The 144179-nt window shown below is 40.5% G+C and overlaps 1 protein-coding gene across 1 annotated transcript; it reads left to right on the top strand.

The window, feature by feature from the left end:
* Positions 1-46468: 46468 nt before the first annotated feature.
* Positions 46469-91353, top strand: LOC137151548 (chondroitin sulfate proteoglycan 4-like). The gene is made up of 10 exons (XM_067545793.1): positions 46469-46502; positions 55658-55821; positions 57467-61033; positions 63070-63540; positions 65306-65482; positions 72039-72237; positions 77965-78096; positions 82286-82458; positions 86064-86247; positions 87011-91353. The coding sequence occupies exons 1-10, from the start codon at positions 46469-46471 to the stop codon at positions 89047-89049; spliced, it is 7140 nt and encodes a 2379-aa protein (XP_067401894.1). The 3' UTR covers positions 89050-91353.
* The last annotated feature ends 52826 nt before the right edge of the window (positions 91354-144179 follow it).

Genomic DNA, 144179 nt, shown 5'->3' with positions numbered 1-144179 from the left:
TTAGGGGGCTGGAGCACAAGACTTATGAGGAGAGGCTGAGGGAACTGGGCTTGTTTAGTCTGCAAAAGAGACGAGTGAGGCGGGAGGTGATAGCAGCCTTTAACTACCTGAAAGGGGGTTCCAGGGAGGATGGGGCTAGACTGTTCTCGGTGGTGGCAGATGACAGAACAAGGAGCAACGGTCTCAAGTTGCAGTTGGGGAGGTCTAGGTTGGACATTAGGAAAATGTTTTTCACTAGGAGGGTGGTGAAGCACTGGAATGGGTTACCTAGGGAGGTGGTGGAATCTCCATCTTTAGAGGTTTTTAAGCTGAAGCTTGACAAAGCCCTGGCTGGAATGATATAGCTGAGGTTAGTCCTGCTCTGAGCAGGGGGTTGGACTAGATGACCTTCTGAGGTCCCTTCCAACTCTAATATTCTATGATTCTATGATTCTAGTATATATCAATACACCTGAGGTCAATGTAAAATGCTATTGTATCAGTATGACAATGCCAAAAAAACCCAGTAATAAACAAAATGTCAGACTGAAAAGAAACAGGAAAATCAAATTAAAGCCAGCACTCTTTCTTTAACTGAGTCTGATGTGGCTAAATACTATAGCATTACTCTGGAAGCTTGATTTTAGAAATGTCATCTGTTTGAAGCTAACAGAAGTTTGGAATGTTAGCATAGGTCCCTGAAAGATGACTCAGTGGGCAGATGGAATGGTCAAAGGGGCATGATAAATAGTAGCTGTTGATCTAATGAACAAGGAACACATAAGAAAAAAAAATTGTAAAATGACTCAAACTGTGGATCCTTTCCATTTCTAAATCTAGATGACTGATAAAAACATAACATAAGAATGGCCATACGAGGTCAGACCAGTGGTCCATCTAGTCCAGTATCCTGTCTTCTGACAGCCACCAGGGCCAGATGCTTCAAGAAGGAATGAACAAGACATCTATCCCTGGTTGTCCAGTTCCAGATTCTGGCAGTCAGAGGTTTAGGGATACGCAGAGCATGGGGTGGTATCCTTGACCATCTTGGTTAATAGCCATTGATGGACCTATCCTCCATGAACGTATCTAATTCTTTTTTGAACCCAGTTATATTTTTGGCCTTCGCAACATCCCCTGGCAACAAGTTCCACAGGTTGACTGTGTATTGGGTGAAGAAGTACTTTCTTATGTTTGTTTTATATCAACTGCCTATTAATTTCATTGGATGACACCCCTGGCTCTTGTGTTATGTGAAGGAGTCAATAACACTTCCCTATTCACTTTCTCCACACCATTCATGATTTTATAGACCTTCTGTCATATCCCCCCATCTCTTTTCTAAAATGAACAGTCCCAGTCTTCTTAATCTGTCCTCGTATGGAAGCTGTTCCATACCCCTAATTATTTTTGTTGCCATTCTATGTATTTTTTCCAATTCTAATGTCTTTTTTTGGAGATGGGTGACCAGAACTGCACTCAGTATTCAAGGTGTGGGTGTGCCATGGGTTTATATAGTGGCATTATGATATTTTGTCTTATTATCTGCCCCTTTCCTAATGGCTCCTAACATTTTATCAGCTTTTTTGACTGCTACTGCACATTAAGAAGATGTTTTTAGAAATTTATCCATGATGACTCCAAGCTCTTTCTTGAGTGGTAACAGCTAATTTAGACCCTATCATTTGTATTTATAGGTGGGATTATGTTGTCCACTGTGCATCACTTTGAATGTACCAATATTGAATTTCATCTGCCATATTGTTGTCCAGTCACCCAGTTTTGTGAGATTCCTTTGTAACTCTTTGCAGTTAGCTTTGGACTTAACTATCTTGAGTAATTTAGTATCACCTGCAAACTTTGCCACCTCACTGTTCACCTGCTTTTCCAGATCATTTATGAATATGTTGAACAGCACAGGTATCAATACAGATCCTTGGGGGACCCCGCTATTTAACTCTCTCCATTGTGAAAACTCATCATTTATTACTACCCTTTATTTCCTATCTTTTAACCAGTTATTGATCCATGAGAGGACCTTCCCTCTTATCACATGACTGCTTACGTTGCTTAAGAGCCTATGGAGAGGGACCTTGTTAAAAGCTTTTTGAAAGTCCAAGTATAACATATCAACTGGATCACCCTTTTCTACATGTATATTGACATCCTCAGAGAAATCTACTAGGATGGTGAGGTTTGATTTCCCTTTTCCCAACACATCATGTTTATATATGTGTCTGTGTAGGGGCTGGGAGGTGTGGCCCCCCTTGGAGATTGATGGTGAGAGAGGGCCAAACACCCTCTGGGAGGGGCAGAACCTGGAAGTCCACCGCCACTTGACCGGAGGCTGAGAGGCAGGACAGAAGAGGAAGTATAACGGGTGGGCCTTCCAGCTCAGTTGGGAGAAGGCAGCTGAGGGAGAAACAAGTCTCTCCCTTGGTTCTGGGGCCTGGGCCTGGGCCTGGGCCTGACCGTTATCCTGAGGAGAGGCTGCCAGGGCTGCCAACTGCCTGGGGCACTGAGGACCTGCCGGAGCTACCTGAGCTTGTGAGCCAGAGGAGACCCCTGGGCCTTGCGACCTGGGTAGCTGGCTACTCTCTGAAAACCTGAGGAAGTACCTGGCCCTTGTGACCTGTAGGAGCTGCCTACTGCAGACGGCTCCGAGGAGCTGCTGGACCTGCTGCCGATCGATGAGACTGATGGGTTCTGGAACTTCCCCCTGGTAGAGAAAGGGGGGAAGGAAAGATCCCAGGGAAGCCAGACACCCATCTGGCTGTGTTATGGCCTATAGCCGAGTAAGTGCGTTTCGGCTGGAGCCCTGCTGAATCAGTGATGGGACACTCCATCACTGCCAGGCCCTGGATTGGGATGCAGTGGAGTCGGGTGGGCCTGCGTTTCCCTCCCACTTCCAAACTTCTGACATTGGGGTGATCATCCCACATAGTGCTAGAGACTCGTGGCCCTGCCTGCCCACCCTGCCTGAGTGTCAGGGCTGTAAACTCTTTGTGTGCCCTGCCAAGGGCTATAGACTACTGGCCTTGTCTGCCCGCCCTACCTAAGGGTTGGGCTTTAGACTATATGCTTGCCCTTCCTATCACCCATTTACCTAGTCAGGACCCCACCTGCCAGAGAGCCGAGGCTGTGAACTATTTGCTCGCCCCACTGAGGGCTAGAGACCTCTCCCCTTTGCCTGCCATTCCCTGTCTAAGGGCCTGGGAGGAGAGCCGTTTGCTCGCCCTGCAGAGGGCTAGAGACTACTCCACTTTACCAGCCCAGCCCTGGCCAAGGGCCTGGCTTGCCCTGTGGATGGCTTTGTCTGCCTGCCTGCCTAAGGGCCTGGGCTTTGAACTGTGTGCTCACCCAGTCGAGGGTGAGAGACTGCTCCACTTTGCCTGCCCGCCCCGCCTGAAGGCCTGGGCTTTGAACTGTGTGCACGCCCTGCAGATAGCTAGAAGTCTCCTACCTGGCCTGCCAAGCCCCGACTGCGGGTTCAGGCACTAACCTACTGGATTGCCCCGACTGAGGGTTGGCAGGGGTCCAGGACGTTGGGATTGCCCAGCGGGACTGAAGAGGCCCGGAACCGTTAACTTCCCCGCTTTTTGCTAGAACTCCCTACAGGGCATAGGGGCCGGGAGGTGTGGCATCCCCTGGAGATTGATGACGAGGGAGGGCTACCACCCCCACCCACGCCAGGGAATGTTTGCAGTCTGATAATTCTGTTCTTTATGATAGTTGCAACCAATGTGTCTGGTACTGAAGTTAGACTTTCCAGCCTATAATTGCCAGGAGCACCTTTGGAGCCTTTTTTAAAGCAATCAGCGTTACATCTGTACATAGGCTGCTTTAAGCGAAAGGTTACATACCACAGTTAGTAGTTCTGCAGTTTCATATGAGAGTTAGTTCAGAACTCTTGGGTGAATACAGTCTGGTCCTGGTGACTTATTACTGTTTAATTTATCAATTTGTTCCAAAACCTCCTTTACTGACACTTCAGTCTGGGACAGTTCATCAGATTTGTCACCTAAAAAGAATGGCTCAGGTATGGCTGTCTCCCTCACATCCTCTGCAGTGAAGACCAATGCAAAGAATTCATTTAGCTTCTCTGCAATGGCCTTGTCTTCCTTGAGTGCTTCTTTAGCACCTTGATCATCTTGTGATCCCACTGACTGGCAGGCTTTCTGCTTCTGACGTACTCAAAAACATTTTGCTGTTAATTTGTATGTCTTTTGCTAGTTGCTCTTTAAATTCTTTTTTGGCCTGCCTGCCTCATTGTACTTTTATACTTGACATGCCTTATGCTCCCTTCTATTTTCCTCAGTAGGATTTGATTTCCAATTTTTAAAGGATGCCTTATTGATGCTGACTGCTGCTTTTATTCTGCTGTTCAGTCAGGGTGGCATTTTTTTGATCCTCTTGATGTTTTTTTTTATTTGTGTATACATTTAGTTTAAAGCCTCTATGCCATGCAGCTTGCAGGCATTTCACTCTTGTGACTGTTCCTTTGAATTTCCACTTAACTAGCTTCCCCATTTTTGTGGAGTTTTCTTTTTGAAGTCGAATATTATGGTGGTGGATTTCTTTGGTATTTTTCCCCTTACAAGAATGTTACGTTTAATTACATTATGGTTGCTATTACTGAATGATTCAGCTATATTTACCTCTTGGACCAGATCCTGTGCTCCACTTAAGACTAAATGAACAATTGCCTCTCCCTTTGTGGGTTCCAGGAGTAACTGCTCTGAGAAGCAGTCATTAATGGTGTCTAGAAATGTTATCTTTGCATCCTGTCTTGAGGGGACATGTACACAGTCAATATGGAGATAGTTGAAATCTCCCATGATTATTGGGTTTTCTGTTTTTCTGGCCTCTCTAATCTCCCTGAGCATTTCACAGACACCATCACCTGGTGAGGTGGTCAGTAATATATTCCTACTACTATGCTCTTATTATTTAAGCATGGAATTTCTATCCTTAGAGATTCTATGGTACAGTTTGATTCATTTAAGATTTTTACGATATTTGACTGTTTTCTTTCACATTTAGTGCCACTCCTACATGAGCATGACCTACTCAGTCATTCCTATATATTTTGTATTCTACTATTACCATGTCCCATTGATTATCATCATTCCACTAAATTTCTTTGATGCCTATTATATCAATATTCTCATTTAATACCAGGCTTTTAAGTTCACCCATCTTAGTATTTAGACTTCTAGTGTTTGTATACAAGCACTTGTACATTTTGTCAATAATTAGTTATCTGCCTTCACATGATGTAATTGAATGGGACTCTTTTTCATTTGACTGTTTCTCTTCAGTTCCTCCCTGTACTTTAGCAACTTCTATCCTCCCTCTTTACCAGGATAAAGAGTGTCCCCTTTAATAAATCCTCCTGTAAGAGAAGTTTCCATCCAAATCATGTGCTCGTCCGCACTGTCGGCTTTCCCCCAGCCTTAGGTTAAAAACTCCTCTTTGATCTTTTTTTATTTTACATGCCAGCAATCTGGTTCTGTTTTGTTTTAGGTGCAGCCCATCCTTCTGGCATAGGCTCCTCCTTTTCCAAAAAGTTGCCCAGTTCCTAATAAACCTAAACTCCTTCTCCCAACACCATCATCTCATCCATGCTTTGAGACACCTGCAGTTCTGTTTATCCAACTGGCCTTGGGCATGAAACTGGAAGCATTTCAGGGAATGCTACCACTGAGGTCCTGGACTTTAATATCTTACCTACCAGCTTAAATTTGGCCTCCAGGACCTCTCTCCTACCTATCCCTATGTCACCAGTACTTACATATATCAGGACCACTGGCTCCTCCCCAGCACTACACATAAATCTATCTAGATGACCTCCTGAGGTCCCTTCCAACCCTAATCTTCTATGATTCTAGATGTTTAGAGAGGTCTGCCACCTTTGCACACAGCAGACATATCACTACGTGGTTCTCCCTGTCACCACAAACCCAACTATCTATATTTCTAATAATCAAATCCCCCATTACTATTACCTGTCTCTTCCTAATAACTGGTGTCCCTTTCCCTGAGGGGTATCCTCACTGCAAGAGGATACCAAGACATCATCTGGAAGGTGGGTCCCAATTATGGGATCATTTCCCTTCACTCCAGCTTGATGTTCTTCCCTGAGACTTTCATCCTCCTCAATAGCATAGAGGGTATCAGAGTGGTGGTGGGACTGCTTTATTGTGTCCTGGAAAGTCGCTTCAATGTACCCCTCTATCTCCCTTAGCTCCTCCAGTTCAGCCACTCTGGTCTCAGTAACCTGTACTCGTTCTCTGAGGGCCATGAGTTGCTTGCACTGAATGCACACCTATGCTACCTGCCGACAAGCAGATAATTATGCATCCTGCATTCAGTGCAACATATTGGATTGCCCCCATTCTGCTGCTGGACTTCTGCCTGTGTTATTTTTTACTCTTGCAGGGTTTTTGTTTGTTTGAACTTTTTCTTTTTTGTTTGTTCTTTGTTATTGGCCTAAATTTAGAGTATATTTGTTAGGTGTACCTGTCTCTAGCACTCCCTCTCTAAACTCTTGCAAAACTCCCCTGTTTGCTAGCTCCTCTGGTTGCTTTGGAGCTGGCTTTTTAAGTCTCTCTTCTCCTTGAGTTACCCACGCCCCATTGTCAAGGGATCATAAAGGAATCAGGGATCAAACGGTAGCTTGTCAGAACCTTGTTAGTAAGTACACAGCCCCCAAAAGAGACCATTCTATAAACTTCAAGCAAGCAAACACCTGGCAAGCAAACAAGCACACAACAAACTAATAGACAACAAACTCACCCCAATGATCACCTAATCCCTCCTCCTTCACCTGGAGAACTCCTTGCAAAACTCCCCCCTTTGCTGCTCCCGCTTACTCGCAAACAAATCCAAAATTATAGATCGATCCCAGAACAGAAAGAAAAGCCTGAACCACGTTGGATGGAATGTGATGCTGCCTCCATTCCATCATTTTTAGCATTTAAATTAAAGATCTAGATTTCATCCATAAATCTGTGTTTATGCGGGAATTTACGTCAGTTCTTTGCATAAAAATGGTGAAAAACTGGATGATAAGACAATTGAATTTAGTATTTCATCGGTGTTTAAGAAGACCTACATTTATGTTCAGCCTGCTATGTATCAGTCAAGCATTTTTTAGCACATTTGGGTTGGTCCAACTTTCATAACAGGGCAGATGCTGAAAAAAATAAGCAAGTGGGTAAAAGTGTATTGGCACGTAGAGGAAGATACAAAAAAATACTCGTTATAGAGTTAGTAGTGGATTTTTTATTTTTTTTGGATTATTGTGTTTTGCTTACAGAATGGCAAGCTTTGCATTCAGGGCAATGCATGCCTTTTAATATTGCAGAAGTAAATGTTTAGGAAGAGTGTCACAGCCTGACCCCAGCTGGTGTGCCTGCCTCAGTTTCCCTCATTATGAGTCCCCAGTAACTCTACACAAGCTTTCTTGCCTTAGTAATACTCCTCCTTGGGGGCCAATTGATTACAAAAACATTGTGTAAGCAATCCATACCAAAAGTCCTAAAACTTAGTCCATTTATTACCCCAGTGCATGTGGCACATGATGCTTAGTGCCTCAACACTCCACATACCATGCTCCAGCATTTTCCACCACACTTGGGCTTTTTACAGGTCCTCACCTGTCCCTCTGCTAGGACAGACTCCCCAGTCCTTCCAGCTGGAGTGCAATCTTGCTCTTCCCAGTAGGAACACCACAGTCTCTCTCTTGGGGCTCATCCTCACCAATGGAGCATCCCTCACTCCCCCTGGCTCTCACACTGTTCCCATGGGTGCAGCTTTACAGCAAGGAGTCATCAACGGGTAAGCCCACCCACTGCTCTGCTGCCTTCAGCCCTCTCTAGCCCTTGGCTTTTGCCCTCTGGCTTAGAAGTCAGCAGGTAACTCCTTCTGCTTCTCTCTGGTCTTCAACCCTCTCCAGCCCTGACTCTCTGGCTTGAAGCTGGCAACTGCCTTCAGCCTTCCCTCAGTGGCCTCCTACCATCTCCTGGCCCCAGGCAGCTCTCCCCCATCCCTTTTCCTGACTGATCTCCTGTCAGGCAACTCTCACTTGCCCCTCCTCTCTCTAGGACCCAGGTGCTCTCTTTTAAGCCTAATTGAGGAGTCAACTGACTACCACAGGTGCATTGGCCTCTTCACTCTTAAAGGGCCAGGGTCATCCTGTGACAAAGAGAATCAGTTAAGTGTTTTGTGTTTCATTTAATAAAACATCCATGTTTTCCCTCCGTGGGGTTTCTAGGGAAAACAAAGCACTTTTTGTTTGTTTGTTTATTAGGTCATAAAAAAATCACAATAATCCTGTTGGCAAAGATCAATTACTAGTTTACCAATGGGGCCCAGCCCTTGTTTCTACTCCTGGAAGACCCCCAAGATAAAATGTCACAACTTTTTAGTAGGGGTTCCTGGGCCACATATGGGATATTCCATCCAGCAATTGGCCAGAGCTCCCGTGGCTGAGATAACGAATCATGACAAATCAATATGACATGACAAATCAGTGGGAACATGATCAGGCCTTTTATGTGTATGACTATAAAAGTACATTTACATGAACATTTTAATTTTATTCAACTTGTTATCGTAGAATCATAGAATCATAGAGTTGGAAGGGACCTCAGGAGGTCATCTAGTCCAACCCCCTGCTCAGAGCAGGACTAACCTCAGCTAAATAATCCCAGCGAGGGTTTTGTCAAGCTGCAGCTTAAAAACCTCTGAAGATGGAGATTCCACCACCTCCCTAGGTAACCCATTCCAGTGCTTCACCACCCTCCTAGTGAAAAACTTTTTCCTAATGTCCAACCTAGACCTCCCCAACTGCAACTTGAGACCGTTGCTCCTTGTTCTGTCATCTGCCACCACTGAGAACAGCCTAGCCCCATCCTCCCTGGAACCCCCTTTCAGGTAGTTAAAGGCTGCTATCAAATCCCCCTCATTCTTCTCTTCTGTAGACTGAACAAGCCTAGTTCCTTCAGCCTCTCCTCATAAGTCTTGTGCTCCATCCCCCTAATCATTTTGGTTGCCCTCCGCTGGACTCTTTCTAACTTCTTCACATCCTTGTTGTAGTGGGTGGCCCAAAACTGGACACAATACTCCAAATGTGGCCTCACCAATGCCGAATAGAGGGGAATGATCACTTCCCGTGATCTGCTGGCAATGCTCCTACTAATGCAGCCCAATATGCTATTAGCCTTCTTGGCAACCAGGGCACACTGCTGACTCATATCCAGCTTCTTATCCACTGTAACCCCCAGGTCCTTTTCTGCAGAACTGCTGCCTAGTTCGTCGGTCCCCAGTCTGTAGCTGTGCATGGGATTCTTCCGTCCTAGGTGCAGGACTCTGCACTTGTCCTTGTTGAACCTCATCAGATTTCTTTTGGCCCAATCCTCCAGTTTGTTTAGGTCCTTCTGTATCCTATCCCTACCTTCCAGGGTATCTACCACTCCTCCTAGCTTAGTGTCATCTGCAAACTTGCTGAGGGTGCAATCTACCCCATCCTCCAGATCATTGAAGTTATGAAGTGCACAAGTTCATATTTTATTACCCACCAAAACTTACCACCTATCACCCTCAAACATATGAAAGAACATAATTAAAAGCATATACATTAAGCAACTTTGCATTGAATTTTCCTCACATGACACCAGATATGCCTTTTTTGTACCTTGCCACGTTGAACCTAGGCATATGTTCACACATTTTTAAAAGGGCTACATTTCCAGAGCACAGCAATAAGGACTGAATATACGCAAAACTCTAAACATTAACAGGTTGTGGACATGTAGCTTTCATGTTTAGCATCTGGAGAATTTAACTTTGTGTTATGTTTGGATACTTGGAAGTTACTTGCACTCAGAAAGAAACCAGCAGACAGGAACACCTAGAGAGGTAAACACACAGAAACTCTTTATTCTTCTACTCTAAGACCAGACAGAACTGGTTGAGCTATCCCATAATAGTCTAGCTCTGTTAGCTATGGCAAGCTAAACAAGACACAAAATACACAACATATTCCTCCCCCCCTTAATGAAAACATCCATTTAACAGAACAATAACTAACCAAGGGAATGACGGTAGACTGCCTCATTTCTTGGCTATACCCCGGGGATTATTCTGCCCTGTAAACATGGATTTGCCTTAGCTAAAGATTCAACCGTTGAAGAGGCCTTCTTTCTCTAGGTGAATTACAGGGGACTTCTGGTGTTCTTGCACTGGAAGTTGTTATTGGTGCGGGTCTAACATGGACTCAGAGCTCGAACAGGCGAGGGTGCTTTATCTGCTGCAGAGGTGGATGGAAGAGGGGAGTCAGGAATGGATGACTCTTGACTCAAGGGTGACTCTTGTCTCGAGGATATCTCACCTGCAATGGTGAGGTCAGGCAGTTCAATTGGAGATGTGTCCTTAGGACTTGTGTGACATGGCAACAACTGATCTACATGTTGCTGCCAGGTCAGATCATTTGCAGTCTGGACAGTGTAGGAAACAGGTCCTGTCTGGGCAATGACTGTAGCAGGGACCCATTTAGCTCCAGAAGTATAGCTTCAAGCTAGAACAAGCTGTCCAGGACTAAAGGTTTGGTCTTTTGCTCTGTGTGAACGTCTGATGACTTGGTTGTGCTGTTGACGTTGCACAACTTGTCGTGCTTTGGAGGGTTTCAGCAGATCAAAGCAAGTACGCAGCGGTCGTCCCATCATTAGAAAGGACAGGGACACTTTGGTTGTAGCATGAGGTGTATTTATGTAGGGTAGTAAGAAGATGTCCAGATGCTTTTGAATGGACAAATGTCCCTGTGCAGATTTTAAAGCTTGTTTCACTGTCTGCACAAACATTTCTGCTAATCCATTGGTGGATGGATGATATGGTGCTGAACTGAAGTGATGTATCCCATTTGCTTTCACAAAATTTTCAAACTCCTGAGAGACGAACCACGGATTGTTGTTGCTCAGAACTTGACCTGGCAGAACGAAACGACTAAAGATTTCACGCAGTCTCTGGATAGTACTTTCAGCAGTAGTCGACGGCATTACAGAGATTTCTGGCCATTTGGAGTGGGTGTCCACAACAACCAGGAACATGCTTCCTTCAAATGGGCTGGCAAAATCAATGTGAATACGCTGCCATGGATTTTCAGGCCAGTCTCATGGGTGTAGGGGTGCCAACTGAGGTGTGTTCCTCACATTCTGACATGAAGTACAAGCTCTTGCCTTCTTTTCAATGGCACTGACCAGGCCAGGCCACTAAAAGTAGCTTAGTGCAATTTCTTACATGAGCACTATTCCACAGTGACCTGAATGTAGCTGTTCTAACATCTACGATCTCAGTAGCGGTGGAGTAATGACGTGCATCCCCCACAACATGCAACCAGAATGGATTGATAACTCCATCTTTCTGGACATATAGGGATGAAGGTCGGGTGAGATCTGAGAGTCCTATAGAGATGCTCCATGCATCACTAGATCCATAACTTGGGACATTAATGGGTCAATGCAAGTTTTCTTCTTTACTTGAGTAGCAGTGATGGGTGTGTTCTTTACCTGTTCAAAGCAGAAGATTTCTTTCTGGCCAATATCTGGATGTATAACTGGTATAGGCAGTCTTGAGAGACATCTGTGTTGCAGTGCAGAGTGGATTTCCAGTATTTGATCTCACACATATGCATGGAAAGCAACAATGCCTACTGTTGCATACGACTAGCAGCCAATGGTGGAATGCCTGTGCATGGTCCAAAAATTGATGTTAGAGGTTGATAGTCAGTGAGAAGTGTGAACTTCCATCCAAACAGATACTGGTGAAATTTCCAAATTCCAAAAATGATTCCTACTGCTTCATGTTTGATTTGGGCACAGTTAGTTTCTGCCTTGCTTAAGGTGCATGATGCAAAAGCAATGGGTCTCTCCTCTCTAAAAGGCATAATGCGTGACATGACCACTCCCACACCATAAGGAGAGGCATTGTAGGTCAACTGTAGAGGTAAGAATGGGTCAAAATGTGTCAAAACCTCTGAATTTAGTAATGCATGTTTAGCCTTGTTAAATGCAACATCACAAGCTTCAGTTCACTTCCAGACCTTGTTTTGGCAGAGGAGTTCATGTAGTGGTTTTAGTAGTGTTGCTGACTGTGGAATAAATTTTCCATAATAGTTCAATAGCCCTAAAAAGAGTGAAGTTGGTTCATGTTTCAAGGAGGTGGAGCTTCCACAATAGTCTTGACTTTTGCAGGAGCCTTACAAAGGCTAGTAGCATCAATGACATGTCCCAAATATTCAACAGAGGGCTGGAAGAATTCACATTTGTCTTTGCGGACTTGTAGGCCATACTCTTCCAGTCTTTACAGGGCAGCATCCAAGTTCTTAAGGTGATCCTCCTTATTCTTGCCAGTGACCAGGATGTCATCAAGATAGCACTGGACTCCTGGCAATCCACTCAAGATCTGGTCCATAGCCCTCTGGAACAAAGCTGGAGCAGATGTTATTTCGAAGGACAAGTGACAGTATCGGTACAGCCCTTTATCATCATGATAGTCAACAGCTCTTGGGACTTCTCATTGACGTTCATCTGTAAATATTCCTGACTCCATAGTGTGGAAGGAATATTTTATATACTCCATTTTTTGTATCCTACTTTTATACCAAGTTATATATTCTATTTTGTATTAAGCTTTTAAGACTCCATCTTGTATGCTAAAGATTCCATCTTGGATTTTTAGTAGCTTGCTTAGCCTTGAAACAGGTACATTTTGCGGATGTTGCAGGTTTTTGCAGCTGTCAGTAGATAATGGGACATTGTTAGCTAGCTCTAATAGATAATTGTTATAGTAACCAGAGGCCCTGGTTAATTGGCAGTATGGAGGAATTTCTTAGTATATCTTAATGAAGAAAAGGTTGAGCTAATGGAAATGTACCATAATACATCATCTTTTTCTTTGTCTGAATACTGTATAAAATTTAGTGATGTGAGTCTGTAAGGCAGAAGTCCTCGGGAGCCTTAGGGTGACCGACACTTCTCCGAGCTGCTCGTAATAAACTGCCTCAAAGAACTATGCACTCAAGTCTTTATTTAGGAGGGCCCTGAGCTTTCCTACGACAATAGGCGTGCGCACAGGGTGTGCCAGGTGTGCCCAGGCACACTCTAATGCAGGGGAATCATAGATACCTTTTGTATCCTTACTGTGGACACTTTGTATGTCGCCTGTGTCGCTATCTCTATCAGTTTCAGGCTGCCGCCAAAATTGCGGTGGGTGTGCTGTTTCTCGGCAGACAGAGCGATCTGCTGCCGAAATACCTTGTCTCGTGTCATTTCTTGGCGGAGACTAGTACATTCCGAGAATCCCGCCGGCGGATAATTCAAATGTTGCCCGCTGGTGGAGTAGAGTTTGACACCCCTGATTATCTGGGTGCACCCCCTAATGAAAATGTGTACACCCTAATGAAATGTGCTGCGAACGCTTATGCCTGACTCAGATCAATCTTGCTGAACTTTTGTCCACCAGCCAAGACAGCGAAGATGTCATCAATGCGAGGAAGAGGGTATTACTCTGCACACAACACCGAGTTAATAGTGACCTTAAATCTCCCCAAATCCAAATGGAGTACTCTTTCTTCAATACTGGAATGGTTGTGGGGTTGCCCATTGGCTGTGGGTAACTGGTACTAGGACTCCATTTTTGACCAGGCACTCCAGGTCCACTTCAACTTTTGGCCTGACAGCATATGGCATAGTTCTGGCTTTCAGACATTTTGATTGGTTGTCAGGCTTAATGTTCAATTTCACAGTGATTCCTTTCCTACTTCCCAGGTCCTCTTCAAAAACAGCAGGATGTTTCTTTAATACAGCTGCCAGACCTGTTTCTCCCTTAGCCATCACATGCACTTCTGCCCAGTTCAGCCAGATCTTCTTAAGCCATGACCTTCCAATTAAGGCAGGATAATTGCCTTATAGACTCAGACTCTAAGGTCAGAAAGGACCAATATGATCATCTAGTCTGACCTCCTGCACTACACAGGCCACAGAACCTCACCCATCCACTCCTGTAATAGACGCCTGACCTATGACTGAATTATTAAAGTCCTCAAATCATGGGTTTAATTTAAAGACTTTAAGGTACAGACAACCTACCAGCAAGTGAGCCACGCCCCATGCTATAAAGGAAGGCAAAAAAACCCCAGAGCCTTTGCCAATCTGCCCTGGAGGAAAATTCCTTCCCAATCCCAAATATGGCAATCAATTAAACCCTGAACATGTGGGCAAGACTCACCAGCCAGACACCCAAGAAAGAATTCTCTGTAACAATTCAGAATCAACCCCATCTAACATCCCTTCACAGGCCATTGGCATATCTACCACCAGTAGTCAAAGATCAGTCAAATGCCAAATTAGGGTGTTCCATCATACCATACCTTCCATAAATTTATCAAGCTCAGGTTTTTTGTCCCCACTACACCCCTTGGAAGGTTATTCCAGAACTTCACTTCTCTGATGGTTAGAAACCTGCATCTAATTTCAAGTCTAAATTTCCTGATGGCCAGTTTATATCCATTAGTTCTTGTGTCCACATTGGCACTGAACTTAAATAATTCCTCTCCCTCCCTGGTATTTATCCCTCTGATGTGTTCATAGAGAGAATCGTATCTCCCCTCAACCTTCTTTTGGTTAGTCTAAAAAAGTTAAGCTCTTTGAGTCTCTTCTCATAAGGCAGGTTTTCCATTCCTTGGATCATCCTAGGATCCTAGGATCACCTGTTCCAGTTTGAGTTCATCTTTCTTAAATATGGGGGAACCAGAACTGCAGATGAGGTTTCACCAGGGCCTTGTATAAGGGTACTAACTCTCCATCTCTACTGGAAATACCTCATCTGATGCATCCAAGGACCGCATTAGCTTTTTTCATGGCCACATCATATTGGCAGATCATAATCATCCTGTGATCAACGTCCAGGTCCTTCTCCTCTGTCACTTCTAACTGATGCATCCCCAGCTTATAGCAGAAATTCTTGTTATTAGTCCCTAAATGCATGATCTTGCATTTTTCACTATTAAATTTCATCCTATTTCTATTACTCCAATTTACAAGGTCATCCAGATCTTCCTGTAGGATATCCTAATCCTTCTCTGTATTGGCAATACCTCCCAACTTTGGGTCATCCGCAAACTTTATTAGCACATTTCCACTTTTTGTGCCAAAGTCAGTAATAAAAAGGTTAAATAAGACTGGTCCCAAGACTGATCCCTGAGGAACACCACTAGTAACTTCCCTCCAGCCTGACAGCTCACCTTTCAGTTTGAACCATTGTAGCCTTCCCTTTAACCAGTTCTTTATCAATTTTCATATTAATTCCCATTTTTTAACTAATAATTCCCCATGTGGAACCATATCAAATGCCTTACTGAAATCTAGGTAAATGAGGTTAATTGCATTGTCTAAAAAGTCTGTTATCTTCTCAGAAAAGGAGATGAACAAAGATTTGAACAAAAGAAATGGCAGTTGTCTGATTGTGAATCATTTCTTCACCTTGATTAATGTAAATATTGAATTTGTACAAACAATCCTGACATTCTGAGACCTGCCCAACTTTCCTTTGTAACTAGTGCTAAATGTTTTCCTTCCAATACCAGGACCCAACCCTTTTGGGCGATACCAGTTATTTTAACACTCTATTTAGTCCCATTAAGCTGTTCGAGTTTGGCTTCTACCTCAGATGTGGCAATTTCTACCTCCATATCCTCATTCCCGTTAGCCACCCTACCACTATCCTCAAGCTCATCATTAGCCTCATTAAAAACGAAGGCAAAATATTTGTTTAGATATTCAGCCATGCCTAGATTATCCTTAACCTCCATCCCATCCTCAGTGCTTAGCCATCCCACTTCTTCTTTCTTTGTTTTCTTCCTATTTATATGACTATAGAACCATTTACTATTGGTTTTAATTCCCTTTGCAAGGTCCAATTCTACCTGGCTTTTGGCCTTTCTCACTTTCTCTCTACATATTCTGACTTCCAAGAGGTAGCTTTCCTTGCTGACACCCCCCCCCATCTTCCACTCCTTGTAGGCTTTGTGTTTCCACCACAAACAGTGGTAATTGAGCAGTCCATCCATTGAGTTCCACTTTAATATCAGTGGTACTCAGCATAGGTACAGCTTCTCCAGTATACGTCTTTAGAACAATTTTTGTCGGCTTAAGTGGAAGATGATTTAGCTTCTCCTTATACACAGTGTCTGAGACCAGTGAAACTTCTGCATCTGCGTCCAGTTCCATGTGTACAGGTTTACCTTCCAACAGTGGGGTTACCCAGTATTCATGTGAGCCAACTGCCATGGACAAGACATGGAGTGGCACTTCTTCTTCTGACTGGGTGTCACTTCAATCATCCTGAGACTGCTCTACTGTGTGCCGATTTTTCTTTTTGGTCCTCCAGGCAGCAGGCTGCTTTTTCTCCTGCTTGCCTGTTCTGTTTGACTCTTCTTTTTTATGTTTGCAGGAATGCTCAATGTGTCCCTTTTTGCCACATTGTTGACACACTAGGTCTTTACACCAGGATTCCAATGCATGGTGACCAAGATTTTCACAGCGGTAACATTCCTGACTCCCCACTGTCTTGTTGGTAGGTTCTTGTGACACCTTATGCACTCTGGTTGATGCACTTAGTTGTTGTGCCTCCTTTGCTGCTAGCTCCATGGAAACTGCAATTTCAATGACCTTCTGCAAAGTGAACTTGGCCTCTGTCAATAGGCGTGTCTATATTGCTTCTGTGTGCAGACCACAAACTAACCTATCATGCAGGTGTCATTTAACACATCATTAAATTCACAGTGCTCAGCAAGCTTCTTAAGAGCTGCTACATATTGGGCAATTGTTTCACTTTTTCTTGATTCCTTTTATGGAATCTAAATCTCTCTGCAATTACCAGTGGTTTTGGAGAAAAAGGTGCCTCCAGGATTCTCACAATATCACTGTAAGATTTTGTGTCTGGCTTATCAGGTTGCACTAAGCTGCGCAGCAAGCTGAATGTTTTAGCTCCAACAACACTTAAGAAAGTTGCCACCTTCTTATCATCTGCAATTCCATTTGCAACAACAAAAAACTCAAAAAGCTCAGTATATGAGCTACATTGCTCGACAGTTTCATCAAAATGTCCCAGGGACCCAATAAGTATAGCCATTGCTGCCTTTTTTCTTTCCCCTTTTCTTTAAGCGTCTTTTATTCATGTGTGTTTGGGGTTGTTCACACACAATTACAAGTAATTTCCCTTCACTATCACTGCTTTCCTCCCCCTTCCCAATCTGTCTGCTTCACTTTCAGTTTTTGCCATCAGCAGGAACAGCAGAACCACCCAGACCAGCAAAAGGTTTTCCTTACTTTTTACTTTCACTTCTTGCCAGTGGCAGTACCAGCACAGGTCTGTCGTTCTCATCGCCACTTTCTTATATTTGGATACATGGAAGTTACTTGCACTCAGAAAGAAACCAGCAGACCGAAACACAGAGAGATGTAAACACACAAAGACTCTTTATTCTTCTACTCTAAGACCAGACAGAACTGACTGAGCTATCCCATAATAGTCTAGCTCTGTTAGCTACGGCAAGCTAAGCAGGACACAAAATACACAACACTTTGTCTACACTACAGAGTTTTGTTGATGCAAGTTATGCCAACAATCATAAACTGCTATAATTGCATTGCTTGTGCATGTTCACACAATGCTCCTTCTGTTGGTGGAGTGAGTCCACAGTTGATGCTCTAGCATCAACAGTTAGAGCAGTGCACTGTGGGTAGCTATCCCTCTGAGCCACTGAACTTAATACCCTGAAAAAGCCTAAGACAAACCCAAATGTGTATATCCGCTTATACATAACAGGCTGATTATTATCTAACATTTATCCTGAGGTAATGCCTAGAGACCTGAGGAAAGTTTTGCCATTGACTTCAATGAGCACAGGATCAAGCACTAGAAACCTTAGCCTACTCAGGTTATATTGTTAGGCACAGCCCTGAGTTAGGTGAACCCCTCCCAGCAAGAGCTCTGGAATGCCTCCAAGAACTCCAATGAGCACAGCTGATGTACAATCCTTTTAAAGGGATGCAGCATGGTTCCCCCTCGTGAGATCACAGTATTTTCCCTTTATGAAGAAGAGAGTTTGGTAAATCACTCTACAAAATGCATTTTGTGGACCTATTTGTCAGTATTTGATGAACGGACTCAAAGATAAATCCTTTTACGGCCAAGAGATTACTTGAGTTGATTCTGTATCCCTATTTGATCCATGCACTGTGGAATGATTTGTCTTTAAGCGAAGCTGAGAGTGGTTGTACAAAGTTTAGCACATATGCAAAAAGTTCAAGGTTGTCCTGATAAACTTTTGAACTCTTCTTGCCTCCAAAAAGGAACCCAATCACAAAAGAATTTTTAAAAATTATTTGAAGCATGTTTTTTTGGGTGAGAGTGCAAATAATAAACAATAACCTGTCCTGGTGGTGGCTAGCACTCCACATTTAAAGTATTTGTAAGAATCCCAATATGATACTCTAGGACTGTGATTAATGTCATGTGCCTGTTTATTTTTCCCCTGAGAACTTGAAAGGGTAAAAAAAAGATCACAACTAAACAAAAGCATATCAATAACAGGAAACTGTTGGTGAGAAATACCCCGTCTTCCTGTATATTCACGTCACCACATTCCCTAGGGACAAAGGTGCATGAACAGCATGGTAAATAATTATGATTTAATATGAGGCCTTGCAATGCTGTTTACAGTTTAACAACAAAAAAGAATTGTTTCTCAAGGCGCAAAATAAGCAAATAATAGAAACACATATCAATCTAATCAGGAAGTGATGATGTTATGTCTGAGTCAGCTGCTGAGAACAGATTTTAATCTATCAGAGTATCAACTCGATATCTATATACAGACCAAGGAGAGACAACTGTAATAGAAGAATTCATTCTGGTTTGAATGCTAATGATTTGTCTTTGATCATTTAGAAAAGGGTAGGTGACAGAATTGTCCTAGAAGAATCACTATAGCTATTTGTGCTCACCAATGTTTAGGGAAACGAACACCTGCATTTGTAGAAAGCATCTGGGAGTGTTTCTTGGTGCATTTCATTTTCCACAACTAAAAACAAGATAGTGGGGGGCAAGTAGTAGCCAGAGCTGGAACTTTTCTAGAGGATTACATTGTTGAATCCAGTCAGAAAATCAGAAGCAAAAATTAATTGGTGTTATATGCCCCAATACACACATTTCTTGTATATTTCAGCTAAGGGTAGTGAAACCTCTCAATTTTGTATTAAATAGATTTAATAAGAAATAGGAAAAGGATGATGTCACTTTTATATTCTTGTAGCCACAGAATATATATTGTTTATACTAGTGTGACCCCCACTTTTTACTGAACTACCAAAAAGACAAAAGAAAAAGAGATAATTAGGTAAAAGCCATCCAAGAACAATGCATTATTTGTGAAAACTATAATTTATAGTAGAAGGCTTAAAGCTTTTATGTGCTTTTAATCTTTATATACAGAAAATAATTCCAGACTATGGCTTGTAGCTAACTATGGCTTAAAACTAAGCAAGGTCAGATCAGTGCTTGGATGAGAGAATTTTAAGAAGTTGCTAGGTGCTGCTGGAAATAGAGCTAATAATTTAGTAGGTGACTCTCTTCTCTCTCACTCAATAGTGAACCAATGAATCAACATCTTGATTCTGCTAAGTACGAGCTCTTGGATTACCTACAAACCTACATTAAAGCCCCTAGAATGAATATTTGCAGAACCATTGTTTGCATTTACCTTGTTCTGCTATTAGATTGACAAGCATAGGAAACAGGGAGCAAGCAACTGAAATTTTTCAGAGGGATAGTCGTGCTAGTCTGTATACAGCGAAAACAACAGGAGTCCTGTAGCACTTTAAAGACTAACAAATTTCTGCAGACATAAGCTTTCGTGGGCTGCAACCCACTTTATGTCATTTTATGCCTGTAGAAATTTGTTAGTCTTTAAAGTGCTACAGGACTTCCCTTGTTTTTGCTGAAATTTTTCAGGCTCTCCTTGAATTACAGACTGTAGGTTGTGCTTCTTCTAAATCACACCTACATCAAACTAAATCAAACATGCATTTTGTTTGTGGTTAACTTTGGATTGTGTCTGCTTACCACCTTACGAATCAATCCATCTTCAAACTAGGCAGTGCAATGCCAAGCTTCTTAACAGATGCTAGTGCTTTTATCTGTACCCTGCATTACATTCCTCAAAGAGACGATTGCCAGTAATGAGAACATACAGGTTTCCCAAAGTACTGGTGGGAACAATACACAATAGGAGTTGTTGTTTTTTTACCTTTGGGGACTTTGCCAAGAACAAAACTCAATTCAAGTTAAATGGAACACATAGTTTATGTGGTTTGTAAACTGTGAATGATATCCTGGATCAGACGCAGCAAACACATCCAATTTACGAATACCCTAGGACTGACCAGTTCTTAGATTGATTTCAGTGCTTCCACAAATAAATAATTTAAATAATACTGGGCCAAAAACTATTCTCAGCTGCAGAGTTTATTCTAAGCTATGAAAACAACAACACTTTGATAGCACCTTTCATAAGAATATTTCAAAATCCTTTGTGAACTTTAACAAGTTTCAGAACAGCTCTGTGAGTTAGACCAGAATTGTATATAATTCCCATTTTACATATGGAGAAAACAATACAAAGAGACATGACAACAAGTCATTAGCAGAAGCAGGAATAAATCACATAGGCTCCAATAGGTGCTCAGTTACTACAGTCAAGAACTGCGGTATAAAATCCTAAAATTCCCAGACCCTAGTCATGACAGTTAGGTAGCATTCCCTGCTATCTTTTACTTGTTGAAAATATTATATACAAATGAACATGACTCAGCTTATCAAGTTCCAAAGTTCATATGTTCCTCATCTCAACAAAATGCAAATTTGTAAAGGTTACACACACAGTTGAATTTCTTAGTGTTCAATGAGCTATCACTTACAATATTAACGTGATTAAGGAAAAGTGTTGAACTTCTCTGGACAGGGATTATGTCTTTTCTCTAAGGAAAGTGACCACTGTGGGGAGTGAATTGGAACTACCAGAAAAAAAACCACATAGTATTACAGCATGTTCTGTCATCTAGAAAGCATATAATTCGTGGATGTCTTTCTCCAATTACACTGTGGTAACATTTAAAATATCAGACTAGGTCCTTAGCTGGAGTCACAAGTTTTCACCACATATCCCGCCCAACGCACAACAAATGACATTAGTCTTTGTGTTTACAGTGTTTTAATTGGTGGGAAATGACCCATAAGTCTCAAGAAAGGTTTCTCAAACATCATTCTTCACAGTGAAAAAATACTCTTCACCAGTCATTGTTACTGCCATTACAAGGCCAACATTTGCTGACGGCTACTACCCAGGGGGCTTCTGAGATTCCACCACTCTAATCTAGATTTAGAAAAAAAAAATGTGGTGACTATGTAGTTTCTCTTGGCAAATGCTGAATGATAATCACTGTACTGAAGGGATTAATGGAGGAGGAAAGCATTTAGCAGGCCAACTAGTGTATCTGCTTAATCTGGCCATCCAATACACACACACAGCTTGGGTGTGCTGACATATGAGATGCATCTGGGATGAGAAACACACTGGCCAAGAGTTTCAAAAACCTAAAGCTAGATTCCTAACTCCCTACTTAGGCTCCTGTTATGGGAACTGGCCCTTATCAGGGGAGTCAGGGATCAGTATACCTGTACCATGCACCTGTAAGGCAGAATGAGACAACTCAGGCCCACCTGGAAGTAATTAACTCCCTTGGTGGCTGGTTGGCAGCTAAATTAGCTAATGAGCCTGATAAAGGGATCCTATGGGGTCAGCTGAGGTGATTTCTAGAGATAGGAAGCTTCTGATGAGTGGTGCTAGGAGAGCTCTCTGGAGCAAGTTGTCTAGTAGGTGTGCTCCTAGGGATAAGGAACTCCCAAATAGTGATAGGAAGCCCAGCCTGTCAGGAACTATATGCTGCCCCAGGGAAGAGCTGCAGCTGACAGATCTCTACAGACCCCTGGCTCTGGGGAAGGATTCTATCCAGATTGTGACAAGAGACCTGATTCCAGGGAAGGGACCTGTGCTGAAAGAACCCTGCTGGAGGGGAGTGGTGGACTTGGGTGGTAATGGAGAAACTAAAGCTGACTCTATCTCCCATCTAAGATGCTGGGGTGGAGGTTTGCTTATATTTTCATTGGGCCTTTGGCTAATAAACTAGATCTCTCTGAAGGGGCATTGTTCTGTATGTAAAGCCTCCATTAACTTATTGATGACATTAGGGGAACTGGCAGGGAGCATCTACAATGCCACAACTGGCCAGTGGGAGGTGCTATTGGCCAGGGCCACCCTGTGAAAATGCCTGAATAACTGGCCTGATTTTCAAAAATAGAGTGCAACCAATAACTTCCATTGAAGTTAGTGGGAGCTGCTGGGTGTTCAGCGCTCTTGAGAAAAATGTAACAGTAAGGAAGTTGTCTCTCGTATTGGTATCTTGAGACCCCCAGGAGTGGATATCCTGTGTGAGTGTATCTTCAAAGGAGTAGAATTAGAGGGTAAGTCATTTCCCCTTGAGAACTGTTACAACATTGGGGAGAGGATAATGTAGAAAGGGAAGAAGTAGACTAAATAAGTCTGTCCCTGAAATCATGCTGCACTTCAGCAGGTATGAATGGATCCCAAGTAAAGCCTGCTCCTGCTCCAGGTCACTGGAACAATTTTTATAGTGGGGGTGCTGAGAGCCATTGAACCAAATTGTAAACTCTGTATATAAAGGAAACAACTTCAAGCCAGGTGGTGCTGTAGCAATCCTAGTTCCAACACCTATGTCCTGCTCACATTGGCAAAACTCCCATTGATTGCAACAGATGAAAGATTGGGGCCTAGAAGCCATAATTTATCATCCCAAATGTCTTAAGAACCTCCTTATGCACATCTCTCTGATATCAGACCCCATCCATCATAACAGCGGGTATCTGTGAAGACTAATGGCCTTCAGTTATTAGGCCCCACCAGGTAGTTCCGTTCCTAGTTTTAATTATCATCATTGGACTGCGTGGCTGAGAGCTGCAGTTTATTTTTTCTAAACTCTGATGCATTTTAATGGAAAAATGTCTATCTGCAACATAACACTATTCAAATGTCAGCTATTAAATGATTAATTTTTCCCTAAAACCTCATGTCCACAAAGGAAAACTGTTGCTTTTTATAAACACTGTACTTTTTAAGAAGGGCAAAAATATCTTGCTTGGTCTAGCAATTATGAGCATCACTTTTACAGTACACAAGCAAAGTCAGGAGCAAGTTGAAAAGAATTACAGTATATCTGCCTGCAAAAAGCACTGTGCGGAATAGACTTGCAAATATAATGGGTTCAATTCTGCCCTCAGTGTCATCAGTTTTAAAGCAGCATACTTCCATTGACAGCAGTGGCTTCACATGAGTGAGAGGAGAACCAGGCTCTCTGTGAGCAATCTATCTTTTCTTCTCCTTCAGGGAAAACATACGCAAACAGTTAGGCGCATGAGGTCACTTCTAAGGCGTAGTCTCAGAACTGGCTCTAGCCTCTACCACCAATCATGAGGAAAAAAGAACTGAATAAACTATTTCTAGGCTTAAGATGTTTGGCTAACATCCACCTACAATAGATTCCTCAGGCAGCAAACAAACCAAAAGCAAAGAGAAAAGAATCCAAGAATATTACCGGAAAGGTGAAGATATGTACAGGATTCAACTGACATTCAGTTCTGTCCTGTGAATGTAAAATTTAGCAATGCTCATTGAACATGCAAACTTATTTTTCCTACTATTGTTAGCTCTATTTATTAGGGCTAAACAGAGTGACAAGGCCAAAATAACCTAGATATCCTGTTGCTTAAAAGTTAGTGTTTGCAGTAGAAATGTGGTTAGAATATGTTAAAAGAAATGTACAGTTCTTCAATAAATAGAAAACAAAACTAGTCTCAGGAAAAAAAAATTTCCACCCAATTCTATTGCAAATACAAAAAAGAATAATTTTTTAAAGGGTGCAGTCATTAGGATCCTAAGGGACAGCTACATAATAGTCGGCTCTCTAGGAGGAGGTGCAGGTAATTGTATTATAACTTGCCCTAGGGCTAATAGAAAGTTCAGTCAGGTTTTCAGTCAGGTTAAATAATTTTCTCTTCATTTTTTACTTAAGAAGTATTTAAATCAGGGCTGTGACTGGCATTTCAAAGTTCTGCTTGTAAAATAAATATAATCTCTCTAGCTTCCCCAGGCTTTAGTGAAAATGTGTGACAGTGTGAATAGCCTAAGGCTGACTCTCGACTCTGCATGTTCGAAGTATCCCCATATGGGGTAAACTGACAAATCCTGCTCTGTGACAAAGTGGTAAAATAAATGATTAGTGGAACCCTTTAACCAGTTTATTGGCTAGTAACCCCTTTTATGATTTTTTTTATATATAAAATCAAAGTCATGTGTATATCAATGCCCTTCTGAAATTCAAACATAACATTACATGTAAATGAAGTGAACCAAGCCCTTTATCCCTTCTCTCTATTCAGTTCTTTGTCTTTCCTTTGAACTTGTCTCCCTGTGTTTGTTTTCCTTGCCCCCACATCTTCTTTCTCCTTGCTCTGCATGGCTCTTCTTCCCATAATCCCCTCTTTTCCTTCCTGGTCTCTTGTAAATGTCAGACCTAAGCATTGCTTAGCATCCAGGTTCTCTCTGTCTCAATTAATCTTCTTGAGTTTGGCTCTAGTGCTGCTGCAGGAAAGAGCTTTCCACTTTGAAATGTCTTCACAGGGTGGGCCCATCTTCAAAGGAGGCAAAGCAGACTGGATATAGTTCAGCAAGCAGCAGTCTTGGAACACAGCATATTTGGCCCTGTCTCCACTTGCTATTAATACTATTAATACAGCTACATTAGTATTATGCTAGGATTCGCAGCAGAGATAGGTTGCTAGCTGCAGCCATTATTTTTAACACAGTATTGACGAGAATTGCTCAGGGCAGGGTACAAGAAATGGTAATCTGAATGTTATTGATAGCTGGAGACCTGTCAACATGAGGATTCTCAATGATGTGAGCACTGGTACAGCTGAACCTGTGGGAAACAGTGGGAAAGTGTTAGAAGATATCCTGGTATAGGCAAGACCAAAGTCTGCCTATATTACACCCTTTCTATTAACTAAATTATGGAGAACCAGTGATCTGTCACCAGTAATGTCAGCATACAAATACCACACAAAACCCTGCTGAAAAAGCCCACAAAAGATAGATCAGTACTGTAACCAGAGGTGTGATTGCAGCTTGTGTAGGTATTCCTCCCCCCCCCCCTTAATCTAACTAGCATGGCTATAAATAGCAGTGAATATGAAGTGGCATGGAGCCCCCTAGGGGCAAGGCATGTGAGTATTTATCAGTGTTCTGGGGAGGACAGCCCCCACTGAAGCATGTGCCACTATCTGCACAGCTTTTTTTATCCAGGCTAGCTAGATTAAAGCCTACGTGAGCTGCAATCACCCTTCTGACTGCAGTGTAAAAATACCCTGAAACATCCATATTTTTTTCATAAACTACCTTTTTCTAGCAATTTATAAGAATTTTATCAAGCTAATTAACAAAAATATTTCTACTTAGCTCTTCTATAATATTTTTTCAGCCATAGAACTCAAAATGTTCTACAAACAGAAAGTATCATTACCCTCATTGTATAGATGGGGAAACCGAGGCACAGCCTTGCCCAAGGTCACATAACAGGTCAGCAGTAGAAGTTTGGATAGAACCCAACTCTCCTGACTCCCACTGCAATGCTCAGCTCTCTGGACCACCATCCCACTTCATCAGGGCAGCTGGTATTGAACTGTCTCAAACTCAGTACGTCTGGAGTGTGATTTGGGATGAAATAACCATGCTGCTACAAAAATATACTCTGTGTTGAAATGCAAAAGACCCGAATGGAGCGTTCACACCGGGGTGTAGGATAGTGAAAGATGTGCCAGATTGTATGAGTCAAGTTCATGCCTGAAATGTCAAGAGGAAACTCTTAAAATTGATCCCATGCCTCTCAAGAAAACTAAAGAAATTAAAAGATTAAAAACTACATTGCTCTTCTATAAATAAATATGCTGGCAGGGAAATTTTGAACTACAGGAGATGGTAAATTAGCCCTGGCCAATAGAGAATAAGAAAGTAAAGACAGGAAACTTGATACTAGCCCCTACAGCCTGGCAAAAATGTGGCTGCTAAAAATTGTTTTTGCCCACTGCTATGTCCATGTCACCCTAAAGACCTCCACTGCCTTCCCATTTTTCTGTGTATTAAATTCAGATTTCTTCGATTACATCTTGGCCCCACTTGGACCAATGACAAAACTCCCATTGACTTCAGTGAAGCCAGGCTTCTACTCTTGGCTTTGCATTCAAGACCATACGTCACTCAGTTCCAATGTATTGTTCTCTTACATTCCCTCATCCACTCTAATTACCCAAGTTTTAACACTCCCTTTGACTCTTCCTCACACACAGTGTCTCAGTGCATTTTCGTGCCACTCTATGTGCCAAGACACCACCCCTGCCTCATTCAAATTCCTCCTCAAAAGCCATTTCTAGAAAAAGTTAATTGAAATATTTTAACTTACAAACACTTTCCCTAAAATGTGTACAGGAGGTAATGAAGTCACTATGTGGACTCAGTTCTATAATCCAGACCATCCTACCTCCTCTCCCTCTCTTGTTTGTGCTCCCCTCCTGGTAATGTCGTCATGTCTACATTCTAGATGATAAATGCCTTGAGTAGAGGCCTTGTCCAATGATCTATTCAATGAGGTGCCCAATGTATCTTTGGCACAGCCAGGGGAACCAGCAGAGAGTCACTATGAAAAGTATAGCATAATGTATCTTTGGGAAAAGGTGAAACAGATCTTAAATGAGCACCAGATAGATGAAGACATCCAAACCTCAACGGCAACATACAGCACACAGAACACAGCACACAGAGTGTTCAAAACGCAGGTGCAAAGCTAGGACTACCAATAGCAATTCCGGGCCCCAGGATAGAACAGTCCTGTCCCACCTCTTCTGCCTGGGACCCGCCCCAGGTCCTGCCCTGCCACAGGCCCCTTCTCTTTTTCCTCCCCCGCTTGGTCCCCCTTCTCTCTTCCACACTTCCCCCAGGCAGTGAGCAACAGCAGGGAGGCCGAGTGGGGTGGGGGAGGAAGGAGCGATGCAGCGAGCAGTGAGCGGTGGGGCTAGGCAGGGCCTGGGGTGGAGTGGAGTGTAGGCAGGGCTGCAGGTGGAAGAGGCCCAGGTCCTTTTAAATTGCTGGGTGCCTGGGCAGTTGCCCCCCCCCGTCAGCGGGCCTTTGCAAAGCACATTCAAAACAGCACTAACAAGGGCAGCTGTGGCTTTCCCCAGTATGGTGAATTCCTGAGTGGTGTAAGAACAGCATGCTGCCTACCCTGCTACCCAACCTACCATAAGGGACACGCAGGGCAGGAGGGAGCATGGCCAGAGCGTACGCTACTTCAGCAATCCCCAGCAGTGCAAACTGTCTTCAGGGGCCCCTGACATGCCAGCACAAGGTAGAGTAGACTTGAGCCTCAGGACTGGGAGATCATGAAGGTGGCAAACAGCCACTTTTTCTCGTTTCTCCATCACCAGATCCTGCTGGGGTGAACAGAGCTGACCTAAACTTGAGAATTTAGTCTCCTGAGTAACACACATACAAATACTTCCTCTGACGTTAACATGAGAAAGGATGACAGAATCTGAGCTGCAAAAGTGCCAGGAGGGAAAAAATAGAGGGTAATTGCTCATGGGTGTTAATTTTAATAAATCCAAAGCAGTTAATATCAGGAAGGCATAGAACAACCCACAAAGATGTTCAGAAAGTGTCACAGACGCATGGTAAGCCTAGAAAGATTAGCACAGGATAAGAGTGCAAAGCAGTTGAAGCTCTCAATAACAGCTGCTAGAGACAGCAAGGCTGCATTTACAATTGGAGACAGTTTCTGCACAGCAATGGTGAGAAATTACTGCAGCTGCAACTTGATAAGTAACCTCAACAGCAGAGCATAAAGCACATGCAGTTTTAACGCTAATGGCAGGAGCCACATGACTTCAGCAGAACAGTTTCAGAAGTTTAGTTCACTTCTGGAATAACCTTAGAAGCAGGGTGTGAAAAAGCAGCATAGGTTCAACAGGAACAGTAGCAATAACAATGAAGGCAGTTCTTAGGAAAATGATCTGTAATCAGATTCAAAAGGATTTGGATTGTCTGATGGCTGGTCAGCAGATGAGAAATACAGTTCATTGTGGACAAATGTACATTAATTAGTTTGAATCCAAGGATCTAAGCTAAGAAAAATGAACTGCAAACAGCAATCATCCAATTACTCTTTCATTACATTGCCCCTGCAGATCTGCACTATGAGAACATGTGCCCTGAGTTACCTACAGGGAAACGTGCAATTCTCTTCTGCTCCACCGTTCTAGAACAAAGGGTGCAAACTCCTGCTCCTCACAACTCTCCCTCACAGGGACCCGGTTTCTTATGGCCTGAGCAGAGGTGCAATTCAAATCCTCTGCCTGTAGGTTTAGCTTAGAGTATCTGTCTAGTAACCTGTCAATAGCTTCTTCTGTGTTGGACTTTGGCTGCCTGCCAGGGTCTCTCTGCCTTGGCACATGAGAAAGAAGTCAGCATTCAGCAGTCCTTGCCCTACCAAATTATTTCTAAAGGAGGAATCCTTATGGATTCAGGCATCTTAGAAGCTCTCTCCTGCAAAAGGTGACCTGGGACTGGGATGTGGCATTGAGGGGACTTAAGCCATGCTGAACTCAAAGCACATGAGTAGTGCTTTTGAAATCAATGGGCCTCATCACATGCTTAAATTAGGTTCATGCTTAAGGACCTTGGAGAAGTGACGCCTAAATGAACAAACTAGAACCAAACAAGCCAACAGCAACAATCCAAGTCTGCTGCCTCACAAAGTGGACTTTGCTCGTTTATTTTACAAGTGTATTTTCACTTTATACTCTATACCATACCATGTACTTAGTAGTGTAATCTGTAAAAATAAAGACAAATTAGTAGTATCAGAATACACTATAGTGCTTTGCTATTAAACTCTTGCTAAGATGTGCGGAGAGGCTCGTGCCAAGATTTTCCAAAACTGGAGCCTAAAGGTAGTCTCTACAGTTCACATTCAGATGCCTAAATAATAAGTGGCCTGACATTCAAAAGTGTGGCATGCCCAGCATCTGTCATAAACTTCCCTTTGATACAGGTGCCTGAATATGGATTTAGAAACCTAACTTAGTCATCCATTTTTGAAAATGTTGGCCTGTAGTTTTAAACGTGCGCTTTAATAACGGTCTACTGCACTAAAATTGTTTTACATGCAAAACACCATGACTAAATTGTGGCTTTGTCACAAGCCCTGAGCAAGGAACAATGCATAGTTGCATTGGCCCAGGAGCAACCCAGGAATCGAATTCTGACGATAGTCACAGTTTGAACTCTGGTTGCCTTTTGCTCCAGGGGCAGGGGTGGGAGAAATAATCTGTGTCCTGTCCTCTCCGCTGGGCTGGTCAGTGCATTGAAGTAAAAGGCTCTACTCACAAGAATGGGATGGGAAGTAGCCATCTTGCAAAGGATGCTTCCCCACTGCACTGCTATTCTTGCTTTGGGAAGCAAGTGGAAGAGAGCATGGCAGCAATGTATGCCCTCGTATCTCCCAGTGGGGAAGTCACAGTTCAAGGCAACTACACCTATATTCTCCTCTATGGTATACCAAGGGCACCCATTCTCAGGCTTTCGGTCCCACTAGCTGTCAGCTGTCGTGGGTGGAGACAGGTGTCTCACTCCCCCTGACGAGGGTATTTCCAGATTGCACAGTTTGCTGTGTTGTTCCCAGCAAACAGGCCTGCTTGCTTTCTCTTCAGACTAATAGCAGAGTAATTACCAACAGCTAAGTTATCAGACAGCATTTTCTCTGCAAGCCTATTTTATTCTTAAGATAAAAGCACTACACAGAAAACCTATTACAACAATAGAAAAACCTTTACACATGCTGATAGGCTTACCAGAGCTTTCCCTATCTGTCTCCAATATAGGCTCTGGCAGGTGAATTCTTCAACACCCCCAAAAGGGTTTCTTTTGTGGTCAGAAGTTCTTAACAGTTTCACTTCAGATCTATCACTTATGGGGCCCCAGTTCGACAAGTTCTTCCAATCCTTCCCTAGGGACTGGGGCCCTCCGTGGACCAGAGATCCTGTCTGTTGGCGGGAACACAAGGAAGGCCCTGAGTCTCTTTAGAACCAGGCTATTTATTCATAAATCCTTTCTTTGTCTGGAGAATCCAGTTTGAACTAGTATATATGAATCTTTCCAGGTGGTAGCTTCAAAGGGTTGATAACCAGAGGAATTATATTAGCATATCCTTCTCTCCTAGAGACATTAGATACAATCTCACAATAACACATAACCAGCTGCACTTTTAATTCAGTGGACACATAGATATTAAACTCCATTGAGTAAAGTATGGCCAGGATATTGTGATATCTGTCGTAGTAGGCACATAGCAAAGGGTGCAAGCTGGCCTTAAGGCAGTTATACTTTTGTTAAAGAATTTCTATTAGACATAAAATGTTATGAGACAAATCCAGGGGCGGATGTAGCCTCCTGATTCAATGGGTGCACTACACTAAACGCTTCTTGGACAGGATTTTGAACTGTAGTCAAGGAGGGCACTGACCACTTGCAGCAGCACCCTCTGCCCCAGCATTAAATCCTAATTCTAGGAGAGCAAGCCCACCCCGCACTCACCTTGCAGTGGTGGTGGTTCCTGTCCCATGGGGCTGGGCCCGGCTTCCTGCTCTGAATGTTGTCACCTGGTGCATAGAGTTACAGTGCCACTCTTGTTTGGCACCCTTGCTTTCACGATTTCTGCGGATGCAATTGAATCATCCCAGATGAAAAAAGCTACCCTTGGATGAAACTAAAGTTTGTGTTTTAAGATACATTAGACTGTAATTATCTACATACTGTGCACATTTCTCTAATGAAAAGATTAATTCACGAGAACTGAAACGTCCTTTTCCACCTTTTCAGGGACCAGCAGCTGCCTCATTATTCCTGATAAAAATTGGACATGAAGTTATACATCAAAATCAATTTTATGAAAACTTGAGCAATCCACTTCATATGATTTCTTAGGCAGCTGAACTGCATTTATGTGCACTTCTGTGAAAAATGTAATTTATTTTGACAGCAAGTACATGTAATAGGATCAAATAAAATATGTCTGTTATAATGTTATAGAATAATTTGAATTAGATGCAGGAAACAGCAGCTATTGGCTTTGATACTTTTTTTCCCCCTTAAGACCTAAATGGAACAAAAATATCTACTATAGTTTACATTTAGGAGCCCACAAAGTAGAAAGCAGATGTAGAAAAAATTGATGATCTTAAACTGACTTTGGTTACCATATGATTTAACTAAAGATGTTCTGGGAATATTAGCTCAGAGAATGCATGGGATAATATTTATTCTTTTAAAGTAAATTACAGTAAAATTCTCCTTAACAGAACAATGAAAAGTCTCTTTAAAGTTATGATTTGAACATGTGAAGTGTAAATTTTTGGCCAAAATGATCAAATCTGTATGTCGAAAACTAGGCTACCAAATCATATTTAGTCACTTCAGCAAGTGGGCTGATTTTCAAAGGTGCTGACTTCATGCGAGCTACAGTTGCTTAACACCACTGAAACTTAGCCACTTCAATTTAGGCACCTAACTCTAAAATGTTAGCCCATAGCACGTTTATTGTATCTGTCTGGGCACCAAAAGTTCTGTTCCTCAATGGGCCACTAATGTATTAACCTAATATTTTCCCTTTCCTTTCTTCCTCCTCCTGCTCACAGTAGCTCCTTGTTTCACTTGCACTTGGAGTGGAAGGAGGAAAGGTTTGTCATGGTCTTTACTTCCTGTGTGTGTGTTCATTCCAGTCTTGGACCAGCTTCTGAGAAAGCACCGTCTCCTGTACAGATGAGATTTACCTAATGGTAGAATGTTCCATTGTACTAGAGGACTGGAGCTGTCAGCCACAGTCTTCGTCCCAGAGCTGTAGAAAATCTTTTAAATGTGCTGAGCTCAGGCCTTTGAGCATCTTGAAGACAAGCTTGAGACCTTGAACTTGACTCAATATTCTCTAGGGAGCTAGTGTAGTTTCATTTGAAAGATGTCACACAATAGACCTCATGGCACTCAATTATCAACCTCAACAGGATAATGCAGGCTGGGTGGAATCTGTCCCTGTTGTGCTAGGGAGCCCAGGGATGTTCTGTTTTCTATCATGCTTTAAACACAAAATATGTTGTAGAGTTTTTCAAAAATGCTAAGAGCCAGATTGTGTCAGGCCCCTACATTAGTGTGCAAAGAGGAGGGGACAAAATGCCTTCCCCCCTCCTTAGACCTCCATAGGACCAATTGCAGTCCTTGTGCTCACCTGATCACAAAGACCTTGTGACATTAGTACTACTGTTATTACTGTTATTACTGCTACTGTTACTACTACTACCCACTTAAAATGTGCAGGGAAAGTGAGAGGGAGGCATGGCAGTGCACCTACACCTTGCTCTACACTGGGCAGCAGAGCCGAGAGCATCCTTCATTAACTAAAAACATAGCCCTGTGCTCCACAAAGCTCTTGAAGATACCGTATTTCCTATGTTACAATATGCCTTGGTGCTCCCATTGAGGCAGTACATCCTCTGTCACCCTGTACGCAGGGCTGTGCTTAAAAGGCACTATAGAGTCCCAAGTTATTTAGGTCAATTGTCAACCTTGGGTGCCTAATGTCAGGCACCTAAATCTATATTTAGGCACCTAGGGTGGGATTGTCAGAAGTGCCTTATTGACTTAGGTTCACAAGTTCCAAAGTCCATGGAACTTGTGCTCCTAAGTCAATTAGGCACTTCTGAAAATCTCACCTCAACTGTAAATAAGTAGCCTAATTGTTAGAGGTGCTGAGATCCCACAACTGCCTCTGACTTCAAACTGAATTTAATTGTCCAAATGTGGAAATTTCAGGCCTGGTCTATGCTACAGAGTTAGGTTGACGGAAGACAGCTTATGTTGACCTAGCTACAGAAGTGTCTACACTTAAATTTCGCTTCTGACAACGAAACTGCCCAGCTATACTGACTTTATAACTCCACCTCCACAAGCCGTGTAGAGTCAAGTTGATGTAGTCAAGTTGATGCAGTGTCAGTGTAGACAATGAGTTGCTTACGTCAACTGTTATTGGCTCTCAGGAGCCTTCCCACAATGCTCCACACTGACAGTACAATCGATACAAGAGCTCCCAATGAGGACGCAAACAACTGACACAAGGAGCAAAGTGCAGACACACACACAAGTGATGTAATTACTGTAGTGACTCTATGCCAACATAAGTTGGGTTGACTTTATTTTGTAGTGTAGACATCGCTTTAGATTTAATGCCTTAACATCTAATTCTTTTAAATGGGAGTTGAGGGTGCTAAATCCTTGCAGGAGATGTACAGAATTTGCAGGATCGGGCCCTTAATAGTATTCCAGTTTAACGCAATGAAAGATCCTGAATGCTGGCTTTAAACGACTGTCTTTAATACAAAAATAGGCAAGGCTTCCATTAACACCATATCGTTTTTATTTCCTTTGGCTTGTTAATGGAATCTTTGTTAAACTGGGACTTTAGTACTTGTGAATAGAATATTGTTTCATCCCAGTTGAATTGAACAATACTAGATTAGTGTTTCCTTCAGTTTTCTCAGAAGCTGGACCTATGCAGTATTCTATTTGATAAGAAATTATTTACCTAAGAAAATGTTACATGACCATTTCTTTTTAGCAACCTAATGGCTCCATCTAGTGGTCGTGGGGCCCAATTTCTTTTTAAGGATTGGTTTGGGCTAATGTAAATTTTACATTTGTTTTTGAGAGAATATAGATTATATATGAAAAACTGCCTGTTGCTAGTTCCAGAGGTTTCCACAAAATATGAGTACTGTTAAGGCCCCCGCACCACTCCCAATTCTTGGTTTACTGACAGAAGCAGAAGTCCAGAGCCCAGCAACAGGCAATACAATAGGTTTATTCGGATAATCAATCAAGCATTTATACCAGTTCTTGAACATGGCAGCATGACAAGATTATAATAAATGTGATTTAAGTTTGATCATTAGATCATTCCTTATTTTATTAAGCAAGTCAATGCTACTTTTGGAACCTGCACCATTCTAAATACTGCAAGAAAAAATCAGATGTTAATAATTTCCAGATATCTATTTCAGAATGCACAGACGGAACAGGGCTCAGAAACAGTCTATTTCATATGTTTTCTTCCTAATTTGTATCATTCTCTTTCTATCTGCATTACTATATTTATTTTAAAATTATCAGTGCACTAAAAGACTTAGCATTTTTAAACCAATTAGTCTATTTTGTAGTTGCAATAATGAAACATAGTATCTTTTGGGTCTTTAAAGTATTTCTCTCTGTGTTTGTTTACTTTATACATTTGACAGCACTTAGAGAACAGTCGTTTTCACTGTTCCCCCTGTACGCTCAGTCTGTTTCCCTTAAATTTGTGTGGATCTTTCTCACAACAAAAGGGACAGAAAAACTTTTAATAAGTAGCAATATGGCATTGTAAACCCACTAACCTGTCAGTGGCACTCAGGGCAGGGTAGCATCTGATATCACTTGTAACTCATTTTTATCATTGACTAGATGGGTAATTTATTAGCACTCGCAGAGGTAGTTTGTTGGGAGTAGACTGCTGAGCAAAAGCTGGACTCTGCTCCCAACATATGGAAACATGCCTAAAAGTGTGAGCAAGAAGAACAGAAAACAGAACTTTTTACACTCTGGACTTCTGCCTCACAGACCACACAACAGGAACAAGTCCTGCCACGAGTTCAAACCATGAGGGATTCTTAGGCAATAAGTATGAAATGAGAGCAATGATAAAACTTAAGAGGTGCAGAAACCAGGCTTAAGAGCATGGCAGATCAGTTATTGCATTTGGAGCACTGGGTGACTTTAACTACGCAATGCAGTCTTCAGCTTCTCAAAAATTACAAAGTGATGGCCACAAACCTTATTGCTACAGAAACACAGATAGAGATGCCTGGAAAATTGGATGCACTCCTAAAATATCAATGTGATTCTGAAGTGCCAGCAGGAAGATTTCTTTAATGGATAAACTTGAGGTCTAAAGCCTATCCCTACACAGATTAAGACTTAAAATCTTTGTGTTGAATCTGATAAAATAGGCACTGTATGTTTCTAGATTATTGGACATTCAGAATTCTTGGAGCCTCTTGAGATTTTAGTTTCCCTCACTTTCCCTATATATTAATCCTATCACTCAGGCAAGAGAAGACAGCCAGAGTAACAGACATTTCAAGAGAAAGCCACACTAGCAATCATATTATATTCCATAAAACTTTAATTCTATAGGTGCTTAATATTTGTTCTAGGCTACCACAGCAGAAATTAAAGATGTAAACGACCTGCTAGGTTGTGTTATTCCATGACCTGTTCTCATTCTCCTTTAAGGGTTTGGCTCCCTGGTTGATATACATCCCCACAATGTACTGCTGTCTCCCCCCTCCTTGGTCCATTATGATTTCAATAGGAGTTAGGTACCTAGGCGCTTATGAAAATTTTACTATATGCCTATCTGCTTCCTTTCCTGCCTAAATACCTTTATAATATTGGCCCCTCAAGCACTTAGGACCCTAAGAGTAAAATGTTTTAAAGTGTCTAAGATACAGATATTCAGAGGTATTTATATGCCTAAAGTAAATGGGAGTTAGGCACCTAGTAAAGGCACTGTGAAAATCCCACGAGGTGCCTAGCTGTGTCTCTAGGCACCTAAATACCTATTGTAAATCTGACCCTAAGCGTCTTAGGAGTTCATTTTCAAAAGATACTTAGAGCGTAAGTATCAATTAAAGTTAATAGGATTTAGGGTCTGAAGTGCCTAAGCTGCTTCTGAAAATGAGAAAAAGTAGGGATGTGAAAGATGAACTTACACAACTCCTACTTTGTGATGGAAAGTTCAGGGAAGGATGCACTTCCCCAAGGCACAATATTCCCCAAGCGTCTCCTGAGCTGTGCAGATCTGCCTTGCCACTTACTGTGCCTTTCCACTACCCACTAGCTTCAGATGCATTAACCTGCACTAGTCCAGGTTAAATCTCATTTTGCTATTTCCTGTCCACATTTTAGATCCCTTTGTATCATTTATCTGTTCATGGTGTCTTTCACAAAAAAACCCACTTTAGTTTCACCAGTCATTACAATTAACTTGCTGTTCACCTGGTTTCCACCTTCCAGATCTTTAATGAAGATATTAAATAATATTAGGGTGAACGCCATTCCCGGTGGTTTCCCATTGGATACTCTTCCCTCCTCTCCAAATCAATACACTGCTATTAAAAAGATATAAAGAGGACAAAACCTGCCAGAAAGTTGCTAAAGAAAATCCAAACTGAATGATGATTAGAAATCTCATAGGAAGAAAAGGGATCAGACAGATGACCTAGAAAACACTGGACATAGTACAGAACCTAGAGGCACCATGGTGTTAAACTTTTGCCATGATGAAACTTGACCATTTAATTCTCTTCTCTTTATTTTCTCATAATCAGTTTTTTCTCCATGGCAGAAATAAGATGTCTTGGTCTGTAATTCTCTGGATCAACCCGGGGCTTTTTAATATAATTCTGCTAAGTGGACCCCTGCAGAGCCTCTTTGAATTCAATGGTATTCCAGGTGGGCCACAGGAGTTGGCTCATATGGATGCAGTTACAGTATCAGAACCTACAGGGTTTTTGAATTGAGGCTAGAGAGCTCAAGGTAAATCCAGCCTAGATAGCCTGTGTGAATTCAGCCCAGTTTGGTAATGACCAAAAATTACTTATTCATTGGCCTAGGATTGGCACAGGTATCACTGAGAGCATGATTTGAAGGCAGTGAAGTTGTATATGCTAACTAAAGGCATGATATAACCTGCAGAACATTTTTTACTGGTGAAGATGCCCAGCTAGAAAAACCTTGACTCATTTGCAGGGCTGGCCATCAGAAAACACTTGTAAAGCAAGGGCTGAAAGAAAGGATGTTCCTGTGGCTAAAATGCTCGCCTCCATAGTGGGGGGACCTGTTCCTGCTCCACCTTGACATCCCATGTGACCCTGGACAAATCACTTGGATTCTTTTGAAAAGTTTACCTAATGTTTTGAAAATGGAATTTAGGCTTCTAAATCACATAGGCATTTTTGAAAATGTTACACTTAATCTCTGTCTCAGTTCCCCACCTGCAAAATGGGTATAATTACTTCCCTACCTCACAGAGGTGTTGTAAGGATATATTAAACATTGTGCATTGCTTAGACAGATTAGACAGATTTGATATTGAAATCATTGACATATTCTTGACTACTTTTGACTTTTCATACATGTGTAGAATTGCAACTATAAACTGTTAAATAGTATTGGCCACATTATAGTTGCAAAGTAAAAGAAAAACAGTTTTGCCCTTTACTATTTCTTTATGATACAGACAGACTATTGCCACTGTTTTCCTTTTTCAAAAATATTTGTATGCCTTTTTTTCTTTATGTTTAAACATCACTTCCCCATTTCCTTATTTTTTGCTAGAGGCAAACCTTGGCAAGATTTGGTGTACTTAAATAGTGGTCTCCTGAATCTAACACTATCTGCAGTGTGGAGAGGCACAAGCCACAAATGTTTACTGAAAAACTTAGCAGCCACTGATTAAATGATGAGATGTGATTTTTCACTTACAATTTTATTTTAAAATCTCCTCCCCCTGGAAATATGTTTCCTGGTTACTTGGTCTGAAGCATTCCACATTCAAAACAGGATTAAAACTGGTTATGTTAAAGCAAGAGAAGTGCTTTTGCTTTAACATAACATAAGGGCCGGGGTGTTTTGAGAGTGATTGACACGATCCCAAGTTTCCTGACCTTTAAAGACTCATGTAAACTCAGATGATCACTGGTTTACTGCCTTATATATATTTGGTTAGGGAGTAACAGAAGGGGAGCTTTGTGTGCTATTTATTGTGGACATTTTAACTTAATGTGATACTGCATTTAATCCATGTGATTTTCTTAGACCAGAACCTAGATATACATATTCACATTGACAAGTCCCATGCAATTCCTTTTAACATTTTTGTGAGGAGTCCATTGACTTCAGTTGTGCTCTGTGTGAGCTTAGGAGCCTACCCACAGAGAGCAGACTGCAAAATTGGAGACTTACATCATGAACTTTTTCTGAGATTACCATCTCTTCCATGGCAGAGACCATGGGTGAAATCCTGGCCCCATTAAAGTCAATGGAAGTTTTATCACTGATTTCAATAGGTCAGTATCTCAACCTCTGTCTTCCTCAATGTGTGGACAGTGTCTAACACATTATGGGAGCTTCTGGGATATAATAATGTAATCGGCCCAGAAGATGCAGCTATGGATTCATACATAAAATGACCAGTCAATCATAATAATTTCTGAAGGTATTGCTCAGTTTTTCCTGCAGATGGCACCACATTACATGAGCATTACAGGAGCGTTAGTCAAGAATTCTGAGCAAGTCTGGGATTTCGGTAGAGCAACATACAAGAGAGGAAATTGTTCAATAATTTTTTGTACTTGAAAAATGCAGGTAAGTAATTTCTGTGGGGGAGTTTGGTTTCTGGCTTCTTATGTGCAACATGCCTTTCTTTTATCTTGCAATGGTGAACATAAACAAAATCAGGTAGAAATGACCAATATGTTGGAATGACCTGTACGTTGTAACTGTATAAGGATAAACACACCTAAAAGTTGATGTTGTCAAGCAATTAATTTTCTATAAAAATGGCTTACAAACAGGGTCAAACCTAGACCAAATGGTGCCCTATGCAAGAAGCATCTTCAGCGCCACTCTCACCCATTTGTTAAACCTTTGAATACTTTATTTTTATTGCATTTGTAGCCCATTTCACAACTTTGATGCACAATTTGCATGCATGATTTATTCCTGTCATATAAGACAATAAATTTGCATACGAGGATCTGTAAATCTGTATTTATTCATGCCATATATAAGCAAATAAAAATGTTTCCTCTAAGCTCATAGATACTTTTTAATTTTAAGAATGACTGAAATGTACTAACATCAAGAAATTGAACTGTGCACCAACATTGGGTAAACCAGTATTAAATAATGTTACAGCACATTAGAATGTTAAGCCTAGTCCTTTAGTTCAAAAGGTTGCTTTTCTCGCCTTTGCACTCTTTTATTTTCTATGGAGGAAAACAGACAGTATTAGGGAAAGCAAAAGTCTATGTTCCGCAGTCTTAGAAAGTCATCAAAGATTACTTGTTAAGCATGGCAAAAGAAGTAACAGTATTTCTTTTATATTGTTGGATAGACAGAGCTGGGCTCTCACTTCACTTCAGTTCATTCTTATATCTCACTGACTGACTGGCAACGCTCCGCCTCTTATATACCTAGGAGGGCCTGGCTGACAACATTTTAGGAGGTTCGAGGAAAATGTAGTTCTCAGAAAGTCTGGAAGGTTCCACAAGATTCTACAAAGGTCCAGAATATTGTAGCAGGTTAATGAAAAATGAATCCACATATGGAATACCTGAAACATTTTATTTCAAACATTCTATTTTCCCTTTTGTCACTAACAACAAAAACAGCACCCCAACTCTGGTGCCCCCCGAATCCTGCAGCCTAGGTGGTCACCTGGATTGCTTGCCCCCTAAATCTGGCCCTGTTTACAAGGTATAAGCCAATAATGTTTTGGTTATAATGAGTAGGATTTTCAAAAGGGCCCAACTAAGTTGGGCATCCAACTTCCCCTGAAAGTCCATGGGAATTGGGGCCTGGATCCACAGAGGGAGTTAGGTGTTGCAATGCTCAGTGTCACCTTTAGGTGCCTAAAAAAAATCACAGGAGCAATACTGGAATCCACAAAGCCTCACTTGGGTCCTTAGATCCCGATCCAATGATTAGGGAGAGAGAGGTGCCAAGGATGTGATGCACCAAAGCCAGCAGGCTAGGTGGGGAGCTGCCCAAATTGGCCAAATATGAAATGCTGAGGAGAGGGGTGTGTCCTAAACCCTGGACCTCCCATGGAGATAGATGCCTAAATCCAGGCTGCAGGGAGATGCCTATCTCTGCTTCTGATCCACAACCGGAAAAACCCTCTCCTGGAGTCAGGTAGCTTAGGCACCTAAGCTGTTTCTTGTGAAAATGATTTAGGCACCTGCCTTACTCAACACAAAATGATGGTAGTGCTACACACCTTATAACATACTAGTATTTAGAGCAATCACCTAGGATGTAAGAACTCCAGGCTCAATTCCCCTCTTTGCCTGAGGTGGAGAAAGGATTTGAACAAGGGTCTCCCCCGACCTCTCAAGGAAGTGCTCTCACCTCTTTGGCTAACTGTTGAAATAATCAACGGGCCAAAAAGAGCGAATGCAAGAATGAGAATGATTCTGTAGCCTGGTAGTTAGGGCACCCCCCTGAGAGGTAAGTGACCCAGGGTCCAATCTCCCTACTGCAATGAGTCTTTAATTATATGTACGCAGTGGAACAGCTTCAACTGGAGGGATTAAGGAGCTCCATATCAGAATATCATACCTCAGTGGTTAGAGCATTTACCTGAGAAATGTGGATGACCCCTGTTTAAATCCTTTTTCACTCCTGGCAGATGGTCTCTGACATGACTGCTCTAATCACTGGGTTTAAAGTTATACGGTCATGGTCATCACCATGACTTTGAATGGGGTCTGATCTACCATGTGTGCTCAGAGCACACCTACTGCATCAGGCCTCACACAGGTGAGTTAGGTAGAGGAGCATGTATCTTTCCTGTGTTGATGGCTCCCTTGGGGGATTTGGCCGGAGATAGGCATGTGGAAACCTAGTGAGCCAGCAAAGCACATGCCTGGACACAGAAACTTGTGTTAGTTAGACAGCCTTGTCTAACTACAGTTAGATTGACATAAGGCAGCTGGAGCTGTGACATTGACAAGAAAGCCTGGCTCACAGGTAAGGCTGTCACCCCGGGGCAGGTGGGAGGGACTCCAGCTAGATCTTGGCTTTCGTCTGGGCTTCTCGCTTTTCATTGAGACCCCTGCTGCCCCTGCCTGCCGCCTGGGCTCCCAGCTTTGAGTTGGGCTGCCCCCGGGCTCCCTGTTCCCTCCTGGTGAGGATGCACACCACTGACAGAAGAAGGGCAGTGTGACATGGAACCACTGCAGTAATTACGGTGGCGGCTGTAAGTCGACTCAGGCACTAAGTCGACTAAGGAACTTCCACCTGAAAATGTAGGTACCTAATGGGTTAGACACCAGCCGAACAGGGGTTTTGTGGCTTTATGCACCCAGAACTGGTACTCGGTGCCTAAGTGATCTGGGCTTAAGTGTTTAGCAGATTGAAGCACTTTTAAAAATCCCACCTAAAATGATCCAAACAAAGGGTTTTGAATGGGTTTGGGTGATAAAGGGGGGAAGCTGGGAGGGCAGGCTGGGGGAATGGGTGTGACGGGGAGGGCACAGGGAGAGGGAGCCGGGAGGGCAGAGGGGTCTGGGGCAGCGGTTGGGGGCAGGTTGTAGGGAACGGGGGCTTGGAGCTGCCTCCCTCCCCAGCCGCTTGTCCCCGGGGCCAGGCGGGCGGCCCCCGAGCCCCGCCCAAGGAGCAGCCCCCCCGTGTAACTCGACCGGAGCGCGACAGCTGCTGCTCGGGAGCCCTGTGCCCCCAGCCGGGCCGTGTTGCTGCCTCCTTCGCCGCAGCCGGGCCTGGAGCGGCCAGCCCGCGGAGCCGGGGTGAAGCTGGGAGCACAGGCGGCATGGCCGCGGGGTGGAGGAGGGCTGGAGGCGGCCTCCCTTGCGCCCTGCTCCTGCTGCTCGCCCTTAGCCTACGGGCACTCGCAGGTAGGGCCGGAGCGATCCCGCGGCCAGGCGCCTGCCGGAAACTTCTCGTCAGGTCGGGCTGGGGAGCGGCTGCAAAGGGCCGGGAAAAGGCTGCCCGGCCCCGTGTGGGCTCGGCGCTCCGGCTACGGTGCGGGCTGGGCCGGCCGCGAGTGCCCCCCCTGCGCGGCCGAGAGTCAGCGCACCTGCCCGGCCTCCGCGGGGCTCTGCTCCGGGCACGCTGAGCCTCGCAGCCCGGCCGCTGCAGCCGAACTATCGGGTGTCGGGGGCTGGCAGCGGAAAGGCCCCGGCTCAGCACCAGGCACTTCAGGCCCCAGACCCGTGCCGGGGCGATCGCTTTCTGCTGCTCCCCGGCTACCGCGATCGCAGGGGCTCCCTCGGTTCCCTGTGCCTGGGCTGTGCCGTGCTCGCTGGCCGGCCTCGGGCATTTCCATCCAGACCTGCAGCGAAGTCAGACTCATTTGACAGGCCCTTTCCGCGCTTCGTATTCATTTTAAGGCAGAGATAGCTCAGCCTATGTTAACAGGCAGTCTTTTATGGTCTCGGTCTTAGTTAGAGGCCCCGTCCTCCCTTCCCTGGAAACAAAGTGCAGGATCAGGGATATCTGAGAGCTGGGATTTAAGAAATGTCAGGCCTTAAAATAAGTGCTGAACTTCTAGACCTTTCACTTGTATATTATTTGCTTACAGTGGATTGAGGATTTATCAGCGCATTAAAGTTGTTTGCCAGTTGCCAGAAGACATTGTGTGCTCTATTTCTTCTTAAAGGCTGTTTTGTTTAAAGATTTCCCCTCCCCTGATTCTTTTTTTTGCCTTGGAAATATCAGGTGTGGATGTCTCAGTTTTCTTTTTAGTGTGTTGGTTGGTTGGTTGAGGACTGGCTGGAGAGCTAATGGGACAATAACACCACAAGAGAAACACTTCATATAACTTTATTCATGGGAGTAGTGTCATGAGTAAGAAATTAGGCACATACTTACAGGCATGCAGGAGCAAATATGAAAACATGAGCTGCAGCTGCCCTGTTCCTCAGTAGAAGGGGAGTTGGTGTTCAATCAATTTTTTAAACGACTTTTTGTTAAGACTGGTTTAACTTAAGCTCCTGGCAAACAGGATTTGTGAAAGAGTCAATAGCTCTTCCCTTTCAACTGAGGGCAAAGAAATGTCAGCTCAGGTTTTAGTCTGTTGTGATGTCTCTATTCCACACAAGGTCTCCAGTTCTCAGGAGGACACTCCTGGAAAAACTTGGTATTTCCCAGCTCTGTAGTAGGAGAAAGGCTTCCTTCTTTTAAAAACTGTAGGGGAGCGGGGGGTCATCCTTTTACAACTTCCATGGAACTTTAAAGTTCAGGCCCTTATGGATTCATTAAAAGTAACAGTGTAACTACAATCTCAAATCTTTCTCTTTTACATATACTAGATAATAGCATCAGCTGCTGTCATTTTTCTTACTAAGTATATTCTAACTGTGGGTGTAATTTTGCAATTTGAAATAGCTATTCAGAGAGTGGAATGTTAAGTAGCTGTAGAAGTAAGTGTGCATTATAGTAGAGCCACAACTCTCTAGAACCCCATAGTGGGTGAGAGAATCGCATCGGTAGAACCCTTCTTGGAAGTTGAGAGTGCTCACCATTTCAGTGTAATATATTTCAGTGTAGTATAGATGTTTTAATTATCTGGGATTAAGTGGTAGGAGATAGGGGGCTTTAGAAAGAAAATACAATTTTCTTTTAAAATCATTTTCAATACTTTGGATATTTGGTAGTGTTCCTTCAAGAACTAGTTTAATGCATTCTGCATTAAGTAGATCGGGCTCGTATTGCAGCAAGTTTGATATGCAGTCCTAAAAGGTGTTCTCACAGGTTTTTGTGACAAAATGTCCCCGTTACAGTTGGGAGTTATTGTTGCTTTTAGGTATAATCGTAGGGCAGTGGTTCTCAACCTGTGGGCCACTGGCTGCTTGCAGCCCAGTCAGCACACAGGTGCAGCCCATGTGACATCCTCAGGGTCATGCAGGTAGTAGGTGTGTATATATAGTGTGGAGGCAGCCCACATAATAAATAGAGAGTAGCATTTGCAGCCCACAATGGTAAATAGGTTGAGAACCACTGTTGTAGGGTGTGGTTTTCAGAAGTGCTCACTGTTGGCCCAGCTCCCATGGAAGTTGATGAGAGTTTTGCCATTTACTGCAATAGTAGTAGAGTTAGGCCCATGCTGAGCACACTTGAAAATTCCTTGAGTCTTGAAGCCTCTCTCTGAAAGTGAGTTCTTTAGAGAAAGTGCTGGCGTGAAGCACGTTTTATACCAAGACACAAAGTATAGATGTAAGAAGTCTATGAACAGCATTGAAACTATATTTAAAAGTTAAGAAGTTTTGAGACCTCTCTCTTAAGAAACTGGTTTTAAATTCTTTGTTAGTTTTTTAAAAATATATTAGTTGCAAAGGATTAGATCTTATATTAGTTAACATCCCAGCAGAAATTGATTTATATTGTATTATCATATTAATGACTAAAAATGAAATACACAAAATGACTGGATTTATCTTTAGTCTTCAAAAGATATTTTTGTTATGGAACTGTCTTTATGAGCCCAGTCCGGCAAACCTCTGACACTGACAGGAGTTCAACATATTTTGAAGTTGCAGCATTGGGACCCAAGTTTGCCACTGTTTTTTCTTTCTGAATATCATTTTATTTTGATGAAGTGTAGTATGTGTGTGATAGATTATAATATAATTTTAGACCCAATCTAAACAGGCACATGTAGAATTACACTCGCAAGTAGTTTCAGTGATTTCCATGGGTCACTTACCTGAGTAAAGATGTTTATCTTTACATAAGTGTTTTCTGGATCAGGGTCTCTCTTCTGAACTAATAAAGGGAGTGGATAAGTGTCTTACTTACAGGACTATATATTTGTTTTCCAGGAAGTTACATTCTTAATTAGGTAGATTTTTGTCTGTTGACTTATATTTATGAAATACACATGACAGAAGGTCTCACTTCTGTAATATAGATCCATACATTCCCACATAATTGTAAACCGCATTAAGGAGTTTTAACTTTTTTGGTATTAGCAGTTACCAGTGAGAAAATACCAGATCTCATTTCTTCACCCTCCACCTTTAAAACAAGTGTTCTTGGCATGTTGATGTTGAGTATTTCATCTTTAATGGATAATTTCTCATCTCAGTATGTAAGACTTACATGCGAAACTCTCCGTTCACCTAGATCACTAGATCCATTCATTTTAATCTCACCTCAATAATTTGAATAAATAGCCTTCTGTATGATTAAAATGCAGTCACTATCACCCAAAAGAGTTTGTTTTTTGCATTTTAGTCTTTGATTTCTCAGCCTATGGAGAGATGCAAGTACTGTATTTGATTTATTATTTGTACTGCAGTAGTGCTTAGAGGTCTGGGCTGAGAGAAGGAGCCTGAGAGATAGTAAAGGGTATTTTAAGGTGTTGAGTGACAAGTAATTTTATCCTCAAATATACTAAAAAATTGTAGTATAAAGATATGGTAGAGGCCAGATCTTAATAATTATCTGGCAATGCCAATTCAAGGCTGTGACTCCCTCTCTTATTATTTATTTGTATTATCATGCCACCTAGGAGCTCAAGTCATGGATCAGGGTCCCATTGTGCTAGGTGCTGTACAAACACAGGGGGGGAAAAAAAAGACAATCCCTGCTCCAAAGAGCTTACAGTGTATGTACATGGGGATTCTTGCGATGCCCTGGGACACTGTTAAAGACACTAACAAAATATTAAGGGTGAGAATTTTGGCTAAGAAGGGAAAAGACAGCATTTATCTAATGATTCCTTCTGACCTTAAAAATCTACAAATATTTTGCTGTATATTGTAACTTCGCCGGGCCTGAGTCTTCTCTCAGCAATACCACTGACTGTTGATTTACACCAGCATGAGAACAAAATTAGGCCCATTATCTATGCAGTAGATTATGACCCTGGATCCTATTAATGAGTTACATAAGCCAGTTTTTGTTTTTTTAAAAGGAAGCATGGGTGTTCTCTACAGCAGCACAACTGGGGACAAATCCTGCTCACCATACATAAATCTAGCTTTGTATTCGGTGTTAGACCTGTGTGAGTAAGGTTTACAGGATCTATCTGGATAGTACTCCTTGTTATATTTTAATGCACCCACCTGATCATCCTACATTAAAATAATTTAAGATATGAGGAAAATCTTGGGTTTTTAAATTTTTTTTATTTTTACTATTTTCGTTTTTTAATAAAGAAAACAAGTTGTGGAGCAGAATGGAAGCTTATTTTGTTTAATGTAATGGTACATGAAACATTGTTCATGACTTTTTCCCTTGATGCATTTGTTATTCTCAGGGAATACAGCTCTTGTAGCTTATTCCGTGACTATGGATGACAAGCAAACAGACTCTTTTCCTTGTAGTATGTTAAAATGTTTGGCCTAGATTGCACCCTCCTAGAGAAGAACCTGCAGCAGGAGGTGAAGGAGGAGAACTCTATGAAAAGCCCTTGTGAAATTGTCCATAAATAATTACCATGAGCATCAAAGCCTGCAGGGGCCTCTGGGGAACCCACAGCTCTCTTGTGCTGCTTGCTGGCAATATGGCTCCATTGTAGCCAGACTACCACTGCCTTCCCTGGGTGCAGCTGCCCCATGCACCTCTTCATGTGGGATGCCCCTGCAGAAAGCAGGGCTCAGGACAAAAAACCCCACAGTCCTATGCTGTATTACTTTTTTTTGAGGAATTTCTATGAAGGGCTGTTTTCACTCCCATGGCCATCCAGCTGTCCCCTGCTTCCCTGTGGAGCCTTCCGTAGGATCTCAGGAAGAGGGGACAATGTTATTAAGCCGCTGACTCCATCACCCCCATTTCTGCTCAGAACAGAGGATAACAGTCCATTGATCTTGTGGGAGACAAGCCTTGGAAGCCATCTGGGCCTTTATTTCAATTGGTATCATTATTGATTATGTTTCTCTTACAGAAAAGTGAGCACTACCAAAACATCTCATGTTAAAAATGAAGTCAGGTTAGAAAATAAACAGTTCAATAATATAAATATGTGGGATTAGGTATGCATGTGTATACATGAATATAAAAGAACAGCACAAGCATGTGGGAACAATACCAGAAAGGCTAAGGCACAGAGGGACTCAGACATTGTAATGCTGAATGTCACATTGCCTAACTTTTACGCACCTAAAAAAAAAATCACTCAGACAACACTGATCCACAAAGCCTGAGTTATGTGCCTAGGTTCTCTATACAATGAATGGGGAGAGATCGGAGCTGAAAAATGTGATCTGCAAAAGCCAGCATGCTAGGTGGGGAGCCACCTAAGGTAGCCCATGGAAGATACCGATGACCATGATGTATGCTAAGACCTGCTCTTCTCTGAGAGATAGATGCCTAAATCCAGGCTGCAGGGAGATGCCTATCTCTGTTAAGCAATCTGTGAACAGGAACCCCTGTCATGAGCCAGACAGTTTACACACCTAAGTTGCCTCTTGTGGGAATGAGTTATGTACCTACCTTGCTCCACACAATGGCTGGAGGAGGTGAAGGTGCTGCCACCACCCACCTTATAACTTTTAGCTCATTGGTTAGAGCACTTGCCTAGGATGTGGGAGGCCAAGATTCAATTCTCCCTTCTCTGCTAGAGAGGGAGAAAGGTGTCCCCCACCTCTTACCACTGAGCTATGGGATAGTCTGGTGCTGGGCTCCCTAGTCTGTCCTGTTGAAGCGGTTTCTCTGCAGATAAAGAACAAGTGATTGGAGCAGGGGGACTGGACCCTGGAACCTCTTACCTCCTATGTGAGTGCCCTAATCACTGGATTAGAGTCACTCTCTCTATCTCCATCACTCACCCCATGACTGTTTAAGTATTTATCTACAGGGGAACAGTGTGGAAGGAACACAAGCCAGAAAAGGGAAATAGGTTAAAAATATTTAGATAATTTAGATATATTCAAGTGGGCAGGGCTTGAAGAAATTCTCTCTAGAATACATAAGGAGATAGCTGAAGCAATCTTGGATAACTGTGATTATCTTTGAGGTAATGAAGGATGGTGAAGTCCCAGAAGACTAGAAAAGGACAAACATAGTACCTATCTTTGAAAAGGAGAGCAAAGAGGAGCCAGGGAATTATAGACTAGTAAACCCAACTTCGATACAACTTCTTATCTGATCCTTGCAGGGGTTACTGATCAGAATAATATTATTATTACCCAACTCTTGTATAGCTTTTCTTATCCATAGGTCTTAAAGCACTTTACAAAGGAGATCAATATCATTATCTCCATGTTAAGCAAGAGGCAAATACAAAGTTATCTTTGGAGAGTAATTACAAATAAATCCCAATTTTTACAAATACTGATGATTCAAAACTTAAGTTACCTGAATATATTCCCTCACTTCTAAAGTCTTATAGTATCAACATCAGTTTGTTCAAAACTATGATATTACTAGGGTTTTGGAGACCTTCATAAAACCTGGGGCTTACCTATAGTAGAATGAGCAGTAAAGCTGAATTCCACAATGTCATATCATAAAGATTGCATCACATTCTCCAAAAGAGATCTGACCCATCTGTTGCTTTCCATATAAAAGTAGAAACATCTCTCAAATCAGTATTAATCAGCATTGTAAAAATGTTTTTCCTCCATGTTCTCACAGTTCAATATAGCCCCTTTGAAAATTTAAAAGGCAATCTTTTTATTTTCCAGAATTGTTTTTTCCCCATTGTGCATAAACTAAATATATTTGGATTACTCAAATTCTTGGTTTCTGTGAATGATAATCTTAATATCTAGCATTATTAAGTATACACAAATCTTTATAAAACATCACTAAAAGAAGCTAACAGCTGTACATGAATATTGCATTAAAACCCCCAAGTTTATTTCCATAGATGACAGCTTTTTCCAATAGATAGGCTATGGCAGTACCCTTATTAATTTAGAAAACCTGTTATGCAGACCATTTAGAGAATTTTATTTTAGAGAGCTTAATCACTACGGACAGACTGACACTTGTGTAATAGTCTTAGAACCAACATTTATTTCTGCAGATTACCACAAAATTTTGTATATTACTCTGGAATTGTTAGGATTAAATTTAGACACTCCTTCTACAACAGTTTGAATTACTGTTTTAGAAAACAAACCTACAGCAACAAGGAAAGAAATAAAATTAGATTTGTAAATTAATCTATAGGCTATAAAATGTTAGCATGAATTAATCCAACAGAATCTCTTTGGTTCATCTGTTCTAATGAATAGTTGTGAGAGTTTTCCAGCTAAGTATTTTACCTGAAAACACATTTTCTCTCAAGAGAAGCACTTGATCTGTAGAGAAGTATCTGATCATTTCCCTGGAAAGAGGGAGCTTGTTTCATGCCCTCTTATATGGGATGCAGCTGTGGGTGGCCCAGGGTCCAGCCCCTGATAGGGGAAGAGATATAAAAGAGGTCCTGGGAGGTTACTATGAGAAGGAGTTTGTTAGTAGGAAGTTGAATGATAGTGAGGTCATAGAAAGAAATTTATTTATTAGGGTTTGTAGGAAAGTTGAGTTTTTCTTTGTGTTTTATGGGCTGCCTTTCAACAAATACTTGTAGGACATTTAGTGAGAGATTAGGATGATTGTTAATTTATAATTGAACTTTTGCACTTTTTTTTTTAATGTAATGCTGTTAAGAGTATCTTGAGCTTGACAAACAGAACTGGAACCATTTGTCTTCTCCTTGTTCTCTCTTCCTTACTGGGCACCACCACTGTTGTACAGCTATGATATGAGTGAAAATGAGCCAGGCTTTTAAAAGGTTTTAATAAAACAAAACAGAATCTGTATCCCAAAGAGCTCATTTCATGAAAAGGAGAAAACTCTTTATGAATAGAAAATGAACATTTCCCTCACTAATATATTAGACCAAGGAAGATTTTCACTACATTTTATTTGAGGGTCTTGTATTCAAATCCTTCTGAAGTCTGTGGGAACACAGATACATAGCCTGAATCTGTGCAGTTTGTTGCTAGAAACGTGATTGATTTTTTTTATGGACTACAAGATCAAAAATAAACAGCTTGAAACCATCTAAGCATGCACACATCTAACCTATGTAAATCATATTTTTAGTACATTTTCCTTCCACCTTCCTCCTCAGTTACTTCTGATTGTTTTACACCCATTAGTTACAGCTTGCCTCAGTTACAATGTAAGCACTTTGGGGGTGGAGCTGTCTTTTACTCTTTGCACATTTCTGTCACACTAGGGCCCTGATGGGGTTTCTACACGAAGCTTCTATGTGATAAGTAAATACTATTCTATAAGCACCTCTAAATGGTGGACATCTACATTTGTCCCATACAGATCCCACAACATCTGCCACCAATCCACCTGTAAAAAGACTTTGTAGTACAAATGCCAGAGCCAGCAGTGCCAAAACAAAAGCACATGACTGTTCCACAGCTGAAAGGAAAAATAAGTTTGTAGGCATGCAATACTGAGTTATTTCACTTCAATTTGTGGATGGTCCTAAACGTAGTCCCACATGGAGCATAAATTGCAGTAAACTAATCCCAGCATGAAGAAGGCAGGGATAAATTGCAGTGACATCTGCATCCAAAAGCAGAGGTTGTACCCTTCTCGCCGAGTGCAGATGGGAAAAAACTGCTCCTGTTGCTAGCTGCTAGCTCAACATCCATTAACAGCAGAGAATCTAAAATGACTTCCACACTGCCAACACGAATAAAAAGTGGTAGGAACACAACCTTGTTCTGTGGGATAAATAGTAATCTCCACTATTTACTGTGATTGATTCTCCAATCTATTCCTATTAGCTAATTCTTTTCAGGAATGAGCCTTCGGTGGTGAACCTTTGGTCATTAGCCTTCCTCAAAGACCCAGTCTCAGCCAGATACTGGGTAAATCATTCAGCTAGTGCTGGGGGCACTTTTCATAAGAGAGTTTTTCTGTCTTGATGGCTATCACCCACTACTATCCACAGAAATCTCTTGGAAACAAAGAAACAGAAATTTCTTTCTTGAGGGTGTGTTCAAGATTGTAAATTCTTTGTGTTTTTGTTCTGTGTTTGTACAGCACCTAGCACAATGGGATCCTGGGCGCTACCATAATAACTATAATAATACTGAGAAGTAGCAACTTCAAAACTGATAAAGGGAAATATTCAGTAAATAATTAGATTGTAGTACTAACTGCCACAGGATATCATTGAGGCCAAGAATTTAGTAACAATCAAGATAACAAGAATATCCAGAGTTAGAACAGTTAATACAATCAAAGAGTTTTGGGAAGGGGTCATAATTCAGGGTTTAAGGCAGTCTCTAACTCTGAGGGATTAGGATCAGACCTTCATGGGGGCAGATTATCCCTTGTCGTACTACTGTGGGGTTTTTTCCCTCTTCTCTGAGGCATCTATTGCTTGCCACTATCAGAAACAGGATAGTGGGCTATATGGACCATGGATCTCATCCAGTATGGCAGTCCTTATGTTCCTAACTTTCAAGAAGTGACTCCTTCTGTCCCTGTCACCTCTTGAAGTAACAATCATGAAATTTAGTTACTATCTATAGCAATTTAAAATAATTCAAAACTTAGACAAATTCTCTGCCTTTTATGTTTTGACCTTTATTAACTAGATAATTTACTAGATTACATGACAATTCACACGATAATAATAACACAAAGATTATATCTGGTAGTGTTCTCTAACTGGATGAAATGTTACCAGGTTACATTTGTGCAATTAATGTGAGCAACAGTTGTCCTGTGACCTAATTCTGACATTTCTTTTATTGCCAAAAAAAGAAGATCAATAGTTTAGTTATTAGCATATTTTTGTTTCCACATCAGAAGGGTTCAGCATTTCTGGAAGTACTTTCAATGTTAGCTATATTGTTTTTACTTGCACTCTGAGCCTATGACCAAACCATTATTTTATCTTTAAAGAGACCGCACTGATGCCAATATCTGTTAAACACTTTGAAGACCAAAAATATTTTGCAGCTCCTCTGCCATGTGGGGCCTGAGTCTTGAATTGAATTAGAGGAGTGGAATGCACGTTTGTTGCTTTAAGAGACGGAATGGTGTAGTTCAAAATGGACCTATAAAAAAGACTACCATTCTCTTGTACCTTGCATGGATGTGAAGGTCTCTTCTGGATTACAAATCTAGGCGTAGTGGAGAGTGGCTGCTATTCCTCCCTGGGGAGTGAGTGGGGGACACACAAATGTAAGGAATGGGCAAAGCCTTGGCTTCCCCCTCCCCAGTGCACTGGAACTGAGCAGAAATGATGGAGGATGTAACATGCGGTCTGTAAAGACCGGCATTCAATTATATCCCCCGCAAGAGCAAAGGAGGAGCAAGGAAGGAGTTGTGACTCCAAGTTCACCATTCTTTCCCAGGGTTCCTCATGCAACAGTACACCTAGGGCCTCCCCCTCCCCCCCCCCCTTTTGCAGGGTTTAATTGTAATCTAGCCCAAAGTGAGCAATTTTGACAGATTTTGTAAAATCTTTGCTAATCTTCAGTCAAGTCTTTGATCCCAATTTTGTTCTCAGATATGTATACACAACTTCTGATAACTGGAACTGTGCAAGTGGGTTTGGGGCAGAATTAGGCTTCTTGTGTTTGATAGTTATATGTTTGGGGTGTTGCTTTTTTAAAACTAGGGAAGAAAGAAGTTATTTATTGCTCTGTTCCAGGTAGAAAAGGCCAATAAAAATAATTTGAAAAGCAGTCTTCAGTGGGACTGGAGATGCTTAAATAGCAGTGAACTAGGGCTGAATGTAGACAACAATTCAAATGTGATCTTTGTTATATGGGAACAATAAAAGCCAGTATGATTGTGTTCTGTATACATAGTCTCCCTAAAGAGCAAGAGATGCCAGGTTGCCCTAGATCTGAAGCAACCAGATAATTACATGACATACAGAAGATTTAAAATAAGAAGTAATTTGGTTTTTGCAGCTATAGAAATATAGAGACAACTAGTAGCAATAACTTATAGAGTGAATGAATTTTAATGTCACATACATATTCATATACAAACCTCCCAAGACATATTTAAGAAAATAGAAAATTCTGATTGCTTAAGTGGATTGAGTTTTACAGAAGTAGAAGTTATAGATGGTGTCTGAATTAATCGGACAAAATACCCACCCCCTACTATTTCTAGATGATTGTCTGAAAAAAGCCCTCTTCTGTAAATCTGAGATCTTTCTCCATGTCTTCTCTGGTTTGTTACAGAGGCAAGGTGGGTAAGGCATTATCTTTTATTGGACCAATTTCTGTTAGTGTGAGAGACAAATTTTAAAGCCACACAGAGCTTTTCTTGAGACCTGAAGAAGAACTGTGTGTGTCTTGAAAGCTTGTCTCTCTTACCAACAGAAGTTGGTCCAATAAAAGATATTACCTCGCCTATTTTCTCTCTCTAATATCCTGGGACTGACACAGCTACAACTACACTGGTCTGTTACAGTCATTTTCAAGAAAGATGCAGGGTTGCAGGACCCTGACAGCAAGAGGCATTCTACTTTTACTGGCTCAACTCCACTCATATTCCTTGATGATATGGTTGGCAACTTGATGTAACCATAGCAAAAACAATTTCTCTTCAAAAGATCATTCAAAAGGTCACTTCAAATGTGGTTTTAGCCAAAAAACATACTGAAAGAGGTTCTCCTAGAGGAACCTGACTGCTACCCTATAAAAACATGCGTCTTTCTCTTGTGAAGAACCCTAACACAGATCATGCCAGGACTCTGTAGGTGGTCCTGGCCTGAGTAGGGATTTAGCCATGGATAAATGCCTAGGTTGATAGATCTGTTTGCTGAGTTACCTGCCCCACCCACAACTATGGACTCTAAAGTTGGCTTATAAAATGCAAAATTTATAATCCCAAGGATTCTTCTGTCATTTCCACTATACTAATATTCACTGTAACACAGATATTTTTCCTCCAGTGGTTCACTGCAAGGCATTTTTGACCTTCCACTCTCTTTATTCTAGTTGTTCGCTAGTTCATCCAGGAAGATATAGATAAAGGTGTTGCTCTATGCATAATAAAGTTTACCTCAAGGGATGTGGTGGATTTTCTAACACTTGGAGTCTTTAATGAAGATTGGAAGTCTTTCTAAAATGTACGTTCTAGTTCTGCCACAGGGTATCAGGATTGGTGCAGGAATCACTGGATAAAATTCTATGGCCTATTTGATTCATGAGGTCAGACTAGATGATCATAATAGTCCCCTTCTCACCTTATAAATCTATGAAAGATTCAGGTTTCAGCTATAGATTTCCTAAGGGAGTTCATTGGTAGGACTCTAATCAAATCGCATACCATTGCTCCTATTCATTAGGGGTTGTCAGCTCCAACATAGCAGTAGAAATAGAACTCCTTCTCAGAATCTTAATATAGGAATTGAAAGCCTCTGCATGCCTCTATTTGAATTTCTTGCTGCCCATGACATTATACTTCTTTCCTAAAATCTAGTATGGCTATAGAGTAAGGGGTGATCTTGTGGTTAAAGCATTGGATGGAGACTTGAAAAATCTAGGTTCAGTTCCCATCTCTGGCACAGACTTCCCAACCCTGGGCAAGACACTTAATTTATCTGTACTTCAGATTGCCATCTGCTATAAAAGGGGGTGATAGTACCTCTTTTGTTAGGTTATAAACTCTTCAGGGTAGGGGCCATATTTACAATGTGTTTGTACAGTTTATAGCACAATGGGTTCCTGATCTTGTTTGGTGTTTCTACACACTACCATTCAACTACTACTACTACTACTATTATAGTGATTAAGATCAGTTCCCTGGTCAATCCAGTTCAATGGCCCAATATTTCCTTTGAAAAAGGGAGGTGCTTATATTTTATCTGAAGAGAACAACAAAAAGGTCAGGAAAACGCCTTTTGATTTTTCAGGCACAGGTTGTATGAAAGACTCTAATGCCTCTGAGATCTATTGCCTATTTACTTGCCTCCTGTACAAAGCAGGTTTATGGAAAGAGGAACTCCTGTCCATTCAACTGCAAAACTTTACTTCACTAGAGCAGTGGTTTTCCAACTCTGTTATTTTGCAGATTATTTCATTAGTGAAAGATACTTAAATGGACCACATAACTTCCTGAACTTCCTTCTTACTACTAGCATCATCTCTCTTTTCTGGAGATCTTTAGACCATATACTGAGAACCACTACACTAGGTTTATGCCTTTTTCAGTGTTATCTGCTTTTGACGTAGAACTAAGTACAGTGATGATATAAAAAAATCTCTCCACTGCTCCTCTAAACATTAGGTACTTGATGTAGAACTGTCTGTGGGTTTGGTTGTTGGCCACAAGGTTCTGAGTAGCATTATTTCTGGGATATAGTATGTATCTATCAAATATTCTATTGTGCACTGCACCTACTGAATGGATTGGTGTATTATAGTGTGCAGAAAAGGAAATTTAGTTCTTACTCTTCATTTAGGGATACACTGGATACCGAGGGTGTGTGTGTATATAGTAATGATGAGGCATTTTGCAAAAGTACATATATGTCTGTTTTTATTTTAGTATCATTTTACGGTGACAGCTATGTGGAGTTGAATATTGCAGAATCATCCTCTCGAACATCACTGCAATTACGATTTCGAACCAGCAAGCCACATGGATTACTTTTTCTTGCAGCTGGAAAAGAGGATCATTGTTTGGTAGAACTGCACTCGGGATATTTACAGGTATTTTTTTTAATTATGAAAAATAGAGAGAACAAGTACTGCTTTGCTCAGTGTTTGTCTTTGGAGTCATAGAATTTAAAGCCATAAGGAACTATCAAGTCATCTAGTCTGACCTCCTGTACATGACAGGCCACTAAACTCCATGAAGCCACCTGAAACCATCAAAGCACTACAGCTTTCAGGAGAGTAATCTGTTGTGTGCCACAGGCAGAGAAGAGGAGGGACCAAGATGTACCAATGCCTGAGGCCCCTGCAATGGCAGGGAATTGATAAAGTAAGTTATACCCAGATAATCCAGAGAAGTGAACCACATCCCATGCTGCAAGGGAAGGCAAAAACCCCGCAAAGTCTGACCAAGAGGGAAATTCCTTCCCAGCCCTGAATATGGCAATCAGTTAGACCCCTAAGCATGTGAGCAAGAACCAGCAAGCCAAGCATCTGAGAGAGAGAATGCTCAGTGCCACCTTAGAACCTTGGCCCTGCACGCTGGGTGTCCTGTCTCCAAGTATGGCCATCTCTGATGCGACAGAGGAAGGAGACAACCCTTTCTCCCTTCCCAGAATACACTGAGGTGAAAATTCCCTTCCTGGCCCCTACAGTTGACTAGCTGAACATTTTAGGAACATAAGACATAAAGGGAGCCCCCAGGGATGCCAAATGCAGCCCCCACACCACTACAGGCAACCTTGTCATACAATCCCACTCTTAAATTTATCAAGATCGGTCTTAAAGCTGATTGGGTTGTTTGCCCCTACTCCTCCCATTGGGAGGCTGTTCCATAATCACACTCCTCTGATGGTTAGAAACCTTCTAAGTTCCAGTTTAAATTTATTCATTTCCACTTTATTCGCATTTGTTCCTGTGCCATGCCAACATTATCCTTAGCTGAAATAGCTCTTCTTTCTCCCCGGTATTTATCTCCCTGATACATTTATAGAGAGCAATTAAATCCCCTCTCAGCCTTCTTTTTGCTACGCTAAACAAGCCAGGCTTTTTTAGTCTCCTATTATAAGATAGGCTTTCCATTTCCCAATCATCCTAGTAGCCCTTCTCTGCACCTGTTTGAGTTTGAATTCATCTTTCTTCAACTTGCGTGAACATAATTGTCTAGAGTATTTTAAATGAGATCTTACTCAGTGTCTTGTCCTTTCTCTACTGGAAATACTTCACCTAACACATCCTAAGATTGCATTTGCCTTTTCCACAGTTGCATCACATTGGTAGCTTATAGTCATCCTGTGATCGACTAATACACTTAGGTCTCTCTCCTCCTCTTTCACTTTCAATTGTTCAGCCCCCAGCTAATAGCAGAAATTTGTGTATGATCTTGCACCTTTGCAAATTTTGATCACAGCAGAACTGGAAATAGTCCCTTCCTGCTTTTGCATCTGACCCAGACTAAAATTGTGTTGGCAGGTAAACCTTCCCAAAATTTATAATGGTTTTGGATTTGAGATTGTGGTGTTGGACCATCCATAACAATAAACAGGTTTGTGCTTGTTGTTTGAAAATGCAATGATTGAAGCTTAAATTGAGCAGCTGTCAAAACATTAAGTACTACTTGTTTCTTTAAGAGACACACAATTAATTTAATCTTCATCCATCCACTCACCACTTTTCATCATTAAAATTTTGTCTCTTGCAGTTGAGAATGAACTTTGGAGCAGGGGAACGAGTGCTGCGTTCTCAACGGAGCTCCCGGCTAAATGATTTAGCCTGGCACCTGGTTGAACTACATCATGAAAATGATAATGTCACACTGGTAATTGATAAATATTATAGAACTAGTACAAAAATGCCTGGGATTCTATATCAATTAAACATTGAACATGGACTCTTCATTGGTGGAAGGGGAACCCTTGATGTTCCTTACCTTGATAGAGCACTAACCAATTTCCGAGGATGTATCGATGATGTGTTATTTAATCAGCATGAGGTCCTGATGTCCCTGAGACCTTATCCTGGGTTCAGAAATGTTCATGAAGTGTCACTGGGATGCAGTGATGAATTCTTTGCAGGTGAAGATGAACCTATCAGTTTCTTTAGCTCCAAATCCTATGTTTCTTTCCCACTATGGAATGTCCAGGGTGAAGGACACTTGGAGTGTGCAATGCAGACCTCAGCTCAGCGAGGCTTGCTGCTTTATAATTCTGGACGAGCAGGAGATTTCATTGCAATGGAAATTGAAGATGGACTAATTAAGGCCCATATTGGAAAGAGTAAAAGTAGAATGCGGCTTTCCTCTCTTCATTCAGTCAGTGATAACAAGTGGCACTCCATTGAGCTAAAATTTACTGCACAATATTTGCAGCTGATGATAGATGGAGAAATAGTGAAAACATCACTGCCTTCCCACAGCAAGATACCCCTTTTTAAAGGACCACTTTTTGTAGGTGGTGTAGATGACAGCACTCGGGTAGAAGTGATAAAGTTAGAGCTAACCTCCGTTTCTGGAAAATATGCCAGAGGAGGATCTTTCAAAGGTTGCTTAAGAGACCTGAAAGCCAATTCAGAAAAGAGATCGTTAAAGAATGTTCTGGTTACAAAGGATGTTTCAGCTGGATGTAAAACAGAGAATTCTTTTAATACAAATTCTCCTGTAGTGACAACCGAAAAGCCTCCTGTTGTAACAGCAGCCCCCACTTCCATCAATTTTCCTGAAATCTCCAAACCCCAAGGCAAAGAGGATAGTGGCCATTTCTTGGTTCTAAATAACTTGATTGTTCCAGAGGGTGGACAAGCTTCACTTGAATCTAAACATATTAAAGTAAATTTAGAGTTTAAGAAATTAGGGCTTCGTCAGTCACAGATCCTTTTTAAAATAAAGGGGCAGCCTTCCCATGGTGACTTGAGGTTAGGTGTTGAACCAGAGCAGGAGGTGGGCACATTTACTATGTTAGACCTGTGGCAAGGAAGAGTTCTATATGTCCATGATGGCTCTGAGGACACTTACGATTATTTTACTTTTTCCATTTCTGCCAGTAGCGAAAAGGACATGCCTCTGTATCTGCAAGGAAATGAGCAGCATGTGTTTAGGATTACTGTCACTCCGACAAATGATGCTCCTGAACTTATGCTCCCCAAGGGAAACTTATTTCTTTTGTTAGAGAACTCAAAGAAACGCTTGACTGCTGACCTAATAAAGGTTTCAGATCAAGACACAGACTCTGCAGATCTCAGTCTTTCAGTACTTGGAAATCTGAATACAGATGCAGGATTTTTAGAAAATTCCAAGAATCCCAGGAGAGCTGTTACTACTTTTTCTAATGAGGACTTAAAAGAAGGCAACATTTTCTTTGTCCACACTGGTGTCAAGAACTCGAGGATTGTGCTGCGAGCAAGTGATGGAGAGAAAGTGAGCAACACTGTTGTGTTGCGTATCATGACTATTCCTTTGGATTATAAAGTAGCTAACAACACAGGAATAAAAGTGCTACAAGGCAAAGCAGCTTTGATCATGCTCAGCCACTTGGCAGTTGAAACAAATGCCATCCACCAAGAGATAGAGATACGATATGAGATCACAGAATCACCCCGATTTGGTGAAATTCAAAGACGACATTCTAATGGAGAATGGAAGCAAGTAAACTCGTTTTCTCAGCGCTCCATTGAGCACAATCGTTTGAGATACTCTAGTATTTTCAAAGAAATCCAGATGGAAAATGTTACAGAACACTTTAAATTTAAGGTTAGCGTTGGAAACAAAATCAGTGATGAGTTTACGTTTTCAATCTCTGTGAAATGGTTGAGGTATAATTTATTGAAACATGTTCCTCTAGAAATTGAAAAAACAAAAAAGAAATGCCTAAATTCAGATAATCTTTTGGCTGTGATAGTGGATACAGATATACCTGAAAATGAACTTAATTATAAATTGTTGTCCTTACCCAAGAAAGGGAAAATGCTCCTTAACAACCAAGTCTTGAAAAAAAATTCAACTTTTAGCCAAAAAAGCATTACAGATCATGAAGTAGAATACGAATTAATCAGTAGACCCCATGAGAACACTCAGGATTCATTTAGATTCCTAATTTTTACAAAGTATTTGGAGTCAAATGTCTATGATTTCAAAATCAACATTAAAGCAGATCTCACAAGCATTATTTTGACAAACAATGGCTTGACCATAACCGAAGGTGAAGGAGCACTAATAACAAAAACCAGATTGTTTGCAAAAACCCTGGATAATAAGGCCTTTCAATATAAAGTTACAAAGAGTCCTCAACATGGAAAATTAAAACTCATTAATTTTTCAGATTCACCAGAGAGTAATGATAACCTCACCACTTTCACGAACCAAGATATAATGGGTGAGCGCCTTATGTATGTCCATGATGACTCTGAGACTATGTATGATGAATTTCTTGTCATAGTATCTGCCAAATCAGGAGAATGGGTGAGCTCTGCTCCAGAAACAGAACTTTTATCAGCAGAGATTAGATTTAATATTTCTGTTGAACTGAAGAATGATGAGAAACCAGTACGTGTGGTTGATAAGGTATTTCACGTAGTTAAGAATGGGCAGCGTTTATTGACCTTGGCAGATCTATGCTACCATGATCCTGATTTTGATTTTGATGATGGGCAGTTGCTGTATACTAGGCGTGGCATTCCTAATGGGGACTTGACTCTAATGAATGATACCACTCATAGACTATATCAATTTAAACAAGAGGACCTGGAGCAAAAGCGAGTACTATTTACACACAGTGGTGCTGATTATGGACGCTTTGTGTTATTTGTAACTGATGGCAAACACTACACGTCTTCACTTCTAGAAGTGAGTGCTTCAGATCCCTATGTTCGACTAGCTAACAATACAGGCTTATTGGTCCAAAAAGGAAAAGAGAGAACTATTACAACAACTAACCTAAGTGCCATCACAAACCAAGACATTAGAAGGGATCATGAGATTACTTATGAGATATTCTCATCTCCAAAACATGGAAGAATCTATGTAAATAATCTAGCAACAGATTCCTTTACCCAGCTTGATCTAAAAAGGGGACGTGTAAGTTATAGGCATGATGACAGTAACAACCTTGTTGACACATTTAACTTTACAGTTTATGCTAAAGATATTCATCAGGATGCTGGAATGTATGTTCGTATGTACTTGGAAAGCCATCAGCATCCACCAAAAATTGTCCACAATAACAACCTGTTAGTTGAAGAAGGAAAACCAGTTAAAATCAGTAAGGGTAAATTGCAGGTGAGTTACAATTTAGCTTTAATCTTCTATCTGTAACAGATTTTTCTTTCTTTCTTTCTTTCCTTCCTTCTTTCTTTCTTGCTTTCTTACTTTCTTTCTTTTCCCATGCATAGAAATCCCTTTTAATCTCTCAGTTCCACAAAACTGTCATCTTCAACCTAACTAACTTGAGTTATTGCAAGATATTATTTTTGGAAAATGACTCCAATTATGGTGTCTGTACTTGAGAATCTGCTGGCATCAGTGCAAAAAGGCTATAGACTTCAGATAGCTTATCACTTTGACACTAACATGCTTCCATCACTAGAAAGGAAAAAATCTATCTATTAATAAGACAGAGTGATTTGATTCCCTGAGCACTGGTATTTGAGAAAATTAAGATGCAGAGACACTGTGTTTATCAAGACTACAAGAAAACCATACAGTTTTAAATACATTTATCAATGTATTTGCAGTTCCCATTTCATGGTAGGTGAACCAGTAACAAATACTGGGGGGGAAAATTAAACTATATCCAAAGTATTTGCTTCAATACAAAGGGTCTGATTGGAGCTATGCTGATTTATGCCAGCTGTGGATCTGGCTCAAAGTTTTAAAAGCATCAGTTCAGAAGCATTAGCTTTGGACTATTCCGGTTAGTATTTTTTCTTTGCACTTATTTGGATCATATACGTCATTAAAATAACCAAAAACAACGAGAGTCCTGTAGCACCTTAAAGACTAACAAATTTCTGTGGGTATAAGCTTTTGTAGGCTGCAACCCACTTCGTCAGATGCATGAAGTGGAAACCACAGATAGGGGGTATATATATATACATCCGAGGGTAAGGAACATAACAATGGGGAGGGCTAGTGCTAACAAAGTCAATTCAGTTAGGGTAGAGGAGGCCTATTCACAACCGTTGATTAGAAGGTGAGAATGTGTGAACAGTAACAATTACTTCTTGTAATGAGATAACCATTCCAAGTCCCTATTCAGACCCAGTCTGATTGTGTCAGGTTTGCATATGAGTTCCAGCTCTTCAGTTTCTTGCTGAAGTCTGTTTTTGGAGTTTTTTTGTTGAAGTATGGCAACTTTCAAGTCAGCTACAGAGTGTCCTTGGAGATTGAAGTGCTCTCGGACTGGATTATGGATATTACCATTTTTTATGTCTGATTTGTGTCCATTTATTCTTTTGTGTAGTGACAGTCCAGTTTGGCCAATGTACATGGCAGAGGGGCATTGCTGGCACATGATGGCATATATTACTTTAGTAGATGTGCAGGTGAATGAGCTCCTGATGGTGTGGCTGATGTGGTTAGGACCTGTGATGGTGTCACTAGAGTCGATATGCGGGCAGAGTTGGCAACGGGTTTGTTGCAGCGATAGGTTCCTGGGTTAGTGTTCTTATTGTATGGTGTACGATTGCTTGTGAGTATTTGCTTCAAGTTGGGGGGCTGTCTGTAAGCAAGGACTGGCCTGTCTCCTAGGGTTTGTGAGAGTGAGAGATCATCTTCCAGGGTAGGTTGTAGATCCTTAATGATGTGTTGGAGAGATTTTAGCTGGGGGCTGTAGGTGATGGCCACTAGTGTTCTGTTGTTTTCTTTGTTGGGTCTGTCCTGTAGTAGTTGACTTGGGTACCCATCTGGCTCTGTCAATTAAAATAACCACCACAAGAGGGCTCATGTTGTACAGTATTGTGCTGATTGTAAAATCCACATTCCAGGCAACATTTCACAGTTCTTAGGTAATTAATTTGATGGGGGGTTTTTTTTGGGAGGGGTTTCACTTGAGAGATTTTATGGTGCCTGTTTTGGATTATGAAACACTTTCTCTTGCCATATTACCTAACATGCATCTACTTAACATAATACTGGAAATGCATTGTGCTAGGCATTTGCAGACATAATGTTTATCCTAAATAGAGAATGCCAGCCAAATGGGTGGATAAATAATCCATGATTTACTGTCCCAAGATTAAAAGCGAGAAATTCAGACTAGAATTAAAGAGATTGTCTTGTTTTTATTTTTAATGACATTTGTGTGTAAATTTAAGGTTGTGCATGAAAACAGTTCTCCATCAGAGATCATGTTCACATTAAGGACCCCTCCGGTTCATGGATACATTCGGAAGTTTGCGTCAGAAGAAGGTTACCTTGGTGCAGAACAAAAGCCAGTTTTGACTTTTACCCAGCAAGATATTGATGATGGCAACGTTCAGTATGTGCAGACAGTCTCTGACCAGCTACAAGACCATTTTTCGTTGGATGTGACCAATGGCGTCCAAGTGATCAGTGGAATAGAAATCTCTGTAGACATCATCCCTAAGATGATTCCATTAGAAGTGCAGAATTTTACAGTAATAGAAGGTGGTTCTAAAGCTCTTGTGGAAGACTATCTAAAAATTTCTAATCAGCATTTCACAGGACTCAGTTGTGAATTTATTTTAGTTGAGCCACCAAAGAATGGGCATGTTGGAAACTCTCGCTTTCCTGGAGTAAAGTTAACCAAATTTATCAGAAAACAGGTAATATGACTATGATAAGCTTGATCTAAATGCAATTCCTTTTTTGTTTGTGTTTTTTAAAATGCTAATTATTATTTGTATTGCAGTCTCACCTGCAGGTCAGGGTCTCTTTGTGCTAGGCACTATACAAACGCAACAAAAGACCGTCCTTTACCTGAGGAGCTTACGGTTTAAGACAAGATGATAAACAGTCAGAAGAAATGGGGAAGGGAGAATGAGGGAAACAGTGATATATACACGTGTTTTTACTTTGAGCAGGTGTGCCTGCAGCTAGGTGGTTCAGAGTCAGTTAATTTTTAAAAAATGAACAAGATACAAATGACACATCACAATTCCTGAATAGTCATCTGCTTAGCCATCATTGGTGGCATTTTCCTGCAAAAGTCTGGTAGAAGTGGCAGAGTTGAGGGGAGGACATTGTTTTTCAGTCTAGTTCTGAGTGTATGCCAAACTAGTGGCAAGGAAGAAGCCTTGTATGTGCTCACTGGAGAAATGGACAAATATTGGCGTTATTGGTGGAGCAGAGAAAGTGGAGAGTCCATAATAAGATACAAGTACTAATAAGTTTTGTGCAGCCTTAAAAGACTATGAAGAAGGTGAGAAAGCCAGTGGATGGTCTCAAAATGATTCATATATTTTTAAAGCGAGAGCAGACCATTATGATGTTCTAGTCTAATTTCCTGCATAACAATGGCCACATTATTTCACCAAGTGATTCCTCCATCGAGCCATACTTATGGTTGAGCTAGAGCATGTTTTTAAGAAAGACATCATATCTTTATTTAAAGACTTCAAGTGATGGAGAATCCACCCCCGTCCCTTGGTATGAGATGGGAGCAGGGGTTATGACAAGATGCTTTGTGATTCACTAGTTTCAAATAATAATGGTTTGATACTGCAGAATAAAGTACTGAAGGTTTGCAAAGTATTTTCCCCTTTAAAAAAATCTACACTGGAGTTATGGGTGTTAGATGCATATAATAACATATATATTCATTAATACACTTATTTGAAAGTAAAGATCCACATTATGTATTATTTTGATAGGTCATATTCCAATGGGATAACTCCTGCACAAACAAGAATATGTACATTTTTATATTACTTTTCAGACTCCAGAATATGGCAAAGTGTCTTAAATGGCATGGAATGTAATAAACCAACAATTTAAAATGAATATAAGCCTGACAGGTATCTTACACTGCCAATATAGTTGAGGGTCATTTTACAGCTGAATGAAAACTCTCTAATTTGAAAGTTTTTAATATTTAACTTGTTTCAAAATGCACAAACTGAAATTTGTTAACCTTTTAAAAATGTAATTGAATATGGATTTTTAATTATTATGGCCCAAAGAAGAAATTTGACTTTTGGATGCAGATAGTGACGCTTTAAGTTATTTTGCCTCTTCTCTATAAAAAATGAAACATTTAAAAGGGTTCACTTTTGAAAAGCAGTTAACTATGGTTTAGTTACTTTTATATGGGTTCTTTGGGATTTGTTTGTCTCTGACCTTCTAATACAATTGCAGTTGTGCATGTGCCTCACTGTATCTGAGGTTATTTCAGAATAACCAAATGTCCATATGCAATCTGATATGCTAGAGATAGAATAGTGTGTGTTGGAGGAAAAAGAATGGGGTCATGAGGGCTGAAAGTCAATTATTACAGAGCTGGAATGGTTTTTGTTTAAAATGGCTTTTTGTTTAAAATATCAAACAATTTTTGTTTGAATTTCTTTAATTTTCAGTTAATTTATTTTTCAGGTAGAGCAAGAATTAATCTACTATATTCATGATAATAGTGAGGGTCTGACTGACAATTTCACTGTCATAGCAAATAATACAGAACTGTGGAAACAAAGTTTGCCCCAAACTATATTTGTGACTGTCACATCAGTAAATGATGAAGCTCCTGTTATAAGTACAAACAAAATACTTAGGGTAAGTTCTGCATACTTTCATCTTTATAATTTTAAAATCTTCATTTCTAACCTGATAGGACTATAGTAACACAGAAAATAGAGATAGATACGCGTTCCAGATTCCTGGAAATATATGTTATGTACTAAAAGCCAATTATGATGTTTTTAGATACCATAGTGATGGGTTCTGTAAATTGGATACTATGACAGTTCTGTGTAATTATGGGGCTAAATCCTGGCCCTTGCTAAATTTGCTTTGTGCTGTCCTGCTGGTGCAAAGCAGACCTGAGACTTACCTAAGAGGCTGGCTGATGATTCCTTTAGTCTAAGAGGAATCCCCAAATGACCTACGGCTCCTGGATCTGTGCCACCACTTCCTTTTGGACTTGACATGTGGTGGCAAAGGGTGTATGGCTGGAGCACTGCTGTGTTTTAACATTTCCTGGCAGGAGTACTGGCAGCTTGGATGCAGTTAGTAGAGCAGTAAGTCCAGAGCAGAGTAATAGAACATAAGTCAGAGCAGTCCTGAGGCACTGGCCCTTGCAGGCCTCGGGATTGAGGGACCAGAAAGGTGGTTTCAGATGATCTTTGCACCATCCCTTGGATTCTGCGCCTAGCAGTCCTGAGCTGTTCATGAGGATCAGGCCTGTTGTGATCAGTTGTGCTCTTTGTCATGTGTCTGTATCTCAGATCTCTGTATCTCTGTCATATCTCTGTATGTATCTCATATCTCTCAAAGTCAGTGAGGATAACATAGGTGTAAGAGAACAGAATTTCACCCAAATAGGAGATATGAAAATTTCCCTCAGAAATGCAGATTTAAAAAAAAAAGTCCCTAATAAAAATAAAATAACTTATTATACAATTAGGATCCAAAATAGAACTGCTCATGGTGGTTTTATTAGAGAGACTGGAGCTACTACTGTCTGTTACTGTAGATTTTTTTGGTGTCAGGGCCGTTAATTATGAATTAAAGATAAATTCTGAAACATCCAAAGTCTGCTTACTTTGTATAATTCCCAAAGAACTTGTGGAATTGGAAGATTGTAGAATTGGTCTAATTTTTTCTTCTAGTAAAAGAAAATGATCGCATTTAACCATTCTATCTTGTAAAGACTAAGGGATGGTTTCTTCTCATACCTATTTCACATTAGTGTGGCTCCATTCACCTCAATGGTACAACTGCAGATTTACATCAGTGTGAGAAGATTATTATATGTATTACAATTGTATTACCTTATCCTAGATACTGTAGAAACATAGGAGACAGTCTTGCCTCAAAGAGTAGATGACTGGTGACTAAAACAAACGGGGCTAGGGAGGAGCATAGATAATAATAAAATGATATTGATCAGCTTGAAAAACGGTGGTCACGGCAAATCAGCTGTCTAACAGTAAACTAACTGCAAGTTGATTGTAAGCATCACATCAGAGAAGAGTTTTTTTAAGGAGGGATTTGAAGGAGGATAATGTAGATATTAGCCCTAATACACCATGGTGCAATTTACAAATTATGACACTTAAAACATGTTTGCATTTATTCTAGAGTATGAATTGTATTTGAGTGTTGTGTAGACAGAATGAGTAATGTAGAGATTACCACATTTTAGCATCACCCATAACTCTTTTCACAGAAGAAAAGAAAAAAGGAGAAAGAATATAATACTTTGTACTAATCCGTTTTGGCAGTGTTGAGCTTCTTAGCGATGGCATTTACCCACTAAAGGCATCCACACAGCAGTGCACCACAGATATTAGGCTTATACACCATTCAGAGTCCTGACAGCTTGGCAGTTTGTTCCAAGAAGGAGTCAAGTATTACACAGTAAAACTCCTGCAGGGGAGGATAATTATCCACTGGTGGTGCTCTTCAGGCATCACCATAGCAGGCATTAACTATAATCTAGTAGTACACAAGAGGGTAGATGTCCAGCAAGACTACTTCTGATTTCTCTTTCCTTGTGTATAATTGCTTGGAAGAATTATCCTTTGACAGAATTGAGATCCAGCCACATAGCACTTTGATTTTTTAAAATGATTGTTAAGACCAGGCTTCTCAGGAACACATTAAATTGCTCGACAGACCCAAAATTACCTTGATTTTAAAAAATAAATAAACAGATAACACAACTTTTCAATCTGTTCCTGAAATATGTCAGTCATCCAGAATGTAGATGAAATGCTATCCACTCAACTGGGTAGCCTGCCTACACCAAACCCAGGGTTCTGTATTCATGACTGTGGTTTTGCTTGTCACACTTGACCCTTTACTGTGATTACATGCTCTGTTCTTAGCAGAGAATTGTAATATAGAAATACTGCATTTCTGAGAGTTATGTGCACACTAAACAAAGCTGGAGAATCTGATTTATTCCAACCAATCACTTTAAAGCAAGCTGAATGCCCAAAATAGATGGAAAAAATGGATTGCAAAGATTTTTTTTGAACCTGCCGCCTGGCTCAGTGCTGACTGTTATCATCAGCTGGGAGTTCCCAGGCATTGCTTACCTAGGGTGAAACTTTCCAGGCTGTGCTTGCCCATCCAGGACATCTTGTGTTGTTAGCTGTTGAATTTAAACCTGTTGTAGTAATCTATGTATTTTTAGATACAGTAGCTCTGTCTTAACTTAATTCCTTGTTAGAGATACGAAGTAAATGTACAAAGTTGAATGAAAATTCTCTGAAAACCACCTTGTTGACTTTATTGCAAGACTTTGTCTAGAGGATAACTTTTTATAGAAAAAACTTTTGCATTTTGAGCAATAGATTTGGTCATGTTTCTTACTACAGAGTAAGGTCCTAATCCTGCAAACACTTGTGCGTGTTATAATTTTACACACTGTTTACCTCAGTAGGACTCCTCACATTGCATAAAGCTAAGCACCTGAGCAAGTTTGCAGGATCGGGGTGTAAAAGAACAGCTAAGTCAATAACAAAACTGAACAAAAAAGTTAAAGTATCAGATCTCTTTATGAGCATCTATTACCAACAGATGGCTCCTAGGGAAGTAAATGTTGGTGATCTCCAGATGAATGTCAAAGTTAAATTTTTGGCTTGTCATGGGACTTTTTGCCGCACATAGCAAACTGTCAAACTTACCCACCCACTTCAGCTCCAATTTTCCCACATCTGAGGCCTCCTCAACATTCTGTCTTTAAACCACAGTGTTTATGATTAGTATCAGGGTGGTAAATAGAGAAGGGTCTTTTCCCCCTCAGTGTTTGGGTGAGGAGATTGTTTTGGTTTTTAAAGAGATGGGAGCTATTGGATTTTCCTCATTTTTTGAACTTCATCATCATTCTGAAATATATGCATGAACATAACAGATTTGAAAAGTTGCATTAATACTAGAAACATAGTCTTTAATTTCACTTTGTAACTTAAAACCATAAACAGTCTACACAATTCCAAGGGAGTTGCTAGGACTTTGAGCTCAGTACAACAATCAAAATATAGAAACCCTATCAGATACTGGCTAATGTGGGCTTAATTTCATCCTTATTTATGACAGCACTTAAGTATATATTATACATTAAGTGCATATTTAAAACCCATTTAATTCATTGTGTCTTAAACAGAAGCTTTTAAAGTTAAGCATGTTTTTAAGCAGAGAGGGTTCAGGTTGGGGAAAATCAAAATCCTGACTCTGTTAGTCCCATTTATCTATGCACTAAAGTAAGATTTAGTAGTGGTTGGTAGTAAGGTGTGGCTGTACCTAAGTGTAGCCACAAGGGGACTATATTTTCATGTATGTGGAATTTTTCTTTTCAAAATCAAACAATTATTATCCTTCTTTTTAATTAATTCTGCTTAACAGGATATGAAAATAACTATGTATATAGAATAATGTATATAGAATAAAGAGTAAAAAGAATGAAGAAAAGAAGCACAGCTAAGCCTAATGAATAATAACTGATATCTATAAGCAGAAAACTGTGGATTAGGTCAACAGGGTGTTTTTCATTTCTTAGCAAGCCAGGTCATGAACCTTCCTGTATCCTATAGTAGTGGAATGTGTTAGGCAAATGCAGAATTAGTCCAAAGCTGACATCTCGGAAGTTCTGCATACATTTTTCTTTCTTTTCTTAAAGAAAACTTTGATCTCTACCCTACATGAAGCAAACAGATGTGGGAAATAAGCCACTTTGTAAAGTATTTGCAGTATTTCAACTGTTTGCCTCCTTACATTCCATTTTAGCTCATGGATCTCTTTTCATTCCTCATGTATCACATTACAGCACACAATATCTTAACACATAGTGTGCACACAAAAAGGCATTGTGTGTAAGCATGCTGGGAGGCATGGAATAAACAGTATCTGTATAGTTAAAAAGCCCTATTATTTCTTAAGTTAATAAGAGGAAAATTCATAAGCCATGCAGGGGTTAGCCTTGGAGTTACAGATGGCTACACATTTACATACTCCTTTGTAAATATTATCCCTAGTGTTTTATCATTTATATGCAATATATTATATATTTTTTCTCTATACAGGATGATGTGGTATAAAAGTGTTATTGGCATGAGTTTGGGGGCTGCAGACAACAAAACAGGTGGCAATAAAACCTTTATATGGTTTTATATTATTGTTATATTATTAAAAGGCATCATTTATCATCGGTTATCATGATATGACTTCAAAGATAATATCTTCAAAAAATGGCCACATCCCCTCACCCCCCCAAAAAAAATTTAAAAAGCTCACACTTCTGGGGAGAAAAGGCTGAGCTGTTGCGATCAGGAAGAAATCTCCAATATTTATTTTTAGGAGACATGAAATAACTTTTGTCAAGGATATTTTTTCCCCCATTAGACTGCTAACATAACATTACCACCAAATAGCTACTGATGATGAATTAGAGAGCAGGAATTAGGCAGAGGCAAGAAAAGCCAATGGAATCAAATGCAATATGATATTATTAATACACTAAAAGTCAGATATCTGTTCTGCACCTGAAGTAGAACTGTTGATTATCAAAGATTTTATATTACAAATCAGCTGTTCATGGGATGAGTTGATGTGCATGTGTTGAATACCTATGGACTTGATTTCAGTTTATAATAGATATGTCCTATCCTGGGCTCTCGGCACCATAGCCAATAATTAAAAGTGCAAAGAGGTCAAAAGTAAAGTCAACAGTTGCTCTTTACATCCAAACCAGAAAATAACTGCCCAGAATTAAATGAAGCCCACACAATGATCCCCTTCTCAGACATCAGTCCTTATACTGCTCTTGTCTGCCCCAAAACCTGGGTAAAAGAGAGGGCCTTACCACGTGCCCTGAAGACACAGAGATACATTCCTTGCACTAGAATTGCTAGAATTAAAGTAGTGGATTTTATGCTGTGTTCACAAACACCAGTTTTTTGTTTCAGTTTAGGGTTTGATTCTATGAAGTGCTGAGTAACTCTCAGAGGTGTTGAGTATCTTCATCTCCCAGTGAAGTCAATACTCCAAGAGCTTTACAGGATTGAGCCTTTGGTACATACTTGAGCAGATGGGAGATGAAAGAAAATATTCAGTTTAAAAAAGTTTTAAAAAGTTGCCTTTTTATTAGGGGTCGTATTACTTAATGTGTTGTCTTTTTTATGGCCCAAATCTGTGCTAGGGTTGCCAACTTTATAATTTCTGAAAACTTGACCCCCTTGCCCCACACTTTTCCCCGAGGCCCATGGCCCCTGCCCCGCCTCTTCCCCCGGGTCCTGCCCCTGCTGTGCCTCTTTTCTCAAGGTCTTGCCCCCACTTGCTGCTCTCCCCCCACTGTCGCTTGCTGTTCTCCCCCCTTCTTCATCGCTCGAGCCTCTCCACCTCCTCCCACCCCCAACTGGTCCCACCCCTAACTGGTCTGCTCTGGGGCTGGGACAGGAGCTGCAGCCTGATGTGGAGCCTGCTGCCTGCCTGCCCACGAGATGCAGGTCGTTGGCGGCCCCAGCTGAGCAGGGCCTGGTGCGGGTTGATGATCTGGCACATCCCCCTCTCTCCATGGTAACTGGACATTTGGTGACCTATCCATACATCAGACTGGACACTGCCAGGTTCCTTTTACAGCTAGACTTTCTGGTCGAAAACTGGACATCCAGCAACCCTATCTGTGACATATCCAGCACCATTTATTGCAGTGGAAGTTGAGGGCACTGAATGTTTTGCCCATAGTGAAGATCATGGCACTAACACTCCACGAAAATACAATTGCTGCATTTGTAAGAGTACAGACACTGTCAGACAAAAAACACATTTGCACTGCTATCTTAAATACTGATTTACCCAGGATGGACTTGATGGTGTTTCATAGGACACAGGTCTGGAGGAGACTTCCTGAATTACCAAATCCAGTTCCCTGCTGTCACAGGTAACCAGTTTAAGAACAGGATTATATAATGTATCAAGCTCCATCTGAAAACTAGTTAGGTTGTTTGTTAGTGTTGCTTGATAGCTTGTAGCTTGAAATAATTTCAGAATGTTAAATACTAAGAAACTATATTGGATTACAGGGTTACCTGTTTTAGCAACATGAGATACAGTGAATCAATCCAATCCATGTAATTTTTTCTTTGTCTGTTTTTTGTTTTTTAAGGTTTGGGTGGGCTCAGTTACTGAAATAACTGTTGATGACCTCTGTGCAGAAGATAAAGACTCCTCACCATCAAAGCTAGTGTACTCTATTACCCCACCTAGCAATGGCCACTTGGCTCTTAAGTCTTCTCCAAACAAAAGCATCCTTAATTTTACCCAGGCTCACATAATGGAAGGACAACTGGTGTTTGTACACAACGGTAGGTAGTTCTAAAAATAACCCATTCTGTCGGTGGAATATTCCCACATGGGGATATTCTGTTATGTAATTGTATAGGGATATTCACATATATAATCCTATGGGGATATTCTGGTAACATAATGTAATTTTAGAAGCACTAATTAAGTGATGTATAATTTCACAAGCAAAACAAGGAAGGGCTCAGGTCATTACTTGAGTGGGTAACCTCCAGCAAACACCTAGGTGTTGCAGGAAGTAGTATGGTAATTGAGTAGATTTATTTTATTATTATTATTATTATTATTATTTGTATTACCATAGCACCTAGAAGCTTCAGTCATTGATCAGGATTCCATCGTGCTAGAGGATGTACAGACATAGAACAAAAACCAGTCCCGTCTCCAAAGAGCTTACAATTTATGTATAAGAGACAACAGCTGGATACAGGCAGACCGGTGGGAAGTACAAGGAAACAGTGACACAATATTGGTCATCATGGTAGACATTGGTCTCAGCACAGCAGCAGCCAAGTTTCTGTCAATTTTTCTGTAGGATTCACTGCAAATGAGAGTTTTAAGAAGGCTTTTGAAGGTGGATAACGAGCTAGATGTGCAGATGTATAAGGGAAGATTCTCCCAGATGTGAGGGGCGGCATGGGTGAAAGCATGAAGATGCCTGTTTGAAAATTTAACAAGTGACCAATGGAGACTGATACCATGAGCTGATTGGAGATGGAAGTCGACATCTCAATATTCAATGAGAGATGATAGGTAGAATGGGGATAGGTTGTGAAGGGCCTTGAAAGTGAAGTCAAATTGCTTATGTTTGAGATGATAAATGCAAGGAGAGGGATGACATGGTAAAAGCAACAGGTTGGGAAATGGATATAGCATTCTTTAGTTGTTCTTTAGTTCCTCTTCTAAACTCTTGTGAATGGTTGCTGTGTGCTGTTTGTCAGCTGCTGCGTTTCACTCAGAGGTGGCTGCATTTCTGTAGTGGGTGAAATGATTTTTCTGTATAGTTCATATTTCAATGTGTATTGTAAGAAAGGGTATAAACAAAACTTTGTTAAGCAACTTGGCTACCTGCTGAAATGTCCAGTTTAACATTTAAAATGTCTAGTTTAAATTATAATTTATACAAAGTCTCTCCATATTCTTTTATGCTCTTTAAATTTAACATTCCATTATACATGCAAAGTCAATTCAAGAACTGTTGTTCTCCACCTGGTCAGAATAGCTGTATAAATCTTCCATTTCTGTTCTTTTAACAACAGTGGTAGGACCTTAGAATGTATGGCTAAGCTGCATTATTACTCAGTTATATTTCTGATTATTCCACTCTGTGGTCAAGTATCCTTATAAATACAGTATTTAGTTTCAGTTCCTTGTATTTACCTTCTCTTTCAGCACAGGTGTGTTTCACTAACTTAATAGCATAAGCATATTTGATTTTAAACATTAGCCTTACTACTTCTCTTTCTTTTCTAACAGAATTGCCCATGAAATAAACCCTGTCACTAAAGTTTATAGTATTTTGCCCAAAGTTGACTTCCCTTTTATACACATTTTAATTATAATAATAGATTCTATGAAGTTCTCCTTTTTACTTCTGGATTTGGCATACCATATAATATCAATGTCTGTGTCAAACTGTACTGCAGTGGCTCAAGTGTGATACCAACTTCAGGGCAGACTGTTAACAAGCAGGGCACAAAACCCAAATTGGTTGTGAGTTCTATACTTAGATTTCACCAACCATTTATCCAATGTAAACACCTCAAGTACTAGAACAGCCTTGCCACTGGGTCATAGACAGTCCCCTTGGGTACTCGGCTCTGTCCTGCCACCCAGTTAAGCTTATCTTTGTGATAGATAGAGGAAAAGGGGAAGTCTCTTTAGCTGCGCCAGTAGTACACTTTTTTGAAAGGCTACAACTAGTCTGAGTTTCCTCAGACTATTGAAGAAATTTAGCTATTAGACCGTGGATTTTTATTCTCTCAACACTCTGTTCTAACTTTAACAAAAGTCCTTCATACCTGGGCAGTTATTAAATAGAAATAACTTGTAAATTTGAGGCCTTAGTTACTACAATGTGTTAAGTGTTTGGCTTCCTTTCTGATGGCAGGTGCTATATGTAGTTCCTAATTTGTCTGCTGCTTAACCACAAACCACATGTTAAAAGCAGATTTTCAGGAATGCAGTTCAGCGAAAAACAGATCAATGATATTCTGCCTCATGCTTCCCCTGCGTGATGTCAGGCTTCTCATGAGGCAGTGGAGGACCTCCACTTCACCACTTGGCTTGTTCCTGGGTCTCTTCCTGATGAAGCCAGAGAGAGGGTCATTTTCTCTACTTGCTCATTATTGCTGCTGCAAAGAGAATGCATGTACAATGAGAAAGGCGCAGGAATGAGTCACAGCTGTCAAGGTGGCTCTGGGGAGGATGCCACAGGAATAATGTTTCCAGTAGCCAACTTCATCCAGAAGAGTAGGGTGGGTTCTATAAGGCTGTTACCACCTCTTTTCCTAGCCTTACTACTTCTCTTTCTTTTCTAACAGAATTGCCCTTGAAATAAACCCTGTCACTAAAGTTTATAGTATTTTGCCCAAAGTTGACTTCTCTTTTGCACACATTTTAATTATAATAATAGATTCCATGAAGTTCTCCTTTTTATTTCTGGATTTGGCATACCATATAATATCAATGTCTGTGTCAAACTGTACTGCAGTGGCTCAAGTGTGATACCAACTTCAGGGCAGACTGTTAACAAGCAGGGCACAAAACCCAAATTGGTTGTGAGTTCTATACTTAGATTTCACCAACCATTTATCCAATGTAAACACCTCAAGTACTCCTCCAATCCTTTATTACCTCAGCGGCAGAAAGGAGGGAGTACTGAGAAGGATACAGAGTAAAGAACTATGTCTTAGAGATTATCCAGAATGCAGCAAAAAGTTAGTAATTTTAGCACTAGTGACCTTTGGGAGATTTTGACTTTTTTGTTAAACCCCTGCAATTGAGGTAGAAGGGTGCTGTCCTAGGTTTGAGGAACTGAATCCTTCGTCACTTTGATCTCAGAAATGACAAATGCACATCTGCAGTCATGGGAAAGTAACATAGATAAAAATATTTGCACCCATTTAGGCTGTGAAACTTAGTCTGTAACAGTTCATTTTCCAGTAACCAGTGGTGTGGAACCTACTGCATGTCTGGAGTGTACTGCTACACAACTCTTCTCTTCAGTCTCCCTCTCAGCCCAGAATCACATCAGTTACATCAAAGAGAAAAAGGATACCTATTCTGCTTTCTCCCATTTTGGTTCCCCTTCCACCTGCATTTTTCTCTCCTTCACCCTGGCCTATGGCTTGGAAGTGTTCCTCCTATTCTCAAACTCTAACCTCAGTCTGACCCTGGAGCCTGTCAAGACCTGACCTCCCCTCAATATCTCTCTCACTGCTTTCATCTCCCTCATCTGGTTTCCCGCACTTTACCTTCAGACATACTGTTCTTGTCCCAGTCTTCAGAGCCTCTTTCTTGGCCATGCTTGCCTTGCCAGGTGTGGCATATAACCTCTCTGTGTTCCTTATCTCCAGTCTCCTACTGCTGTTTTGTTAATTTTCTCTCCACTAACCATCCCCTGCATCTGCAGCAATTTGTCTTCTGCTCCCTCCATTAGCTGGAGCTTCTTTTACCAAGGTGACCAATGATCTTTTACTGTCCAAACCTCCCATTCCTTCCCTCTTTCATCCATTATGCCATTTTTATACTATTGATCATTCCATCCTCCTGGGAGCTCTTGCAACCATCCCTAGGCACTAGTGACTTAGTTATTCTAGCTCTTGGTTAGTCTCTCTGACCACTCTTTCAGTGGCTTATCCTGTCCCCGGCTCTCTTGATGTCCTCTTGGCCCACTATGCTTTTCCCTTTGGTATCACACAGCTTTGATTAATAACTCTATGTTGTGAGTCATAAATCTACATCTTCATCCTCACCTTTTCCCTCTCTCTTCAATATTGCATCATCTGTCTCTTTCACATCACATCTTGGTTGTCCTGTCACCAGCTCAAACTCAGCATAGTGAAAACTGAACTTCTCCTTTCTTCCTTACCTGGCCTAGTCCTCTCTCCTCTGTCATGGTCAGCCTTCCACCATTCACCCTACCCAGATTAGCAATCTCTGTCATTTCTGTTCTCCTTTCCCTCCACAGAATCTGCCACTAAATCCTCCCACTATTTTCCTCTCTAACATCACTGAAATCAATTTGTTCCTTTCCATTTTCCCAGCCCAACCCAGTAAGATAATCTCTTACTGCAAAATTACAACCTTCTCTCTGACCTCCTTTCTTGCCACTTCACCTTTTCTTCATTCTGATCAAACTATTCAATTGCCCCTTATAATAAAAACAATAGAATACTACAATAACGTTAATCAGTGAATAGGAGCTGGCTGTCCATGCAGCTCTTTACGGCCTACCTTTGCTCCCATAATAAACTTCTGTGAGGCACTTGATCCACATTAACCAGAAAGAAAGGGAAGCTCAATAAGCCTTTTTCTCCTCACCTGAGGCAAATGTCACCTGTCAGCCCTTGTGAATCTGCAGCCGGCTGTGCATTTTTATCAAGAGAAAACACTGGAAAAGTTAAAGCTTTAAAAATAAAAATGATGCAGCTTGAACTTCTGGAGCTGATATTCTGTGTAGCTGATTTTGAGGGTCCTCCTTGGGGAAGTCATTAACTATGGTCTCAGACCCAACATTGATTCTTCTGATATGTTAATTTGTAACTTGTCAAAAAGTGCTGATTATTACATGAACGTGTGTAGTGATCTCATCTCCTTAGAAGATATACATTCATATAGCAACGTCAAAGAGCTAAATGAAGTGTAACAGGCAGATACTTAATAAATGTTAACAGCTATTGACAGCAGTTAACATTTTTAATTTTTTATTGACCCGCTTCTTAAAAAAAATCTTTGGGCCTCCTACTCATGACTTGTTCAGCAGGTTACAGGCAGTGCTGTGCACCTGAGAGCATCAGAATAGGAAAGCACTGCAATATAATTTTACAGTATTCCAATTCACATGCCATTGTTGGGACATATTTTTCAGTCAGTAAAGCCAGAGTAAATCCGGGCTTGGAGATTTTAAAGAAGAAATGTATTTCTTTCTAGCCTCACACTGGCTGTATAATAGTTTAGGCTGCAGCTGTATGTCCTCTTCAGTGAGGCTATCTTGAAGTGAAATGTTTTTTAATTGCTGCAGAAAAGAAGAAAGCAGCTTAAACTCAGAGCTGAGTCATTTCAACAAGCATACTCCTTAGCTAATGCCATTATAGTTGTTTTACTGCAAAACCTGCATCTGGGCCAGATCACTATTTTAATGATAGAGTCACTGCTGAGGTAAAAAGAAGGGAAGAATAAAGAAGTTAAGGGCCAGATATTCTTTTAGTGTAAAATGGCATAACTCCATTTGCACCAGTGGAGGATCTAGCCTTAAAAAGGTAAACTGAACTCAGTAGTTTTTATTGTTTATGATCTCTGCATTGAGCTTTAATTTAACTCTTTGATGTTCAGATACAAAGGTAAAATTGGAAGTGACTTCAGTGGCATTGCTTTGTTTTTATCGGGGTGTAAGTGAGAACAGAATTTGTCCCAATGTGTATTCCCACCATATTCTGAATAAATAACAAGATATTTTTAATTAATATTTGAATGTATAAGAAAGTGATTATTTTTGTTTTCTTTAGGAGCAATGTCTGGAGGCTTCAACTTTCAGGTTACAGATGGTTTGAACTTTGCACCTCGACAAATTTTTAGTATCACAGCTCAGACTCCAATTATCAGCCTAGAAATAAACAAAAGATTGGGAGTGTTTCCAGGTATGGATTTGGCTATCACGTTACTTTGATTCAATTTATTTGAAATAATTGCATAGGAAATAATGCGTACAATTATATGATAGATATCTATCTGGCTATAAAATAAATAGCTGTAACTACACACATATTTGCATTTGTTGTATGCAATGTTGTTTTAACCGTGTTGGTCCTAGGATCTTAGAGAGATAAGGTGGGTGAGGTAATATTTTTTATTGGACCAACTTCTGTTGGTGAGAGAGACAAGCTTTTGAGCTTACAGTGAGACCTGAAAAAGAGCTCTGTAAAGCTCAGAAATTTGTTGCTCTCGCCAACAGAAGTTAGTCCAGTAAAAGATATTACCTCACCCACCTTGTTTCCTATATATCTAAATTTGTAATTTTTAAAACCACAATTGAATTCATTTGTCAAGTGTTTAATTTATTGATATAGGTATTAATATATGTGCACATCAATATCACCTCTAGTATTGTTACATCTAAACACAGGAGATTACTAAACTGAATTAATTGCAAAATTCTTCTTTAGGTTCATAGAAGCTACTGGTGTAAAGTGCCTGTTAGAATATTGAGCCTGTCTCAACTGCTTTTAGGTTATACAAACAGAGTAAAGTTTAATGCCCTCAGGGTTCTGAATAGCAACATTGATACTAACCAATGTGCTGGTCCACTTAGTTGCTGCTTGAGAAAGTTATGAAAAGCAGCAGACCTACAGTTGTCTTTCTGGTGGCTGAGGAAAACAGAACTGCTTTGGTTTATATTTGAAAGTTTATGTTTACAACCATAAGAGCCAGCAGCTTCAAATGAGAGCTTTTTAAATAAAAACCTTAATCCTGAAGGAATTGATGGATGAGAAGCTGCACACCAGAGAAGTTTTGTACTCACCACTGGCAAGTAGACAAGTTTCAAGCTCTGCTGTAGCACAGTTCTGCCCAAGAGTGATTCCCGGATGAGACATAGCACAACACCAGACACTGACTTCTGGAAAGATCCCAGGTTTAACTCTTGTAACTCTGACTCACATCTTGTTACTGGAACCTAAGACATAAAGATAGGTCTCTACCAGCACTCCTGCCTGTTACACCTTTTATATAGATTGTATGTTGCCTAAACTGCCTTTGTCTTTCAGAGAAAGTTGTACATCAAGGCAGGGAGGGATTCAGTTTTGGAGAAATTGCACTGCAGCTATTCACCTATATCTGTTGTGTTAATCTAGCATAAGAGAAATATTTAAATGTGTTAGCCTTTTAAAACATAATTCTCATAAATAAAGCCTCATAACACAAACCACTTAAAAGAAACAAAAAATTAGGTTATTACAGTATGGTCTTGTAATTCAGTCAGTATAAATGTGATTAAAATAAATCCACTTACAAGACCTATTAATCTGTACCACGCCTGTCTGGTGTTTTTTAGTTTGTAAGGTTGCCTCAGGCACAGGGTTTACAGGAATTTCTACTGTAAACCAAAGATAATTATGAGAAAAATATGCCTGACACATTTTTGTAAGAAGAGTCTCTAGACTTTCTGACAGCTCTCAAGTATGGAAATATATTTCTTTCACCATCTGCTCAGCTTGCCGAGCTTTTATTTTACTGATCTAGTAAATATGAGAGAGAGAGAAATTACGCTAATTATTTTTACCCTTTGGTTGACCTGAACTCTTCATTTTTTTTCCATTCTCCCTCTCTATCTTTTTTTGCCACCTGCTCTATAAAAATGGAAAAGCTTGCTCCTAAACATTGAGATTTTCTGTACTGATGTACATTAAATCTTTTTTCATTCAGCTTTTCTGAACCACAGCACTTTTGACTATTCTGAAAGGGGTTGTGCCTAGAGCAGTGGCACTGTTCTTATTTCTTTTTCACTAGCTTCTCTCCCACCAATATATATTAGTCACTATCTGGTTACATTTTATGGGGTTGAAGGAAGCCTCACTGTTGACGGCAACCTAAGGAATTTTGCTCTTTGGGCAGGTGAAGTCTGGACACATTGTAGAGCATGTGTTTGGGCTTCAAAATTGTGCATTAGCTACTCTGCTCATGCTTTATGACATATGGTTCATGTCTACCAGCTCTGGGAGGAGGGTTGCTGCAGAGGGAGAGATTTCAAGTCATTAAAAAAGTGTCTGCACAGAACTGTCTGGAGTAAGAGGGGTGGCTCTCAAAAATAAATATTTAAGAGAAGTAATGTCCTGAAGAACTGAGTGAGCCTGAGTTACGCTGAGATGAAAACACAGTTTTAATAATAGTGATACACAAAAAGAATTGCCTGAACCAGTCCGTGGTGGGATCATCCACAACTCTAGCTATTTTCTGGTCTACTATTTAATTGGCTAGGGAGTGGGGGATGATTTGCATAAAAACGATGCAGTTATTGAGAAATAACTACATTGTGCGGATACATTTCTTCTGATTGGCTATTGACCTCTACTCATCCATATGCCCACAGCAGTCATGGCCACTTTACATTCTTGCGTCTCTCCTTATCGCATTATCCAGAGGAAAAGGAGAAGGAAAAGGCAGATAGAAGTGGAGAGATGAAGAAAGGGAGAATATTTAAAATACACATAATTTAAAAAACCCTACCTTTAGGAGCATGGCTAATGTTTCCTAAGCATTGTGTATGTTGAGAGGCACAGATGTTATAGGAGGGAGTCGGAGGAAAGTGGAAAGATCAGGAAGATCTCATTTTAGCATAACAATAACTCAAGGGAGCTCAGTTTCAAAGTATATGCAGTTTGAGCCAGGATACCGCCATTGCCTTGTAAATAGGGAGAACCCTTAACGTACCATCTAATTAAAACATTTCTTTTCTTCATATATTATTCTGCATTTTTCATGTGCAAAGATTATGTTTTACTAGAGACTGGTTGATGATTCAGGGTCCAAGGATATATATTACTAGTGTCCAAAATGATATATGTATACCCATAAATGCTTGTTGTTCAAGGGAAAGCTAAACCTGGAGGGGAAGGAGACATGGGAAATTCATGAGACCATTCTTTATTGTAATTTATGGAAAACTATTGCACTATAGGTTTTAAGAACAAAAATACATTTCCTTTCTTGCAAGCTGAAGTGTTTGTGTTCTTAAATTTACTGGGTCTGATTTGTGAAAAGAGGTGATGTCAAAAGGAAAACATTATAAGAAAGTTTTAATGACTAGATTAGTTGTTTCAGAAGTATGTATTCTAAACAGAACAAAATGTTTAATGTTGCATGGCAATGTTCACTGGACAAAGCTGTGTACATGGCATTTGAAGATTGTGTACATTTTATTGTCACGTTCACTCTTTTACAGAGTCACTAGCTCTGTTCTTTTGTCACAACTATTCTATACATTGTCTTAGTTTGGCTCATTCCAGGGTTCCTTTTGATAACCTATAATTCAGTGGGCATCGGTTGTTGTAGTACTATGTACCCAAAGGATTTTTGGTCTTCTCCGTATCTGCATGTGTTTTAATATTAGTGAAATAAATCATTATGAAGATACATTTTCCATTTCACACCACTGTGGTGATTGTGTAGTGCTTTTGGGTTTTTTTAACTTTTTTTCAGTGTTTTATGTTTAATTGAATTTGGTGGATGACCTCAGTGCTCTAGAATCATTGGTATGAGCAAAGTGCAGTGCAGGCTACTACAAAAATACCTTCTGCCAGTTCGTCGCAGTCCTCTGGGCTGCAAAACCTTTGCTGTAATAGGACCTGTCGTAAGCAGAGCGTGCTAATTACCCTGAATTGGCTGGGCCTGTGGGGACTATCATATGCATTTTCATTTGTGCTCTCAGTCAGAATATGAATCCAGGTCTCCAGGGGTAAAAGCCTAGGGACCTAACTTGCCAACTGTGTCTAGTTCCTTAATTTTTAAAGTTACATGACCTTTGTGGGAAATTGATATCTTGAGATTGTGTGTGCTGGTGGTACCTGTAGTTTTTTCATAAATATATAAATAAAAGCTACTGTATGTGAGCTTGCCTAATGACAGTGCTCTGCATTTGTTATGGGACAACCTTATTCTTTGAGGATTGAGAGATGAGAATTAGGAAGACAGTCAAACAGCTAATTTTATAAAGTGCTCTGTAAATGATAAGTAATGTAATTAGATTATGGGCTGAGTGGTGTATATGAAAGTTCTCCTTGGATGAAAAATCTACATTGCTGTAAACTTGTATTATTTTTAATTATTATTTAGGGTCTAGGAAACTTATTTCAGCTCATGATCTGAAAGCTGTAACCAACGATGTAGCCAACACAGGAAACAGAATGATCACGTTTACAGTTGTCAGAGCCCCAAAACTTGGCAGACTGGTCAGAACAGACTTTGACAACACTTCACGGGATATTTCCACTTTTACCCAATCTATGGTAAGCATTCATGTTACAGAAGTTCCATTGGCAGAGTGTTATTGTAAAGTGCATCCCGGTTACACAGTTTTTGCCCAGTCCTTTTACACTTGTTTTAGTTCCAGGCATGTGTCCCATCACAATTTTATTGCCAAATTTAGCTGTGTCATTCAATATCTGGCACTTTGAGAAACCCCTGCTCTCCCTATTGGATGTTGGTGACGTCTGAACAATTTGCACTCTCCTGTTTTGGTTGTAATGGTATTTGTTTAACTAAGATGGACTTTTCCAGTGTCTTTACACTGAATCGGGTGATTCAGTTTCACTTCCTGGTTTCTCGCTCCTCACTACTGCAAAGGTTGGAAACCCTTGCTCTTGAGGGAAGAAGTCAACCAAGAAGTCCCTTGTGGTGTTTAACATGAAACGTCATGATCACTTAGGGCTGGACCCAGACCCATTGATGTCAGTAGGAATCTTTTTGTTGACTTCAGTGAACATTAGATTAGGCTCTAAAAGAGCATCAGTGATGGACCCTCCCCCGAAGGAAACTCATGGAACTTCCATGAAGAACTTTATAGGGGTGGCTGCTACTAAAAGAGAATTACTGATTTATTTGAGTAAAGCTTCAGGACATTTTACTCTCAGAGAACATTCCTTACAGCAAGATTTAAGGAGCTCAATCTATGTAGTTTATAGAACAGAAAGTTTAGCGGTGACTCGTTCATCATCTAGAAGTACCTATGTAGAAAAAAGATATCAGATAGAAGACAACCACATAATCTAGCAAACAGAGTCATAACAAAGCCCTGTGGTTGGAAGTTGAAGTTTGACCAATATATAAAACTGGAAATAAGGGGTAAATTTTAACAGCAGTTACTAACAATTTACTAAGGAATGCGGTGGATTGTCTATACACAATTATGTACTCGCATCAAGGAATGCCATAGCTTAGGTTGCACATGTAATTTTTAATCTGTTCCCTTGTGGATATGATAGTTTTTAAATGTTATTTATCAAATAATACTTTGAAATATCATGCAGCTTCTTCCTATAACCTTAGCGGTTACAAACTTGTATTCCTCTCTAATGCCTATGTACCTAACAGATTGCATAAGGATTAACCCAAAGTTTTGTCTGTCTCTCTTTTAGGCCTTATCTATTCTTGAGAGTTTTTGTCTTGTCTCCAACAAGTGCAGCTACATTAGTGTAGCTGTATTGCAGATAAGGCTCAGGTGTTTTAACCATCATCATCTAACCTTAGTGGGGAAATGGGGAAAGAGAAGGAAAACATTATGGTGGGAAATAGTCTCACCTGGCTTGGCTCAGTGTGTTTTAGCCATATGGGAGGATGCTAAATATCAATGAAAAAGGTAGCAAATATAGTTGATAACAATGTATATTTGGAGCTTAGAATCATGCAAATATTCAAAAGGAGTTTGAGATAAAATAGTAAGGTTCATGAAGAATAAGATATTTCGTTTCTGTATGTTAATAAAAGTCTTGTGAATCAGGTTTGAATTGGAAAGCATTTTGGTTCAATATAGTTCTCTGTTTCTTTGGCCTTACAATCAGTTTTCAGAAATATACACTTTTCACCTCAAGTGAAACTCATTTATCTTAACTAAAGAAGAAGTTAGCTAATCTCCTTCCTTATGTCTGTGGTTTCACTGCCTCATTGCCAAATAAAACTGTAATTACCACCCGCTTTCCACTGAACCTGTCCAAGGCCAGCTGTTTTGCAGCCAGCCTTAAAAACTAATTTGTGCATTTTACTTTTCCAAGCCTGTTAGATTAATTTTTAATACAGTTGATTGTTTTCTTCGCAGTCTTTTCATAATATCTCAATAATCTTTTTTGTCGTTCAATTGGCCACTTGCTTCCTCCTCAGATTAAATCTAAATGTGTTTATTTAATTAAACTGAATACAACTCATTTAATTATCTTCTAATTTTTAATCCTATTTGAAACAGTGGCATGAATGGACAAAAATAATCCATGTCAGTGGTATCCTTTCTTTAGCCCAGATACTTCTATGTGCGTGCAGTAAAAATACCCTGTATACATTTTTAAAAAATTGTAAAAAACATAATTCACTTTGTCCAGCTACAAGCTTGGAGCTATGTTTAGAGAGTGATTTTGCCCCAGTATCTACATGGACATATAACCTTTTTGCATAATTTTTGGGGATTCTGGCACACACCAGCCACACAGGGCAAAGTTTAGCAATAACTGTATTTTTGGGGCGACATACATTACGTTATTTTGAAGTTGTTTTGGAAGTTTTGCCTCAAGGTCTCAATTCTCCCATTAATGTCAACGGAAACTTTTCCGTTGATTTCAGTAGGAGCATGATTGGTCCTATTCATTGTTGACGCCTAGATCCATAGTGCTAAGTGCTTTAGGAACATTAGAAATGCTTTGGATAGATAGAATTAGTCAGTCCATTCAAAAACATGTAATGGAAATCTGTGCTAGAGAAGTCCATGAGATGACTGTATAAAGAAGTATTTTATCAGTACTAAATTTAGAAAAAATACCACCTCAGCAGTGATCTCATTGGCAGTCACAAACCAACACAGTTAAGCCAGGTCAGTAGCTGGATGGGAGTTCTCCAAGGATTCAGTAGGTAACACTCTTCTCTCTGGGTCAGTAAACCAAGGCTTCATCATAAGGATAAATCTATTGGATGAGAGTTGAAAACAAAGTCCTGATCTCTTGTGGTTACTAGAGATACCATGGCACTTTCGCAAGACTATGGGTATTAACCCTGGGTTCTGACCAAATTCCAACAAAAGTAATTGCTTTTTGTAGTCCAGAAATTCAGTTGAAAATGTGTTCTTCCTTTCTTGCCCTGACTGATGCTTAGTGGTCTTGCTTTGTGCTGTTGAATAAGATATGCATTCCCAGGAACAGATGCATTTCAGTGATGAGAGAAGTGGTGTGTGTTTGTGTATATATGTATGCTTTGTATCATTCGTACAAAAAAAGCGTTAATGTGAAAAGTGATGGGCAAAGTGTTGTATGTAGATACGTTTATTTTTCAGAAGATGTACTACTGGAGTCTTTCTCTGGAGTCAAGACTGGCGGACCTCTATTCACTCAAATTTGTTGATCCTCAAAGGCAGCAATAGCAGGATAGGATATGATGTAGGTTCCTTACTGGCTGTTGTGTGCCACTCCCTGCTGAGTATACAAGCTGCTTGCCGAGGACTCCTGTCATCTTCTTATTGACCATAGTTGGTGAAGGAGCTTCCTTAAAGAGAGCATGATTTAGCAGTCACTGAACCAGCTTCTCCAGGTCACAGCAGTGCCTTACTGGGTATCCTTTACTGTCTTACCCTTCTGGGGCCCTGGCCCACTTATTTCTATGCCACATCTACTACCCTCAAAGGGAAGCAAATTTAAGAGCTTGGAGAGTTCTGCCAGTCTGGCACTGATGATATGAAGTTTGCACAGATTATATATTCAGAGAAGTAGGACTTCACGGTCATTTCCCCATATGCATTATGTATACAATCATTAAGCATTGTCATGGACACTTTGTCCTACTGCAGAATGTTGTTGTTCTGATTATTCTCCAGTTGTACCTGTATATTCAAGTGACTGAATTCCTCTACTTTGGATAGGTGGATGAAGGCCTGATCGTCTATGAGCACACACATAATGAGGCAGTGGGCTGGAATGCAGAAGATTCCTTTACATTTACAGTCTCCTCCCCACCAGCAGCTCTGGATCTCCAGGTGTTTCACATTGCCATTTCATATGAAATGAACAGACAGGATCAGAGTAGTCACCTGCTTGCAAATACGGGTAAGGTTCCTGTGCTCTTTGAGCTCCTAATGTTTATGATCACTTGGGGGATCCAATAAGCAAATTGGAAAAACTGCAGGGTAATTTTTCCTCAATAACAAGTGACCAAAATATTTATGGCATATATTACAGTGTAGGTAATATTTTGCAAATTATTTCCAATTATTTCAGTAAACATTTAAAGGGACACTGGCTAAAATGTAGTTTATGTCCAAAATGTAGGTTTTGGAAAAACAGAAAGGTTTTTGAGTTTATTATTAATAGAAATGTTTTTGTGAATTATTTCTTTTATATGCCTCTTTCTGAATCCTGGCCAGAAGACTAGCCTGGGAAACTAAAGTTCACTACACCTTTTTTTTTTTTTTTTTTAAAGAGACCTTAAAATATTAAAGAATTTTTGAAATTCAGTACATTTATTTTTCCTCTTTAACATTGCTGTAATGATGTGGTAATAATTTCTAGGGATAATAACAGAGTGCCTTCTGTAGCTGTAGGGTATTAATACTTCTTTAATCCAACACTCATCCATTAATATAGGAATTTATCCTCTGACTTTTAAATCTCTACTTTTTAAAAGTTTTGGTACTATATTTTCACTGTGACATACGGTAATTTGGGATATAAATATACCAGGAGAGCATTTGACTCCACATTGCTCTTTCCTGAGCACCATCAGTATTGCTACCGCACATGTGCATCTTATTTCTGAAATGTTGCTATGACCAAGTAATATTTTTTATATTGCTCTCTTTCTTTCTTCAAGGTGCCATTGTCCAGGAAGGAGATCAAGTCTTAATCAACAAAACAAATTTAGATGCTTCAAATCTATTGGTTAAGTTACCTGAGGTGCAACGTTCCATATATGAAGTCTGGTATCAAGTTATATCTTTACCTCAGCATGGCATGATTGTGGTTGGAGAAAGAAATATTACCAAAGAAAAGCCTAACTTCTCGCAGTACATACTTAACAAATTTGGAATCATTTACATGCATGATAACTCTGAATCGCTTGCTGATCATTTTACTTTTGCTGTTTGGTTAAACTTGAAGAGCAAGTCTGCAAGAAAGCCTGATACTGATGTTTTAGAAGAGATGTTTAATATCACCATTCTTCCAGTGAATGACCAAGTTCCAGAGTTGAAGACTAAGGGGCTGCGTTTGAAAGTTCTGCAAGGAGATATTTCTGTGCTAGGACCAGAAAATCTGAAAGTTGAAGACTTAGACAACAGTCCAGGAGAGATCAAATATACCATCATTAGCAATCCCAATAATGGCTATTTAGCAATGATGAACAATCTCAGTACATCCATACAAGATTTCACGCAAGCTGATGTTGATAGTGGCAGAGTTTGGTTTATACAAGATGGAAGTTCATCCTCGGGGCTGTTTTACTTTAGTGTGACTGATGGCAAACATCGCCCATTATACAAACTTTTCAACCTTGAAGTCACACCAGTCTCTCTCACCCTAGTCAACCTTACTGATGTGGTACTTCCACAGGGTCAGACCTCTGTCACTATTACTAATGTACAGCTTTCAGCTATAACAAATGGAAAAAGTACTGACATTAATTATGAAATAACAGAGCCCCTCAAATATGGCCACTTGCTGATTGGAAATGAGTGGGTGACTAAGTTTGAGCAGGCAGACTTACACTTTGGAAGGCTATCTTATTTTATGACAAATCTCAGTGCATCCCGGGACATATTCGAGTTTATGTTGTTCACCTCAGAAAGTAATCTTACAGGGCAGGTACTCAATATCACAGTAGGGCCTTTGATGAAATCTGCATCTGATCTGAAAATTCCAAATATGATGGCTTATAAATTAAGGACCAAGGACCTGGATGCTACAGAATTAGCTAATTTGACAAATAACAATCCCAAGTTTGAAGTGATAGTGCCCCCAGCTCATGGAAGAATTGTAAGAAGAATGTCAATAAATGATGCTACGTTTGTAGGAATTAATTTGTTCACACAAAATGACATTGACCGAGGTGTTGTACTAGTTGATGTAGATGCTAATATGACAGGTATTGATATGTTAAATGACTCGTTCACATTCATACTCAGGGCAGATGACGTGCAGCCTGCTCTAGGCTATTTTCAGTATGTTGTAGTGCCATATGATCCTTTACTTATGCAGGGTTTTACAAGTCAAGTGCCTTTCTTAACCCACACTGATACTTTAAAGATTCATACTACTTCCAAAGACGAGCCACCGGTTTCCCAAACAGAAGCACTGGGAAAGACTATACAGATCAGGTGGCAAAACCGAAATCGCTGGGGAAATAGAAATGAGGAAGATTCATTGCTTAATGAGGAACCAGCGGAGAGCGGATCTGGAAGGGCTGAGACCACAGTCAAACCAAATGCCAAAAGTCCCAGAGTGCAACCAAATGAAAGCAGCAACCCTTTTTCTGTCATTATCCCACTTGCATCAGTGGTTCTTTTACTCATTGTTGTAGTTATTTCTGTGTGTTTTTTCCTAATGTGCCATAAGACAGAAAAGGCAAAATCTCTCATCAAAAATCAAACACAGACAGTTCCCAGCACTCCAGGTCTCAGTCCAAAACGGAGCCTGACCGTACCCATGGTCACAGTGACGCCTCTTCCAAAAGGGGCTGAAAACACCACATCCACCCCATTCATGGCAGTCAGATGTAAACAGCTTCTTCCCACACCAGTTGCTCCAGCTGAAAAAAATTATCTGCAAAATAACTGGTTAAACCTTGATCCTGAAATGATCCAGCACTGTCGAAAAACAAACCCAACTTTGAAGCACAATCAGTACTGGGTGTAGAGTGTGGCCTTTTGAATCATGTGGACTAATGTCAGGTTTTTTTTTTTAAGTATATAATGTTGACATTTGATCGTTCTTTATTATACTTATTTATTATGGGTCAAATTCTGCACTATTTACTCTGAGCATGATCCAGCCTCATTGAAGGCAATGGGCTGATTCTTACTGACTTCTATGGGCTTTGCATCAGACCCTTAGTTGTTACATAGACAAAATGCCCCACTGACTTCAGTGCCTTCTCTGTCCTTGCATATTTTAAAATTAACTCAGTATTTGCAATATGTTTTATTTCCCTAGAAAGGGATAAGGCAGTATAAACATTTAGTATTATTTAGTGTATATTTTTATATGGTATCACTTTTCAAAGAATCAAACTTAATATAAATAATTTGTATCTTGTCTGAACCAGCTTACTTTAAAGAAAATGCGACTGTTTTCATAAATAATTGCCAAGGTGCTAATCTCAGTAATGTCAGTTTAACCTGAATGCTGTTCAAAGACCAGTGGTAAAGCAACAAAGCTGTGATTATTTTGACAAGTATTCATCAAAGCCACTGAACTGGATTCTTCTCAGCAGGGATACTACAGCAGTGATAATAGATGCGTGATTCTGGTAAAACACTTATTACTGTGAGCTTTTGTTTTTTTTTTTTCTTCTTTTATTTTTAAACTATAGCCTCAAAGGTCTGCTGAATATTAGAATGTGTGTATGACCTCTAATCCACATGGCAAAAAACTATGAGCCAGCCTGTCTACAGCATTATCTTTAAGCTCTGGGTTTTGTCTGCAGAACATATCAAATGTTCAGTCTAAGGGCTGAATTCTGGCCTCAGTAACACAAGTACTGCTCTGTTTGAATCAGTGAGGTCAATGTAAGAGACAACAGAATTTAGTCTTCTACTGTACAATAGAATTTGTTGTTAAACTACTGACAAAATAATTCTGTGTGCAGTTGAGAAAATGAATATACTATGGAAGAGTTTCATAACTTCTTGTTATCGAAGAACTCTGAATATTTGTGCCTTAAACACTATGTAATATGTTACGTACTCCAATTTAGCTCTGTTGATAAAATGTGCAATAATTTCTCTTTAAAGGGAATGTCATTATTTGTGTGTAAGTCCTTGCTAAACAATGATATACAATCCAGTTTTAAAGGTCCTATCCTGCCTCCATTGAAGACAGTGGCAAAACTTCCATTGACTTCAAAGAGAGCAGAATTGGACCTTAGCAGAATATTACTGTGATCTTAACTGCTCCCATCACTTATCACCTGATCTATTTTTTAAATTGTATTTGGAAAGACCATTTTCCAGCTTCCAGACCAGCTTTTCTGTGGTGATGATGATGATGGTATACTTGGTGTGGACTCTCCACAATGCTTTTCAGAGTTTATCATTTTAATTTGCCATCCAATTGCTACCATTCTTACTTCAACGTCCAGGACTGTAGTTATATAAACATTCTCATTGTCATTTCCTTCACAGCATAATGAACTGTTTTGCCATAAGTTGTATTCCCCCATTTATTTATTCCAGTTAAGTGAAAGTCATTCCAGTTCTAGGGCCTCGCCACGGCTTTGGTTACCCTGCCCTGAGGGCCAAATTATGGATGCTTAAGCACAGGAATACCAGGGAATGGAAATGTACAGGGAGCTTTCCTAATCCCTCACCGCTTCCGGCCACGGGCAGTCATAATTAAGCTGCTGTATGATGTGTGTCATATGGTACAAAGATTCCAAAGGGTCCATATTTACTGGTAAGTCCCACAGGGATATATAAACATTTAGGGCCCAATCTTCAGCTGGGGAAGTCAGTGGAGCTACACCAGTTCGGACCAGTTAATGATTTGACCCATAGGCCAAGTATTCCCAAATTAAAATGTGTTTGATGACTTTGAGTCCAACCTGCAGTCCTTGTACAGTCACAGCTCCCACTGAATCCATAATGATAGTGTGAGTCTGTCCTGAAGAAGAATTACAGAATGAAACACCGGTCACCTGTGGATTATTGTTGCGATATCAGAAATTAACATTTTACAATCAGTGTCTGATGTATTGTTTTTCTTCATCCTATAGGTGTATTTTTGTTTTGTAAAGGTAGGAGTTTTTTTAAAGTATCCTTTGTTTATCAAGTAGATTTCAAAATTGCAACATGAGAGTGTGATGAAAAGATTTGTAAAAACAACAAAGAATTCAGTTGTGTAGATTGCAATGTGTGTGTTTTTTTAAAAAGCTATAAAAAGTTCCGTTACAGAGCAGAAATACATCACTTTATCCTGCTACAAATAAAATCTTGTTTCCCAGTTTCCTATTGTTCTTTTTTTAATTATATATATTTCATTGGAACATAAATAGGCTTTTCCATACAAATCAGATCACTGGTATATCATATCTGGTATTCTGCTTCTAACAGTGGTCAGAACTTGATGCTACAAAGACAAAGGAAAATTTTATCCCACCATGCACCTGGCCGATCAGAACAATGTAGTATCTAGCTAAATATTGGCCAAATCAGACTCACTACGCAAAAGAATAAATGGACACAAATCAGACATAAAAAATGATAACATCCATAAGCCAGTAGAAGAGCACTTCAGTCTCCCAGGACACTCTATAGCTGACTTGAAAGTTGCCATACTTCAACAAAAAAATTTCAAAAACAGACTTCAGCGAGAAACTGCAGAGCTGGAACTCATATGCAAACTTGACATAATCAGACTGGGTCTGAATAGGGACATGGAATGGTTATCTCACTACAAGAAGTAATTGTCACGGTTCACACATTCTCACCTTCTAATCAACGGTTGTGAATAGGTCTCATCTACCCTAACTGAATTGACTTTGTTAGCACTAGCCCTCCCCATTGTTATGTTTCTTACCCTTGGATGTATATATATACCTCCTATCTGTGATTTCCATTTCATGCATCTGACGAAGTGGGTTGCAGCCCATGAAAGCTTATGCCCAGAGAAATTTGTTAGTCTTTAAGGTGCTACAGGACTCTTGGTGTTTTTGCTGTATACAGACTAACACGGCTACCCCTCTGTAGTTAAATATAGTGGTTTACACAAGTACAGAAAGTACTGCATTTGATTTATTTCAACAAGATTTTCCGCATCCAGTTGCTCCATAAACTGGGAAGATATTTGGAATTCTTGATCTTGACTCAATACATTTTTTTCTAGATATATTTTGTTATTTAGAAAATATGTCTCACATCCCTTGATCTATCATTTCTGACTTTTTAAAGTGTAAATAATTTTCTGTTTTCTTCCAATGTGTAAGAATCAGAACTAAAGTAGCCTGGAAGACATGTCTAAAACTTGTCTAAAACATGTCTAAAAATTGGGGCCCCATTGTGCTAGATACTGTATAAACACAGAATAGTAGGCAGTCCCTGCTCTGGAGAACTTACAGTCTAACTGCTTATTTGGAAAAATATTAGGTGCTGACTACCTTCAACTCTTCCTGGAATCACGAGGGGTGGAGACTGCTCAGCCCTTGAGCTGGTTGGAATTTTTCGACAGAATGTTTTTTTGTTGGAAGTTAATTTCCAATAAAAAATGTAAGATAAATAAATGAAAAGGTCAAAATTGAAAAGAAGGTTCCAGAATTATTTAAATGAAAGGGTTTGATTGACCCAACTGTTTCCCCCCCCCCCCCCCCCCCCAGATTTTTGGGTTGTGATTTCCACTTTTCAATTTTTTTGATTTCCATGGTATGTCTCGATTCAGTACAGGAAATTTTTTTGAAGTCTCAAAAATTGGCATAGGAAAGGAAAATCATTTCCCACCCTGCTCTGCTCAGCACCTCGCAGCACGGGGCCCAAAATAAAGAAAACAATATCAGTAACATCATTCAGTCTCTCCCCTTTTCAGATGCACATACTCTTGTTCTTCATTCAGCATCTAAGAGTGTAAGGATGTTGTGCTAAAAAAAAGTGTTTCTTTGTGTCTTTTTCTCCCTATATTTATAGACCTTTTGCTTCTTCCATCTTGGTCCAATTAACAGGACCAACATCAGACTAGTCACTCATTTCTACAGCAAGTAAAAGCTAGTATAGTTCTCTTGCCAAAGCCAAATCCAATGACGACACTGGTGCAGTGTCCTAAAATGCAAGCCTCTTCCCCACACCTAGCATCTTCTCAAATCTATCTGTTATTGTTATATTGAAGTGTAATCAATGAATATTTTTAAACATGCTGAAAATAATCGTCCTGGCAAATGCCATGGAAACTCTATTAATTTATCTTAACTTGATTAAAAGTAAAATTAAATGTTCATTTCCTGCCAAAGCTGCATATCTGAAATTCAGTCGCAACACAAAGTGTTCTTTCTTTGTCATTTGTGAAATCCCTGGCTTGAAAGCTGTTCATAAAAAGGCCCTGTGGTGAAGCCTTTGCTTCAACATGCTCATTTTCCCCATTTCTAGACTTGCTTCCTGGTTTTGTAGTACTGCTGTGCACCTGCTGAAACCACTGCCCACTGATTAAGTTGTTTGTTTGCAGGCTGAGGTTTTAGCTGAGTAACATTTTCTTGATCTCATGGTGAGAGAGGCATTAGATCTCATAGAGTGGTTGGAAAACTAGACTGAGCAGATTAATTATTTAAATTTAACTTTCTTGAATGTCTCAGAACCGTTTGGACAGGAAACAAAAGACTAGATCTTTATTAAATGCATAGCATATGATTTATGATAAAATCCATGTACTGCATTTAATTCATTTATTTTGCATAGCATCTTTTATGTATGGTGTGACAAAATGCTTTATTGAGTGAAGTAACACAATAGCAGAGATCATTAAAAATAACATAGAGGGAGAAAGAAATTGAGGCGTGATATGTTTCAGTTAATAGCTGGAATGAGATGGAGAGCCAGGAAGGCAGAGAGACTTTTAGATGCAGAGGAGGATCCTGTATCAATAAATGAGTCCTGTAGAGAGAGAGGTCAGCTGTAGAGAAGCAGAGGAAATGAGAAGGGCGAGAGAGGTAAGTTCTGTGAGGTAGGCTGGACTTGGTTGGATCCAAGTGCATAGAAGGCTTTAAGAACAAAGAGAGCAATTTTGAATTGGATCATGAAATCGACAATGAGCTACTAGAGTTTGGAAAGCAGAGGTGAAGCAGCAGTGCTTCTCTGTATGTGTGAGAAGTGAGCAGTAGTATTCCACATAGACTGAGCCTTAAGAATTGGCCATGTGCCACAGAAAAGGGAGCTGCAGAAAAGAATCAAGATGAAAGGAAGGGGTTTTGCTTGACTGAGTGGATGCTGAGATATTGTGGTTAAAGGGTGTGTGTTTCTTTGTAACTCTTTGCTCATTGCAGGAGATTGAAAAGGAAGATTCAGTTGGCTGTAACATGAACACTTCTAATAGTTGCTCGATTTTTTTGAGGAACTGGCAATGTCGCAAAACCCATTTGTAGGGACTCCTTGATAGGTGAGTCACTGAAATCTTAATTACTGATTTGTTTTCAGACTAACACTTGTCCATTTGGACTCAGCTGAGTATCACATAGTGTGATCCAGATATTGCAACATTCTTTGATGAGTGAAAAAAAATTGCTAGTAAGTTTATTGCTTTAAAAATAAATAAAAATCAGCCTTTTTAAATGTGTCTGCAATGTAGTAAGGAAAGATTGAATGTGAATTCACGTGGAGAGTTTTAACTCCCTCTGCTAAACAGAGTTTGAAAGGTTTTCATATTTAAAAATACATGTTTATTTGCAAGCATTAAAAGCTGTAGAGGCCCTGATTCTGAGCTGTATCCACTCAATACAGCTCAGGATGGGGACTAGTACAATCTCTGAAGACTTCTCTAATTTACCTCTTGCTTCCCACAACAACCCCAAAGAGCTGTTCCAGAGACTAAGGACAGCCAGTGTGCAGAGGTGGCTAGGCCACACCCCCTTTGGATCAACAGAAAGCAGAGCAGGAACCAGAATCTGGCCTAAAATGCCATGCTCTATTCCTGTGTCTAAAAACTGGTGTCTGTGCATCTAAATGGATATTTAAGATGTTCAACTAGAAATTGGCATGTAAGATAAAAAGAGTAGTAGTCTGTATGATTTGTGCAGCACTTCACAAAAATGAGTGAAGAGGACGATAGCAGTACTACAAAGTTTAGCTGCACACATGAAATCATGAGAGTGGTTGTGTGAATAATTCCCATCCCGTTGTACAGCTGTAGATGACTATAGCCCATGAAGAAAAATGAAATTCTGTATAATTTTTAAAATTACAGCATTACTGTATCATCCCACAAGAGTCTGTAGGAAATGGACTTTTACAGGACTCAGGGGCCCAGATCCCAAGATCAAATCAATTGATTATATATACAATGATGGGGAGAGAGAAAAATCATACCATTTTTTAATATTTTATTTACAGTCTGGCCTACTTCCCTGGAAACACACAAATCACCTGTAAGACAAACAACTCATTTATTCAAATGGTGTAAATTTAATACTTATTTATGCATTGGATTGATGGCCCTGGAGTTGGAGGTCCTATTGATTCATACACAGACATAAGTGTAACAAATACTGTCACACCACGACATTTCATCACTGACTTGGGGAAAATCACCTGTAAGGCTTTGATTAGTGTCTATGCCTATTCATTCCTCAGAGATCTGCTGAGTGGGCCAATTGGACCCATTGCGGTGGTGGGATTTTGTCCCCTGGGAACTGGACTAAACACCAATTTATATAGACTGCTCCACTGCCACTAGATTGTAATAACTTTATCACTACTGACCTGGTTTACATTCAACATGGCTACCGACTGATTTGAATGCAAAATACTCAATAGAAAACATCTAGGTCCTTAGTAAAGCCCTGAGCTATCACCTTGTATAAGATCTTTAATCGGTTCATTTAGGTTCATTTCACATAATTTATTGTTGCTACTGTATGGGAACTCAGATATCTCTCTTTGTTCCCGTTAGATGCACAGCTGCAGGTGTAAGCCAGGTCATAGTTTTAAGCTTGCTGTAATCTGGTTGAAGTTGATCATCTATCAGCTAGTCTTTTCCTTATGGGTCCCTCTTACAGATTAAGGGCTAGCTCCTTCAGTGCATTAGGTAGCTTTGCACAGCTTCACACAATGGGGGGCATATTCTCTGCTGTGTTTTGATCTGCTCAGTGCCCGAGAGGGGATGGGGACTGCTGGAAGTGGTGAATTAGTGGACGGAGCTGTACTCTACTCCTCCCCACCTCCCATACATCCCACACACTGGGGGACTAGTTCTGCCAGGTTCACACCCCCATCTGACAAATGGTGGGGAAATTCTCAGATCGACAGCTGTGGCCAGATCTCAGCTCCTTAGTAAGATATGCAAACCTACATAGCTACCACTTCATAGTTTTAACTTCTGTTTTTTCTGTAAGAATTTTTTTTTAAACACAGGAAAGGCCCATCACAAAATCAGGATATCAGTATATATCAGTTACATATTGGGTTAGATCTTCAACTGGTTTAAACTGGCGTAGCTGTTGAAGTCAATGGACCACACTGATATATATCAGTGGGGGATCTGGCCCATAATCTATAAAATGTTGATTTTAGCAATGCCATTGTATATGTAAGACATATTATATCATGACCTCAGCAGTGTATTTTCCCCCATTTTGTCACCCACATAAAGTTAAATTTTCTCCATTAAGGCTTTGATAATTGTTTCAACCATTCAGAATGCCCTGGAGATGTGTTAGAATTCTGTTATCTGATTATTACATGTTTTATTATTAACAGAATCACAAGTACCCATTTTGTGGTGTTCACCAGAAGATTTAATTTACCTAGTAATTCCACTACACAGATTTTTAGAACAGTACAAATCTTAATATTTAGAACTGTGGAAAGACCTAGGTAATGATTGTTCCAATGATCTTATAAAAATCATGTGAGACAAGATATCTACTTTTTGGCAAGATCTCCAGTATTGACTATGATGAACTAAACCTGCATCATATAATCTGGTTTCCAGTAAAATCTGTTTAAATTGATGTTTTAAAGATAATAAGCAAGATGTATTTCTGTTTTTCTGTGATATTGCTTTACAGTCTTCTGACTATATGATATGTAAATATAGTTTCCTACTTATCTTGTATCCCCTGTGTCAATGGGTGTGAAAAAGAATTAAGCCATTTGTATGTATTGTCTGCAGGGCAGCCTTCTAACATGCAAGAGTCCTTTTCCTTAAAAATTAAAAACAGCTATGATTGGAAACATGCTTTGAGTACAATATGAATCATATTGTCAGATAAACTTAAACCATATGTTTCAAAGTGCCAAAGACAGGTACAGCAAAAACAATGAGAGTCCTGTAGCAACCTTAAAAACTAACAAATTTCTGCAGGCATAAGCTTTCGTGGGCTGCAACCCACTTCGTCAGATGTATACAGACTAACATGGCTATCCCTCTGGAACTTTTCTTCAAAGATGGGTACAGTATCTCACAAAGATTCTTTACAGTACTTCACTGAGCTCAACCTCTAACCCACTATGAAGAGAGATGCAAGCGATTAATATCTTCCACTGAAACATATGATTAAGAACAAAGAGGATATCTGACTCAGTGTACACAACCCATCTTTGAAGATCCCCTAAAAAAACCAGACACACAAGAAATTTCCTGATTTCACCCGTTTTGGGGGGCAGATAATGAAGAACTTCAAATGACTTTTTAGGACAGCTATATCCTTTGGTTGGAATTGACTTGCTTGTGACAGTTTTTATCACCTAGACTAAAGAGCTTTGTGTACACATTGGATGCGTAGTGATGAGAAAATGCATCTTTGCAACAATATTTAACACAAAGTATAAAATCTAGTGCATGAGGTTGCATTACTGCTGTAAAGAGAAATAGGAGCTTTTCCACACAATTGGTTTTTTCCTGTAGCCATTTCTCCCAGTCTGACATGTTGTAAGAACTCAGATTTTCAATGACCTTCTGAATGTCCTTCCTCAAACATCCCACATTTAGAGAAGGATAGCAAGGATTCTACAAGCAGGTGGTGTATTAATCTTGAGATAGTACACGCATGTTCTGTATGCATATGAACAAGTTGAATATTAGGATCAGCCTGGCTAAATACAGAGTAAATAAGGGTCAAGTTCATATAAGTACAGCTATGTTATGAGTTTACAATTTAATAGGAAATGGCTAATAATCTTTATCATCTGGGCAAGCATTTCATATACATTGAGCAGCCATCTTTTACGTTACATTAGCACCATAGTCTGGTAGTGAAGAAAAGTGTGTATTGGAATAAGATGGTACAAAGAGGAATATTAATGTGTTACTGTCACCTCTTCATTGATTTGAGTTTAACGTATTGCTTTCTAGGTTTCTTCATCTCCTCACAATGCTGTTTTTCCTAATTATTACATAATATCTCACTAAAAAATCAGGTATGATAAACAGAAAATCTCTGGCAATGTAGTCTCTTTTGGTACTTTTCTTGTTTTCTGAAAGCCTGGTAGACACCGCTTCATGAAAAGATAGAAGAACTTATTTGAAAGAACAATGTCAATATTAAGAGAGAGAGAGCGAAATTAAAACGATGTTTCAAAAGGAGTTTTCAGTGGAACGTATCTTGGAAGGACTAAAGTAACCATGACATTGAGCTGGATCGGCACTGTATGTTTTGTAGATACACCAATAGCAAGGGAGATTTTTTAAGTTATGTTGGGTGAGACCCACAGATAAACTGTGTTACTATGCATCCGAATCAGCCATAAGTTAAGAGGATGAACTGAAGGCATTTCCTGTTTACCGGACACACATATTTTCTCATCATTCTCTTTTCTAAGAAATCTCTCTCTTTTTTTTCCCCTTTTCCTTTGCTGTCATTTTGTGGCATTTTGAGCCTGCAATCTGGAAGCTTCCTTCTGAGTAAAAACTCCTGTGGCCAAGAGTTAATTGCTGCAGAGGTATTAAAGTAAGGTTATACTACTGCTACTGCTGACTATTGGAAGAGGGCCTAAATGACACAGCATTGCCTCATTGTACTGAGGGAGGTGAAAGACAATGTTGTGAAAATCTTCAATTAAGGTCACAACCAGACACAGCTACATCTAGTAACAAATAATGTATGCCACACTTACAAGATGGGGGAATGTACCCTGGAATGCAGAGACACTGAAAAGGACTCAAGGTAAGAGCAGATAACGAACAGAACATGTGCTCCCAGTGTAATGCTGTAGCTAAGATGTGAACATAGTCTATGGATGTATAAGCAGAGGAATATGAAGTAGGATTATGGATGTGGCAGCACCTCGGTATATGGTATTAGTGAGACCATTACTAGAATACTGTGTTCAGTTCTGGTTTTAACACCTCTAAATGGATGTTGGAAAACTGGAAAGGGTTCTGAAAACAGCTACAAGAATGATTAACGGTGAAACATTCAAGGAAAGAATTGAGGAAAGCATGCCTTATAGTGAGACATTGGGACTGAGACTTGCTTTATGATGAGACATTTGAGGAAAACGTGTTATAGTAAGAGAGTTAAGAAACTCATTATATTTAGTTTATGGAGAAGAGTAAGAGGTGGCTTGATCATGATCTACAAGTACTTACATGGGGAAGAGATTTTGGATAGGTGATCTTGTTTAATCCATTAGACAAAGGTATAACAAGATCCAATAGCTGGAAGCTGAAGCTAGACAAATTCAGACTAAAAATAAGGTGCACATTTTTAGGAGCGAGGGTACTTAACCATCTGAACAACTTACCTTGTAATATTGTAGATTCTCTGTCACTTGAAGTCTTTAAATCAAGACTGGATGTCTTTCTAGAAGATATGCTATAGCTCAAGCAGCAGTTATGGTCTTGACTCAGTGAGGGTCTATGGCCTATATTATGCAGGAGGTTGGACTAGATATTCATAATAGTCCCTTCAGGCCTTAAAATCTATGAACTAGAGAATGAGGCAAATTCTACCTTATTGAGTGTGAGGCGCATTGGCGGGAAGAGGATGGGAAATGAAGTGGTAGCAATCAAGTGACGCATTCCCAAGCCATCTGACCTGCTTAGGGAAGGATGACATAGGAGTGTAGGGAGTAAGAGGAAGCCAACACCCTCTGCATCACTTCATGCTGTTCCAGAAAGCAGCCATGTTCTCCTCACACCACCTCTGCGTCTGACTGCAGAGAGCTGTGTGCATGACCGCACTTGTAAATAGACTGAACATACCCCATGATATTCCCATAGGACTGTAAGACAGAGGTTACAGTAATTAGATAGGCTCTTTACTAGCATTCCAGGTGGATACCCTGCGCTGGTGATGTCTATGGCCCATGATTTTTAAAAGTTATACCTCCTAAAATGTCAATAGAGCTGCTCAATAGTTTTGAGAATCAGGCCATTATTAAAGCGTTTAAATACGGATGTAGGAGCCTAAATGTAGGCAATCCAGATTTTTAAATCTTGCCCTGGAAGAGGCTCCTTTGCTCCAATGCTCTCATGCAGTTCAGCCTAGAGTTTCTCTCTCAGAGTTTAGTAAGGTTCTGACCTGGGATTGATATGGGTAAAAAATGTTCTATGCCAGGTTAAATGAACAGATTCTGGAAGTGTTCTCTTTGTGTGACACTAGTTTTGACTTTGTTAGCTGAAACTTTCAATCTAAAAGTCAAATAAATCTCTGGTTGGCTCTTGTTGCCTGTGTCAAGTGGATTCTAGTCAATCATAGTGAAATGCTTAGAAAGAACCAACAGTCTTCAACCTCCTACGTGGAACCTTCAAGGGGATTTACCATTTCTAAGCAGAAGAGATTATTTTATATTTTTAAAAGGAACTGATACTGGGGTTTTTTTTAATTGGGTGAAATGATAACATTGTCTTTAAAAAGAAAAATGCTATAGACATTTTCTGTTACATTTTTTTACTGTAATATAGTATGGCCCCTCATTTTTGGATTTTATTTTGTTTTAAAATTCATGTAAATCCAGCCATCCCTTTCTAGGGGGGCCATTGACTGTTTTGCCCTGGGGCCTGGAATTGCTGTTGCTGGGCCTGTCCATATTGAATACTTCTCCTGAAAGAAACATTTTATATACATCACTAATGCAAGCACTATGTGTTTTAATGTACATATTTTAAGCAGTATATATTCTATACTTGGATTTTCTAGCGGATACAAAACATTTATGTTTACTAATCAATTGGAAAACACTTCTAATCTGACCTTTAACTTACAAATGTCAAAGAGAGATGAGCTCTTCCCCACAATTTCACAATAAAAAAGACGTGTACTTGTGGCTCTTTCTGCAAGATGCTGAGGGTTCTCAATTGTGAAACTAAGACCAGTCATTACCCAGAAACCTGACATATCAGCTTGTCAGTGGCTTTTACAGGAAACCATCAGCTCTAGTTCAGTATTTTCTTTAACAGAATATGATGTTGTTGTGGAAATGAATTATCCTTTTCGCAATGGAAAGGAAGCATGCATCATTTACTAGGATCACTGGAGTGAGTCTGTGATTCAAGCCATCAGCTCTTTCAGAGCAGCTTAACTGTGCAGGCTTTGGAGGTGAAAGGCATAGGCATAGCATACACATATATTTGTAAATGCCAATGCAAAATGAAAACCATTAATAAATCATGTTCTTTCAGCAATGGTATTAATGTGCAAAAAGTTAATACCTACAGTTTTTCTGCGAACACTCGCCCTAATAAGGGATAAATATATGCTGTTTAGAAGTTACTTTCATAGAGTTTAACGCCAGAAGGGACCATTAGTTCACCAAATCGGACCTCCTGTATATCAGAAGCTACTACATTTCACCCTAATTCCCAAAGGCTTTAGTTAGACCAATGCATTTCAGTCCTCAGGAGACTAGACTGCGTGCCACAGGCAGAGAAGAGGAGCAGCCAAGCCACCAGTGATGGAGGTCCCTGTAGTGGCAGAGAATTGATTAGGTGAAATCTATCCAGATTATCCTAGCAGATGACCCATGCCCCAAGCTACTGAGGAAGGCAATCCTTCCCCCACAAGGTCCTCACCAATCTGATTGGGGGAAATTCCTTCTTGACCTCAAAGCTGCTAATCAGTATGACCTTGAGCATTCAAGCAAGAGGAATCTAGAATAAGGATTTTACATTAGAGCAGGGCTCAGGAAGTTAGCAGTCCTGGGTTCTAATCACAGCTGCAACTGATTTATGGAGTAGGGTGAGATAAATTATTTAGGCTAGATTTTTTGAATGATGGCCCAAACTGAGATACCTTGAGGGCAGTTTTCACAGGTTATCTGGACCTACAAATCCCATTGCCTTCAACTGGAGTTTTGAGGGTCAGCAGTTCTTGAACTCAGACCCAAGTTGGGTCCCAAAAACAAAGTCACCAAAAAACATTGACACTTGAAAACTCAAACCGTAACTATTTCTGGCCTCATTTTCCCCCTCTATAAACTGGGGGCAATAATATTTTTCCTCCTCAGAGAGTTGTAACAAGGCTTTATTTATTCACATTTTTAAGGGCTTTTGAAATCTAGATGAAAAGTGCGATGGAATTTACACAGTATTATTATGAATTACGGTGGGAAGGAGAGAGATCACAGGAAATAAATTGCCATTAACAGAGGGACACATGGATGGAAATAAAAACTACTGTCTGGAAAAAAAGCTCCTTATCTAGCAACAGTGGAAGCCACATAGGCTACAAACATATCTGTACTTCTGCATGTCTGAGGTTAAGGGCCACTGACCACACCCAGCCTTCATCAGGCACTTGATCCTCCTACATGCTGAGTACTCTGGCTGTGATCCAGAGAAGCACATAAGCACACGCTTAACGCTTAGGCTTTAGATAACTCAATTGGCATCAACAGGACTATTCCCCAAAGTTGTGGCTTCCCTTCACTTTCCACCACCAAAGCTCTACAAAATCTGCCACTCTGCTCTTATTGCTTTTCATTCCTCTCTTTGTTCTACCCAAGTGAGACAACTAACTGCCCCAGGCCTAGCCTCTGCCTATTCTTGCCTCTGACCCTTTCCCTATACCCAAACCCCATCTCCTTGAGCCAATCTGCTGTGCTCCCAACTCTTCCTTCAAGTGATATCTTTCCAAGAGGCCCCTTAACCCAAGGGTTAAATTTGTTGTTTAGATTTTTTTAAAAACAAAAATTAATTAAAAATAAAAAAATCCTGGAACACAGAGTTCTTGCAGTGAACCATTTCCTTGACCTTCCCCCAGCCCTTCCACCTTAGTCTTGCTTCATGATCATTTTACATTTCATTAGAATTGTAATAACTATAGAAATTAGAGACTGAAAATACCTATTAGGTCATTGAATCCTTCCCCATGACAATTTCCTTGTTCCCAACAGTAAGCCCAGTCCTGATTCACAAGGTAGCACTGCACTAACGACTGAAAAGCCCCTTTTCACTGAAGTCATGACATACAGAGTATCAGTTCATGCATTATAAAAAAGGATCAGGGGCTGATCTTATAGACCCTGCTCATACGAAAAACCGTAGTGAAGATTGTTGGAGACAGTCTGAATAATGTCTGCAGAATCTGTCCTGTAATGTATGCTATATAGAGAGTGACTAATGGTCATGCTTCCTCCACTAGCAACTCAATTGTGTAAACATTTCCTGGTTGCAATAGTCCTGGGCGTCTCTTTCATTCAGACATGCACAATTGTGCAATCTGACCTCTTGCTGTGCATTTGGAACTATTACATTACAGTTTGCTATAAATTACAGATGAGCTGATCCATTTAGGAGTATCTCTCTTTCATATTGCAAAACTGCTTTTTATTTTTTGTTCCTTTATTCCAGAGGCGTCTAACGGTTGTTTTTGTATTGTATTATGAAGATACATTTGAGAAGGGAATGAAGGGAGGGGAGTGGCAAATAATAAGAAAAACAAACAATAAGAATAGAAAACGAGCAGAAGATTGCACAAGAGGTTAAGATAAATAACGCCTTTTCCAAGCACATTAGGAACAAGACAATGCATCCTTTTTAAAACTATTTATGCCTATTTCTAACTCTCTTAATTTATATGAATGATGTAATTGCTAAACAAATAATGTCTAAATGCTACTCCCTTTTTAAACTTAAGTTTATATTCCTTTGCTGTGTTTTAATGCAACACAATTTGTCACTCACAATATTTGGTATAATTGTATTTAAAGAGCTAAGCAGCAAAATGCAAAACAACAACTTTTACTAAGAGTGATTAAATTAGCTATATACAGTCAAACGCTGCTCCTGCTTCCATCAGTAACAAGCACGATCAGGCCTTTGTCATCTTTTTTATCCTTTGTTCTCGCTCCATCCTGCAGTCTCAGAAATGAGTTGCACATTTATTCCTAGGACACCAAAGCTTGTCATCACTCTGATCTCTTCCAGAAGTGAGTTCCATAATCATGGGTCAGTTACCAAGAAAGATACCTTCTGGGCTCACAAGTCTTGCTCCTGAAGTTCACATTCCATTGTTCCAGTGGAATGTAGTTACTGTGGGAGGTTATGATCACTGGGAGTCAGGTAGTTCCTCAAGTAATTTGAGTCAGTTTTATGGAGAACTTTGAAACTGAAGGACTGAAAACTGGAATATGACATCTACAGTGCAACGCAAACCATAGCAGTGAGTCTCAGAGCATGGTTCAGCTGACTCGGGCTAACGCTATGGGGATGGAATCCAACACTGAAACCAGGTGAGGAAATTGGGTCTCAAAACCTGGGCTCCAGTCAGAGCCCCATGGGAATATCTACACTGCTATTTTTAGCCCTGTAGCATGAGCCCAAGTCAGCTGACCTGGATGTTAAGACTTGGAGGGCGGGGTTTCAGTGGAGATGCACCAGGGCCATATTATCCATTAGGCACAATAGGCACAGTGCGTAGGGCCTACAAAACTTTCAGGGCCTACAAAAAATTTTATGAACTAAAATAAAATGTATCCGAAAATTTGAAAAGCAAATGATAAAATCAAAATTCATATCTTCTTAAATTAAATATATTTATCTAAGGTACAAATTACTATTATATTATTACATATATCCATTGTAAATTTAATTCTGTGACAAGATTTAAAATTTTCTAAGCTTTTAAGGAATATGGTTACAATATTAGCAAAAGGGATGCATTAAATGCAGGTTTCAATTTTGAACAATTTTTATTTGACATTTTGCTCAGAATGGCATAACTAGGGGCCACAAAACCTCGCAGTTAATGTGCTTAAATTAATAGCTTAAAATCAAATTAGTTATTTCGGTCGGGGGGCCTATGAAGGCAAGTGTGCCTAGGGCCTATGAAGGTCTTAAAACGGCCTTGAGATGTAACCTCTGTATTCAATGGGGAGCCAGCCAGTGAAAGACAGCAAAGCTTCAAGGTAATATGTTCTAGGCAGCACGGACTGTTCTGCAGATGGCCTGCTGGGTTGTGAACCAGTTGAAGCAATTTTAGGGTACAAAGTGTGGTAACAATAAAATCTAGAGATCACAAATATAAAGACCGTCATGGAAAACTCTGGATTTGGTCTTTTCTCTAAGCTTTCCCAAGAACTCCACCTTTAACAGGATACTGACTTTCAACACACTCAGCTGATGACCCATAGATGAAACCCTACAGGTAACATTTTCAAAAGTACCTAAGTGACTTAGAAGCCTATGTCCCATTGTAAAAAGTGACTAGACACTTAGGAGCTCAAGTGCCATGGAAAGCGGAGCTTATTCCGAGAGCCTAAATTGCTTTTGAAAATGGGACTATGCACTACATCATTAGAACGTCAGTGTGGCTGTAAGCTAGTCACTGCTCTAATAAACTTGCCCGCATAAACAATAGATCCACTTTTTGATGGTGTGAGACCCATAGACATATTTCTTCATAGAAAGTCAGGCTGGAACTCTGTTTATGGCCAAACAAGGGGAAAAGCTTTATTTGTGTTTGAAATACATACCAACAAAGTTATTGAGCTGAGCTGCTAGGGTAGAGAAAAATATATAGTCTTCATGGGCTTCCCACCCACAAGTAACTTCTTTTAATTTGTTATATAAGTCACTGTTATACCAAAATCTGTCACGCCAGGGTATGATCTAGCTCTCTTTACAAGATGCTAAACTACAGGTTAAGATCTTGGATCTCACAACAGATCAGAGTTGTTTTCATTTCCTATATTTCTGAAGTAATGCTGATCTACTGGGTAAGGGGAAAAGCTTAAAAGGCATTCAGTCTGAAGGAAACATGAGAAAAACACATGATTAGAATGAGTCCCATGAATTGAAGATCGAGGAAGAGCAAAAATGACTCATGCCCTGTCATTCATGAAAAGTGCAACGTGTAAGAAAAGCATGTCCTGTGCAACTACACATTTTTACATAAAAGCAGCTGACTCACTGGAAATATTAGGAGTACATAAACAGGAAACTGAGATTGCGACTACAGACATTCAGCATCTGATATAAAGTGCTGAGTAAGCTTTAAAGTATTTCTGTGCCAACAAATAGGAACTCTTCTGCTAATCTAAGGACATTTCTTGTATTTGTCCCTTAAGTAAAGGTTCTTAATGTTTGTTCCCCCCCTGCAGTGTTGCAGAAGGGCTAATTGGCACACTGACAAAATAAGGGTCTGATCCTGTCATCTGCCAAGCACATCGTGGAAAGTACTGAAGGCCCTCAATGCCCATCGAACTCAGGGTTCCTCAGCATCTCCCAAAAGCTCTTCAGTCTCCTCTAGGATTCCTTTCCATAGGAATGGCTCAATTTTGCTCAGGTTTAAGACAACAGAAATGGGGCACATTCAGACCCTGAATGAAGGAGATTTTTAACCCACTAGCTACACCCAGCTATTTCTGCATGTTGCATTGTTCTGTAATACCTCAAACTAGCTGCTTGTTATAGTAAATACATTTTTGGAGCATTCAGTTGTGACAAAGTGCCCACTTGGAAACCTAACTCTTCGTGTTTTTTGTAAAATGTATGGTCTGAATGGGTTAAACAAAGTTTGCAAACTACTGTGGACTGGACTTGCTTTGAAAAGTAGCTAAACGGCTGGAATCTCTTCCTCATAATACTGCTATTCTCTAAGTTGGGCAGTGTAAAGGGCTGGCAACTCTCCCTTGCCATCAATCTCCAAGGGAGGCCACATCTCCCAGTGCCTGTGGCCTGTCGGGAGTTCTAGCAAAAAGGGGGAAGTTTGTGGTTCTGGGTCTCTTCAGCCCCGCCAACCGTCAGGCAGGGCGATCCATTAAGTTGGGGCCTAAACCCCACATCAGGGCCGGGCAAGCCAGGCAGGAGGCTTCGAGCCCTCCTTAGGCGAGCACACAGTTCACGGCCCAAGCCCTTGGGCAGGCTAAAGGGAATGGTCTCTAGCCCTCAATAGGGCAAATAAACAGTTCAAGGCCCCGGCCCTTAGGCAGGGTGGGGCAGGTAGAAAGGAGCAGTTTCTAGCCCTCAGCAGGGCGAGCAAACAGTTCAGAATCCCGGCCCTTTGGCAGGGTGGGGCAGGCAACCGGGAACAGTGTCTGGCACTTGGTGGGATGATCACCCCTACATTGGAGTAGGAAGGGGGATGCAGGCCCACCCGACTCCACTGCATCCCAGTCCAGGGCTCTGGCAATGACGGGTTGTCCCGTCACTGGGTCAGCGGGGCTCCAGCTGAAATGTATCCAGTCCCACAGTTGAAGCGTCTGTCTGGATGATGAAGCCATGGTCGAAGTCAGGGCTGTACAGCACAGGGTCCTGACAGCGCATCTTTCAAGGCTCAAAACACCCTCTCGCACAGAGGGGTCCACCATACGCTCACCAGCTGGGTTTTGGTTAACAAGTTCGTCAAGGGAGTAGCAATGGTGGCAAAGTCAGGGATGAACCACCAATAATATCCCACCAGCCCCAGGAATTTCCTGACTTGTCATTTCTTGGTCGGGGCTGGTTGTTCCTGAATGACCTGTACGTTTCCAACAAGGGGTTGCACCACTCCTTGTCTCAAGGTGTAGCTGAGGTATGTGGTTTCCCGCCAGCCAATGTGGCACTTCTTAGGATTGGCCATCAGGCCAGCTTCCCGAAGGGCTCTCAGTATGGCCGCGACATAGTTGAGATGGTCCTCCCAGCAACAACTGTAGATCACCACGTCATCCAGGTATGCAGCCAGATATTCAATGTGGGCCTGCAGGAGCCAGTCCATCAGCTGCTGAAAGATTGCAGGGGCCTCATTTAAACCAAAGGGCATCCAAGTAAATTGGTAGAGACTTTTGCTGTCTTCTCCTCGGACCCCCAGCTCCATCTGCCAGTATGGTCCCATCTGCTTGGGTCCCTTGGACTTCTTGGAGATTCTTCCGAGTGAGCACCCCAGCCTGGGCTAACCAGTCCTGCAAAGTAAGGACATACTGGAATAGTCCCTGAGACCGGGATGGGGGTCCGCTTCTTCACAAGGTCTAATATACCATGGGGCTGCCGCCTGTACAATAACTCAAAGGGAGAAAACTTCATCAAAGCCTGGGACACTTCATGGATGGTCAGGAGTAGGGTTTGTCGGGGGAGAATTTACCGCGCATCCTCTTCAGAGGAACAGCTCCACAAGACCGTCTGTTTGGGGGTGGTATATAGACATCTGCAGCTTCTTAATCCCCAAGATGCTGTACACTTCCCGGAGTAGGCAGGAGGTAAAGTTTGTTCCCTGGTCGGAGAGGATATCCTGGGGTAGGCCTTCCCTGGCGAAGATTTTCAGCAGCTTCGCAGTGGCGGTTTGGGCCGTGGCATTCCTCAGAGGGATGGCCTCAGGAAAGTGGGTAGCATAGTCCATAACCACCAGAATGTAGCGGAACCCAGCCGTGCTTTTGGCGAGGGGTCCCACCAGGTCCATCGCAGCCCTCTCAAAGGGGGTTCTGACCGAGGGAGAGGCACTAGGAGGGCTCTTGGTACGCCAGGAGGTGCCACCATTTGGCACTCTGGGCATGATGCACAGTAGGCTTTCACTTCCTGGTGCACCCCTGGCCAGCAAAAGCAGGTCAAGACCTGGGCTGGGGTCTTCTCTAGCCCCAGCTGGCCGGAGGCGGGAATATTGTGGGCCAATTGCAGGACGGCCTGTTTGCAGGCCCAGTGTACCACCAACTGATACTAGGGCTCCTAAGTCCAGGGGTCCCGTTTGACTCAATACAAATGGTCGGCGCAGAGTTCAAAGCGGGGTCATAGGCTGGGCTTATCCATGCCGTTAGCTACCCCATCCACGAACGCGAGTTGCTCATATGCCTAGCTCAGAGTAGGGTCTTCCCATTGATCCTGACAGAGGTCCCCTAGGATGCTCTGGGAAGGGCCATCTCCCTCCAACGGGCCCAGGTTGGCATTTTCAGTCCCTTCGTGGTTGCCAGATGGCATTGGGATTGTCTCGGACTCCTGGTTCTCCTGGTCAGGGAATTTGCCCTGAGAGGCTATCCCGAGGAGGGTTACCCACCTGGGAAGCTCTCAATGGGCGACAGCCTGCATGACTTGGGGGAACTCCAGCCAGTCCTGGCCAAGAATAATCGGGTAGGGCAAAATAATGGCTATCCCTACCTGCTGCACTCAGGTTACCCCATTGATGGTTAACAGGATGGGGCAGGTGGGGTATTCCCTCACATTCCCATGGATGCATTAGAGGGGGACCCATCCTAGGGTCCATCCACCTGTCGGGACCAGCTCCCAGTGGACCAGTGTCTGTCTGCATCCTGAGTCGACTAGCACCTGTACCTGCTGGTCGGACAGCCCCATGGAGATTGTCACTTTAACAATCCGTTGCCGCTGGGCTCGCCCTTCTCCAGTGCATCCCAGACCAAATGAGCAATCCATAGCCAGGCATTGTCTTTTAAGGTAGCCGTATTGGCCACAGGAGGGCCAGGGTGAGGTTCTGGTTTTGCGGGCATGGACTGGGGGCCAGGGTCCTCTCTTGACCATGGGAATGTGCCTCACTTTTTTGGGGGCTTGGAGGCACCACACATGGAACTACTAAGTAGCTGTAAATGGTAATCAAGAGAATCGTACTCAACCTACCTAGCTGAGCTTCATACTAGTAACTGTATTCGTGTCTGAAGGCACCACCGTGAGGGAAATATAATGTCATCCTCATTATACAAGAGGGCAAACTGAGACACAGAAGGCCAAATTTTTCCTAGTGTAATATCTTGGGAGCCAATGTAGTTACATCAGGGATGAATTTGGCCCAGAGAGTTTAAATAACTTGCATAAGGTCACTTGGTAAGCCAATAGCAGAACTATTCTAGCACTAAAACTCAGACATTCCCAGCTCCCACTCCCATGATTAAGTCACTAGACTATTCTGATCCTCAAACAGGACTAAGGATTTAGAAGTACCATTGAAACATCAGGACTACGAATGCAAATGTTCCTTTCATTTTTACTACTCGATTTCAGAAGCTATGTTTGGGCTGGCTGGTATAGGGGAATTCAATACATTGGAAATTATTTAAAGATTTTAATGGAGCTGTCTGAATTATTCATTGTGAATAATTCATCTGACCACCGTGGGAATTGTTTTGTCAAATAAATTATTCATAATTCCTTTTTTATTATTATTATTAATCAGCCGTGAGACTTGAACAAAGTCAGAATTTGGCTCTGCATATATTTTGCCCATCAAAGGGAGAACAAAAGATCTTTTCTTTTACTTCTGGTACTTGGATTTATTTTTCTTCCTTGTTCAGTTTATGATTTATGAACGGGTGTGGACAAAAATAACGAAGGAGACTAAACGGAAAGAGAAGTGCAAAAGCACATGCATTTCCTCTTCAGACTTTAGGTCATTAATGTTCAAGCTGGCTCATACATAAACAGATAAAACAGGGAAAACTCAATTTCCCTATGCTGTTGCTTATATTGAATGATGTTCAACAAAACCACATTTTCCCCTCCTATTTCTCTTCATGCACTTTAGTATTGTATGTATATTCAACTCTGTTCCTCAGGCTCTGCTCATAGAATCATAGAATCATAGAATATTAGAGTTGGAAGGGACCTCAGGAGGTCATCTAGTCCAACCCCCTGCTCAAAGCAGGACTAACCTCTGCTATATCATCCCAACCAGGGCTTTGTCAAGCCGCAGCTTAAAAACCTCTATGTCATGAAGTACTGTGGTTGCCCATAAAGGGGAAAAAATTCAGCATTTACTAAGCTACCACTCAGTGGTATTGAAATATCACAATTCTTCTTTCTACTTAAAATAGAAAATAAGTGCACTGACTCTTTAGTATTGGCCAATGTTGATTTTTTTTTAAATGGTACTGTTGCCAATTATAACTATTTCACATACAGGATGCTGTGTTTAATTTGGACAGTCTGGGGAAAAAGGTGTGAGACTTGGTTACAACAGCATACTGGGGTTCTAATTTAGGCACGCTAAGCCAAGTCATCCACTGCATAACACTGGGGAAGATTGTTTAACTTCCTTGTGCCTCAAATAATACTTGTACAAATGAGAATAAGTAGGACCTAACTACATCACTGGCACTAATAGATGGATGTCATTTATGTGCATATCGAAGAACAAGGTATTTTCAATCATTAGTGGGCTATTCCAACCCACAGATCACTCTCTTTGTGCATCTGTGCTCTCCTGAGACCATTTCCATTATGTTCTGATGGGCTGATTGATCCATTAACTGCACTGAGCCTTTATCAAGATTGAATGACATACCAATTTCGGAGCATTAGACAAATTGTCATGGCAGGCTGTACCATTTAGACATAAATATGTGTTGAAGACACATTCGTAGCTAAATTGCCAGAAGGGAAGCTAAGATTCATGAGGACTTCATCTTCTAGAGCTATTTTTCTAAGCAAATACAATCATGAAGGATTGTGAGAGCCATGCCAATATGATTTGTTAGATGCTATGTTATGCAGAAATGGACTTTGGCCCATGTTAAATCTGATCTATTAGGAGTTGTTTTGCTGTATGGAATGGGCACTTTGATGTACACTTCCAAAGAGGAGGGTAATTGCAGAAGAGCAGAGGCATAGCAATAAATAAGTCTGTGTCAGTTCTACTTTGTAAGATACAATGGACCAAATAGTGTGTTATCCTGAAACCCAGAAGCAGGTTATGCTGTCCAGGGCAACAGTCTGGCCATGCAGTGACTCACAATGTCCCCCGGACCATCTATACCATAAATTAAAGCTACCCTCCTCTTTTGGAACTCCTTCAAGTGCAGGTGCTGCTATTGGTTCAGGTGATTTGCAGATTATACCTACCTGCGCTGCTTTATATGTAAATCTAGCCCCTAGTTTCTACCAGAGAAAAGTATAACACAAACCAATGACTGGAAGTTGAAGCTAGACAAATTCAAACTGGAAATAAGATGTAAATTTTTAATGGTGAGAGTAATTAACCATTGGAACAATTTACCAAGGGTTGCGTTGCTGACAATTTTAAAATCAAGATTGGATGTTTTTCTAAAAGTTATGGTCCAGGAATTATTCTGGGAAGTTCTATGGCCTCAGGACGTTAGACTAGATGATCACGACAGTCTCTTTTGGTCTTTGGATCTACAAATCTATACACTTACATTACTAAATTCTGAATTGTTAAACTAGTATTAATAGTGATGGAAATTTATACCATTATCTTTTTAATCTGAACTCTAATATTAGCAGTTTAAATGACATCACTTTTGGCAGTAAAACTTCAGCCAAAAGTAGATTCAGATGGAAGAATTGTAATTAAAATGTTTTTCACAATACAGTTGCAGGTTACACGTGGCGAGAAATGCTTCTCTCCACAAGCATTTTCCAATTGCTATGTTGAGCAAAACAATGACAGTTTTCTTTTAAGATCAGTGTGGTTTCCAGTTCTTCATCTGTTTGGTTCTGCTGTGCACGTCTGGAGTCAGACTGCCACAGATACAAGAAACAGTCAGTCGTAGAACTGAGACTATACACAAGCAACCCAGTGTCAGATTGATCAGACAGCAAGGAGGATTGGGCACTTGTCTTGTATTGTTGCTTAGAAAGCAATGATTTGTTGTGCCACTTCATACAGATAAATGAGGTCTGCAGTCAAAGTGGGTCTTCTAATTGAATTATCCCACTAACCAGATTTCGGTAACCTTAAAAGGTCAGACCATATAAAGAAGGCTGTATTCCGGGAGCAAATCTAGCTGACATATTGCACAATTAACCCACAGGTCTTCCCTATCTATGATCATTGTTACAACCGTATGAACTTAGCATCTTAAATTTTCCTTGTGGAGAAGACATAAGGTAAACAATTATTTTTACTTAAAGTATTAGGCAGTTAGTGTAGGAAACCCTGCTGTTAGTAGTTGGCACAGTTTCTCTTCTAAATACTTTGCAAACGTTAAGTCCCTGTCCTGCAAAGGGTCTACCCATGTGGAATCGGTTGCAGGATTGGGAGCTGATTAATACAATACCTTATGAACTGGGAAAGTATAATTATTGGTCCCATTTCACAGTGAGGAAACTGATGCAAAGAATTTAAGGAACATGTCATTTCATTTCTCTGCTGGTATTGGAACTCTAGGTGTAGATTGGAAGGTTTCATGTGTGCTAGGGGAATTTTTTTACCGCTTGTTTTGAGAACAAGACCCTAGGCAACATTTTCCCCTCTATTGGCTTCTACATTTCTTTAGGTGTTCACATTCTTCCTCTTCTTATAGTATATACACATGCACCTAATGTACAGTGCCTTCTGGAGCTCATCTGGAGCAGTGTTTTGTGACACACATTTTAAGGCTAAGTAGATTTTAAGGCTAGAAGAACCATTATGATCACCTACTCTGTCCTATTACATTAACATAATGATTTCTGCTTTTTACTCAGTGTTTTCTGCACCAATAATTGGAGCCGAGCTAAATCATCTGTTTTAGCAAGACATCCCGAGGTAAATTGTTCCAGTAGTTAACTACCCTTGCAGTTTAAAATGTGCACCTTATTTCTAGTTTTAAACTGTTTGGCCTTCACATTCCAGCCATTAGATCTTGTTATACTTTTGGCAGTTAGATTAAAGAGCCTTTCATATCAAATAGCCTCCCCTTGTAGAGTAATTATAGATGAGAGCCAGCTGACATTTTTATAACTAATTTTTTTAAACAGAAAAATGGCTTTATTTTTTCAAAAATGAAAATTTTCCCAAAAGATTGTCAATGCTGTCAAAATTTTCCATGATGTGCTAAAAGTTGCTGTGTTTTTAACAATTAAATTATCAAAAATATTACTGAAAAGGTTATCGAAATATTTCATTTACCAAAACCCAGATTTTTTGTAAATACATTTGATTTTCACAAACCAAAAGTGACAAATGGATAATCCTAGGTTTACAATTATTATAAAGTACAACTGCAAGCCTGAAGTGGAAAGAATTAATCATGCCCTGTGAAGAATCACGCGCTTATAACTGGACGCTCAAAAGTTTTTCAGAATCAGAGAATTCATGTAATTTGCAAACTTTTCCCAGAAACATAAAAAGTGAAATGTCTCTTTCTTCTTCTTTCCATTTCCTTTATAAAACTGTGGTTTTGGCTGACAGTCATTTGTAAGAAATGGAATGTTACCTATTATAAAACAGCACAATGGACCTCAGATGCCAGCTGTAAGGAAAGGCCATTATGATATTCCTCATTAATAGTTTTGATTCTTATTGTTGTCTCTATTGTCCATCCAGAAAAAGTACAGGAGGCACTGGATGTGGTTTTAATTAGGCCGCAACTTTTTTCTTAATTATCTGGGGGTATCTGGTAGATAAAATTGTATAGTACAGCTAATTCCATAATCTTTTCCTTATATTTGGGGGCTGACATCAGACCTTCCCCTTCCCCATCCTGGTCCCAGTCAACCCGATGCTGGGAATTTGCTACCCACTCCTTGTATGAGGGTTGGGGGGAGTTATCAAGGAGAAGGGGCAGGTTGTTCCCCACTGTAAAACTCATAAGAGCCCTGAACCCCCTTTCTCTGCTTCCTTAAATCCGTTACCAATTTAGTTTACCTGATTCGTGTCCATTCCCTACAGAGCACCTGCACTGGGCCTCCACCACAAGCTTAAAAATGAGTTAAGACATTATAGCCTAATCCCACTTTCTTACCCCACCAGGCCCTTGCTTCACTGTGGGGCAGAGGATATGATATTCCTTATTAATTGTTTTGTTTCTTATTGTTGTCCTCATTTTCCTATGTTTCTCTTGGCTATAGTGGGTAGCACCTGTGATATGTCTGTCACGGCGTCAAGCTTTTTAAAAGTTTCAAACTCATATTGGATCATTTCTAAGCTATCTGGAACGAAGTTTCTGGAAAGAGGAGACTTGGCAAGTATATCAAACACATTCTGCAAATATTGATCCTGATGACATAGATGTGTGCGCTGATCAAAGCCTCTGGGAGAGACCACACAACTTTTTAAAAGCACCTGAGAAGGTGTGATTTTGATACTTACTTATGATACATACTTTGTAGTGATGAACCTGAAAACATGCTAGTTCTTTTATGATCAAACTGAACTATATTAAGACAAACAATTTAGATCAGTATAATACAGTGGGGTCTCATTTAAACCAATGGAGGACAGAAAATTAGATTCAAGTCTCAACCTCTGTCCTTAAACTATCCTTTAAAACAACCACAGCCGCCACCTACTCTGTGCAAATGTAGTGCTTCTGAAAGGTGTCAAATTGACAGCTCTGGAGACTGAAGTCATACACGCGGCTGAAGAACAGCTACAGTAATGGATATTGGCAATGAAGCTTCTGAATCCTCCGACTTCTCAACTAAAAGACCTCAGCCCTGATTTGGAGGAACCACTTCGTAGTCTGCAGTCCATGTCCATTCAGTCCTCAGCCTCTCTGCTGAGTCTAAAGGAGACAATGATGAGGATGGTTTTTGTAATGTGAATTCCTGTCCTTTGGGAATTGGATTTAGACCACAAAACTCATTACACATAGAAAACCAAACAACCATCAGTTTTCACTCACTGTGACTACTGACTTGGGCCAGGCTCTATTATCAGTCCCCTAAATCATCCTATTCCTTAGTTCCTACTGTTGTGTCTTGATTTGTAAGATAAACGACTATTTGACAAATTGGGCAGTACCCAGTCAAAATGCAGTGGATTAAAGATGGCTTTTCCTCTCAGACATTTCTTGCTTTGTTGTGTTTATGGCTGAGCCTTATGGATATTTGAACACAGCTTGTTTAGTTTAATTTTCTTTTTGAAAGAAGCAAAGAATGCCATTGACATACAAGCTGGTCTGAGGCTTCTGTGGGCCCAATATTATGTCATTGGACTGACTGAGATGAAGCTGCATTTTAGGTATTATAATTATTGTTAATACAGAAGCAGAGTATACAGCATATAACAACTGCAAAAGAAGTTAGACACGAAGCTGTGGATGTAATAACAGTATCATATTTTAAAGCACTAGGATACTGATACTTACAGCCTGATTGTGCCTTATAGGCACTGGCTCTACGGATGATTTATATTTGCTAGCAATTGTCTGTTGTTTCTGCATTTATGCTCATTAAGCGCTCTATCCAAATTCCATTGAAGTCAATGGAAATCTTTCCATTGATTTCAACTGCTTTTTGCTCAGGCCCTGTTTCTTAAAGTGAAGATTTTTGTTTGGTTGGTTTTGTTTTTAAAGGAAAACGTCTGCTTAAGAGGAAATCTCTGAGATGGGTGGACAAGGATACAGTTACAGCCTAATAAATCATTTATTCTTTACATTGTTTTCCTATGTCTTTCCTTTCAGTTATTTTTGTGTAGGTTACAAGGAACAGTGAATCTAAGAGATTAAGCAATACAATGGAGGAGTCACTTGTTATTTTCCATATAGAAAAGTCCTATGCATTTTAACAGAGAATAATATGGAGGATTGGGCCAAAAGAAATCTAATGAGGTTCAACAAGAAATCTAATGAGGTTCAACAAGGACAAGTGCAGAGTCCTCCACTTAGGAAGGAAGAATCCCATGCACAGCTATAGACTGGGGACCGACGAGCTGGGCAGCAGCTCTGCAGAAAAGGACCTGGGGGTAACAGTGGATAAGAAGCTGGATATGAGTCAGCAGTGTGCCCTGGTTGTCAAGAAGGCTAATGGCATATTGGGCTGCATTAGGAGGGGCATTGCCAGCAGGTCACGGGAAGTGATTATTCCCCTCTATTCGGCATTGGTGAGGCCGCATTTAGAATATTGTGTCCAGTTTTGGGCCCCCCACTACAAAAAGGATGTGGACAAGTTAGAGAGAGTGCAGCGGAGGGCAACCAAAATGATTAGGGGGCTGGAGCACAGGACTTATGAGGAGAGGCTGAGGGAACTGGGCTTGTTTAGTCTGCAAAAGAGAAGAGTGAGGGGGGATTTGATAGCGGCCTTTAACTACCTGAAAGGGGTTCCAGAGAGGATGGGGCTAGGCTGTTCTCGGTGGTGGCAGATGACAGAACAAGGAGCAACGGTCTCAAGTTGCAGTTGGGGAGGTCTAGGTTGGACATTAGGAAAAAGTTTTTCACTAGGAGGGTGGTGAAGCACTGGAATGGGTTACCTAGGGAGGTGGTGGAATCTCCATCCTTAGAAGTTTTTAAGCTGAGGCTTGACAAAGCCCTGGTTGGGATGATATAGCTGAGGTTAGTCCTGCTTTGAGCAGGGGGTTGGACTAGATGACCTCCTGAGGTCCCTTCCAACTCTAATATTCTATGATTCTATGATTTTATGAATATCCTTTCTAATTGGATTTTTAACCATCTTCAGAGATAATTTTATACCATGCTATAAAGTTGCACAGGATTTCTCAAAAAACCCATAGAAAGGGTATTCTCTATTCAATTCTGTCTATTTTATAGTAGTGTATATAGAATCCTCTTGGTTGAAAGATATTAAGTTAAGGGAATTTGATTGCTATGCAAAATCTTTGACCATACATCTATGTGAGGATCTTGTATAGTTTAATAGAATGGAAGTGATAAGGTTCCATAGAAATTATTGTAAAACTTATAAAATTGGAAAAGAACTCTCTCCTTTTTTTGTAACTCCCACAGAATTATATTTCAGAGATAAAATTATTTGTTAAATTCTATAACATGTTTAAAACAAAGATATAGAGAAGTCATCCTTTCCTGTTAAAATGTGAAGGATTTTTCCTTAGGGGTGAGATCTAACTTGTCAGGTAGTATATCAGTTAGAAGAATGTGAATGTTCATAAAAACATCCTTTGATTTCTGATTCTGTTTCATGTACGCTTATTTTTTCTCCATTTACTTCATTGGAGTTGCTCCTGATTTACACTGATCATGCTCAGTAATTATAAGTGAAGGAGAAGAAGGTATAGAGAAAAAAATAAGGCAGCAGATAATAGACAGGGGGTATTATGTACAAAAGTAGAGAGAATAATATTTGAACAGTTATATTTGCAAGTATTGTATAGTTTACTAGTGGAATGGGAGACATCCCTTTGTAAGATACAAGCTCCAGGCAAGAGCTAGCCAGAGTCTTGGATGACATTGAAACTGATGTCATAAATAGTAGCAGACTTCAGATCAGGTATGAAGAATTAGGGAGTACTGGACTTCAGGGTAGTTTTCTCATAAATCTTACTGGCTCGATGCTCAGAGCAACAATGTTCATGCTAGCAAAGCCAACATTTGCAAATAGGAACCCCATGGATACGAGAGTTATTTCCTATTCTAAGGATGGGGAAAAACTGGGGTAACTGATGTCAAATGCTGCAGCCATCATAATTAGACCAAAGTAGACTTGACATTCTATGTGGCTGACAAATGTATGCCTACAAGAGGATTTTAAATTGATTTAGCATAAGGGCCATCCATACCAGAATGAGCAGCTTCTGTATGTGCCTGGTAAGAGCACAGACAGAACTGGAGGAAGGACAGAGGAAAACATGTAGGAAGTCTATAAAAAAAGTCTATAAAAAAACTGTAGAAAGGAAGGAAGAAGCAGCTAAAATAAGCAGATGGGGGAACAGGGAGGAGATAATATGAAGCAGTGAAACAGATAACAGAAAACAGGAGGAATGTTCTTATGACACAAACATCAGGAAAAAAGGCAAACTCCAGAAAACAATGAAAAATGGTAACCAAAGGGAAATTCTGAAAGTATCTGTAAACAAAAAGAAGCAAATGTGAAACATGCAGGTAATGCTGCAATCATAATTTGTCTAGACATCTAAATCTGTCAAATAATTATTCACTTTGTTATGTATATACTTCACACCTCTTCATGTTACCATCATACAGAAACATTTATATTATTTTACCAGAAGAATCTGCATACATGTCAATTTATTTTGTTACTTTATATACTTTGTATATTTTAGCTGATTCCCTTTGGCTTTTGTCTAGGATATGGACCAGATCCTTCCCACAGATATATAGAAGCAACTCCCATTAAACTCACCAAGTGTTACTGTGATCCAAAGATCCCTTGATGCCAACTGGCAGAGGACACAGGGTTACTTAGGAGTACAGGAATCCCCTGGGTTCACCATAAAGGGACATGTAAGATTTCTACTGAAAACATGTGTCAGACTGGTCATCATAATCACTGTGAGCTGTGTGTATGGTAAATATGTGAGAAGTTATGCTGAAAATTGTTTTCTAGGCCTTGCAGTTAAAGGCAGGTTACTCAAAGTAGTGCATCTTGTGACAAAATTCTCCAGACAGGAGGCGGGAAACACTTATCTCCCTGATGGACCATTGTGTATTGCTAATAGACGACCATTAGCATACTTATTCTAATGCTAATGAAGAGCTTGTAAAATCTTCAGAAGGAAATTATTAGGAAGAGGTAAACTGGGGGAGGGGAAGCCAATTTTTAGGTGAAGATCATGTCTGATATATCTAGGGCGCAGATGGACTCCCAGGTATACTTCCATCTGTGAGGACAAGCTGCCAGTGGGCTTGGTTTTATGAGAGGAGGATCTCAGCCAACGGGGGTGAAAATTCTGGGAGAAGAACATGGGATAAGTTATCCTGTAGGAGACAGGGAATGTCTTGTGAGTTAAGTTTAGTCTCCAGGAAGTGTGTTATGATTTTGTTTTATTTGTAACCATTTGTTTCCAATGTTCTTACTTTCTATCATTTGAATTGCTATTCTTTGATAATAAACTGATTCTTGTTTTCCCTATAAAGTGCTGTGTGCTAAGCGGAGTAGCAATCCTGAGTTGAATCTTGTAAACTGGAGTGCACTGGGCACAGAGGAGCTGAGAGTTCTGAGATTGTTCAGTGGAAGAAGGGCTGAGCACTCCAGGGGATACTCAGAGGACTGGGGCGTTGGTGTGTGCCTAGTGCTATCCTATACAGAGAAAGCAAGGTCTCCGGCAGCCTGGAAGTAGTGCTTGTGTCGCCAGAGGGTGGTGGAGTCAGGGAGCTGATCCACAGCAGTCACAGACAAGAATCCTTCTTGCTAAGAGCTGGTGTTAGCAAGCTACTTCTCAATCCTGGGTATCCCTGGGCAGCAACACAGTTATGTACATATGCCAAAGGATGGGACTTAGAGAAATAGCATATATGCATATATATAATGTGTTTGTGTAAAGGGAATGTTGACATGATGGGCAGAACTGAAATGTAATAGGGCAATGAGTATCAATAGGAAGGGAAAGAATACAAAGGCTCAGATGTAGTTATAGTATGAAAGGGAAAGTGTTAAGTAGCTAACTGAGATAAAATACATTGGTGGAATTACAGGATAGGGTAGGGTCATTGGGCCAAATTAATAGGTAGCATAAATTATACATCAAAGTAAACTATATTGAAAGGCTAGAACAGAGAAGTGTAGCAGGAAAATCAGCTCCCAGGAATGCTAGAGAAGGTCCTTTCTCCCACCCTTCACTTCACTATACACTGAATTACAGTTTTCTGATAGTCGCTGTCGCATTGGTTAGATTGGGGGGAGGAGGGGGGCCGGCGGTGGCAGCATTTAACAATGGGTTAACATCCATATGTCAAAATCATAATAATTCATGTGAGATATGCCATGTCAGGTACTGTTAGGAAGGTTATAAGATGCTAAGTCAGATGATAATACTTATGTTCATGTGTAATATGTGAAATGGAAGTTATAGATATATTTGAGATATCTATATTTCAAATTGTGTTCCCTGGGCAACACCCCAAATAGGATGGCAGCAGGACAATAGCCTGCTTAATGGCCCATTAAGACACTCACGGATACAAGGGGCCCAGGAAGAAACTGAAGGCATACCTGAAGAGTTACCAGGATTGTCCCATGTGACTCTGGACTCCATTTTAGTTCTTGTAACATTCCACAAGACAGCATGGCCAAGGCCAAAGGGTATATAAGGCCAAGCCACAGAAACCATTTTGTCTTTGTTCCTGTTCAGCTACAGACACCTACCTACCTCTGGATCAATTCATTTTGCAACGAACTGAAGGACTTAGACCCATCCAGGTACTGGATGTGTACCAGAGGAACTGTACAAGCCTGCAAACTCCACAATTCTTCTAGAAACCTGATGTATATGGACTTTTAATCATTTGTATGTATCTGATTGCTCTAATCCTTTAACATTTCTCTCATGGTTTATTTCTTTCTTTTTACAATAAACCTTTAGTTTTAGTTACTAAAGGATTGACTGGCAGCATGGTATTTTAGGTAAGAGCCAAACTTATATTGAACTGATACTGTGGCTGACCCCCTGGGGTCAGAGGGAACCTTTTTAGTAAAGAGCATAGAGTTTAAATAACTGGTCTCTTTACTGGACCTAGTGCTGATTTGGGAGCCAGAAGCTGAAATGCAGTAAAGGGGGCTGTGTGTGTTTGTATACTGGCTTCTGTGGGGATTCAGAAGTGCAGTTTGTGGCCGGTTGGGAAGCCTGACTTCAGTGTCGCCCACCAGTGCTGGGAGAATCTGCTCTCCTTTCACAGCCTGCCCTGACCTTGGCATTATCAGGTGGCTGCCCTGGGCATAGGATGGGTCACAGTCCCCCCCGTCCCCCCCCAATTTCTGCCCAGAGACACATGACTCATCCCCAGGGTGCAGGGCAGAGGCAGGGGGTGGATGTTCTTGAGCCTCACTGCCAACTTCTCTTCTCCTCCCACATACCAGGGCTTGGCAAAACTGCCCAGGAGATTCCCATGGGGGGGCAAAGCACTTGGCAATGGGGCGCTGGGCTCTCTTGCCATGCTACAAAGTGGATGGCACTCACACCTGCTCTCGGCAGCATCTGCAACACCTCTGCCCTGCTTACCTCCCCTGCACACAGCTGGCTCTAAGATCTCAGTGCCCAACGTCTGTCCCACACCTCCCCTGCACATCTGGCTCCTTCCCCCTCCACTCAGCACACAGCTGGCCTGGCTATAGGCCTCAGTGTCCAGCATATGTCTGCCCCTCCCCTGAACATAGCTGGCTCTAGCCCTCAGTATTACAATATTTTGTATTAATATAAGGCATATCCAAAATTTCCAAAATATATAGTTTTTAAAATCCGAAATTACTCTGTTTTCATTGCCAGAAAACATTGGCTTTATTCATAACCATTTGCATTGCACTACTGAGTGTCAGAATACAACTGCAATAGTAAACAGAGTTCTGAAGGAAACTCAGCTGTTAACTCAGGCTTTAATAACAGTACAAAGAGCCTGTAGAAACTCCACTGAAGTCAATGGACTTACATACATGCAGAACCAAGCAAGATCAAAATAATGCTCTCAAATTATGATAAAAGGGTGAATACATTTTCAATTTTTAAAATCTGGAAATTGAACCATAACAGGAGAAGATGAAGACATCAGAAGCTGGTGATTGTCAATATTTGTCCAAAATATTTGTAAATATAGGAAATAGTCTAGTGGGTTTTGTGTGTGTATGTGAAAAATGTATGAACAGATTCTGGACTGGAATCTTGTATGCTGAGAGAATTGGAAATGGAAAATACCACTTTAGGCTCAGCAGTACGTATGGAACCACTAGAGTCAGTCAGGAGACTTCCTGTTTGTAAGGCTTCACAAAAGAAACAGGATCGATAGTGTTGCTCATTATCTGCACACCATGACAATGGAAACAATAGCTACACATTCAGCTCATTCCAGTGTGTTGCCATGGCACAAAGATCCACCCTCCCGAAACATGTGATACACTGGGCACTTTGTGCTGACTGTCACACATAGCATCTGTCAGCACATTTGTTGCATTCCTCTGTGTTCTTTTGTCCTTACTTCAATTTTCATGATGGGCGCCTGCAACAACATTTAAAGAGAACGTCCTTGATGCAATTGTTACACATATATAAAGTGTAACATTAAGACTGAACCTCCTTCTTTGTCACCTTCATTAGCTTCTGCTCCACCCTGAACATACGCTGACACTCCTGGTACTCCTGGATGTTGTAGGAGCCTGAGATCACATTAACTTCTATCTAACCCAGAGCAAGTCCTGGGGCTGTGCAAATGGTGCAGCTGCACATGGCACCCACAGGATCAGTCACATGGCCGAAAAGATTATGGAGGCAGCAGGCATCCAGGCACCAGGGTCTGCAACTGTAACAGCAGATGCTGCTTCCTCCTCTAGGGATCTCCTCCAGCCTTGCAGGAGAATGAAGACTGCTTCTGCTGCCCTGCACAAAGACAGCCTGAGCAGCTCCTTCACCAGGCCCAGGAGCAGAAGCAGGGAGGTTAAGAGGTGAAGGAGGGGTGAGTGAGCAGAAGCTGGGTGAGAGGTGTAGGAACAGCTTCAGGTTCTCAGGAGAACATAAATTGGGTATGTGAGGGAGCAGAAGCTCTGTGGGTGGTGGGCAGTAGGGCCCATATACGTGTTCATGGGGGCCCAGAGCTGACCTGGTGGATATGCAGGATGAAGGCAATGTAGTGTGATATGTGGAAAGGGATGGAGGCAGTATGAGGGCTAGGGTGTGTGAGAGAAGTGTGTGGTGGGGAGTGTGAGTTTTGAGGAGAAAGCACTTCAGCTCCTGACTCTGCCCTCTTTGGAAGCATTGACCCTAATTATTTTTTACACTTCCTCCCAAAATTAAAAGGACTATCTCTTGTGTAAAAGGAGGTTACCACATTCAAAGTGAGACATACTGACACATGTACTTGGCTTTTAGCAGTTAGAACCAACAGAAAGATCAGACTTTAGAGACATTGTGGAGGAAGAAGCCACGGGATTTAGTGCGATCTGACAAATGGTGAGAAAAAGACAGTGGAGTAAAAAGATGACAATGCATTTGAAAGCTCAGATGAAAGGGATACTAGTAGAGTTGTCGAAGGTGAGAGAAAATGTGTGGAACAGACAGGGTTTTGGAGGAAGAAGGTGAACTTTAATTTTTGATATGTTGACTTTGAGTAAACAGTTGGACATGTAGGGCTACACAGAGAGGAAAATGCAAGCCAGTAGAGAGGTAATGTTATGATTCATCTGAACAAAACTGGTGGGAAAAACTGGTAACAGATATGTTTTCCCAGAATGGAGAAAGGAGGACAGTGTCAAAGGCAGCAGAGAGCGCAAGAATAAGTCTGGGAAAAATATTTGGCTAGAAGAAATTAGTAGTGACGTCAGCAAGGTCAGTTTCATTGTTGTGGCAGGATGGAAACTGGGGAGTAGTGGATTCCAGGAAAAGTTGGAGGGCAGGAAGTCAGGGCTTTGTGAAGAGACAGCTTGTTCAAGGGGCTTAGTGGTGAAGAGGAGATTGGGAAGGATTTGGAAAGGAAGACATGGTTTAGGAATGGAATGGAAAAGCATATGGAGATTATTATAATATGGACAATGTAAATGAATGACACACCCTCACCTGGAATATTGTCTTCAGTTCTGGTCATTCCGTCTTTAAAAGTTTATAGCTGCATTAGGGGACTTCAAAGATGGGTAACAACACTCATGATTAAACAGTCAAGAAGCTGTAACCGTTTACCTTAAAGAGAAGATAGATAAGAAGGGACATGATAAAAACGTACAAAATAATGAATTGTTTAGAGAAGGTGGTTCAGGAACTTCTATTCACTCTATCTTGTAACAGAAGAAAAGGAGAGCATATAAAACTGAAAAGTGGCGCATTCAAAACCAATAAAAGGAATATTGTTTTCACGCAAAATGCACAATTAGCCTGTGGCACTCATAGCCACATTATATCATTAGCCCAAAAACTTAGAATGCTTCAGAAAAGAGTTGGAGATTTGTATAGATAAAATGAATATTCAGATTTATAATAGCAAATAGTAAAAAATAGTTTTGGAAGGAATATAAACCCTCATGCTTCTGTGCACAGGCCAAGCTTTTACAATCAGGACACGCTATCCTATAACTTGCATACTGCAAGGTTTCCTGAATCTTCCTCCAAAGTACCCATGTAGCCGGCTTGTTGCCAGCTACTACTGGGTATATGGAGTACTAATGGACACAGTATGTAATTCCCTTTCATTTGGTTCTTTCATTGTAGCTCTGCACAGTGCACAGACCTACCATGCCCTGGAGTCATGAAGATACCTGCTGTGGATGTAACATCTATAGTGCACAGGGGGTTTAGAGACCCATGAGAAGCTCTCCATTGTTTTCTCTTCACTTCAGTCATTCTGTGATGGGCTGTACAAACCTCACACTGGCAAGGAAGGGTCCAAGAGCTGCTCTGGGTACAGGCAGTCCACCCAACTGCAGCTGCAAAGCTTGCTCAGGCTGGAGGAGGAACTTAAAAAGGGGAGCAGAAAGAGTAGTTCAATGCCAAGCACACAGTGGAGGTGAGATGACCTTCACTCTGAGCTTGTGAGAAGGAGCACCATAGGAGATCTTGCAACCTGAGGCCTGGCTGATCAAGCCTACAAAGAAGGGACCTGTGACTCTGTGAAGGTTAGAGAGTCATGGTCAGTGGGTAATGATTGGTGGAACAAGTGGAGTGCTCCAGGGATCGGTGCTTGGGCTGGTTTTGTTCAACATCTTCATTAATGATCTGGAGGATGGGATGAATTGCACTCTCAGCAAGTTTGCAGATGACACTAAGCTGGGGTGAGTGGTAGATACAGTGGAGGTTAGGGATAGGATACAGAGTGACCTAGACAAATTGGAGGATTGGGCCTAAAGAAATCTGATGAGGTTCAACAAGGACAAGTGCAGAGTCCTGAATTTAGGACAGAAGAATCCCATGCACTGCTACAGAGTGCGGACCAACTGGTTAGGCAGCAGTTCTACAGAAAAGGACCTGGGGGTTACAATGGACAAGAAGCTGGATATGAGTCAGCAGTGTGCCCTAGTTGCCAAGAAGGCTAATAGCATATTGGGCTGCATTAGTAGGAGCATTGCCAGCAGATTAAGGCTATGTGATTATTCCCCTCTATTCGGCATTGGTGAGGCCACATTTGGAGTATTGTGTCCAGTTTTGGGTCCCCCACTACAGAAATGATGTGAACAAATTCGAAAGAGTCCAGCAGAGGGCAAGGAAAATGATTAGAGGACTGGAGCACATGGTTTATGAGGAGAAGCTGAGGCAACTAGGCTTATTTAGACCTCAGAAGAGAAGAATGAGGGGGGATTTGATAGCAGCCTTTAACTATCTGAAAGGGGGTTCCAGGGAGGATGGAGCTAGGCTGTTCTCAATGGTAGTAGATGACTGAACTAGGAGCAATGGTCTCAAGTTGCAATGGGGAGGTCCAAGTTGGATATTAGGAAAATCTTTTTCACTAGGAGGGTGGTGAATCACTGGAATGGGTTAGCTAGGGAGGTGGTGGAATTTCCATCTTTAGAGGTTTTTAAGGTGCAGCTTGACAAAGCCTTGCCTGAGATGATTTAGTTGGGGTTGGTCCTGCTTTGAGCAGGGGGTTGGACTAGATGGCCTTCTGAGGTCCCTTCCAACCCTAATCTTCTATGATTCTATAGACACTTTATCTTTGTGTATTAATTCTTTACTTGGGAAGAAAGGAGACTGGTAGCGAGTGATCCAGGGAGGCAGCCACATAGCACCCCAGTGTGCAGGATTTAACTGCCTACCATAGGGCCCTGAATTGGAGCCTGGTGCAGAGGCTGAGCTCAGGCTCCTCTACCAAACCTTAACGAGGAACAACTACAAAGGCCTATAGGTGGGAAACCTAGTTGGGAGGGAGAAAATCCTGAAGATAAAAGGGTCTAGGCCATGACAAGGGTGGGGAAACTCTGGAGCCTCCTGCTTAATCCCAAAGGCTCCCCGCATTATTGGACTCTATACATACCATGAAAGGGATAGATTTGGTTATATGAGCTGGCCAGAGAGCAGAGTCACTGGAGGGACAGAGCACTGCATAGCAGAGCAGCAGTAAGAAAGGGGAATGCATGTGAAGAAAAAAACCTGTCACACCCCTGTCTGACCATTAGGTAATACCAGTGCAGAGCTTCCCCTTTCATTCCCATTCCTCTGACATGTGAGCAGTGAAATGGAGATTTAATTAATCTTGTAGTGAGAGAGTCTCATACTTGTGCTGTTCTTTTGTACTCCTCTTTATCAATTTGACCATGTTTCCACTTTTTGTAGGATTCCTTTTTGATTTTCAGGTTATTAAAGAGCCCCTGATGGAACCATTTTATCCTCTTACTATTCTTCCTATCTTTCCTTTGCATCAGAATAGTTTGCAGTTGTGCTTTTATTATTGTCTCCACGAGAAACTGCCAGGTCTCCTGAACTCTTTTTTCCTTTAGTTTTTCTTCCCATGGGACCTTACCTACCCCTTCTCTGAGTTTGTTAAGGTCTCCTTTTTTGGAGCCCATTATTCTTATTCTACTGTTCTCACTTCTTCCTTTCCTTAGAATCAGGAAATCTACCATTTCATGATCATCATCACCCATTATCTCTTATCTTCAGATTTATTACCAATTCCTCTCTGTCAGAATCAAGTCTAAAAGGGCTGTCTCCCTGGTTACTTCCTCCACTTTCTGGGAGAAAAAGTTGTCCCCAATACATTCTAAGAACTTATTGGCAATTTGGTGATTTAAAAGAGAAACAGCAAGTGTGTCTGAACTGGATTTTTTTGCTCTTTCTGAAAAAAATTCTAGGGTAGCTTCCTAAACAAACCTGGAGTTAAAAAACTTCATAGTTCAGGAGGTGACCACAAAGCGTCCATTCCAAATTCTGATCTCTCTTACAATAGTATAAATCCACAGTAATACCAATGGCTTTGGTGAAGTTAGTCAAGATTTACATTGTTGTAACTGAGAGTTGAACTTGGCCCTTAGCCTTTTGCTCAGTCCAAACATGTGACAGTAGAGAAAAAGTAACCTCTCAGCATGAGGTTCCTAGAGGAATTCTGAGTCACACGAGATGGGATCTTGATCTCACTCTCTTAAAAACATTCCCCAAACCCTCAGTGACATTTTATGTAAACTCAGCTAAAAGATAGAGGGAAAGAAATGAAATACTGTCTGCTTGACAATCAGATACAGAAATTAAAGCAGAGACAGAGAAGTCTCACACAGACATGGAACACATGCTTGGTGTGTGCCATAATTATAAACATGATGAAACCCTTGGTGGCCACTTATTTATCACCTACTTGACAGAGATGTTGTGGGGATTAATGAGTTAATGTTCATCAACTCTGAAGATGTAAATAATAATAACAACACATAAATGCTAAGTATCAGTTTTACCATAATTAGTAAGAATTCTAAAAAGCCTTTACATTACCCTTTGCCCTCTCTGTAAGGATCAAACACACAGGGATAGATTGCACCATGAAGCTACAGGAGACTGGACTAGAAGACCTCTTGAGGTCCCTTCCAGTTCTATCTGGTACCCAAGATGATTGTGCTAGACTCACCAACCTTAAGAATGTCACATCAGTATAAGGGACACATGGAGTTATCCCTGATTAATTACACGTGTGGACACTCTTACTCTGCAATAACAGTGCCTTGTTCATGCTTTAGTTTAACCGTGGGTTTTGGAATAAGAGTGTCAATGCATGGAGATAATCAGGGATAGTTAATTAGGGATCACTGCATAGGTAGGCAAATCCTTAGTGAGATAAGTTTGAGTGCATTAATTAGCTCCCTCTGAGTTTACTGCCTGGGCCCAGCACCACCAATGGGTCTATACAACTGATGAAAATGCTGCCACAGTGGCTGGCAAACAAACACAAGAATTCATCAGCCAAAGCAGTAAAAAGGAGACGCAGGCAGGGGCTCTGGCTGAAACAAAAGCCTGGCATGATTATATTCACATACGGGAGTGTAGCAGCCTACCCCAAATTGCTATGCATGAAAAGAAAAATTGGAGACGGCTGTAGCAACAAGGGCCTCATAGAATCCATTCCTCAGGAAAATGCCAACAAAAATAGAAGTATAATAATCTGCAACTGAGCATTTGCATATTACTAGTGCCAAAAGTACAGTATTTAAAAGGACAATGAAAGATTATTTTCATTAGAAGAACAAAGTAGTAACAATGATGTTGACCATGGAATGAAGACTATTGCAGGGGTTCTCAAACTGAGGTCGTGACCCCTCAGGGGGTCTCAAGGTTATTATGGAGGGATCATGAGTTATCAACCCTAACAGGTGCCAGTAAGGGTGTCATGGCATGGGGAGAGTTATCACTTTTGGGGGGGTCATCGTCACAGCCTGAAATATTTTCAGAGGGTGTCCCAGAAAAAAAAAGTTTGAGAACCCCTGCTCTATTGAAAGTCAGGACAAAGAAAGAAACAGGTCGATAGCAACCGATGAAAGTTCAAGACAAATATTAGTGTTTTTTTTAAATAGCTTGAATCTGCATAGCACAGAAGAATTTGGCTAGGGATCCTCCTATTATTGACATCAGCCAAAATTATTTTATGGGCTGTGAAATACCAGAAGGAATGGTCTATAAAATAGACTAAAGAGGAACAAGTGTTTCATGAAAGTCTATACTCCTATAAATTTACTGTATTATGAAATCTAAATGATGAACTGCCATAGTCCAAGGAAAACAAGCAACCCAGCTCAATGAATCAGCTTCAGTGTGACATATTCATTGCAATGCACTAGTTTTTGTTACTTTGTTGTGTAAACGTTACAAGTTCTACCATAGATGTAATGTTTACTGTAATTAACTGGATACTTGACATGCGAATGAGCATGCGAATCAATAGATGTGTCACATCATCACAGGAATGCTTACAATAACAGCAGAATCAAAAGTAATGCTCTTAGCATTTCAAGAAACCATTTGCTTTTTCTATTGAGAATGCTGAACGGCCACATAACATTTTCCTTTAAAATGCCCTAAGGTGTGACATATTACAAAAGTTGGGTGTGTCTCTTCCAGAATATCTACATCAGGGATAAAAGGATTATTTTCTTTGCACACATTAGGTAGCTTCGCTTTATAAAAAATAAGTGAGAAGTGAGCAGCGGATTTTGAAATCCTCCTGTTCCTCTTTCTGGTGTCATTTTATCACATGCCCAGCCCCAAAGTGGTTGCCAAGGTTTGTAAATTGGCTTTATTCTAAATTGACTTCATTGTTGTGCTAAGCAGCAGAGAAAGAATTAGGATAGTGAAGAGGGATAAGTGACATACAAGCCGGGGGAGGCAATATCTTTTATTGGACCAACTTCTGTTGGTGAGAGAGACAAGCTTTCCAGTTTACACAGAGCTCTTCTTCAGGGACATGTGGCAGCCAGCCAGCTATGCAATGCAGCCATTGTAGTGTAATAATAGAAGGGATGATATCGTCACTTGCAACAGACTTGAGTAGGGAATACATTCACTGATAGCAATATACAAATATTTCACAACTGCAAAGATACTTGCACAGTGTGTTGAAAGCACTGGGCCCTTAGTAGAGCTGCCTGAATTATTATTCATTCTGAATAAGTTACCTAATGCAGGTTGCCTAGTTTTCTGTTGACAAATTACCCACATACAAGATATGATTTCTACTATTTTTCATCACTTGCAACTGCTTGATAAAAAGAGTGTGTGGACAAATTTCAGCCTATGGTTTAGGTTTGTCAATATGGGTATTCATTATCACCAAAATCGCATGGTATTGTTTCAGTTCCCCAACTGGGTGATTTAAGCTTTGTAATGAGGAGTCCCTTTTTCTGTATGCAAATTATCTGTAAACGTCCATAATGTTTGTAAACTGCATGTAGATATTCAAAAGAGACAGATAAACTGACATCTATCCTTGGCAAGATAATGGAGCAACTGATACAAGATGCCATTAATAAAGAATTAAAGGAGGATTATGTAATTCATGCCAATCCAGATGGGTTTATGGAAAATAGATCCTGTAATATATTTAGATTTCTCTGAGGCATTTGACTTCGTACCTCACAACATTTTACTTATATAACTAAAATGATATAAAATTAACATGTCACACATTAAATGGATTAAATACTGACTAACTGATAGGTCTCAAAATGCAGTTGTAAAAGGGGAATCAAAATAGGTGTGATTCCAGTAAGGTTTTTCAAGGATTGATTCTTGGTCTTATGCTATTTAACTCTTTTATCAATGACCTGAAAGAAAACATAAAATCATCACTGATAAAGTTGATAGGTGACACAAAACTAGGAAGAGTGGTAAATAACGAAGAGGACAGGTCACTGATTCAGAGCGATCTGGATCACTTTGTAAACAGGGAGCAAGAAAACAATCTTAATTTAAATATGGCTAAGTGTAAATGTATACATCTAGGAACAAGGAATGTAGGCTGTACTTACAGGATGGAGGACTTTAGCCTGGGAAGCAGTGACTCTGACAAAGATTTGGGGGTTATGATGGATACTCAGATGAACATGAGCTCCCAGTGTGATGCTGTAGCCAAAAGAGCAAATGCAGTTCTGAGATGCATAAACAGGGGAATCTCGAGTAGGAATAGAGATGTTATTTTGCCTCTGTATTTGGCATTGGTGTGCCTGCTGCTGGAATACTGTGTCCTTTTCTAGTGTCTACAATTCAAGAAGGATGTTGAAAAATTGGATAGAGTTCAGAGAAAAACCATGAGAATAATTAAAGGATTAGAAAACTTGCCTTATGTTGATAGACTGAAAGAGTTCAATCTCTTTAGCTTAACAAAGAGAAGGCTAAGAGATGACTCGATTACAGTCTATAACTATCTACCTACGGAACAAATATTTAAGGCCCTGTCTACACTAAGAAGTTTTGTTGACAAAAGTCAGCTTTTGTTTTGTCGACGAAATAAAACCACCTAGACGAGAGGCATAGAGCCTCTGTTGGCGGAGCTAGGGCAACACAGTGCCAGTGTAGACACTGTGTTCCCTTAGAGCGGTGGAGGGGCTGTCATACTTGTCAATTTCACTGCTCTCTTAGAGCAAGGAGGAGGGCCACTGGGCTCCCGGATGCGGGTCGCAGGCAGCTGCTGCTTGGCAGAGAGCCTGGGGAAACCCCGGGCTTCCAGTTGGGGTGTGGGAGGCTGCCGCCAGGCTCACAGCAGGGAGCAGGAGGCTGCAGTCCAGCTGCAAGTCCTAGTCGCTGGCAAGCTGCGGGCAGCTGCCACCCCACTGGCAGCCCGGGACACCGGCAAGCTGCAGGCGGCTAGCTCACAACCGGGCAGCAGCCACCCGTGTCTTGCTGGCATCCTGGGCTGCCAGTTGGGCTGCAGCTGCCTGTGCTTGAGGTTGTAGCCGAGCAGCAGCCGCACCGTGGGGCTGTGAGCCCAGGCGCGGGTGGCTGCAGCCCTGGAAAACTGGTACTGGGCAAGCCGCGGGGGCTGCAGCCAGCTCCCAGCCTGGGAGCAGGGAAGTCCCCGGGCCCCGGCTGGGATGGAGGGGGGATCAGCCCACAGGGAGCCCAGGAGCCTGTGGGCTCCCTGGTGAGGATGCCCTCCACCAACCCAAGGAGAGCAGTGTGGACATCAGCCACCACTATTATAGTGGTGGCTGAATGTCGACAAATTTTTGTAGTGTAGACAAAGCCCAAGAATGGGCAGAGAAAGGTACAACATAGTCTGATGTCTGGAAGTTGAAGCTAGACAAATTTAGATGGGAAATAAGGTATAAATTCTTATGAGCGAGATTAACTAACCATTGAAACAATATACCAAGGCTCGTGGTGGATTCTCTATCGCTGACAATTTTTAAATCAAGATAGGGTATTTTTCTAAAAGACATGCTCTGAGAATTATTTTGAGGAAGTTCTATGGCCTGTGTTATATAGGAGGTTGGACTAGATGATCACAATGGTCCCTTCTGGCCTTGGAATCCATGAAGACTGAATGTCCCATTCTGGGGTGCAAACTGAATCAGTGGAGGGCTGTGTCACCATCTGCTGTGTAACCTTGGGTGCCTCACAATGCTTAGCAGTTGTAGCCCCAACCTGGGCTACTCACAACCAGCCTGCCAGCAAGCAGATCACACCATGAGTATCTGTGTGCTAGCCAGCCCTGGTTCAGCAACTCTGACCATAGCAGCCTGTCTACAACCCCACTCTGGCTTCCAGCAGCCTTGGTTATTATTTGCAGGGTGACCCCAACACACTCCCAAGCCAGGATTTTCCCAAATATTCTACAATGCCCAGCTACTCCTGGACAGTTCAGATCTTATGGTTTGTTGCTCCTGTAAAGAGTCAATATTCAACAGTTTTTTACTTTAAGAGTTTGGTTTAAACACAGCACTGGATTGGTTTAGATTAAAAATAAAACAAGTTTATTAGGACAAGAAGACAGATTTTAAGTGAATTCAGGTATAAGACTAAGTTAGAAAGGCTTACAAGCAAATTAATGAAAACGTACATCTAAAAGTCTAAAATTTAATCCAGCAAGTTTTGGCACAAGGCTTTATTTAAGATGGTCTCTTTCACCCACAGTCTTCCAGCAAGATGATGACTGACCCTTTCCTTGGTCAGGATCTCTTCAAGAGGCCTGAAGGTGCTGGTGTCTGTGTCGTCTTAAGTAAAAGAGAGAACTAGATGTTTTCTGCCCCTTTCTTTTATAGTCCAGTGAACCTCTAAAGTGGATTCTTCTGAAGGTCACCGTTCAAAGCAAAGCTTATCCAAACTATGAGGTGTTGGAGGCCCAGTAAAGTTTGAGTTGCTTGACCACTGTCCTACAGGCCTAGCATAGCTTCAGTTGCTTGCTTGGCTATTCTGACCCCTGTAGCATGACATCTTCCAGTTGGCAGAGATGAAAAGGACTACTGAGTAACCTTGCAGATGTCTGCACACGGCACATAACAACACATAACATACTGCTTGGACATATCAAGACAAAATACACAACATGTATGCTTGCAGCTGCACATAGATAACAGTGATGGGAACAACAAGTTATCCTTGAACGTCTGGGGGTACACTTTTTCCTTGCCAAGGGGCATATTTTTACACCCCCCCCTCCTACCACCAGAGGTTGTTTTGATGACCCCAATTATCATGGTGAGAATGAAATGTAGTTAAGGGTGAATGAAACCCAGTGTAGGTAATTAGTATATATAATAATGAGTAGAGAGGTAATTACGTGAAAGTTGTTTATGGAAGGGTATAAAAAGTCACTACTTAGACAAAGGGGTGCACTCCATCAACACCTGACTTCGTGGGAGGTGCTACTAGTTGGACCAGAGGATCCACTGACTCGCTAGCGGGGTCCCTGAAGAAAGCCGTTCCTGTATACAGCATTCTGAGTGACTGCTTAGCTCTCCAGGCTTAGTGAGTACGGTATATTGTAGTTAATTTTAGGCTTTGTATTCAACTAGTATGTCTATAGAAAACCTTGCACATTAAACTTTATTGCTCTGCAAATCAGGCATTACTGTGTCTCACTGGTATTCACACTGATCACTAAGCATCCAGAATCAACATGAGGAAGTGACATGGAGTCTGCTAATGAAGGGTTCCATGCTCTTTCTTCCTCTCCACCCCCTTGTGTTTAGCTAAAACGCAAATTGTTTGGTTTCCTACCACCTCCACCCTCCGCTCTTTTAAGGCCCCTGTTTACTATTTATATGTAAAGTGAAGCAAACACACATTCCTTTTTTATAGGCCTGTTTAACAACTTTTGCCTAGACAGGGCTGTCTGGTTTTGAACATGCGCTAATAACATCATACAGGGGGAATTAATAACTTATATATAATGTTGCTACATACATTTCACCGTGTATTATTGACCAGCAAGTTATTGGTTTTCAAATGACACCTTATAAGACACATTGTGTAAAAATATTATTACAATCCTGTGTAGTGTGTGAACACAGGGGTGCTTTTGGTCACACTGAGTACCATCTCTTCTTTCTTCAGTCACTTATAAAACCAAATCCTGGTCCTATTAAAGTCAAGGGCAATGAAAATGTATCCTGATTACCCAGGTTTGAGAGAGTCCTTGGTCTGCCAATCAAGGACTTTCATTTTCATAGCCTCCTGTATAAAATTAGATTATTTACCATTGTAGTATTCTAAAAACAAAAGCTTAGTGCTCCATAATTTAGCACTAGTGATGACATGAGCACATGGTTTTCATTAATGCTCATATGGTGAATTTTTAGGGTTTCTGCTAAAAACAACTTCAAAGTAAAGCATTTGACTTTGACGGCAGAAGCAGGAAGTTGTTAACCTGTCTCAGAGTCAAGATGGAGAGAAAGGCAACTTACTTTTAACTTTTTCCTGCTTGAATACTGTAGGTGAACACTACCTGGTACTGTTGAAGGCTAATTAAACTAATGCAAAAAAAAGTAAATCAATTTAATCTTACTAATTTGCATTAAAACCAATCACTAAAGCCAACAATCTATTAAACACTTTGTACATTTTTGTTCCTGTAGTTTAAGTTTATTGAGCCAGATTTCTGCTCTTAATTACCCTGGTATATTCTGGAGCAATTCCTTTGTCACTGGAGTTGCTCCATTTTTACAGTGGTAAAACTAAGAACAGAGTTTGGCTCATTTATTACTTCTGCATGAAGGGATCATTGCTATTTATTGTAATCAGATACTTAATAACTATCTCAACTCAAAATACGAGCCTATTTTTTAGGCTTCAAAGGAGACAGAAGAGAAGTCATGGTCTCTAGGCTGCCATTCAAATGTATGGAAAATACAGGATCTGCCCCAAAGATGCTAGTCAATACTAGTGGAACTTCCAGGTGAAAATATTCAATTGGCTCCTACTGTTCCAGATGACAACCAGATTTTGGAATAAAACAGTGACTCTACTAGTTCCCAAGGCTACTGGTCCTCCAACAGAAGCCCAAGGAAACCAGTAGAAACTAGTAAATACCAACAGAGATCAATACAAGGATTCCAATGAGTCCACATTAATGTCCACTAGGGAAGATAAGCATAAGTGAAGTCCATTAATAAATAAATAATCAATGCCTCCCATGGGGGGAAAGGAGTTGATTTTTCCAGTCTGGCTATCTTTCTTTCAGACATCTGAAAACAATTATTTAGTCACTTGTTCTGGATGGAAAAATATCTTTTATTGCTGCTATTCTCTTAATTAATCACTTATTATCTACAGAATTCTCCTTAATATTCTTCCTCCAGATAGCTGAGGTAAGTATTCAGAAAGGGGGTTAAGTTCTGTATTTTTAAGTCTGACCGAGCATGATTTTTAATAAATAAATATATAAGTGTATATCTCTAATAATACTGTGTCTGTGACATTTATTTCTATTTTAGTTGTTTTGATGAAAGAACTTAGAACTGCTTTTGAACCAGACTGGGTTGTGCTATGGCTGCTTTATATGAAATAAGCCTTCCAGAGCCAGCTCTTCCATTACTTTTTTTCTTGTATTGAAATTTCTAATTTTTTTCCCGCCTAGGGTACTCTCAACCTTTTTTACCTGATTCTCATGAACTAATGCATTCCCTTTTCTTATGTGGCTCTATTTGGAGGAAATGCTCCAAGCAGAATACTGAACTTGTGTAATTTTAATTGACAGCTGCATTTGATTGATGACACAACAGAGCCTTTCAAGTAACTATTTCACTCTGACTGTATTTAATTTTTTACTGTTGCAATTCCCATTTAATTATGATTCTGTTTCTGAAACAGTGGCATATATCCTGTGCTTTAGGTAACAGAGTATGAAGAAAAACATCTTATTCCTAACTACCACGACAAGAGAGGTTCATGCTAATTATAACCAGAATATATTTAAAATGTAATGATAAAGCTTATCCTAGAGAGAGTAATGGATAACGTCCAGTGTTCCTTGAAAGCTTCCATCTTTTGATACAATGGAGTATTTGAAACTTCACTCAATTAACAGAGCTGTTTGTACTATAGCATTTGGCATAGATAGATGTTCCCTGACTATTTATTAGACATGTATTGAACTGTCTGGCTGCTCATCAAATGGCAGCAGGCACAAGCCACTCCTCACAATTAGTTTGCACCTGCAGCTGAATAGCTTGATATTTTTTTCACATCCTGGCACCTTATGCAAGATGCCAGGACACAAGATTTGTAAGTATATTTTAAACTGCAAACTGCATCAATGTCTGAAAACATTTTTGTGAGCTGTGCTGGCATGTTTCTACCCAGGAGTTGTCTGATATTTTTAAATAATTAGAATTAATTTACTATTTATGGACCAGCAATAGCCTCATGCTTGTTATTTCATTCACTGTGTGAATCTGGCACAACTAGCTGTCTGAGCTCCTGCCAGTCTGGAGGCAAGGAACTGGTAATCAAACATGGGACTCCCGCCTGGCACATCAAGGTCCTTGTGATGTTCTCAGTGGAGGCAGTTACAGTGATACCATCTGCAGGTCAAAATAGTTTGGTTATGAAAAGGCACGTGGCACACTTCCACCAGTGTTGATTTTAGATAATTGATTAACACAATTTTTTCATTTAGAAACCAAATATATTTACCAAGCAAAGTAATTGCTCTGAGAACTCTCAGCTAAAGAGACAGATTTTTTTCTTCAGCAAATGTCTTTCAGGATATTCAGTCAGCATCCTTTCTCAATTCCTCTATCACACAGAAATATTCTTTATACAGACGTTTATCCCTGTTCTCTAAATAGCCTTTTAATATATAAAGAGTGAATTAAATTACTGGAGGGGATCTAACAGAGGAATTCCAATACATTGATTCATTCTATAACAGCATTTAGTGAACAAGACTTATTCCTAGGGCCAGAGAAGGCTGAATGATCTAGCCCTCCCAGCTCTGAACAATCAATTACTTGGAACATGGAGGGGGAAAAAGGAAGAGCTTGAATGAAATCCTGTGCTGTTCCAATTTATGAGCTGGAATAGCAGCTATTGCCCCCTAGACCTTTTAGATGGAAGTTTGCGATCCATCTAAGTCAGGGGTTCTCAAACTCTTTTTTGCAGTGACCCCGTTTGAAAATATTTCAGACTATGACAACCACCCTAAAAAGTGATGACCCCCCCCCCCTCCAGGCCATGCTACACTTACTGGCATGCCCGAGGGCTAACAGCTTGCAACCCCGCCTTAATAACCTCGTGACCTCCCTGGGGGGCCACAACCCCCAGTCTGAGAACCTCTGATCTAAGTGCAGATCTGGCAGTGTCTCCCATAGATCATCACCCAAAGCCCATTTCACAGCAGTATAATCAAATCAGGGCCAGTGATGAGGTCTCCCTGCATGGCCACTTCCTTTGCATCCACCAGACACAGCCCACCTTCAGGATTTCCATTGGACTGAGGGCTTTGGAAGTCACTCAATATTTATTTCACCCAATATATATAAAAGATACACTGGGAAGATTTAATCCAAGCTTGTGTCCAATCATTTCTTTATTCACCCACTTTAGAAGGTGCTGCACTTGCCTGAGAGCTTTTCTGGGCTAATACCTCCTTTTGCAGTCTTCAGGGGAGGAGCGAGAGAGCCTATTACACAAGTATGTCCATTAGCTATCTGTACTGTGTGGCCCTCAATTAGCCCCAGGGAAACCAAATATTACTGAAATTAGCTACCACCATCAGTCACTACTGGTTAACTTTTGTAATTGAATAACTTTTCTGCTGATGCAACAGGCAACTTATGCTGATAAACAAAAGGGTAAAATCATATTACAACATGATCCCTAAATAATGGAAACTTTCTTAACTCCATTAGACTGAAAGACGACAGCACTTGTTAGACAGTGGAGGCCAGATTCATTTCTCCATTGTAGCCAAAAGAATTATGTACGGGATGAATTAGGCCCAATATTTCTTTTTAATCTTTAACCCTAACCTTCAAATCTTCCAAATTTATTCTAACCGTGACAACACGGGGACAGCTGCTGAAGAGCTCCTGGTCACTGATCAAACAAGATTTTAAAGCACTCAGTCAGTTCACCCTAATGGTAACTGTAGAATCCCAGGACATAACCCTGTGCCCTTTGTAATAGGGTGGCTTGTCCCTTAAGAGGACTGGGGCCAGCTAACTCTGATTACTAAACAGCCACAGCTGGGTATGGATTGGGTGATTTTCCTACAAAGAGCACTGAAATGATCAGAGGCTGATTGAAGTGAGCGGGCACCAGCTGGGACTGAGTAGGAAAGGCCCCAGATGGGAAGGTTTCTGAGTAGGCAGAGAAACTTGCTTTGTGTGAAATTTAACTGGGGATTTGGAGTCTTTTTTTATGTTACTATACCTAGGCCCCACAAGGGGGGAGGGTTCCCGTCATAAGCCTGTGTAGTGTTTGAGCAGCTAAAAGAAACTGAGGCAATGGGCTACTTGCAGATCTGCACTAGGACTGCCCAGTGGCACTGGGAGGTGGCAACCCATTCACATCTTTGTGTCCATTTACATGGAGTGAGGAATATCAAACACAATTTAAGCAAATAATGTAAAAGCATTATTTCATCATAATCTACAACCCTTCTATTGCACCTTACATCTTTGATGTCTATGTAAACTCTTTCAAACACTCAAATCATTGCTATCTCTGCATCAGAATTTAAATAAAATACATATTTAAAAATGTTCAGTGTGAAACACTGCTTAAATGTTGAACAAACTTAACCACAGACAATATGATGGATAGTAAGTAGCCTGATAAATAGTTCAGTTGTCTGATAAATCTGAGAGTCTACTAGTCTGAATATATGTCTAAATCCCCCTGAGTTTTAATTCTAATTCTGATACCAACACTCTGTGACTTTATTTAATCTCTCTGCTTTAGTTTCCCCCCATATAAATAGGAGGACAATGTAAAAAGGAAAATACTACCAGAGGGGTTTGTAAAAATAAGTTAATTTTTATAAGTCACATTCAACACTAGTTTTTTGCTAGGTGCTATTATCAAATGTATTGGTCACTCAGCAGGTGGACTAGGACCCAGCTCCCTGATTATCTACATATGCCTACTCTGGAGTGATCACTGAAATCCAACTCTTCTAAATATCAGAGGATTCCCATAAATAGGCCAATTTAATTCCAATCTTTCTAATTCATCACCTGTTCCAAACAAAAATTCCTACTTAGCTGCCAATAGTTAAAAATGCTGACAAATCACTTTCAAGTTTTCTGGAAAAATTGCTTTTCTAATGATTTATTATATTGGAAACAGTGAAACGGAACCCAAAGTACATGGGTAAGTGCTTGACTAAATAGGAGCTTAAGATCAAAGATGGATCATGGTAATTATTTGTCTTTACTGTTTTCTCATGTAAACAACCACCTGTCAATGCATAAAATTTCCCTACTGTTATTCGGTATAGCTTTAACTTGCAAAGCGATACTTCTACGAACGTTGAGCAGAAGATGGATTGCATTTTGTCATGCACACCAGCTGTGAATGAAATAAAGCACAACCTTTCACTTATGTGAATTTGCATACACCATTCTCAGCCACAAACTCAGTAAAATGTGATTTCCTCTGCTGTCTTTGTATCTCTCTTATCTCCATTGCTCAATAAGTTTGTTCCCTGGTGAGCAGACATCAGAGCTAGTGTCCTGCTATGGAGGTCAGGTTAGCTGCCTCATTTGATCTTCACATCAAATAATTGTAGTTATTAGAGAGAGTCTCTAGAGCAGCTGCTATTAAACAATTCATTGGAACTAAAAAGAGAAACATCCACATTTGAGAGACACAGACACCTTTTCAATGACCTGCTAAACGTTTCCATTTTAGAGTAATTCACAATCATAGCAGGTAACCCTATTCAAAACATTCTTCTGATCTCCCTTAGCACTGCGGACAATCTAACACTAGCATTAAGGTCATGTTTTATATTTTATAATAATTAAAAGGGCTTGGGCTGAAAAGTTCAGCACTAATCTAACAATATAGCCTAGGCATCGTAGATCTGCCATTCCCATAGGATGTAGGGCCATAATTTCAAAGGTATCTAGCCATTGCTGCACTCAGCAATCTATAACATTCATGACAATTAAGTATCCTGCATGAATTATTATGACATTGTATCCCGCCTTTGGGCTGTGGCACACTGAGAGGTTTGAACCCCACAGTTGCAAGTATTCATACATATTCTGTCATTCTATACATGAAAGATGAGTACTATACTTAAAAAGAACATTTATGCAATTTCCTTGCTAAATCCTATGCTTACAGATATGAGTTAGTATTCAGTTAGTGTTAGTTGTATAAATTGAAATAGCAATAGCATTAGGACACCGTGAATTCTCTATAGAGGTTTTACCTATAGTTCCTAGAACTACAATCTATTTACCATGCTGGTAGCTATAGCAAAATTGTCTATTAATATTGTACTGTATCTTGTTAACTCATAGTAAAATAGTGGGTCCAACAAAAAAAACAGATGGAAAGCATAACTAAGTATCAGTACATGGAGTGTGTTGGGCTTTGCTGAGTTACTACCATGGATTACAAAGTACTTTCCACAAAGGCGATCTGAGTAGAGTTAACCTTGTATGCCTTATATAGCACACACAGGCAAATAGTACAACACAGGATTCAGGTTTTTACTGTTCTAACAATTCAGATAATTTTCAATGGCTGATTTCTGAGTTGAGGAGATTTGGCAGTTTCTCAGAGACAATATTAAAGGCGCAACAGCAAATTATCCTGATGCAAAGGAAAGAGAGGAAGAATCATAAAAAACCAATATAGCTCCATCAGGAATGCTTTAATGATCTGAAAATGAAAAAGGAATCTTATTAAAAATGGAAACATGGACAAATGGCAAAGGATGAGCACAAAAGAACAGCACAAGCATGTAGGAACAAAATTGGAAAGGCTAAGATATAAAATAAGCAAGAAACATGAGGCAATAAGAAAAGGGTCTGTGAATACATTGAGAGCAAGAGAAAGATGAAGGAAAGCGTAGGTCCTCTGCGTAGTGGGGAAGGGGAGCTCATAAGAGATGACATCCAGAAGGCTGAGGTATTTAATGCCTATTTTGCTTCAGTCTTCATTAGAAAGGCAAATTGTGACCAGATATTTAACACAATTAATATTAGCCGTAAGGGAGAAGGATCACTAGCTAAAATAGGGAAAGAACAGATTAAAGAATATTTAGATAAATTAGATGCATTCAAGTTAGTAGGGCTTAATGAAATTCATCCTAGGATACTTAAAGAGCTAGCTGAAGCAATCTTGGAACCATTAGCTGTTATCTTTGAGAACTCCTGGAGGATGGGTGAGCCCAGAGGCCTAGAAAAAGGAAAACATAGTACCTGTCTTTACAAAAGGGGAATTATAGAGCAGTCCGTTTAACTTTGATACTTGGAAAGATACTGGAGCAAATTATTAAACAATCAATTTGTAAGTACTTAAAGGATAATTAGGTTATAAGGAATAGCCAAAATGGATTTGTAAAGAATAAATCATGCCAAACCAACCCTAATTACCTTCTTTGATAGGGTTAATGGCCTAGTGGGGGAGACAGGGGGGAAGAGGCCAGGGGAGAAGGGAAGCTGTAGATGTGATATCTTGATTTTAGTAAGTCTTTAGACACAGTCCCATATGACATTCTCGTAAGCAAACTAGAGAGAGTTCAGAGCAAAAAAATGATAAAAGGTTTAGAAAACCTGATCAATGAGGAAAAATTGAAAAAACTGGACATATTTTGTCTTGAGAAAAGAAGACTGAGGGGGAGACCTGATAAACAGTTTTAAAATATGTTAAGGGTGGTTTTAAAGAGGACGGTGATCAATTGTTCTCCATGTCCACTGAAGGCAGGGCAAGAAGTAAAGGGTTTAATCTGCAGTAAAGGAGATTTAGGTCAGATATAGGAAAAAATTTCTAACAATAATAGTTAAACTCTGGAATAGGCTTCCACGGGAGGTTATGGAATCCCTGTCACTGGATGTTTTTAAGAGCAAATTGGACAAACACGTTTCAGGGATGGTCTTGGTATATGTGCTTCTCCCCCAGTGCAGGGGCTGAATTAGAAGTCATCTTGAGGTCCCTTCCAATCCTACATTTCTATAATTATATAGTCTATTTCAGAACTTTATCATCATCATCTTCATGATTACTGTATATGGGGTAATGCCTAATGGCCCCAGCCTTATTGTGTTAGTTGCTGTACAAACACACAAAGATTATCTGTCTGATGATTTTTATTTGCTAATCTAGTGAACCATATTTGCATGCGTATGAACTCAATGATCACTGAATAGAATTGAGTTTAGGAACAAGTGTCTATAACTTGAGCTAAAGTAGTATCTCTGTCATTTTGAGAATAAGCAGCAAGATACTCTCAGTGTGAAGAAAAATCACTGGAAAGAGAAATGGGGACATACTCTCAGGGTTTGCCTTGTAAGTCAGGTTTTGTCAGCATGTTAGTTAAGTCTGACCTAAATTTGACCTCTTTTTGTAGTCAAGTCAAGAGCTCAGCCAGGAGATGACACTATGAACACAAAATCCAGACAGAGAATTTGGTGTGACCCAAATGTAACATCATTGGACTAATCTTTTTTTTTTTTTTTTTAAAGTTTAATGGTAGCTATGTATACTTTTGAGGGCTTTTTATGGAATGTGTGAATTGAGGTGAACACTAGGTGTGGTTAAAACTGTTTTCAGTTTGGTTTTCCGGTGGGAAAAAATTAAAGAAAAGAAAGATATAATTTTATTTGAAAATTTGTAAAAATAAATAAATAAATAAATTATTTTAAATGGGAAATTTAGACGTTTTTAAAAAAATATTTCAGTTTAAAAATTTGTTGCTTTTGTTTTGATGAGAAAAATCTTTCTTTTTTTTTAATTTTCCCCATTTTTCCCCCCACTAGAAATAAAATGACTAAGTGGGGAAAAAACAATTTCTCTCTTTCTCTCAAAATTTTTTTTTAAAGGCAATGCATCACTTTGTATTACTTTTTAACATTTTCTATTTTTAAGTTAGAGAAAGTAACAGAGTAACTTTCACTTTTCT

Source organism: Emydura macquarii, unplaced genomic scaffold (assembly GCF_026122565.2).
Source record: "Emydura macquarii macquarii isolate MOO-44397 ecotype Brisbane River unplaced genomic scaffold, CSIRO-AGI_Emac_v2 contig_1108, whole genome shotgun sequence".
Taxonomy (NCBI): domain Eukaryota; kingdom Metazoa; phylum Chordata; order Testudines; family Chelidae; genus Emydura; species Emydura macquarii.
Note: the sequence above shows the minus strand (reverse complement) of the source record. Positions and strands in the feature narration are given on the sequence as shown.

What these genes read in the sequence shown, in the direction of transcription:
- LOC137151548 (XM_067545793.1), top strand. Translation starts at nt 46,469, where the DNA reads ATGGATGACAAGCAAACAGACTCTTTTCCTTGTA. An exon ending in TGCACTCGGGATATTTACAG is followed by an intron (nt 55,822 to 57,466) that starts GTATTTTTTTTA and finishes TGTCTCTTGCAG; the next exon opens with TTGAGAATGAACTTTGGAGC. An exon ending in CCAAATTTATCAGAAAACAG is followed by an intron (nt 63,541 to 65,305) that starts GTAATATGACTA and finishes TTTATTTTTCAG; the next exon opens with GTAGAGCAAGAATTAATCTA.